Source organism: Embiotoca jacksoni, unplaced genomic scaffold (assembly GCF_022577435.1).
Source record: "Embiotoca jacksoni isolate LCO1_2020_lvr unplaced genomic scaffold, fEmbJac1.0.p SCAF_41, whole genome shotgun sequence".
Lineage (NCBI taxonomy): Eukaryota > Metazoa > Chordata > Actinopteri > Embiotocidae > Embiotoca > Embiotoca jacksoni.
In genome coordinates this window covers 1,760,461-1,903,409 of record NW_027185394.1, presented here as the reverse complement: position 1 = coordinate 1,903,409, position 142,949 = coordinate 1,760,461, and the positions used below count along the sequence as shown (strand labels likewise).

At 41.0% G+C, this 142,949-nt stretch overlaps 5 protein-coding genes, 1 pseudogene and 3 gene segments (V, D, J or C); 4 read left to right on the top strand and 5 right to left on the bottom strand.

Moving 5' to 3' along the window:
- Positions 1-10,062: 10,062 nt before the first annotated feature.
- LOC138209898 (cell division control protein 42 homolog) lies at positions 10,063-20,631 on the bottom strand. Its single transcript, XM_069168703.1, has 7 exons — positions 20,470-20,631; positions 18,070-18,174; positions 14,662-14,734; positions 13,578-13,687; positions 13,257-13,454; positions 12,246-12,366; positions 10,063-10,708 (listed from the first exon to the last, which is right to left on the bottom strand). The coding sequence occupies exons 2-6, from the start codon at positions 18,172-18,174 to the stop codon at positions 12,277-12,279; spliced, it is 576 nt and encodes a 191-aa protein (XP_069024804.1). The 5' UTR covers positions 20,470-20,631; the 3' UTR covers positions 10,063-10,708; positions 12,246-12,276.
- A 10,858-nt stretch (positions 20,632-31,489) lies between these two features.
- Positions 31,490-49,707, top strand: LOC138209966 (gamma-enolase). 2 transcript variants are annotated; one of them, XM_069168810.1, is made up of 13 exons: positions 31,490-31,718; positions 39,065-39,150; positions 39,482-39,577; positions 40,045-40,103; positions 40,940-41,009; positions 42,015-42,148; positions 42,437-42,528; positions 42,675-42,805; positions 43,204-43,401; positions 44,479-44,680; positions 46,353-46,461; positions 47,328-47,386; positions 48,570-49,707. In XM_069168810.1, the coding sequence occupies exons 2-13, from the start codon at positions 39,066-39,068 to the stop codon at positions 48,637-48,639; spliced, it is 1,305 nt and encodes a 434-aa protein (XP_069024911.1). In that variant the 5' UTR covers positions 31,490-31,718; position 39,065; the 3' UTR covers positions 48,640-49,707. The 2 variants fall into 2 exon arrangements, with proteins under 2 accessions (XP_069024911.1, XP_069024912.1); XM_069168811.1 differs by lacking the exon at positions 31,490-31,718 and adding an exon at positions 36,816-36,909.
- Positions 49,708-51,344: 1,637 nt separating this feature from the next.
- Positions 51,345-56,397, bottom strand: LOC138209967 (triosephosphate isomerase-like). Its single transcript, XM_069168812.1, is given in 9 exon segments — positions 51,345-51,555; positions 51,822-51,909; positions 52,619-52,704; positions 53,641-53,758; positions 53,872-53,971; positions 55,046-55,169; positions 56,112-56,136; positions 56,138-56,190; positions 56,193-56,397. Coding segments are annotated over 9 exon segments (744 nt in total). The 5' UTR covers positions 56,224-56,397; the 3' UTR covers positions 51,345-51,436.
- A 2,571-nt stretch (positions 56,398-58,968) lies between these two features.
- Positions 58,969-63,788, bottom strand: LOC138209895 (guanine nucleotide-binding protein G(I)/G(S)/G(T) subunit beta-3-like; annotated as a pseudogene).
- A 7,577-nt stretch (positions 63,789-71,365) lies between these two features.
- On the bottom strand, positions 71,366-78,284 carry LOC138209968 (CD209 antigen-like protein C). The gene is made up of 6 exons (XM_069168813.1): positions 78,064-78,284; positions 76,978-77,121; positions 75,820-75,996; positions 75,014-75,174; positions 74,765-74,880; positions 71,366-72,744 (listed from the first exon to the last, which is right to left on the bottom strand). Exons 1-6 carry the CDS (start codon positions 78,170-78,172, stop codon positions 72,564-72,566), a joined length of 888 nt encoding a protein of 295 aa, XP_069024914.1. The 5' UTR covers positions 78,173-78,284; the 3' UTR covers positions 71,366-72,563.
- Positions 78,285-82,716: 4,432 nt separating this feature from the next.
- On the top strand, positions 82,717-88,630 carry LOC138209964 (immunoglobulin lambda-1 light chain-like). Its single transcript, XM_069168807.1, has 4 exons — positions 82,717-82,810; positions 82,918-83,241; positions 86,970-86,995; positions 88,166-88,630. Exons 1-4 carry the CDS (start codon positions 82,720-82,722, stop codon positions 88,520-88,522), a joined length of 798 nt encoding a protein of 265 aa, XP_069024908.1. The 5' UTR covers positions 82,717-82,719; the 3' UTR covers positions 88,523-88,630.
- Positions 88,631-113,278: 24,648 nt separating this feature from the next.
- On the bottom strand, positions 113,279-113,831 carry LOC138209842 (immunoglobulin kappa variable 3-11-like). The segment is given in 2 exon segments: positions 113,279-113,586; positions 113,783-113,831. Coding segments are annotated over 2 exon segments (357 nt in total).
- A 9,910-nt stretch (positions 113,832-123,741) lies between these two features.
- Positions 123,742-125,844, top strand: LOC138209840 (immunoglobulin kappa constant-like). The segment is given in 2 exon segments: positions 123,742-123,826; positions 125,425-125,844. Coding segments are annotated over 2 exon segments (429 nt in total).
- An 11,637-nt stretch (positions 125,845-137,481) lies between these two features.
- On the top strand, positions 137,482-137,953 carry LOC138209839 (immunoglobulin kappa constant-like; the record flags this gene model as incomplete). The annotated part of the segment is given in 1 exon segment: positions 137,482-137,953. A coding segment is annotated over 1 exon segment (363 nt), but the record flags the coding sequence as incomplete, so codon positions are not given.
- Positions 137,954-142,949: the final 4,996 nt, after the last annotated feature.

The window sequence follows — 142,949 nt, the reverse complement described above, 5'->3', positions numbered from 1 at the left end:
GTGTTTTAAAATATGTTTTCTTTTATTTTAACACCAAGTTATTTAACTGAAATGTGACATTCGCACTTTAATTTTCTTTTTTATTCAGTTGGTTTTATTGTCGTAACAAGTCATAAAAATATACGTTTTAAAGTTGGTCACAGAATTAAGAATTTTGCTTATTAAACCAAACTTTTTGCTGTAAATTGAAAACCTTTAGTCTCAAGTCAAAAACCTTTGACCACAAGTCAAAAACCTTTGAACACAAGTCAAAAACATTTAGTCTCAAGTCAAAAACCTTTGAACACAAGTCAAAAACTTTTGAACACAAGTCAAAAACCTTTAGTCTCAAGTCAAAAACCTTTGAACACAAGTCAAAAACCTTTGAACACAAGTCAAAAACCTTTGAACACAAGTCAAAAACCTTTAGTCTCAAGTCAAAAACCTTTGAACACAAGTCAAAAACCTTTAGTCTTAAGTCAAAAACCTTTGAACACAAGTCAAAAACCTTTGAACACAAGTCAAAAACCTTTGAACACAAGTCAAAAACCTTTAGTCTCAAGTCAAAAACCTTTGACCACAAGTCAAAAACCTTTGAACACAAGTCAAAAACATTTAGTCTCAAGTCAAAAACCTTTGAACACAAGTCAAAAAACCTTTAGTCTTAAGTCAAAAACCTTTGAACACAAGTCAAAAACCTTTGAACACAAGTCAAAAACCTTTAGTCTCAAGTCACTTTGACCACAAGTCAAAAACCTTTGAACACAAGTCAAAAACATTTAGTCTCAAGTCAAAAACCTTTGAACACAAGTCAAAAACCTTTGAACACAAGTCAAAAACCTTTAGTCTTAAGTCAAAAACCTTTGAACACAAGTCAAAAACCTTTGAACACAAGTCAAAAACCTTTGAACACAAGTCAAAAACATTTAGTCTCAAGTCAAAAACCTTTGAACACAAGTCAAAAACCTTTGAACACAAGTCAAAAACCTTTAGTCTTAAGTCAAAAACCTTTGAACACAAGTCAAAAACCTTTGAACACAAGTCAAAAACCTTTGAACACAAGTCAAAAACATTTAGTCTCAAGTCAAAAACCTTTGAACACAAGTCAAAAACCTTTAGTCTCAAGTCAAAAACCTTTGAACACAAGTCAAAAACCTTTAGTCTCAAGTCAAAAACCTTTGAACACAAGTCAAAAACCTTTGAACACAAGTCAAAAACCTTTAGTCTCAAGTCAAAAACCTTTGAACACAAGTCAAAAACATTTAGTCTCAAGTCAAAAACCTTGAGTCTCAAGTCAAAAACCTTTGAACACAAGTCAAAAACATTTAGTCTCAAGTCAAAAACCTTTGAACACAAGTCAAAAACATTTAGTCTCAAGTCAAAAACCTTTGAACACAAGCCAAAAACCTTTAGTCTCAAGTCAAAAACCTTTGAACACAAGTCAAAAACCTTTGAACACAAGTCAAAAACATTTAGTCTCAAGTCAAAAACCTTTAGTCTCAAGTCAAAAACCTTTGAACACAAGTCAAAAACCTTTAGTCTCAAGTCAAAAACCTTTGAACACAAGTCAAAAACCTTTAGTCTCAAGTCAAAAACCTTTGAACACAAGTCAAAAACCTTTGAACACAAGTCAAAAACCTTTAGTCCTCAAGTCAAAAACCTTTGACCACAAGTCAAAAACCTTTGAACACAAGTCAAAAACATTTAGTCTCAAGTCAAAAACCTTTGAACACAAGTCAAAAACCTTTGAACACAAGTCAAAAACCTTTAGTCTTAAGTCAAAAACCTTTGAACACAAGTCAAAAACCTTTGAACACAAGTCAAAAACCTTTGAACACAAGTCAAAAACATTTAGTCTCAAGTCAAAAACCTTTGAACACAAGTCAAAAACCTTTGAACACAAGTCAAAAACCTTTAGTCTTAAGTCAAAAACCTTTGAACACAAGTCAAAAACCTTTGAACACAAGTCAAAAACCTTTGAACACAAGTCAAAAACATTTAGTCTCAAGTCAAAAACCTTTGAACACAAGTCAAAAACCTTTAGTCTCAAGTCAAAAACCTTTGAACACAAGTCAAAAACCTTTAGTCTCAAGTCAAAAAACCTTTGAACACAAGTCAAAAAACCTTTGAACACAAGTCAAAAACCTTTAGTCTCAAGTCAAAAACCTTTGAACACAAGTCAAAAACATTTAGTCTCAAGTCAAAAACCTTGAGTCTCAAGTCAAAAACCTTTGAACACAAGTCAAAAACATTTAGTCTCAAGTCAAAAACCTTTGAACACAAGTCAAAAACATTTAGTCTCAAGTCAAAAACCTTTGAACACAAGCCAAAAACCTTTAGTCTCAAGTCAAAAAACCTTTGAACACAAGTCAAAAACCTTTGAACACAAGTCAAAAACATTTAGTCTCAAGTCAAAAACCTTTAGTCTCAAGTCAAAAAACCTTTGAACACAAGTCAAAAACCTTTAGTCTCAAGTCAAAAACCTTTGAACACAAGTCAAAAACCTTTAGTCTCAAGTCAAAAACCTTTGAACACAAGTCAAAAAACCTTTGAACACAAGTCAAAAAACCTTTAGTCTCAAGTCAAAAAACCTTTGAACACAAGTCAAAAACCTTTAGTCTTCAGTCAAAAACCTTTGAACACAAGTCAAAAACCTTTGAACACAAGTCAAAAACCTTTAGTCTCAAGTCAAAAACCTTTGAACACGAGTCAAAAACCTTGAGTCTCAAGTCAAAAACCTTTGAACACAAGTCAAAAACCTTGAGTCTCAAGTCAAAAACCTTTGAACACAAGTCAAAAACCTTTAGTCTCAAGTCAAAAACCTTTGAAAACAAGTCAAAAACCTTGAGTCTCAAGTCAAAAACATTTAGTCTCAAGTCAAAAACCTTTGAAAACAAGTCAAAAACCTTGAGTCTCAAGTCAAAAAACCTTTGAACACAAGTCAAAAACATTTAGTCTCAAGTCAAAAACCTTGAGTCTCAAGTCAAAAACCTTTGAACACAAGTCAAAAACATTTAGTCTCAAGTCAAAAACCTTGAGTCTCAAGTCAAAAACCTTTGAACACAAGTCAAAAACATTTAGTCTCAAGTCAAAAACCTTTAATCTTCAGTCAAAAACCTTTGAACACAAGTCAAAAAACATTTAGTCTCAAGTCAAAAACCTTTAGTCTTCAGTCAAAAACCTTTGAACACAAGTCAAAAACCTTTGAACACAAGTCAAAAACCTTTGAACACAAGTCAAAAACATTTAGTCTCAAGTCAAAAACCTTAGTCTCACTTTGAACACAAGTCAAAAACCTTTAGTCTCACTTTGAACACAAGTCAAAAACCCTTAGTCTTCAGTCAAAAACCTTTGAACACAAGTCAAAAACCTTTGAACACAAGCCAAAAACCTTTAGTCTTAAGTCAAAAACCTTTGAACACAAGTCAAAAACCTTTAGTCTCAAGTCAAAAACCTTTGAACACAAGTCAAAAACCTTTAGTCTCAAGTCAAAAACCTTTGAACACAAGTCAAAAACCTTTAGTCTCAAGTCAAAAACCTTTGACCACAAGTCAAAAACATTTAGCCTCAAGTCAAAAACCTTTGAACACAAGTCAAAAACCTTTAGTCTTCAGTCAAAAACCTTTGAACACAAGTCAAAAACCTTTAGTCTCAAGTCAAAAACCTTTGAACACAAGTCAAAAACATTTAGCCTCAAGTCAAAAACCTTTGAACACAAGTCAAAAACCTTTAGTCTCAAGTCAAAAACCTTTAGTCTCAAGTCAAAAACCTTTGAACACAAGTCAAAAACATTTAGCCTCAAGTCAAAAACCTTGAGTCTCAAGTCAAAAAACCTTTGAACACAAGTCAAAAACCTTTAGTCTCAAGTCAAAAACCTTTGAACACAAGTCAAAAACCTTTAGTCTCAATTCAAAAACCTTTGAACACAAGTCAAAAACCTCTAGTCTCAAGTCAAAAACCTTTGAACACAAGTCAAAAACCTTTAGTCTCAAGTCAAAAACCTTTGAACACAAGTCAAAAACCTCTAGTCTCAAGTCAAAAACCTTTGAACACAAGCCAAAAACCTTTAGTCTCAAGTCAAAAACCTTTGAACACAAGTCAAAAACCTTTAGTCTCAAGTCAAAAACCTTTGAACACAAGTCAAAAACATTTAGCCTCAAGTCAAAAACCTTGAGTCTCAAGTGAAAAACCTTTGAACACAAGTCAAAAACATTTAGTCTTAAGTCAAAAACCTTTGAACACAAGTCAAAAACATTTAGTCTCAAGTCAAAAACCTTTGAACACAAGTCAAAAACATTTAGTCTCAAGTGAAAAAACCTTTGAACACAAGTCAAAAACATTTAGTCTTAAGTCAAAAACCTTTGAACACAAGTCAAAAACATTTAGTCTCAAGTCAAAAACCTTTGAACACAAGTCAAAAACCTTTAGTCTCAAGTCAAAAACCTTTGAACACAAGTCAAAAACCTCTAGTCTCAAGTCAAAAACCTTTGAACACAAGTCAAAAACCTTTAGTCTCAAGTCAAAAACCTTTGAACACAAGTCAAAAACCTCTAGTCTCAAGTCAAAAACCTTTGAACACAAGTCAAAAACCTTTGAACACAAGTCAAAAACATTTAGTCTCAAGTCAAAAACCTTTGAACACAAGTCAAAAACCTTTAGTCTCAAGTCAAAAACCTTTGAACACAAGTCAAAAACCTTTAGTCTCAAGTCAAAAACCTTTGAACACAAGTCAAAAACCTTTGAACACAAGTCAAAAACCTTTAGTCTCAAGTCAAAAACCTTTGAACACAAGTCAAAAACATTTAGTCTCAAGTCAAAAACCTTGAGTCTCAAGTCAAAAACCTTTGAACACAAGTCAAAAACATTTAGTCTCAAGTCAAAAACCTTTGAACACAAGTCAAAAACATTTAGTCTCAAGTCAAAAACCTTTGAACACAAGCCAAAAACCTTTAGTCTCAAGTCAAAAACCTTTGAACACAAGTCAAAAACCTTTGAACACAAGTCAAAAACATTTAGTCTCAAGTCAAAAACCTTTAGTCTCAAGTCAAAAACCTTTGAACACAAGTCAAAAACCTTTAGTCTCAAGTCAAAAACCTTTGAACACAAGTCAAAAACCTTTAGTCTCAAGTCAAAAACCTTTGAACACAAGTCAAAAACCTTTGAACACAAGTCAAAAACCTTTAGTCTCAAGTCAAAAACCTTTGACCACAAGTCAAAAACCTTTGAACACAAGTCAAAAACATTTAGTCTCAAGTCAAAAACCTTTGAACACAAGTCAAAAACCTTTGAACACAAGTCAAAAACCTTTAGTCTTAAGTCAAAAACCTTTGAACACAAGTCAAAAACCTTTGAACACAAGTCAAAAACCTTTGAACACAAGTCAAAAACATTTAGTCTCAAGTCAAAAACCTTTGAACACAAGTCAAAAACCTTTGAACACAAGTCAAAAACCTTTAGTCTTAAGTCAAAAACCTTTGAACACAAGTCAAAAACCTTTGAACACAAGTCAAAAACCTTTGAACACAAGTCAAAAACATTTAGTCTCAAGTCAAAAACCTTTGAACACAAGTCAAAAACCTTTAGTCTCAAGTCAAAAACCTTTGAACACAAGTCAAAAACCTTTAGTCTCAAGTCAAAAACCTTTGAACACAAGTCAAAAACCTTTGAACACAAGTCAAAAACCTTTAGTCTCAAGTCAAAAACCTTTGAACACAAGTCAAAAACATTTAGTCTCAAGTCAAAAACCTTGAGTCTCAAGTCAAAAACCTTTGAACACAAGTCAAAAACATTTAGTCTCAAGTCAAAAACCTTTGAACACAAGTCAAAAACATTTAGTCTCAAGTCAAAAACCTTTGAACACAAGCCAAAAACCTTTAGTCTCAAGTCAAAAACCTTTGAACACAAGTCAAAAACCTTTGAACACAAGTCAAAAACATTTAGTCTCAAGTCAAAAACCTTTAGTCTCAAGTCAAAAACCTTTGAACACAAGTCAAAAACCTTTAGTCTCAAGTCAAAAACCTTTGAACACAAGTCAAAAACCTTTAGTCTCAAGTCAAAAACCTTTGAACACAAGTCAAAAACCTTTGAACACAAGTCAAAAACCTTTAGTCTCAAGTCAAAAACCTTTGAACACAAGTCAAAAACCTTTAGTCTTCAGTCAAAAACCTTTGAACACAAGTCAAAAACCTTTGAACACAAGTCAAAAACCTTTAGTCTCAAGTCAAAAACCTTTGAACACGAGTCAAAAACCTTGAGTCTCAAGTCAAAAACCTTTGAACACAAGTCAAAAACCTTGAGTCTCAAGTCAAAAACCTTTGAACACAAGTCAAAAACCTTTAGTCTCAAGTCAAAAACCTTTGAAAACAAGTCAAAAACCTTGAGTCTCAAGTCAAAAACATTTAGTCTCAAGTCAAAAACCTTTGAAAACAAGTCAAAAACCTTGAGTCTCAAGTCAAAAACCTTTGAACACAAGTCAAAAACATTTAGTCTCAAGTCAAAAACCTTGAGTCTCAAGTCAAAAACCTTTGAACACAAGTCAAAAACATTTAGTCTCAAGTCAAAAACCTTGAGTCTCAAGTCAAAAACCTTTGAACACAAGTCAAAAACATTTAGTCTCAAGTCAAAAACCTTTAATCTTCAGTCAAAAACCTTTGAACACAAGTCAAAAACATTTAGTCTCAAGTCAAAAACCTTTAGTCTTCAGTCAAAAACCTTTGAACACAAGTCAAAAACCTTTGAACACAAGTCAAAAACCTTTGAACACAAGTCAAAAACATTTAGTCTCAAGTCAAAAACCTTTAGTCTCACTTTGAACACAAGTCAAAAACCTTTAGTCTCACTTTGAACACAAGTCAAAAACCCTTAGTCTTCAGTCAAAAACCTTTGAACACAAGTCAAAAACCTTTGAACACAAGCCAAAAACCTTTAGTCTTAAGTCAAAAACCTTTGAACACAAGTCAAAAACCTTTAGTCTCAAGTCAAAAACCTTTGAACACAAGTCAAAAACCTTTAGTCTCAAGTCAAAAACCTTTGAACACAAGTCAAAAACCTTTAGTCTCAAGTCAAAAACCTTTGACCACAAGTCAAAAACATTTAGCCTCAAGTCAAAAACCTTTGAACACAAGTCAAAAACCTTTAGTCTTCAGTCAAAAACCTTTGAACACAAGTCAAAAACCTTTAGTCTCAAGTCAAAAACCTTTGAACACAAGTCAAAAACATTTAGCCTCAAGTCAAAAACCTTTGAACACAAGTCAAAAACCTTTAGTCTCAAGTCAAAAACCTTTAGTCTCAAGTCAAAAACCTTTGAACACAAGTCAAAAACATTTAGCCTCAAGTCAAAAACCTTGAGTCTCAAGTCAAAAACCTTTGAACACAAGTCAAAAACCTTTAGTCTCAAGTCAAAAACCTTTGAACACAAGTCAAAAACCTTTAGTCTCAATTCAAAAACCTTTGAACACAAGTCAAAAACCTCTAGTCTCAAGTCAAAAACCTTTGAACACAAGTCAAAAACCTTTAGTCTCAAGTCAAAAACCTTTGAACACAAGTCAAAAACCTCTAGTCTCAAGTCAAAAACCTTTGAACACAAGCCAAAAACCTTTAGTCTCAAGTCAAAAACCTTTGAACACAAGTCAAAAACCTTTAGTCTCAAGTCAAAAACCTTTGAACACAAGTCAAAAACATTTAGCCTCAAGTCAAAAACCTTGAGTCTCAAGTGAAAAACCTTTGAACACAAGTCAAAAACATTTAGTCTTAAGTCAAAAACCTTTGAACACAAGTCAAAAACATTTAGTCTCAAGTCAAAAACCTTTGAACACAAGTCAAAAACATTTAGTCTCAAGTGAAAAACCTTTGAACACAAGTCAAAAACATTTAGTCTTAAGTCAAAAACCTTTGAACACAAGTCAAAAACATTTAGTCTCAAGTCAAAAACCTTTGAACACAAGTCAAAAACCTTTAGTCTCAAGTCAAAAACCTTTGAACACAAGTCAAAAACCTCTAGTCTCAAGTCAAAAACCTTTGAACACAAGCCAAAAACCTTTAGTCTCAAGTCAAAAACCTTTGAACACAAGTCAAAAACCTTTAGTCTCAAGTCAAAAACCTTTGAACACAAGTCAAAAACATTTAGCCTCAAGTCAAAAACCTTGAGTCTCAAGTGAAAAACCTTTGAACACAAGTCAAAAACATTTAGTCTTAAGTCAAAAACCTTTGAACACAAGTCAAAAACATTTAGTCTTAAGTCAAAAACCTTTGAACACAAGTCAAAAACATTTAGTCTCAAGTCAAAAACCTTTGAACACAAGTCAAAAACATTTAGTCTCAAGTGAAAAACCTTTGAACACAAGTCAAAAACCTTTAGTCTTAAGTCAAAAACCTTTGAACACAAGTCAAAAACATTTAGTCTCAAGTCAAAAACCTTTGAACACAAGTCAAAAACCTTGAGTCTCAAGTGAAAAACCTTTGAACACAAGTCAAAAACATTTAGTCTTAAGTCAAAAACCTTTGAACACAAGTCAAAAACATTTAGTCTCACTTTGAACACAAGTCAAAAACCTTTAGTCTCAAGTCAAAAACCTTTGAACACAAGTCAAAAACCTTTGGTCTCAAGTCAAAAACCTTTGAACACAAGTCAAAAACCTTTGGTCTCAAGTCAAAAACCTTTGAACACAAGTCAAAAACCTTTGGTCTCAAGTCAAAAACCTTTGAACACAAGTCAAAAACCTTTGGTCTCAAGTCAAAAACCTTTGAACACAAGTCAAAAACATTTAGTCTCAAGTCAAAAACCTTTAGTCTCACTTTGAACACAAGTCAAAAACATTTAGTCTTAAGTCATAAACCTTTAGTCTCAAGTCAAAAACCTTTAGTCTCAAGTCAAAAACCTTTAATTGAACTCAGTTTATTCTGCTTTGCACCCATGAAAACCGACATAACTTAAAATTTATCAGGAAATCTCGACAAGTTTAAGATCAGGGACCAAAAACTGTTGTTGTTTTTATTCTACTGTTAAATGAACGATTAAACATAAAGTCGGGTTCAGGTTGGAGATGAATTGCACGGAAAGTGTCGTTAACACGTTAAATAAATAGATAAAGAGACTTTTTAGTGGCTTATTGTATTTTTTTTTTAAATCTTGGTTTACGTGCGATTTCCTTAAAAGAAAGTATTGATTTTAATCTGTTAAACGGCCTTAAAGCTCTTCAGTGTTTTTTGTTTTTTTTTTTATTGTTTTTTTTTCCTCGAGGATGAAGACCTGTGGACCACAAAACAAAAAGCCACGAGAGATGAGGATGTGCAGAGAAAGGCATGCTGGGGGAAAAAAAGGAGGTTGAAGAAGAGGATGGGAGTAAAGCGTGAATGAAGGGTTAATTGATTTCCTTTTTCGAGCCGTCCTTCAGACAAAGAGGCGAGCGGCTCCGAGCCTCCATGCCGCGTCGCTCCGAAGGATCCATTTTAGACTGCCAATCAAAATGAACCCAGGTCATTTACATACTGTATCCACCGGAGGGCCCCACGTTCAAAAGAGGCGCGACGTCGCCCCCTGGTGGTCACGGTGGGGACGCTCCAGCTGCCAGCTCAGCATGTGCAGTCTCAAATGTGCCAAAGTGTGTAACAAAGAGTTTCTAATTGATTAGTTCTAATCAAGAAATTAATTTGCTAATTATTAGACAGAATTTTATTTTTATTAATGATGTCTTGTGTTTTCATTTTTTTTTTCTTAAAAAATAAAGAGACAAACAAGGACGTTTTTAAATTCATTCAATAAATGAATTATGTTTTGTTGCATTTCTGTAGAAATAATTTCTTCGGACTTCCCACTTTATTTTCAACTGAAGTATAAATGGTTGTAAATTAGACGATTATTAAAAGTAAAGAAAACGTTTTCATTTACCTAATTTTTAACAACTACAAAATATTACTACACAGCAGGATTGTGTAAAAGTTCATGCAATATAATCATTAAAAGGCAGTATCATTTAAAATAAAGAATGAAAATTAAAAAAAAAAAATGTAATGATTAAAAACCAGAGAAGGAAGAAATGTGACTAAAATTCAGGTTCATAGAAATCAAGTCCAAGTGCAACAACATTCAAGTACTGTTTTTATTATTTCCAAACACCCACTTCCAACATTCATCTTTCAAAACAGAGCAGAATTTTCCACGTGTAATTATTGCTTCAGGTGTTTTTTGTTTTGTATCCTGCCATCAAGAAGCTTATCAGGATCTTTTAAAGTTTGTCAAACCAGGCTGCCGATACTTAAACCAACTGTTGGCACTCAACCGTCAAGTAATAGTAAAAACATCTAAAAAGAAAGAAATAAAAACTCAAAAAAACAAAAACAAAAACAAAAAAAATCCTGCCACAATAATGTTTCCCCGAGAAACAATAAAGAGCAAAGAAAAATATCTATATAATACTTGTAATCATCATTACGTCATCTGAATAAACCGTCATCTCCAAAACAATAGGGGAAAAAAAATAGATACGAAAAAAAGTGGAATTTTAGTTTGTTTTTAACGGGAAACATCTCAGTTTAAAGGGTTTTAAGTTGAATCCAGAGGCGAAGACGATCAATGTTGGACAATATTCAACTTTAGAGTTGAAATATTAACAATCCTGTGGATTTTTAGGCCCAAAAAAAAAAAAAAAAAAAGACTCAAAATGCCCCTTTAAGCCGAGCTGTATTCCCCTTTAAGGCCTCCAGGGGGTGCTAACACACCGGGGTTCCCGGTCTGGAGAAGAGAAGAAGCAGAGGAGCGGATGGTTAAAATAAAACGACGAGGTCGTGGGCAGAAACCGTTTTGCTCTTTGGCTACATCTACTAAAATTAAATTTGTCGGGAAAAAACAAACAAAAAAACGTGAGAATTAAAGAATTTTAAGACGTAAAAAAAATAAAAAACTTTAAGTTTTGTGCGAACTCGTTAAAGGGTTTTGATTTAAGAAAATAAGGCAGCGATCACGTCGAGTAGGAAACAGGAGATGTTGTTTCTTAAGGCGTTTTTGTTTTTGAATAAGTTTGATACTCGTGTCAAATAAATGGAACGATGAGTTTTGTATATTTAAATTTTGTTTTACGTGCTACGTTAAACACGACGAAGCCTGAAGGTGGCGCTGCGTTGTCAGGATTCATCCGAAGCCAAGCGGTGAAGGCGGTTTTATAACGATCGTACTGATTATCAAACGATTAAAAATAACTGCAACCGAAGTCAAAAGTTCTCGTCGTCTCGGTAACTTCGACGACTTTTTCTGTTGTCGCGTAAAAAACGCTTTGGCTCGATCATTCTGTTGAAATCGCCATTAATTGAAAATATTGATTTATTTCTGTCACTTTGTCAAGAAACGTTTTTATTTTTCTTCTCCCACCAGCTTCGCTCACGTTTTCGAGATTATTGCAAATATGTGTTTCAGACGGAAAAGCAGAAAGCAGAAGTCGGTAAATCTGTAATTCTGCTTGTTATGGATGAAGTCGGGTTACAGTCAGCTGATCATTCTCGTGAAAACATCATCTTCTTGAAACTACAGTTTCATTTTCTAAATTGAAACTTGTAGTTTGAGCAGAGGAAGGATGTTTTTGTGGCGTTTTAACGCTTCAAAGAATGAATTTCTGACCTTGTTGTGAGTTGAGATGAATAAACATTTTGGGAAGAACTTACTTGAATTAAATTAGCTTTCTTGCTTTCCCTCATAATTATATATAGATATAGATATCTATATATCTATATCTATAAAAATAAAATCATAATTGTGAAACTTTGGTGTCTTTCAAAAAAAAAAAAGAAAGTCCGCTCAGTAAAGTAGCAAAATGAAAAAAAAAATTGGAAATACGAGGAAAAAAAAGAAATGTTAAATTTTTTGTTTAACTGAAGAAGTTTGCGAATGTAAAAATGAAATAAAGAACGTGTCAACGCCTGATTTTGCCCCTTTTTCCTCAAATGTTTTTGTCACTTTCAAACTCGGCGATTTATTCCACCGAATGTTTCTAATTATTAAAAAAAAAGAAAAGTTTTTTTTTGCTTATTGAAAAGTTCTTGCACTTAATTTTTCTTTCTACTCTACAAGTTTTTCAGAAGGATTCAAGTTTCGGTCTGTAAACGTGATTCCATCCATTGTTTTGCATGGCGGAGGCTCCGCCCCCTCCGGTTAGCCAGGAGTGTGGTTTCCGGTCGTGTTAGTCGTGTTACACCGTCATCTGTTCCCGACACCACGTTAAGTCGCTACGGCTGAAGGCACTGTTTTAAAACGTGTGTCTACCCCCCCTCCTCTTCACCTCCTCTTCACCTCCTCTTCCTCGTGGCGTCTTATAGCAGGACGCAGCGCTTCTTGGGTTTGTTGTCGGGCGGCTCCAGCGCTGCCAGGATGGCCTCGTCGAACACGTTCTTCAGTCCTCTCTGGAGGGACACGGGACACAAAGAGACGGCGTAATATTGTACGTATATTGGTGGGAATTCATATAAATGCAACACGATGATTGGAAAGGCTTGAAACTAAACGTGTGAAGAGATGTCGTTGGTCCGGCGTTCCTGTCGGACAACTTCCACTCGATGAGAAATGAGCGATGGAATGAAAACTAGAGATATTAGGCCACGCCCACTCGCAAAACCACCATCGCCAGGACGTAGCTTTTGGAGCACGTTAAAGCCGCTGAAAATGCGATTAAGCTCTCAGCATAATAGTAAAACTTCCTTGAAAAACAATAGTCGGGCCCAACATCATCATGAGGTCTTTCATCATTTTAATCCATCATTAAATGGGTTTTATTTCTTTCTGTCATTTAGGAAGAAGAAATGAATAGAAAGTGTGAAGGATTTTTAAAATCCTTCAATAATGCACTTAAAAAAAAAAAAGAAGGAAATATTCACATTTGCGAGGATACAACAATTCAATGTGTTTTTAACCTTTCAAAAAAATACTTAAATACTTGATTATTAAAATTGTAAATTTCTTTTATCTGTTTACATTGATATCGATCTGTTTCTGTAAATTGAGAAATTGTAAACATCTGACCTAATAATTTGTTTTGTGATATGGAGATTTTAAACAATGAATTTGACTTCCTTACTTCATTTAAAATGAGAAAAAATAAAAAAATAAAAATCACTTAAAATCTGACGGTCTTGATTGTAAAATAACTTCATTACATAATTCATAATGCTGCCCGTTAAACCTCGATGATACAAGATGAGGATCGGTCGCCGCCGCCGCGTCTCACCTGGAACGGTTAATTCTAACTCGCTGTCAGACGGTCGTCACGGTAACAGGCCCCTCCCCACCTCCCTACCTGCGTCAGAGCCGAACACTCCACGTATTTGACGGCCTTCAGCTCGCGGGCCAGCTTCTCTCCGCTCTCGCAGGTCAGCGCCCGCTGCTTGTTCTTGGCCAGCTTCTCCAGAGTGTTGCTGTCGTCTCTCAGGTCCACCTGAGTGCCGACCAGCAGGAAGGGCGTCCGCGGGCAGTGGTGGGAAATCTCCGGCACCCACTGCCGAGAGGGGGAGTTACAAAAAAAACAAATAAAAAAAGAGAGAAAAAGGAAAAACGTTTGGCGCCGCATCGAGCAAAAACCTTTAAACTGAGAAACGGGGGAAAAAAAACCAGGACGAACCTTCTCTCTGACGTTCTCGAAGGAGGAGGGCGACACGACGGAGAAGCAGACGAGGAAGACGTCGGTCTGAGGGTAGCTGAGAGGTCGCAGTCTGTCGTAGTCCTCCTGACCTGCAGGGGGAGACACGCAAACAATCCCCGTCACATGGAAACCAACGAGAAGCAGCAAGAGGACCACAGACTGTTTCTAAAAGAGGTCGGAGCTTCAGGTCGGAAAAATGAGGCCTTCAGCTGCAATACCAGCGAGTGCCACTAGAGGTCGGCTCCAAAAAGCCTCCGGCTCCATAGACTCCCATTCAACTTCTCTCATCAAATCCAAAGTGAATAAAATGTGTCCATCAGTTATCTCGGTGTTGTTAGCTAAAGTCACTCCTTCTTATTAGTTTTCTGGAGGTCCATCTGAAAATAATCCCTCATTCATTAGAAAAGAAGATTCAAGAACACCTGTTTTTGGGGGCGTGTCTGTTTGATTGACAGGCCTGCGGTGCAGTCAGGTTACAGCTATCGGTGGGCGGGACGTAGTATCGTCAGGTTTCCAATCAGAGCCAGATCCACCGCTGGCTCCTCCCACAGCTCATCCAAATATGGTCACTTCCTGCTCCGAACTAGAATCTGAACTCGAGGCTTCGTAACGTTCACAAACCGTCTGGTTTAAAGATTAAACTTTCTGCTCAGTATAATACAACAAATACTGTTTCTACTAAATAAATACTAATGTTTTACTTCCTGCTGCTCTTGCTTCACCTGTTATCGAATTTTATACATATATTTGATTATTTTTCTTAACTCAACTTTAATATATATATATATATATATATACATATGTATATACATATGTATATATATATGTATATGTACTCATTATTTTGTTTGTGGGTTTTTTATTTATGATTGAAGTTCACTGTTAATATTTTGGACAATAAAAAAAGTGCATTAATGTACGTGTTATATATTTAAAGAATGTTGGCAGACATATCCGTTTTTTTTCTTGCTCCTTAAAATCAGTATTGGCCCCAAAAAAATGGTCGAGTTAATACCGATATTAATCCTTCACAGAATGAACTGTGTGCGGATGTATTTCTTACCTGCAGTGTCGAACAGTCCCAGAGTGTACGGCTCCCCGCCGATCATCACCGTCACCGCGTAGTTGTCAAACACCTGCCGGAGATTAAAAAAAAAATAAATAAATAAAAAAGGTGAGAAGTGAGAGGCTGGTCTTCATTTTGAAACTATTGGAGCAGCTTTTAACCAATCAGCATCGACCACCAAGCTGAAGACAACCACAGACTGGATATAAAAGAGTTCGTAGCTTCCAGGTGTGAAAAATGGTTCTGATCCAGAAGTGTCTTCAGCTGCAATACCAGCGAGTGCCACTAGAGGTCGTCTCCAAAAAGCCTCCGGCTCCATAGACTCCCATTCAACTTCTCTCATCAAATCCAAAGTGAATAAAATGTGTCCATCAGTTATCTCGGTGTTGTTAGCTAAAGTCACTCCTTCTTATTAGTTTTCTGGAGGTCCATCTGAAAATAATCCCTCATTCATTAGAAAAGAAGATTCAAGAAGACCTGTTTTTGGGGGCGTGTCTGTTTGATTGACAGGCCTGTGGTGCAGTCAGGTTAATAAACACCATGATGTAGGAGGACTGAAAAAAAAAAAAAAAAAAAAAAAAAAAAATCTGTCTTCGTGGCAGCGTAGGTGCGGTTGGACGACGATATATTTACAGGGGTGTCTCCATGGCAACACAACACAACAACCAAACCAAACAGCTGCCAAGCTCAAATTTTATGTGTGTGTGTGTGTGTGTGTTAATAGAAAAGTGGAAATAAGTGAGATAATCTTCCTCCCATTAGGCCTCCGACCTTCATCCAGCACTTAATCAAAACTTTTATAATAAATGATGGTTTTGTTATGTAATTGACTGCTGCTTAAAGAAAGAAATTAAAATCATTTAAATGATAAATCCGGTGCCTGCAATGAGGTTAAAACAATCTGTTTTGTTTTCTCACTTTTCTTCGAATTAATATTAATAATAATATTGTAATCTTTATATGTATATATATATATTTTTTTTATTTATTTTTTTATTTATTGAATTCCTTCCGGCTTTATTTCCCCACTACAGAAAACCAAAGTCTGAATAGACAAACCAATATTCATCTTTCTTTGTCTTTTTTATTTTTTTTAAAATGATACTTTGCCTTTTGCAGGACTGCAGCACCGGTTACCACGGCGACGTAAGAAGTGGAACCACCGTCTGAACCAGAGTTCAGTCCTCGAATGTACTCCAACGTCCGGAGAGAAGCTGCTGACACAGCTGTTTACATTTCAATGAAGTGTTGTCAGTTTTATTTTATCCTCTTTTATCATCTTTGTTTTGGTTTTTTTCTCCACACACACACACACACACACACACACACACACACACACACACACACACACACACACACACACACACACACACACACACACACAGAGCGGATCAGCTGCAGGTTTGTGATGATAATGTGCTCAGACTGGAGAAGCTGCTGGAAAACAGTCGGATCACAAACAGACCAGCGCTGCAGAGAAAAGTTCCCCGAACAGAACCGGCGACACAATAAGAACTTTTCATTTCCACGTTACGCCGCGTCCGTCCGGACAAAAGTGTTTACGGACGTCGACGTTCGGGCGGAGCGGCTTCGATAAGGAATTACTTCCTGGAAGGAGAATTCTTCTCTGAAATGATTTTAACAGCTGACTGACAGGAAAATACAAACAAAAACAAACAAAAACAAACCCACCGGGAAGATGAAACAGAAAGCAAAACAAAGAAAAAAGCTCTGACGTCCTTAACTGAGCCAGAAGAACAACAACGACATGAAACAAAATAAAGTCATTTTAAAATTTAAAAAGTCATAAAAAGTTCTTTTTTCTGATCGGTGTCAAAAGGTTTAAGACGAACGACATCGTTGACGAAAAGGAAAACAACGCAGGCAGGAACAGGATGTTGTGATAAAAACAATAGAACAATAAGCAATACAAAAATCAACGCTTTGCTGTCGCTGACCGACCGACGCAGAACAACACTGTTACTATGACAACTGAAGATTTGAAAATAAAGCTTTAAATATTTTTGAGAAACAAAAAATAGAAATATTATCACGAGAATAAAATTCCAGGAAAAAAAAAATAATGAAATACTTTATTCTTAAAATTACAACTTTATCTGAAACTTTTACAACTTCTAGGAAGAAGCCAAATATTTCATTAAATATTATTTATATCCTCCTCAAAAATTCGATGAGTGTATTTATGCTTTGCGTGCCTGAATAAATTCATACCAAATAGTTAAAAGTAGGGGGGGGGGGGGCAGACAGGAAGAGGAGAGAAAGCTGAGTCAGCACTCATGGCAATCATCCAATCGAACGGACGAGGCGCCGATTAGAGAATCACTCATCAGTTTTTTAAGGCGGCCCGTCGATCGGATCCGTTTCAGATACGGCGCCACCTACCTGTCAGTCAAGTCAGCTGTTTTCTGTCTGTCAATCACCAAAACAGCAAATAGGCTGGTTTTTTTTGGTATTTATTTTCCCAGCATGCAACTTCCTCGTCTGCTGCTGCAGCATGACGCGTCGCTTCTGAACGGGAAGTGTCGACACGCATTTCGAGTTGATGGCGAGAAGATGTGAAGATAGTTTTGTGTCTTTATCACTCAAGCAAAACACTAAAAAAACAAAAACCAGTTGTGAAAGCAAATTTTCTCAAAGTGAAACTAAAAAAAAAAAAAAAAAAAAAAAAAAAATCCAGTTTGTAAGTAAAAGTATAGAAACTGAGAATATAACAAACAAATCTGTTGTTGATTTTAAAGCAAAGGTTTTAATTCTGTGACCAAAACTATGATGCAAACAACTATATTCTCAGTTTATATATTTTTTACATACAAACTTGATTTTATTTGATGTCACTGCAAAAAAAAAAAAAAAAAAAACTGCTTTCAAAATTATTTTTTTTAAATTTTGCTTCCACTTTAAAGGGCACAAAAAAAATACCTGCATGAGGAAGTCGCCTGTTTTCGACGCGCAGCTTCTTGCCATGACGGAGAAGCCGGTTGCCATGGCAGAGAAGCCGGTTGCCATGGCGCCACAGTTCAGGTGGTTTTGCAGTGAATGTTGTTTTGTTTTGTTTATCTCATGGTCGCAGCAGAACTATAAACTTTATGTTTTTTTGGAAACCTTTCCTACAGAACATGATGCAAAAAAAAATAAAAAAAAAATTAAAAAAAGATTCTAATTATTAAATTCCCGGTTTATTTCTTCAGTTTGATGACGTCAGTGACAATAAACAGGAGAACAGATCCTGCCTCTGTTGCGGATCTTTGTCGAAAGTCTTCGATAGCCACATTTATTTGTTTGTATAGACAAATATGCATATGAAGAATATCAGCTGATACGTGGATACCAGGATCTGTGAAACGGTCTAATATCAGTATAAGGTGTGTTTATTGGTCCACTCACCGTGGGGACGTACTCGGAGGGGAACTTGTTGGTGGTGTAGGAGATGAGGAGGCAGGTTTTCCCCACGGCGCCGTCGCCCACCACCACACACTTTATAGTCTGCATCTGAGGAGGAGGAGGAGGAGGAGGAGGAGGAAGAGGAGGAGAAAAATCAATGGATTGTTTGAGTGATTAAAAACGTATAACAATGCTAATCGTAATAATTTGACCGCAGCTTCATAAAAACAACAAGTTTTGTAGTTTCTGATCTGGATAAATAAAGTATTCACACTCTCAGGTTTTATGGGTTTTTTAGACAGTTGTTGAGATTAAATAAGAAAGAATTCAATAAACCAACATAAAAAAATGTAGTAAAAGAAGTTTAAAACGTTTATTTATTTTTTTTAACCTTAACTGAACCACAGTTTTTTTTCTACGCCTGGACGAGGCTCGGATCATTACTGGTTAAAATACTCGGAGGGTTTAATTGAGCCGGAGAGCGTGAAGATTTAAGCGCCGGACGACGTCTGAGAAACGACTGAACGACAATGTGACGGCGTAAATAATAAAATCCTGGTATCAGGTCGCCGTCAGCCGATGAGAGCCGACGGAAACAATGCCGGCCGCTGTTAAAAGCTGTTGTTTACCGGGCGGAGAACCGGCGACGGCCCAGACGCCGAGCCGTTCACATACCCGGCGTACCGCTTCATTACGGGGAACAATGGGGATCCACTTCATCACTGGCCTCTTTGTGTGGCGGCTTTCAGCTGAGCTCTGATGAGGTAAACGCTCCTCCGTGATTTCATCCCTCTCCGATTATTAAATTCTGGAAGATAATCGCCCGTCGGGTGTTTTTCTCGCGACGCTGCGTTTTCAGCATCAAGTCAACAATCAACAGCATTCAGAGATTTTTGAAACTGCGTTCATGTGACGTGGTTTTTAAAAGTCACTCCTTTTTACAGGGAGGATTCAACATTTACCGACACAACTTCAGTTTGTATTTTACGTTCTTTAAATAACGTATAAATATGTATATTTCTATATAGATGTCCAAAAATTGACGCAGATTTCAAACTGTGCAGTCAAATTTGAGTTGGTATTTAGAGAGCGCGTTAGCTCCGTTATATCGGGAGAAAATTAAACAGTTAATAAACAAATCACTTAATAATCAATAAAAACAATTTAAGTAAAATATCAAACTTTCTCTGGTTTCAGCTTCACGAATAAGATGAATTCACTGTTTTAAAATCACTCTGAGCTTAAATGTTAATAGTTAATACCTTTATTTGATTATTACTTTTATTTTCTTGATCGATCACTTTTAGAAAAGAGGAAATAAACATCTTTTCTAATCCCACCTCTCGTCCAAAAATTAAAAAGATGTCTCATACATGAGAAACAAAATAAAAAGCATAAACTCCTCAGATTTAATATAATATATATTGATCAGATTTCTTTCCCAGAGCTGCATTTTAAATGCCTGTTTTATCTTTTATATATTTATTACTTATTTATACAGCTATCCTTCCTGCCGTGACGTCGTCTTGTTTTCTTCAGTTTTTATATCTTTTATTTCGTTCATTTGCTGCTGAACTTAATTTCGTTGTATTTTTTTTACAATGACAATAAGTTTCTTTCTGTCCTTCTCAGATTATGAAGTTTAAATTCCTGGTTTCCGGTGAAGTGTTCACGATGACAACCGGAAGTAAACATTTTTCGGCACTTTTAACAGTTTTAATAAAAACAAAACAAACGAGAGTTACAACTTCAAACTGGATTAAAGCTCCTTTCCTTCCACATTATACCGTCCGTCCACCGGAAGGACACCTCGTGGGGAGAGTTAACAGCCCCCCCGCTGTTTTTATACCTGTATGTTTACAGGTATAAAAACATATTAAATATAAACGTCACTTTTCCAGCAGGTTGTTGCTGCTTTCAGTCACTTCCGCGTCCAGAAGCAGCTGTGGCCGTAAAACACCGACAAGAACCGGACCGGGTCGGACAGCTCGGCTGTTGTCCAGCCGCGATGAAAGACTTGATCAAACGAATCAAACGAATAAAACGAATAAAACGTTTATATCCGACGAGCCGTTAAAACGTTGGAAAGTTTCACTTCTGCCGATGCTAAGCTAACGTCGGCTAAGTTAGCTCGGTTAGCTACATCCGCCCAGACGGAGTAAAAAACAAACAAACAAACAAAACAATAAAAACAAAACGAGCCGTTTAAAAGCACTTTAAAGACAATAAATATGACGACACCAACAGAACGACACGTTTCGAGGCCTGCGTGTGATCGGGCTGTTTCCCACTTTAACAGCTGTGAAGTTCGTTCAACAGAAAACGGGGTTTTGTTTTGACAAGTTAGCACAAGTTAGCTTCCGGTCGGCTAACAAGCTCCTCCGAAGACCAAACACTCCTCACCCTGTCCTGCTGGCGTCCTTCACGGGATGTTTCTCTGGTTGGTCGCCGGTGGATCCGTTGAACGCGTCCCGCCGACTCTCCTCTCTGTTCAAGCCGCTTTGGGACCGGCTGCCGAGAAGTATGTTGTGCTGCGTTCAGGTGCTTCCGGTAAAAAAACAAAACAACACCCTCTTTTTCCGCCCAGTAGCGGAAGTGAGGGAGACACGTCGTGGCCGTGTTGTGTTCAGGTTCGTCTGGAGTTTTATGGTAGGGAGGTAGGGAGGGAGGTAGGTAGAGAGGTAGGGAGGTAGGTAGGTAGGTAGGGAGGTAGGGAGGGAGGTAGAGAGGTAGGTAGGGAGGGAGGGAGGTAGAGAGGTAGGTAGGGAGGGAGGGAGGTAGGGAGGGAGGTAGGGAGGTAGGTAGGGAGGGAGGTAGGGAGGTAGGGAGGGAGGTAGGTAGGTAGGTAGGGAGGGAGGTAGGTAGGGAGGTAGGGAGGTAGGGAGGTAGAGAGGTAGGTAGGGAGGGAGGTAGGGAGGTAGGGAGGGAGGGAGGGAGGTAGGTAGGGAGGGAGGTAGGGAGGTAGGTAGGGAGGTAGGGAGGTAGGTAGGTAGGGAGGGAGGGAGGTAGGTAGGTAGGGAGGGAGGTAGGGAGGGAGGTATGTAGGTAGGGAGGTAGGTAGGGAGGTAGGTAGGTAGGTAGGTAGGAAGGTAGGGAGGTAGGTAGGGAGGTAGGTAGGGAGGTAGGGAGGTAGGTAGGGAGGTAGGTAGGCAGGGAGGTAGGGAGGTAGGGAGGTAGGGAGGTAGGTAGGGAGGGAGGGAGGTAGGGAGGTAGGCAGGTAGGTAGGGAGGTAGGGAGGTAGGGAGGGAGGTAGGGAGGGAGGGAGGTAGGTAGGGAGGTAGAGAGGTAGGGAGGGAGGTAGGTAGGGAGGTAGGTAGGGAGGTAGGGAGGTAGGTAGGTAGGGAGGTAGGGAGGGAGGTAGGTAGGTAGGGAGGTAGAGAGGTAGGGAGGTAGGTAGGGAGGTAGGGAGGGAGGTAGAGAGGTAGGTAGGGAGGTAGGTAGGGAGGTAGGGAGGTAGGTAGAGAGGTAGGGAGGTAGGTAGGGAGGTAGGGAGGTAGGTAGGTAGGTAGGGAGGTAGGTAGAGAGGTAGGGAGGGAGGTAGAGAGGTAGGTAGGGAGGTAGGGAGGTAGGTAGGGAGGTAGAGAGGTAGGTAGAGAGGTAGGGAGGTAGGTAGGTAGGGAGGTAGGTAGAGAGGTAGGTAGGGAGGTAGGTAGGTAGGGAGGTAGGGAGGGAGGTAGGGAGGGAGGTAGAGAGGTAGGTAGGGAGGTAGAGAGGTAGGTAGGGAGGTAGGGAGGTAGAGAGGTAGGGAGGTAGGTAGGGAGGTAGGGAGGGAGGTAAAGAGGTAGGTAGGGAGGTAGAGAGGTAGGTAGGGAGGTAGGGAGGTAGAGAGGTAGGGAGGTAGGTAGGGAGGTAGGGAGGGAGGTAGAGAGGTAGGGAGGGAGGTAGGGAGGTAGGTAGAGAGGTAGGGAGGTAGGGAGGTAGGGAGGTAGGTAGAGAGGTAGGTAGGTAGGGAGGTAGGGAGGGAGGTAGGGAGGGAGGTAGAGAGGTAGGTAGGGAGGTAGGGAGGTAGGTAGGGAGGTAGGGAGGGAGGTAGAGAGGTAGGTAGGGAGGTAGGGAGGTAGGTAGAGAGGTAGGGAGGTAGGGAGGGAGGTAGAGAGGTAGGGAGGGAGGTAGAGAGGTAGGGAGGTAGGTAGGGAAGTAGGTAGGGAGGTAGGTAGGGAGGTAGGGAGGTAGGGAGGGAGGTAGAGAGGTAGGGAGGTAAGTAGGGAAGTAGGTAGGGAGGTAGGTAGGGAGGTAGGGAGGGAGGTAGAGAGGTAGGGAGGGAGGTAGGGAGGTAGGTAGAGAGGTAGGGAGGTAGGGAGGTAGGGAGGTAGGTAGAGAGGTAGGTAGGTAGGGAGGTAGGGAGGGAGGTAGGGAGGGAGGTAGAGAGGTAGGTAGGGAGGTAGGGAGGTAGGTAGGGAGGTAGGGAGGGAGGTAGAGAGGTAGGTAGGGAGGTAGGGAGGTAGGTAGAGAGGTAGGGAGGTAGGGAGGGAGGTAGAGAGGTAGGGAGGGAGGTAGAGAGGTAGGGAGGTAGGTAGGGAAGTAGGTAGGGAGGTAGGTAGGGAGGTAGGGAGGTAGGGAGGGAGGTAGAGAGGTAGGGAGGTAAGTAGGGAAGTAGGTAGGGAGGTAGGTAGGGAGGTAGGGAGGTAGGTAGGTAGGGAGGTAGGTAGGTAGGTAGGTAGGGAGGGAGGGAGGTAGGTAGGTAGGGAGGGAGGTAGAGAGGTAGGGAGGTAGGTAGGGAGGTAGGGAGGGAGGTAGAGAGGTAGGTAGGGAGGTAGGTAGGGAGGTAGGGAGGGAGGTAGAGAGGTAGGTAGGGAGGTAGGGAGGTACGTAGGGAGGTAGGGAGGTAGGTAGAGAGGTAGGGAGGTAGGTAGGGAGGTAGGGAGGGAGGTAGAGAGGTAGGGAGGGAGGTAGAGAGGTAGGGAGGTAGGTAGGGAAGTAGGTAGGGAGGTAGGTAGGGAGGTAGGGAGGTAGGTAGGTAGGGAGGTAGGGAGGGAGGTAGGTAGGTAGGGAGGTAGAGAGGTAGGGAGGTAGGTAGGGAGGTAGGGAGGGAGGTAGAGAGGTAGGTAGGGAGGTAGGTAGGGAGGTAGGGAGGTAGGTAGAGAGGTAGGGAGGTAGGTAGGGAGGTAGGGAGGTAGGTAGGGAGGTAGGGAGGTAGGTAGGTAGGTAGGGAGGTAGGTAGAGAGGTAGGGAGGGAGGTAGAGAGGTAGGTAGGGAGGTAGGGAGGTAGGTAGGGAGGTAGAGAGGTAGGTAGAGAGGTAGGGAGGTAGGTAGGTAGGGAGGTAGGTAGGGAGGTAGGGAGGTAGGTAGAGAGGTAGGTAGGGAGGTAGGTAGGTAGGGAGGTAGGGAGGGAGGTAGGGAGGGAGGTAGAGAGGTAGGTAGGGAGGTAGAGAGGTAGGTAGGGAGGTAGGGAGGTAGAGAGGTAGGGAGGTAGGTAGGGAGGTAGGGAGGGAGGTAGAGAGGTAGGGAGGGAGGTAGGGAGGTAGGTAGAGAGGTAGGGAGGTAGGGAGGTAGGGAGGTAGGTAGAGAGGTAGGTAGGTAGGGAGGTAGGGAGGGAGGTAGAGAGGTAGGTAGGGAGGTAGAGAGGTAGGTAGGGAGGTAGGGAGGGAGGTAGAGAGGTAGGGAGGGAGGGAGGTAGGGAGGGAGGGAGGTAGGTAGGGAGGTAGGGAGGTAGGTAGGTAGGGAGGGAGGGAGGTAGATAGGTAGGTAGGGAGGGAGGTAGGGAGGGAGGGAGGTAGATAGGTAGGTAGGTAGGTATGGAGGTAGGTAGGGAAGTAGGTAGGTAGGGAGGTAGGTAGGGAAGTAGGTAGGTAGGGAGGTAGGGAGGGAGGTAGGGAAGTAGGTAGGTAGGTAGGGAGGTAGGTAGGTAGGTAGGTAGGTAGGTAGGTAGGTAGGGAGGTAGGTAGGGAGGTAGGTAGGTAGGTAGGTAGGGAGGGAGGTAGGGAGGGAGGTAGGTAGGGAGATAGGTAGGGAAGTAGGTAGGTAGGGAGGTAGGGAGGTAGGTAGGTAGGGAGGTAGATAGGGAGGGAGGGAGGTAGATAGGGAGGGAGGGAGGTAGGTAGGTAGGGAGGTAGGTAGGGAAGTAGGTAGGTAGGTAGGGAGGTAGGGAGGTAGGTAGGTAGGGAGGTAGGTAGGGAAGTAGGTAGGTAGGGAGGTAGGGAGGGAGGTAGGGAAGTAGGGAGGTAGGGAGGTAGGGAGGTAGGGAGGTAGGTAGGTAGGGAAGTAGGTAGGTAGGGAGGGAGGTAGGGAAGTAGGTAGGTAGGGAGGTAGGGAGGTAGGTAGGGAGGTAGGGAGGGAGGTAGAGAGGTAGGTAGGGAGGTAGGTAGGGAAGTAGGTAGGTAGGGAGGTAGGGAGGGAGGTAGGGAAGTAGGTAGGTAGGGAGGTAGGGAGGGAGGTAGGGAAGTAGGTAGGTAGGGAGGTAGGGAGGTAGGTAGGGAGGCAGGTAGGGAAGTAGGTAGGTAGGGAGGTAGGGAGGGAGGTAGGGAAGTAGGTAGGTAGGGAGGTAGGGAGGTAGGTAGGGAGGCAGGTAGGGAAGTAGGTAGGTAGGGAGGTAGGGAGGGAGGGAGGTAGATAGGGAGGTAGGTTTTTACTTTATTAATCCTCAAGGGGAAATGTTTTCGCTACAGCAGCATACAGAAGCAATAAGATAATAATAGAATAAAATAATATAATATAATATAATAATAGAAAAGCAATAAAATCGCAGTAAAAAAATATAAAATGCACAGTATATACAGTACATTATATATATATCTATATATTATATACAAACAAACCAAGAAACACAGTCAACAGTGTTATTGTTCTGTGATGGATTTTGCCAGAGGTGAGTTATTGTACAGTCTTATTGCAGTGGGCAGGAATGATCTCCTGTATCTGGAACGATCTCCTGTATCTGGAACGATCTCCTGTATCAGGAATGATCTCCTGTATCAGGAATGATCTCCTGTATCTGGAATGATCTCCTGTATCTGGAACGATCTCCTGTATCTGGAATGATCTCCTGTATCAGGAATGATCTCCTGTATCAGGAATGATCTCCTGTATCTGGAATGATCTCCTGTAACAGGAACGATCTCCTGTATCAGGAATGATCTCCTGTATCAGGAATGATCTCCTGTATCTGGAACGATCTCCTGTATCTGGAACGATCTCCTGTATCAGGAATGATCTCCTGTATCTGGAATGATCTCCTGTATCAGGAACGATCTCCTGTATCTGGAATGATCTCCTGTATCAGGAATGATCTCCTGTATCTGGAATGATCTCCTGTATCTGGAATGATCTCCTGTATCAGGAATGATCTCCTGTATCTGGAATGATCTCCTGTATCAGGAATGATCTCCTGTATCAGGAATGATCTCCTGTATCTGGAATGATCTCCTGTATCTGTCCTTGTGACAGCAGCTGGAGGAATCTTTTGGAGAACGTCCTCCTCTGTCCCTGCAGCAGGTGGAGAGGGTGGACAGGATTATCCAATATGGACAATAGTTTGTTCATATATATATATATATATTATATAAATAAAATAAAATAAATTAAAAAATATATATATTAAATTTAAAAAAAAATAATTAAAAAAAATAAATATATATGTATGTACATATTTGTAAATATCTGTCGTAGCAAAATAAAAAGAAGGTAGTTTTATATCTAGAATGTTTAGAAAAATAAAAACGAACAATTTTAATGTCTGAATTTAAACATTAATTTGATGTTTTTTAATCAGAAGTTTAAGCTTTATATTTTAAATGATTTGGCTTTAAAACGTTGTCTGTCTGTAACACTTACACGTGTTGCTTTAATTTGTTTAAATTAACACTTTTAATTTTTGCCGGGTGCTTTTCATTTCTGTGTTTTTTTTTTTTATATTGATTGAGCATTAATTATTAGTTCCATTTTAATGTTAGACAGTTAGATAGAGACACTAGTATGGACTCATAATGTAGACATGATGGTTTAATTGTATTTAGTGTCTTTCTTTTTTTTTTTTTTTTTACTTATATAACGACACCTCAACACGTTTATCACAGGTGAATGAACACCCCCAACACAACATGATATTTTAGATTTCTTCCTTTTTTTTCTCCTCTTTAACATGACAAATAAATACCCCGAGGCGCATAAAGAAGTAGGTTTGCACAAAATAATGTGATATTTCAAACGGAGCCTGAAGGCAGCATCCAGTGAAGGTCAGGTCAGCAGCATGCGATGGTGCCTATTACAATGATGTCAGCATAACCCAACAGCAAAACACGAACCAAAAAGACCATCAAAACAAATCAACACCCTTCTTTTTTGGTGTCACATCAATTATAAAATAATAAGAACAAACAATCAGTGGGAGTATTTAACAAATTAAAGATGTAATCTAGCCAAAGAGTTTTCTGGAACGACCACCAGAGGGAGCTGAAGTTCAGACTCTTGGTATTTACATTGCTTATACAGTACACAGTGACATTTTATCAGTGTCATGGTATTCAGCTGCATCTCCGTACATTTTATACACGATTCATCACTTCTAATTATCACAAAATAAGGGACTGTAATTCTGAAAATACACTTTAAATATTTGCAATACTAATTCTTTTGAGGATAAATTATGTACGTTTCATTTAATGAAAGCTGGGTTGTTGTTTTTTTAAGCTAAACTGGTGCATAATTTCAGGTAAAAATGGTTTCACGTCATGAATGTCTGATATTTATCATGATACTCGATATACGAGGCTATAATTTTTTTAATTTCCACCTAAAAAAAAATCTCCTTTCATTTGGTCAGTGGCAAAAACTGTGAGGTTAAAAATATATCTCATTATCCTTTCCTCCATTAGGGAAGAGTGAGAAAAACTCCCAATCAAAGCTATAACTTAGAAAAGGAAAACAGCAGCCTTACAACGATGAGTCAGCAACTCTGATGTTATTGGATTTCTCATCTGCAATCGCTGCCAAATTTGACGCAATCCAGTTTAGTCATCGTTCTGCGAGGAGGCCTCTTCACTGAAGGTGTCACGCTCAACAACCGCTCACGAATTTGTACTGCTGTGAACCCAGGACCTCCAGCGTGGAGAGTTCTTCCTGTTAAAAGAGAGTTTTTCCTTCTGTTGGAGGTTTCTTCTTGTTAAAAGAGAGTTTTTCCTTCTGTTGGAGGTTTCTTCATGTTAAAAAAGAGTTTTTCCTTCTGTTGGAGGTTTCTTCATGTTAAAAGAGAGTTTTTCCTTCTGTTGGAGGTGTCTTCATGTTAAAAGAGAGTTTTTCCTTCTGTTGGAGGTTTCTTCATGTTAAAAGAGTTTTTCATTCTGGTGGAGGTTTCTTCTGTTAAAAGAGAGTTTTTCCTTCTGTTGGAGGTGTCTTCATGTTAAAAGAGAGTTTTTCCTTCTGTTGGAGGTTTCTTCCTGTTAAAATAGAGTTTTTCCTTCTGTTGGAGATTTCTTCTGTTAAAAAAGAGTTTTTCCTTCTGTTGGAGGTTTCTTCATGTTAAAAGAGAGTTTTTCCTTCTGTTGGAGGTTTCTTCATGTTAAAAGAGAGTTTTTCCTTCTGTTTGAGGTGTCTTCATGTTAAAAGAGAGTTTTTCCTTCTGTTGGAGGTTTCTTCCTGTTAAAATAGAGTTTTTCCTTCTGTTGGAGGTTTCTTCATGTTAATAGAGAGTTTTTCCTTCTGTTGGAGGTTTCTTCATGTTAAAAGAGAGTTTTTCCTTCTGTTGGAGCTGTCTTCATGTTAAAAGAGAGTTTTTCCTTCTGTTGGAGGTTTCTTCATGTTAAAAGAGAGTTTTTCATTCTGGTGGAGGTTTCTTCTGTTAAAAGAGAGTTTTTCCTTCTGTTGGAGGTGTCTTCATGTTAAAAGAGAGTTTTTCCTTCTGTTGGAGGTTTCTTCATGTTAAAAGAGTTTTTCATTCTGGTGGAGGTTTCTTCTGTTAAAAGAGAGTTTTTCCTTCTGTTGGAGGTGTCTTCATGTTAAAAGAGAGTTTTTCCTTCTGTTGGAGGTTTCTTCCTGTTAAAATAGAGTTTTTCCTTCTGTTGGAGATTTCTTCTGTTAAAAAAGAGTTTTTCCTTCTGTTGGAGGTTTCTTCATGTTAAAAGAGAGTTTTTCCTTCTGTTTGAGGTGTCTTCATGTTAAAAGAGAGTTTTTCCTTCTGTTGGAGGTTTCTTCCTGTTAAAATAGAGTTTTTCCTTCTGTTGGAGGTTTCTTCATGTTAATAGAGAGTTTTTCCTTCTGTTGGAGGTTTCTTCATGTTAAAAGAGAGTTTTTCCTTCTGTTGGAGCTGTCTTCATGTTAAAAGAGAGTTTTTCCTTCTGTTGGAGGTGTCTTCATGTTAAAAGAGAGTTTTTCCTTCTGTTGGAGGTTTCTTCCTGTTAAAATAGAGTTTTTCCTTCTGTTGGAGGTTTCTTCATGTTAATAGAGAGTTTTTCCTTCTGTTGGAGGTTTCTTCATGTTAAAAGAGAGTTTTTCCTTCTGTTGGAGGTGTCTTCATGTTAAAAGAGAGTTTTTCCTTCTGTTGGAGGTTTCTTCATGTTAAAAGAGTTTTTCATTCTGGTGGAGGTTTCTTCTGTTAAAAGAGAGTTTTTCCTTCTGTTGGAGGTGTCTTCATGTTAAAAGAGAGTTTTTCCTTCTGTTGGAGGTTTCTTCCTGTTAAAATAGAGTTTTTCCTTCTGTTGGAGATTTCTTCTGTTAAAAAAGAGTTTTTCCTTCTGTTGGAGGTTTCTTCATGTTAAAAGAGAGTTTTTCCTTCTGTTGGAGGTTTCTTCATGTTAAAAGAGAGTTTTTCCTTCTGTTTGAGGTGTCTTCATGTTAAAAGAGAGTTTTTCCTTCTGTTGGAGGTTTCTTCCTGTTAAAATAGAGTTTTTCCTTCTGTTGGAGGTTTCTTCATGTTAATAGAGAGTTTTTCCTTCTGTTGGAGGTTTCTTCATGTTAAAAGAGAGTTTTTCCTTCTGTTGGAGCTGTCTTCATGTTAAAAGAGAGTTTTTCCTTCTGTTGGAGGTGTCTTCATGTTAAAAGAGAGTTTTTCCTTCTGTTGGAGGTTTCTTCCTGTTAAAATAGAGTTTTTCCTTCTGTTGGAGGTTTCTTCATGTTAATAGAGAGTTTTTCCTTCTGTTGTAGGTTTCTTCATGTTAAAAGAGAGTTTTTCCTTCTGTTGGAGGTGTCTTCATGTTAAAAGAGAGTTTTTCCTTCTGTTGGAGGTGTCTTCATGTTAAAAGAGAGTTTTTCCTTCTGCTGGAGGTTTCTTCATGTTAAAAGAGAGTTTTTCCTCCTACCTGTAGGTCATGTTGGCACTATATGAACACGTTTCAATTAAATTAAAGACTGATGTAAATTTGTCTTTTTAAATCATAAAAAAACTTGAGATTCGGCTTACATGACTAAAGACTTTCAAAATAAAAGGTTTTGGCCACTGTGACAAACTGACAGTTAGAGGGTTGGTTCCCGACGACAATATGATGCCTGGATGGCATCTAATCATCTTTCCGACGCTGTGTATTAACAAATAAAAGCCCATTAAAAGATCTGATTGTACATTTCTCATGTGTTATGTCTTTAATGGTGGTGAATGTGTTTGGTTGTTGAGTGTTGTAAGTGGGGGAGGGTGTGTGTGTGTGTGTGTGTATGTGTGTGTGTGTGTGTGTATGTGTGTGTGTGTGTGTGTGTGTATGTGTGTGTGTGTGTGTGTGTGTGTGGGGGGGGGGGGGGGGGGGGGTTGCTGAGGGGAAAGGCCGGTCGACCTTCAGCAGTAACACAGCAGAAAAAACAAGATAATTACAATGCGGGCGCTCCTTCATTAGCCTTCCCCTTTCTCGCACTTTGATCTCCTCACTGGTCTTTTTATTTTTTTTGTTCTTCCTCTTCCTCTTCCTCTCTCTCTCTCTCTGTATGTGTCTCTACCAGCCGCTCACTAACCAGGCGGATGGATGTCAAGGACGCTGTGCCGCTTGTCTCCCAAAGATAATCCCATTAAACTCGGGGAATTTAATTATAGATTATCTCACACACACACACACACACACACACACACACACACACACACACACACACACACACACACACACGTGCACACAGGTGGATGTTTGCACCCCGGCAGCACACACAAAAACACACACATACATGCACAAAAAAAAAATCCACACATGAACACACTCTCGCTTCACCCTTTCGCCCCGTCGATGTGTATCAGTGTCAGCCTCCAGTCGGCACTAACAGCTCCACCGGTCTGTTTTTAGAGCACGCGAGGTCGCAGTTCGACTCGTAGAAAGGCCGGAACCAATCGCGAGCTCCGTCGGCGGTTTACCGCGTCTGTCCCGCCCCCTCCTTCGCTGGGATTGGACGGCTGGTGACAGCGACGAGCGCAGTGCTCATATTTTCCCAACTGTCATCGACCGGAAAACTAATAATAATAACTAGGTAGGTAAATGTAGCTGCCGGGTGGCTGCAGTTTAGGAGGCGTTATTTGGCCACGCCCATCTGCAAAACCACTTAAATACGTAATTTTTCTCCAGGACTGACGCGTGCTCAGACTTTCATGAGTTTTGGAGTATGTTAAAGCCGCCAAAAATAACAAGATTAAACACTCAGCGATTCGTCAAGCTGCTGGTGTTCATTAAAACAATTCGTTAGCTGCAGCGGTGGCAGAGTGGCGGCCGGTCTTGGCGCATGCTGATTGGTTAAAATCAACCGGAGGTCGACGCCCAGTAGGAAAGAAATGTCTGCAAAATGATTCTGTATGTAGGAGTGCCCAGACCTGTAGATTCAGAGCTTCAATGGAATTCACTGGCCTGCAGGTCAACCAACCAATCAACCAACCAACCAACCAACCAACCAACGAATCATAAACCAATCAACCAATCAACCAACTAACCAATCAACTAATCAACCAACCAATCAACTAATCAACCAACTAATCAACAAACCAATCAACCAAACAACCAACTAATCAACCAACCAATCAACCAAACAACCAACCAACCAATCAACAAACCAACCAATCAGCTAACCAATCAACCAACCAATCAATCAACAAACTAACCAATCAAACAACCAATCAACCAACTAACCAATCAACTAATCAACCAGCCAACCAACCAATCAATTAATCAACCAACTAATCAACCAACCAATTACTAATCAACTGAACAACCAACCAATCAACCAACTAACCAATCAATCAAATGGCGTTATTAGACCAAGCGTTCACACTGAAAGGGAATAATTTTTTTGTCTACCACACACACACACACACACACACACACACACACACACACACACACACACACACACACACACACACACACACACACACACACACACACACACACAGCATCATCATGTCTGTGTTGGAGAAGGATGGATTATGTAACCACATACATGGACTGAACCCCACTGCAGCACCGGAGAGACAACCGGTCCTCCCTCCATCTATTTTTACCCCCCCCCCCTCTTCGCCCGCCCCCTCCCTCTCGGTCCATCATCTCCTCCTTTTTAATTAACCCTCCTCTTCCTCCTCTCTCCATCTACCCCCTCTGAGTCACCCCCCTCCCCTTCCTCTCTGTTCCTCCCCCTCCTGTTTTCCTCTCTCTCCCATCGCTCTGCCTCTCCAGTATTTTTCTCGGTCGCGGACGGCAGCAGAGCAGAGACACACACACACACACACACACACACACACACACACACGCGCGGGCGGCAGGCAGGTAACGGCAGGAAATCCTCTCTTCCTCTTGTGTTTCTACATCTTTGTTGTGTGTGTGTGTGTGTGTGTGTGTGTGTGTGTGTGTGTGTGTGAGAGGCTTCAGTTTAAATTGTGTGTGTGTGATCTTGCTTCATGCATTTTGGGGGAAAATGGTTGCGTTTGTGTGTGTGTGCGTGTGTGTGTGTGTGTGTGTGCGTGTGTGGCTTCATGGCTGTCAAAATGTGTGTGTGTAGGTGTGTGTGTGTGTGTTTTGGCAGCAGGAACATCATATGTGTGTATGATTGGATCTCGCAGAGTGTGTGTTTTGCGGTTGATGTATTTTACTATAGCGTGTGTGTGTGTGTGTGTGTGTGTGTGTGTGTGTGTGTGTGTGATACAGATTTAGGTGTTAATGTGTGTGTGTGTGTGCGCTTGTGGTTGGAGAAGAATGGTTTGTTTATGTGTTTCGTTGGCTGCAGAAATATTCTGTATGTGTGTGTGTGAGAGGAGTCATGCATTCAATTGGTATATCGAGTGTGTGTGTGTGTGTGTTTGTGTGTGTGTGTGTGTGTGTGTGTGTGTGTGTGTGTGTTTGTGTGTGTGTTTGTGTGTGTGTGTGTGTGTGATTTTGCTTCACGCATTTCCTCTGATTTCTTTGTAAAATGGCTGTCAAGTGTGTGTTCGTTCATGTGAGTCTTGGCTGCAGGAATATTCTGTGTGTGTGTGTGTGTGTGTGTGTGTGTGTGTGTGTGTGTGTGTGTGTCTGCGCGCGCGCGTGCGTGTGTGTGTGTGTGCGATGAGATCCTGCAGTCAATTTTGGTCGAGTCCTTGATATATGGAGTGGGTGTGTGTTTGATGTTCGGGCAGGGCTTCAATTTGAAGGTGGTGTGTGTGTGTGTGTGTGTGTGTGTGTGTGTGTGTGTGTGTGTGCTTGTAAGGTGTGTATTTTGACCCTACAGTGAAAATTTGTCATGAATATATCAAATATCTTGCAAAGAAGTAGTTTCACTTGGCCGAAGTTGAAGATTTAAAAGCATTGAAAGAAGCCAAAATGTGTTTTGGAAACTGAGTGAAGAAATTATAACGTACGTGAAGCTTCTGTTTCAAAGGAAAAGTAAAACGCGAACACGTATTTCCATCACGAGCTCTTTCAAAGACACATTTATCTTTTGCTGATTTTCTTCAAATTGGGATAAAATAAGTGGAATATTTGAGCAGGAAACCTCGTTGAGGGTATAAAGTGGTTGCTGATGAATTTTAATAAGGAGAAATACGTGGAGAAGTTTTCACATCATGCACGTTTCCCATCGGTTAGGTTTAGATCGACCAGTGGTGACGTCATCGTTCGTCGGTCACCATCTTGCTAGTTCGGAGCGGTTTGGAGCAGGAAGTGACCATATTTGGACGAGCTGGGGGAGGAGCCAGCGGTGGATCTGACCGATCTGATTGGAAACCTGACGATACTACGTCCCGCCCACCGGCAGCTGTAACCTGACTGCACCACAGCCCTGTCAATCAAACAGACACGCCCCCAAAAACAGGTCTTCTTGAATCTTCTTTTCTAATGAATGAGGGATTATTTTCAGATGGACCTCCAGAAAACTAATAAGAAGGAGTGACTTTAGCTAACAACACCGAGATAACTGATGGACACATTTTATTCACTTTGGATTTGATGAGAGAAGTTGAATGGGAGTCTATGGAGCCGGAGGCTTTTTGGAGCCGACCTCTAGTGGCACTCGCTGGTATTGCAGCTGAAGGCACTTCTGGATCGGAACCTTTTTTTAGACCTGAAGCTACGAACACTTTTATATTCAGTCTGTGGTTTTTGCATGTGTGAAATAATAATAATAAACTTCATTTCTATGGCACCTTTCATACAAGAAATTGCCGCTCACAGTGCTTTTACAACGAGAAACATTACGAATATATCGGCATGTCTGTAAATTTGCATTTAGAATATGCGATCTCAACTTCCTTTCATTAAATCACTAAATGTCTTTTCTTGTTTAAATTCAGGGTAAATTTCCAGGACATGAATGTAAATCAGTGTGAAGTCCTCTGAGGTGACTGTGTGTGTGTGTGTGTGTGTGTCAGAGAGAAGTGTGTGTGTGTGTGTGTCAGAGAGAAGTGTGTGTGTGTGTGTGTGTGTGTGTGTGTGTGTTTGATTTTTTTGTGCTCTCGGTGTGAAGTGTGTGTGTGGGTGGACGTTAAGTGTGTTGTGTTGCAGCACTTGTGATAATTGCGAGCTGAGGCTACATGTGTGTAAAATGCGGACGTGTTATTACATATGTGTTAGACTGCTCCTCTTCCTCTCTCTCTCTCTCTCTCTCTCTGAGTGTGTGTGTGTGTGTGTGTGTGTGTGTGTGGGGCGCGTGCCTCGATCGGCCTTCTGTTCCCCGTCCTCCTCTTCCTCCTCTCTCTCTCTCTTCATCCCTCCATCTCTTCTCCAGCCAAACGAGGCCATTTAATTATTTATCTCTCCTCCTCCTCTTCCTCTCTTCATCCCTCTCTCTTTCTCTCTCTCGCTCTGCCTCGTGTCCACTTCGTCCTTCATCACTCCCTCCCTCTCTCCTTCCTCCTGGCCATCCTCTCTCTCTCTTTGCATATATTTAAATCCACGTTTCACCACTATTTCATCTTCTCTCTCCCTCCTTCCTCCACAGACACTCGCTGAAATCTCTCCTTCTTCTCTAACCACATGTATGGTGTAAACATCGCCGATATTAAATATGTAACGTTAAAATAACAAGTTTTCAGCTCGAGGATTCAAAACTGATCCTTGAAATCACAAGACTCATCTGTAAATGTCTTCATACCAAAGTGTCTTCAGCTGCAATACCACCGAGTACCACTGGAGGTCGGCTCCAAAAAGCCTCCGGCTCCATAGACTCCCATTCAACTTCTCTCATCAAATCCAAAGTGAATAAAATGTGTCCATCAGTTATCTCGGTGTTGTTATGACGATACTACGTCCCGCCCACCGATAGCTGTAACCTGACTGCACTACAGGCCTGTCAATCAAACAGACACGCCCCCAAAAACAGGTCTTCTTGAATCTTCTTTTCTAATGAATGAGGGATTATTTTCAGATGGACCTCCAGAAAACTAATAAGAAGGAGTGACTTTAGCTAACAACACCGAGATAACTGATGGACACATTTTATTCACTTTGGATTTGATGAGAGAAGTTGAATGGGAGTCTATGGAGCCGGAGGCTTTTTGGAGCCGACCTCTAGTGGCACTCGCTGGTATTGCAGCTGAAGACACTTCCACCTCATTTTTCAGACTCGGAAGCTACAAACACTTTTATAATACAGTCTGTGTTGCTGTATTTAATTCTCTAAAGCTACGATGAGCATTTCTTAATTGATCGTAGCTACCGCTTGCTAAAGTCCAAACTGCTGCATTTGGGGGGTTCATCGTGGGTATTAGAGTATTTCAAATATCATTCGTTATCCCGCTGTGTTTACAAATTAGCACATGTGAGTTTCTTCTGTGTGATAAAAAAAAAAAGAACAGAAAATGTAGGTTTCCTGAGATAATTTCCCAGAGGGCCAGAGTGCGGTATTGTTATTTATCTGATGCGAGGCAGGTCTTTAATATTCAGTCTCCACATCTGGCCTCAAGAAAAAAAATGTAATCCTCTTCCTCTCCTCGTATGATTTTTAACATCTACTGGATCTTCATATCTTTTGTTTCTGTTCCTGTCGGCCTTTTTATCCCATGTAGTACAGCTGATATATATTAATATGTATCGATATAGATATAGATATAGATATAGATGTATGTGTTCCTGCTCTTTCTCCTCGCGTGCTCTCCACCCTCCACCTCCCTCCACCCTCTCCTTGTTTTCCTTGCTGGTGTATTTTCTGCTGAGCACTGCAGTCTCTCCGGTAGGTGTGGCGTGGTGCGTTCATGGGTGTCCTCCCTCTCTGCTGCTCGCTGCTGCTGCTGCTGAGCTTACGTAACGCACGGCAACGTGCACAAAACAGGGCAAAGAGCCGGAGGAGGGAGAAGAGGAGGAGATGGAAGATGAGAGCGATGAGATTAATCTGGTTGAGGTGGTGACGGATCAGGATGACGGAGAACGTGTGTTTGTGGATGTGAGGCGGAGGGAGAAGCTCTGTCGTAATATTACAAAGAGATTTATTGCCTCAAGATAATTAAAAAAAAACATGAAATGAAGTTTTCTGGCCGCGTGAACACAAATCTGCTTTTCAAATCAAACTTTAAGAGGCGATAGTACAATTTCTTTTCAATTTCATATATATTGCAGTACTTTTTTTGAGATCCTCACCTGCACCTCCTGTATTTATACTCGTTTATTTCAGACATTATTTGCTGAATATATTTTTTTCGTTACGTGCAGCTGCTCCACCCCCCGCCCCCCATCCCCACCCCCCACCCTTTTTTTTTCAGGAGGAACTGTTTGGGAAAACTCTGCAGTGCTGTGATTTACTGCAGGGTGGGGTTCAAAACAGCACCACAAAAAAAAGAAAAGAAAAAGATAAAGCCATAAAACTAATATAAGCCAGTAGAGAAATAAAGAAATAACCACCCACGCATACGTCCAACCTTTTTTCTCCTGAGTGAGTGGATGCTCCTGCACGCAGCCAACCTTATGTGCTTTTTTTTTTTTCTTCTGCCGAGCAGCATTTATACACTTTGTACACATTTTGCTGACGCTTCTTTTTTAAAAAGATTTTTTTTATCCCCCGTGACTTTACAACGAGTGTAAGACCACGAATAAGCGTCGACGCCGTAATCAACCGACAGCGAGGCGAGCGATGGTTCAGAGCTGCTGTGAGCTACATGGAGAGAATATAATTATAATAGAGGGCTGATGTGACTTTGCGTCGGGTTTAAAAAGCGTCATCACACGTCGGGGGAATTTACGTCCTGGAGGAAGAAGAGGAGAAAGGTGACGCGGGGAAAACAGCTAAAGAAACAAACCAACAGAATGTGTTTTCACCACGTTGGTTTGTGAACGTTATGAATCCTCCAGTTCAGATTCTGTCCGTCACCATCTTTGCTAGTTCGGAGCGGTTTGGAGCAGGAAGTGACCATATTTGGACGAGCTGGGGGAGGAGCCAGCGGTGGATCTGACCGATCTGATCGGAAACCTGACGATACTACGTCCCGCCCACCGATAGCTGTAACCTGACTGCACCACAGGCCTGTCAATCAAACAGACACGCCCCCAAAAACAGGTCTTCTTGAATCTTCTTTTCTAATGAATGAGGGATTATTTTCAGATGGACCTCCAGAAAACTAATAAGAAGGAGTGACTTTAGCTAACAACACCGAGATAACTGATGGACACATTTTATTCACTTTGGATTTGATGAGAGAAGTTGAATGGGAGTCTATGGAGCCGGAGGCTTTTTGGAGCCGACCTCTAGTGGCACTCGCTGGTATTGCAGCTGAAGACACTTCTGGATCAGAACCATTTTACAGAGCTGAAGCTACGAACACTTTAATATCCAGTCTGTGTTAATACCTGGATACAACCGGGAGTTTTGGAGTTGTGAAAAACTGCATACGTCATTATGTTCTGCAGTTAAAAAATGCAAAACAGTAATTCTCCGTAGATTTGACCGCAGATGGCGCCACACAGGATGCATCACTTTTTACAGGCAGGATAGATAAGTGTTGCTTTGTCAAATTCACTGCTGAAAGATCAAATCAGAAAGGGAGTGGACGCCAGCCCTTCCTCTGAATCTCCATCGCTCTTATCGGTACATTTTTCGAAGGGGACCGCCTCGGTGCCAGGTTGGTAGCAGCCAGACAGATTTAGCTCGCAGATCGATAAAGTATTCAAACGGCACAGAGAGACGAGGATGGCAGAAATACTTTTTTTTTAAAAAAGGGCCCTTTTTTTTTTTTACATATCGTTGCAGTTACAACGCAGCGTGCCTGGAATATCAATGAGGAGAAAGAAAGAGGAAACTCCCACACAGGAGAACATCATTAATAATGAAGAGACGGGGCTTCTTATATTTTTTGGGATCCTCGTAGGTTATTAATGTCACGGTGATATAGAAAAATTGAAAGTGGATCATCAAAGGGAATGAACTCATTTTATTCTTCTTGTGATGTGGAGCGGTTCACAGTGAAACAGCTTCTTCTTTTTTTTTATGTTGTACATTAGAAGTGAAAACGAAATGTACAGAGATAAACAACAAAAAAAGAGTTGTTTTCAGACAAAAAGCAATGAAATACCTGATGTTGTAAAAGTCAACCGATAACGGACCCTTGGTTTCCTGAAATCTGGATTTAGTTAAGGGCTCGGTTGCACGACTTAGATTTAATCTATAAAAAAAAAAAAAAAAAAAAAAAAAAAAAAAAAAAACTAAATATATATATATATATATATATATATATTTAGTTTTTTTTAAAATTTTTTATATATATATATATATATATATATATATATATATATATATATATATATATATATATGGACTTTTAGTTATGATGTCAAAATGTATTAGTTGTATTGCGTAAATCATTTGCTTGAAAATATCGTCACCATCTTATCGTAAACCGAAAAGTTGCTTCAGCTGCAGCTGAATTTTGCTCATTAAGGTTTTAGTTGACCCTCTTTGGTTGGACGTAATCAAGCAATTAAGATCTACAGTTTTTATTGGTGGGCTTGAACTTGGATCCGTAGAGTTTCCATCCTCCCGAAGAAGCAAACACCCGACAGGAGAGGACCGCGTGTTGAGCCACGTGGACGTCATTACGTTTCTCTTTTCTACTGAAAGTGCTTTGAAATGTAGCAGCGCGACTTTCACTGTTTTTATACAACGGTGGGACAAAAATGTGATAAATCTAACTTTGATGCACACAATGCATTGTTGGGTTTTATTGAATATAAAAAAAATAATTTGAATTTCACCATAAAAAACGAGTTGAATTGTGGCAGATTCCAGTTATGAACTGATGCATAATTTACGTCTCCGGCTTCATGAAGTTTTTTTTGCTGCTTCGAGAAACAAAAGTAACTGCAGTGTGTGTGTGTGTGTGTGTGTGAGTGTGTGTGTGTGAGTGTGTGTGTGTGTGTGTGAGTGTGTGTGTGAGTGTGTGTGAGAGTGTGAGACTCCTGTGTGAGTCCTCCGTGGTGAGCTTTGATAGTGATGTTGTTTGTCGTCTCCTGTGACAGCTTGTTGCCTGTTCGGTGTGTAAAAATAGATCTTTTTTTCATCCGTGAGGTTTCGCTCCTTCTGAATTTTTTTCCAAATCCTGCTTTTTTTTTTTCTCTCCATTCAGTCTGAAGCCGCCGTATGTTTAATATAATATCACAGTAAAACACACGTTACCAAGTCAAGCTTAGCCTCCTCCTCTCCTCTCTGCGCCTCTCAGGATGTCGATCGTCAGCATCGTTGCCAGGGAGATCCTGGACTCCCGGGGAAACCCCACGGTGGAAGTGGACCTCCGCACGGAAAAAGGTGACCGCCACTGAGCCCGTCTGCAAATATCAGAGGGAGAGCGTGATGAAGATGTCTTCACTCATCATGTCAGAAATTTGCCCCCAAAAAAGAAGCCTGGCAGTGTTGCAGCATCTTTGCTGTATTTATAAAACTGTGTGACCTTCATTTGACCTCCGTCCAGGGCGACCAATTCTCATTTTTAGGAGGACCGGGACTCTTTGTGCAGAGTGAAAAACGCTTTTGTAACCCGGATGAAATAAACACGAAGAATGTCGGAAACAGGTGGAAGGAAATGGTGGCGTAAACAACGGAGGAAGACAGAGAAACAAAAGTCTTGTTGTTTTTCCAGGTGTGTTCAGGGCTGCGGTGCCCAGCGGAGCGTCCACGGGGATCTACGAGGCTCTGGAGCTCCGAGATGGAGACAAGAGCCGCTACAAGGGCAAAGGTACGAAGGCGAGATCAACAGTCAACAAAAACTTAAAGCTGCATTAAGTAACCGTGACCACTAGGTGGCAGAAAGAAGCTGAATTGACTCTCAGGAAACACGGCCCTGATTAATGTTAGTGTCGGAGTTTCTGTAATTAACAGTTTCACACTTAAAAACAGCGTTAAGGTCAACACGAAGACTTTATTAAGGATTAAAAAAAACTGTTTTCAAGCTCATTATATGTGAAAGATTTTACATTTTTCGCTGGTTCATTTCTGTAAAGAATTTGAAAAAACTTTATGAACTCGTGGGCTTCACACACTTGTTATATCAAAAATATTAAAATAAAACTTTAAGAAAACAAATACATTAAAAGCGACTGTTTTCACTGCAATTCAACAAACCTTTGATTCACTTCTTCTACTGTTGCTGGTAAGTTTGCTTCCTCTTTTTCTGTCTCTTACTTTCTTCTTTGACTTCTTTAGGTGTTCTGAAAGCAGTCGGCCACATCAACGATACTCTGGGTCCGGCCCTCATAGCCTCTGTAAGTCACCAAAAACATTTATATATTTGTTAGTAATCACCATTTTAAGATGCAATTTAAAGTATTTTCTGTAAAAATCTCAGCCGGTCTTGTTAATGGAGTTTTTTCAGGTTGTAGCTACGAGGTTTGTGAACGTTTATCAGGTTTACATCCTACTGGGCGTCGACCTCGGGTTCATTTTATCCAATCAGCGTCTCACCAAAGTGTCCCGCACTGGAATTTTTTTCCGGTTACTGAGAGTTGTCCAAATCTTCAACATTTTGGTAAAACGCTGCGCTCGTCACTTTCCCTTTATACCCAGCCGGCCAATCACAGCGAGAGGAGGGGCGGGACAAACGCACCTAACTGCAGACGCTAGTCGCTGATTGGTTCGCCGTTCAGCGTGGCAGAGCATCTCCTGTTATTTCAGCTCAGGTCGTCATAAAAACGTGTGAAATTCACACTGTCGAGACAAAATGGCCGAAAACATCAGGAGCGCCTCGCGAGGAGAATATAATTCTCAGCGGGTCGGCAGAACTCGGCACAACGCCGGTTCTGTATGAGGCACCGCTCGATTCGTTTGAGGTAAATGAACGCACTAAACATTTATACTGAAAAATGGAATTATAATTAAGACTCGTTAAGTCAATTCCAAGCGAAAAGAAATAGAAATAAAATCATGATCCTTATTTTATCCAGAATCGTTCAGCATTAATCTTAATTTAAAACCAACAAAACTGAATCAGAGTTGAACCAGGCAGGTTGAGTCCATTTTCCCCATCATAACTATAAATCTGACTGTATGCGCGTCCACCTGTGTGGTTTCTGTGTGGTTTCTGTGTCCGTGCGTGTCGCAGGGCGTCAGCGTGGTGGAGCAGGAGCAGTTGGACAACACCATGATCGCGATGGACGGCACGGAAAACAAGTGTGAGTGAAAAAAAAACAAATCGCCCCGACGACTGGCGCCACGAGCCAACTGGAAGTCTCCTTCCAGCCTCCGGCGTCCTCCGGCGTCCTCCGGCGTCCTCCGACGTCCTCCGACGAGCACGCTTTAAAAAAAGAAACGTCTTTCACTGAAGGTTCATCGCGGAGGCCCTTCGCGGTGCAACGAAGGGCGTAAATACAGACGGGGAAACAAGACGGAGGCGATGGATTGCGGGCTTTTGGCAAACGTGCCTCCTTAATAAATACGTGCACTGCTCGTTTATTTCAATCCACAATCACGTCCACTAATCATTTCAGGCAGTAATGTTGACGGGAGAAATTAACGTCGGCCAAGTACAGGAAAGCTGTCAGAATAAACTGCAGCTGAACGTGTCGGGAAAAGATTGTAATTTACTTTCTGTCGACGCGGAAAACCCTGAACGATTTTAGCTGGAGAGTAAAACCAGTTTTTTTTTTTTACTAAATACACACAATTTAATGACACCAAATAATGTCTTTTGGTCTTTAATTTAGGGGACAACAATCCACAGTAATAAATCTCGATTGGTAAAATAATTGAAATGGTCTTGAATGAGAATTAAGACATTTAAGGAGAAAAAAAAAATGTTGGTAAAAATGTACTGCCAGCTTTTAAAACTAGAATAAATAGATGAATTTTTAATTAATCAGAAAAAAAAACCCTAAAAAAACTTTTGTTTTTGGCATTTTAAAATCGCTTTAATGAGAATTAACATCGCATTTAATACGTACAAAAGTGTTGTTATAAAAAACTGAACCAGACACTAAAGAAAAGGGAAATTAAAATGTAATCTAATTTATTTCATTTTTATATATATTTTGCAACGTGCATCCCTTTAAAAATACACCAAACTACTGTTTATGTGGACCGGCTGCCACGTATCTGCATTTTGTTGTTTTTTTCAGTAAAAATTAGAGGTTTTTTTTTTGTACTCATATGAACATCCATTATTTCCTGTCTTCTAACAGCCCAGTTCGGGGCCAATGCCATCCTGGGAGTGTCTCTAGCCATCTGCAAGGCCGGCGCGGCAGAGAAAGACGTCCCCCTGTACCGCCACATAGCCGACCTGGCTGGAAACACAGAGCTGGTGCTGCCGGTTCCTGTAAGACTCAGAATCACTGCGTAACTCCTGCATTACCGCGTAAAAAGTGTTTGTTCAATATGCTACGAAATAATTGTTTGCTACAACGGGGGCTGCTATTTTCTTCAAATTTGGTTCAAACGTTCACTCGGACTCGAGGATCACCTGAGTAGATTTTGGAATTCTAGTTTACTTCTATAAAGAGTCACGTTTTTGATTATTTAGAATCTTTATTGGTTCAATCATCTAATAAAACACTGAAAACGTATTTGATGTGTTTTATAATTTTGTTTCTTCTGACCTCGTCAGGCCTTTAACGTGATAAACGGAGGATCTCACGCAGGAAACAAGCTGGCCATGCAGGAGTTCATGGTTCTGCCAGTCGGGGCCGAATCTTTCAAGTAAGAATTTATCTTCAAAAATACTTTTTACAAGCAAGTACCAATTCAAGTATTTCTTTGTTTTTCATCATTCAGCATCAATAATCCTTTTTATAACTGAATATTAATGCTTTTTTTGATCTTGTCGCCCCTCCGCCGTGTCTCAGGGAGGCGTTGAGGATAGGATCGGAGCTCTACCACACGCTGAAGGGGGTGATCCAGGAGAAATACGGCCAGGACGCCACCAACGTGGGAGACGAGGGAGGATTTGCTCCCAACATCCTGGAGAACAGTGAAGGTGAGAAAGAAAAGACAATTTCACATCCTCTGTAACTGTTAAATATCACATGCCAGATTTAGTATAGTTTGAATTGTGGTTGAATCCGTTTAGCGTCGACCACCTTGGGTTTCTTCAGCTCGCGGCTCCGGGAAAGAAGATTTCATTTTGAGCGACTGGCAATTTAATCTGACCTTTACTACTAAACTTGACATTTCAAAACTGTAAAACAAAGTGTCTGCTCTGCTTACATGTGAAGTACCTCACTTTGGTTTGCATGCCTCAGACTGGAATACGGTTTTCAGGACCAGACATTATTTCGTGAATTGGAGGGTTTTTTTTGGCTCTCGGCAGCATCTGCACATCCATCTAGTTGAACTTCATATTTCCGCCGTGTCCATCTGCCCGTCACCCCTCAGCTCTGGAGCTGCTGCAGACGGCCATAGAGAAGGCCGGCTTCACGGACAAGGTGGTGGTCGGGATGGACGTCGCAGCCTCCGAGTTTTACCGTGAAGGGAAATACGACCTGGACTTCAAATCCCCACCAGATCCAGAGCGACACATCACGGCGGAGGAGCTGGCCGACATCTACCAGGGCTTCGTCAGCAACTACCCAGGTGGAGCACTTTTTGTACTGTTTTTTGCTAATTCCTGAAATTTTACTGTAAAGTACTCACTTGTAAACTTGTAGTCCTTCCTCAAAACCTTTCAATGGTTAGAGGTCTTTCCTCAAAACCTTTCAATGGTTAAAAGTCTTTCCTTAAAACCTTTCAATGGTCAGAAGTCCTTCCTCAAAACCTTTCAATGGTTAAAAGTCTTTCCTCAAAACCTTTCAATGGTTAGAAGTCTTTCCTCAAAACCTTTCAATGGTTAAAAGTCTTTCCTTAAAACCTTTCAATGGTCAGAAGTCCTTCCTCAAAACCTTTCAATGGTTAAAAGTCTTTCCTCAAAACCTTTCAATGGTTAGAAGTCTTTCCTCAAAACCTTTCAATGGTTATAAGTCTTTCCTCAAAACCTTTCAATGGTTATAAGTCCTTCCTTAAAACCTTTCAATGGTCAGAAGTCCTTCCTTAAAACCTTTCAATGGTCAGAAGTCTTTCCTCAAAACCTTTCAATGGTCAGAAGTCCTTCCTTAAAACCTTTCAATGGTCAGAAGTCTTTCCTCAAAACCTTTCAATGGTCAGAAGTCCTTCCTCAAAACCTTTCAATGGTTAAAAGTCTTTCCTCAAAACCTTTCAATGGTTAGAAGTCTTTCCTCAAAACCTTTCAATGGTTATAAGTCTTTCCTCAAAACCTTTCAATGGTTATAAGTCCTTCCTTAAAACCTTTCAATGGTCAGAAGTCCTTCCTTAAAACCTTTCAATGGTCAGAAGTCTTTCCTCAAAACCTTTCAATGGTTATAAGTCTTTCCTCAAAACCTTTCAATGGTTAGAAGTCTTTCCTTAAAACCTTTCAATGGTTAGAAGTCTTTCCTCAAAACCTTTCAATGGTCAGAAGTCTTTCCTCAAAACCTTTCAATGGTTAAAAGTCTTTCCTCAAAACCTTTCAATGGTTAGAAGTCTTTCCTCAAAACCTTTCAATGGTTAGAAGTCTTTCCTCAAAACCTTTCAATGGTTATAAGTCCTTCCTTAAAACCTTTCAATGGTCAGAAGTCCTTCCTTAAAACCTGTCCATCTCTCCCTCCTCCTCACCAGTGGTGTCCATCGAGGACCCGTTCGACCAGGACGACTGGGAGGCCTGGTCCCGCCTCACAGCCCAGGTGGGGATCCAGGTTGTCGGGGACGACCTGACGGTGACCAACCCCAAGAGGATAGAGAAGGCGGCCGAGGAGCGAGCCTGCAACTGCCTGCTGCTCAAAGTCAACCAGATCGGCTCAGTCACCGAGGCCATACAGGGGTACGTCTGCTTTCTCTTCTTACATGTAAGTAGAAGAAGGATTAAAATGTGACGGGGAAGTGGAGGGTCTTTCAAAGGTGGAGCACTTCCTTTGGGAGTACATGTACGAGCAGCTACAGTGTTAAAGGGTGGTTTCCGCCTCGAGGGTTATCTGTACAGTTCCTGCACAGCTTTAGTTTTATTTACACCAGTTTTAACAAAAGTTTCTGAGGATGACAAAGTTACAGACATTACAGGCTGTAAACATGTATGAAGCAAATGAGCCACGTGGTGCTGCCGGACAAACCCAACCGTGACGTCACTCATTGGCATTTTGGTATTTTGGAGCCAGGTGACCATATTTGGACGATCTAGGCCGGAGCGAGGGGTGAATCTGACTCTATCTCAGAGGATACTACACCTGCCTACCTATAGCGGAAACCTGTCAATCAAACCTACCGCTATTTGAGAGCTAATATCTAATTAATGACGAGATTATTTTCCAAAGTACCGCCAGAAGATTAATCACAAGTGACTTGCAATGACACCATAATTTACCGACTTCGTATCTAATGAGGTTTCATGGAGCCGCCCCCTAGAGGTCCTCAGCGGTATTGCAGTTCCGCGTCAGCCTTGCTTGTCAGACCTGAAAGCTACGTCTATTTTTATATGCAGTCTCTGGACAGACCTGAGCCTCACAGCCTGGGGAATAGAAATAAATACACGGCCGCTGACCTGGGGACCTTCGGCCATGTCGAAGAGAGTCGTCCGTCTCGGCTGAGACGATATAGAGAGGCACAGCTGTCAGTCACGCATGTGGAAACACACACACACACACACACACACACACACACACACACACACACACACACACACACACACACACACAGAGGGGTAGTCACCATGTTGTCAGTCACATCAGTCGTTACCTGTCAGCCATGTTGACCTTGCGCCAGCGACGAGGTGCGACACCAAAGACATTTAAAGAAGATAAACGAAGGGACAGGAAGTGACGGGAGTTTTTTTTTTTGTGTGTGAAGATTAGCTGTCAGTCAAACGTACTGATGCTGCTGCCTTGTTTCTTATAGTTATTAATACCTTTGTGGAATGTGTGTGTGTGTGTCATCAATCTCAGGCCTAAACAAAATGTCCTTTGGGATTATGAAGCTATCCGTCATGACCAGGTAGCTAAAATACAGCGGGGTGGGGGAGGGGGGGCGGGGGGGGGGGGGGGGGGTCAGAGGGGTGAGAAAGATGAAATGACAGAAGCGGTGCTGATGACAGTGCAGGTGATGTATTGCGAAGCTCCCTGTGTCGTTAATCTGATGTATTATCTGCTCTTTAAATAGCTCAGCAGGCTCCGAGAGGGAATCACAAGAACCCCAGAGGCGTCGGTGGACGTCCTAATTATTCACATCTCGTTAGCAGGTTAACGTGTCAGAGGAGCCGCTGTTACAAATACATCACCATCAGATTAATGAACCTGAAATTAACATGCGCAACACATGCCGTCAGGTGTGGAGAGGACGTGCTCCCATGTAGCTGCCTCCATTAAAATAAACAAGACTATTTGTGGTTCATACGCTTTTAAAAACAAACGGGTTGTTGAGACTTTGCGATGAGACTGAATGTGACGTGTTTTTTTTTTTAGGGTTTTAATTGCTTTAAAATAAAAGTACAACTTTGGTCTCAGGTGTAAACTGGCTCAGGCGAACGGCTGGGGCGTGATGGTCAGCCATCGCTCGGGGGAGACGGAGGACACCTTCATCGCCGACCTGGTGGTGGGACTCTGCACCGGACAGGTACACACCCAAACAAAAACAAAACAACTTTTTTTGTTAGCCTATTTATTTTGTCTAAACTTAACTCAAAGTTGAGTTTTTTTGCGTGTCGCAATTTTTCTTTTTCGTAAACTGATCTTTGTTTCAATAATTAGTTTTATGTCGTAAATCCGGCAAAACAACAACGAAGAAACGACAAAGTTATCGTAATGTGCCGGAACTTGTAAGATAGCAACTCTCCACTCTTAAAACGTCACCATTTAAAACATCGGTAGTCTGGAAACCCTGTTCGCATTTACCTTAACGCTAAAGGGTGGACCAATCAGAGACCGGCGTTGGCGGTTCAGTACGAGTGTTGTTTTTCTAAATGTAGTTGCAGTGGTTGTGGAGTTTCGGTGCGTACTGATCGGTTAAAGCTGCTCCAATAGTTTTAAATTTAACGTATGTTCACGCAGGCTACTTTCAAAAACTGCAATGTTTCGCATTGTTTTCACTATTTATTTTACAAACCGAAAGTTTCCTCAAAAAAGTTTCCTCGGAGTTTTCACTTAAAATAAAAATCCAAATTTATTAAAATGAGTGAATTTTCAGCAGCTCGTTGATTTAATTCTTCATATGAAGCCAAAAGATTTCAAATTAGAAGAATTTATAAGTTTCTGAGGTGGTCTGAAAATAAAAAGCAGAATTTATAAATTGAATTGATTTAAGTTAATTGCAAAATACGAGTTGATTCCAGTACATTTCTGCACGTTAACCACCACTACTGCACGCTGTATTCAACCCAAACCTTCACCACTCTTTTTCAATCTGTGCTGTATGAACGCCCGGTTGGCGACATCTTTATTGTCTTGTCATGTTTCACGAGTCGTGCGTCTCTTGTGTTGCAGATTAAGACCGGCGCCCCCTGCAGATCTGAGCGGCTGGCCAAGTACAACCAGCTCATGAGGTCAGTGTGCTGCCGACGTAATCCCGCTCTTTCATGCGAGCTTCGTCAGCGGTGTTTATTCAGGTTCCAGTTTTTAGGATAAATGAGTCGTGTTCATTTCGGGTCGTCGCTGAAATCACCGAAGAACAGTCGGGAGCATTGCTTCAGTTTAGAGTCTAAAACTTAACGGCGGCAGAGAGGTGTGGAGGCCGTGGAGAAGAGGGAGGGTAAGATCTGGAGCAGCGGGCTTTTTATATCCGTTTCCCGTGTTTGGGCTTCAGTAGCAGCGCTGGAACGGCTTCTCAGGTGGCCGCTGGGTCTCGGTGCTTAGCGCCAGAGAGCTAATTGACGTGACAGGCGACAGCAGCGCCGGGTGTCACCCCATGTGTCCGAGCCAGTCAGCGACGGGGGGGAAGGCGGGGGAGGGGAGAGGAGGGGGGGGGGGGGGGGGGATCGGCTCAACGGCGTAATCCCATCGGACCGCAGAGGAGATGCAGGAGAGGTGGAGGGTGGAAAGACTTACAGAGGCATTAACCAGAGATAAACGCTAATCAGTGCAGTCAAGCATGCGCGCACACACACACACACACACACACACACACACACACACACACACACACACACACACACACACACACACACACGCACACACACGCATGTGCATGGACACACAGGGAGAAATGAGGTGGTGTCATAATAGTAGCAGCCACGTGAACGCATTTACATTTTTTTTAAATAAAACGATAAAACTGTGTCGCCACGGCAACTAGGGTTCTCCGACATGACAACACGCCCGCTCACAGCGGAGGGAGAGGAACCAGTGGAAATCACTGCATGGGCTCAGGAACACTCGGCTGTAAGGAGGCGTGTCGCGGAGTTTGTTCCTCCAGTTTCAGGTTTCACGGTTGAAATCCCAAACGGTCACGTGAACGTGTTGATGTCGATCAAGAGACGACACCTGGAATACTTTTGATCGAACCTTCGTACACAAATATTCCCAAGAACACAAAATATTGGTTAATCCAGCCTCCAAAAATAGTCCCTAACAAATGCAATATTTCCTCCTGTTTGTAAAAAGTAAAGCAGATTCCATCTTCTACGGTTTATGTGACGCATTTCAAAGACGTCAGTCGGCTTCGAGCTGGAAGCGACAAAACACCTCGTTAACGAAGACGTTGTGTTTGTCTCTTTGTCTCCTCTGTAGGATCGAGGAGGAGTTGGGCGACCAGGCTCGCTTCGCAGGCCACAACTTCAGGAACCCGAGCGCCCTGTGAAACGGACGGACGAATGACTCACACTCACACACACGCACACGCACACGCACACGCCAAGACACTGACCAACGAGGAACGAGCCATGTACAAAGAAAGATCACACACATTCATTAAAAACAACAACACACGAGCAAAAGAGCCAAGCAAAACAAATAATATCAAATAAATACATTACAAATAAATTATGCACTGGACTAATAGGTAGGGAGATGATACTGTACGCACACACCACACACACACACACACACACACACACACACACACACACACACACACACACAGAGTACACCGACGCAACACACGCTAATGCACATGCAGGGGAATACCTTCAAAAAATAAACTATTTATAAAGCCAGACATGCACTGTTACTGTAGTTTTAAAGTTCCTGCACAGCCAGAGGACAGACCTGCAAAAACCACGATTCATGTAAAAAAAAAAAAAAGATTTGAATACGTGGAGATTATAAGAAAAAAAAAGTCGTCCGAAGCACGCAACGGAACGAGATGTAAAAAAAAACACAACAAAAAAAACACCAAAAGAAGACGATGCAGCCGCGAGTTTTCAGGGACGGACTGAGAATAAGGAGAAAAAAAACAAAACTACACACTGCAACACACACACACACACACACACACACTCACACACAGTCACACACACACACACACCTGGACACACCTGTACCTGCACTCCTCCCACTTACGTCCTCCTTTTCCTCTCTTTCTCTTTTCGTCTTCTTTTTTCTTCTTCGTCGTCTCGTCTCAGTTTCAGTCCCTCCGTCCCTCCGTCCCCCCGTCCTCCCACACACCCCGATGTGGTTCTGATTATTTGTCCTTCATGCTTGAAGTCCCGCTTCCGTCTTAAAGAAAGTCAAAAAAATAAATACCCTCCCCTCGCCCCCCCCCCACCTCGGTTCCTCCTGAATGTCCATAGAATAGCTGTGTTGAAAAAGAAAGAATGAGAATTAAAAAAAAAATGATAATAAATAATAAAAACACTAACCAGAACGCTTGTCATTTGAAAATATTGTGAAAATATGTGAAATAAAAAGATGGTAATTTACAATTTCACTGGCAGTTGACATGAGTTGTCTTTTTGTGTGTTTGAATCTTTCCTCGCAGCTCGTCAAGAGTTATTATTTTACTTTGACATCCAGATTTGGCTGATTTTGCAGGAAAGTTTTGTTTTTTTGGCACTAACTGATAATAATAACGGTCAAAACAAAGGTCAGCTTCTCTGCAAAGATAAAACCTAAACTATAAAAAAACAAATGATTGCTTCATACTCAAAATATTGCCAATGTAACATCTGTAAAACCTCGGTGGAATAAATACGGAGATCTTGTACTTTAAATACGGATGTTGCTGCAGATTTTACGGCCTCGGACAGGTTGCCTGCTCCCCGCGTGTTTGTGTTGCTCTCCTGCAAACGCCCGGTGACACCACCAGGTGGCGCCTCCTCCCATTTTGTAGTCGCATTAAGCTGGAGTCAGGAGTTGTTTGGTCGACGTCAACAGGAATAAAATGCAGGAGTGGATGACTCTGATTCTCGTGTCTGTTGTAAACTGACTCAGTTTAAGCTCGCTACATTAGCCACATTAGCGTTTCAATAAAAAACGTATTGTAGAAAGTTGCTGGTTGCCGTAGCGCCGCAGCAGACACGCTGTACTCACCGTAGCCGTCACGCCATGCAGGCAGTTTGTCTTAAAATATAAAACATGCTTGTTTCACGCACATCATAAACCATCATTTTATCCTTTTAGAAATTTTATTTTGTCATAATTAGCGAATGAATTCTGGAGTTACTGCCACAAAGCGCGTCCTGTGAGGTCACAGTGACCTTTTGACCTACGCCCACCACATTCGTATCAGGTCATCTTCGAGTCCGAGTGAACGTTTGCACCAAATTCGAAGAAATTCCCACGAAGCGTTTCTGAAATATCGCATTTCCAAATAAGGAGACAGACTGCAAACATACTTCAACTATCGCCATCGCAGAGGCAAAAAAACCCCACAAATAAAACACTTTAATTATACTTTTCTATTATGTTTTTATTTATTTTTTATGATTACATCGTTCAGCTCCCCTGAACTCTTCACTGGTGATGAAGAGCCATCAGCCAGTGTTTAACTACAGAAATCTTTACTGCCTACTGATGAAAACTTCACAATAAAAGTCACTCAAAGTTGAGTAGCAACATAAAGATCATGTTTGTCTTTGCATTTTTATATTCAAGTACATCTTGTTTAGATTTTTAATTGTTAAAGTAACAATTAGTGCAGTTTGGTGAAACTGGCTCCAGCAGTCTGTTAGCAAACACAACAAAAATTTAAAATCTGGGCTGACTGATCCTCTACCGGAAATAACGTCGGTCATTTTGACCTCGAATTGGAGAAAACTGTGAAACTTTACCAATACGACAACAAAAAGGGGAAAAACTTCCAAATTAAAGATCATTTCATTTCCCTTCCTGAATTCCTTCGTAAAAATCGGACATAAATGAGCTGAAAATATTCACAGCTACTATAACGTCATAACGTGCTGAAAATAACGTTTGAAAAGTATTTGATAATCTGTTGCTCTTATGGGAAAAAAAGCAAAACAAAATATCGCAATGTGAGAAATAAAATAGCTTCATGAATTAAAACGAAAAGAAAGTACCGATTTCACCTGCCTCGAGGTCGTAGGAAATATATTTCACAAATTAAAAACGTTGCAGCGGATCAGTCAGCCCAGCGTGAAGATGTAAAGGGCAGAGTGGTTGTTTTGGTCCTCTTGAGTTGTGAAGTGTGGCGTGCTTTACGCGCGTGCGTTGATGATGTCGACAAACTCGGGTTTCAGCGAGGCTCCGCCCACCAGGAAGCCGTCCACGTCGCCCTGAGACGCTAGCTCTCTGCAGTTCGCTCCGGTGACGGAACCTGGAGGACAGACGGAGACGGGAAATGAAATATCAAATATATTATCAATTGCGAACATAGCTGTGTTTGACGCCTTTTTTTTTTTTGGAGCCAGCCCCCTCCTCCCCCCCTAGTGGCCCTCGGTGGTATTACGCTTTAATGCACTCAGCCTCACTTGTCAGACCCAGAAACTACGTCCACTTTTTATATGACGTCTATGGCGACGTCCTCGTCCGTTAATCACACTTAAATCCGTAATAAATATTCAATGAAAAATCCTCGCTGACCTCCGTAGATGATGCGCACGGAGTCGGCCACGTCGTCCGAGACGTTCGCTCGGAGCCACGCCCTCAGCTTCTCGTGGACCTCCTGGGCCTGGAAAAAAAAACACAACACATCTCGGAGACTCACGTTCATTCAAACAATAACCAATCTGTGAGATTTGATTTGTCGAACCGCTGTAAAGCATTTTGTTGTTTGTCATTAGAAAGTGTTTTCTTTCAGGAAATAAAAAAACACATCGTTGCATTAAAACGCCGAAAATATCATTGAACTAAAAAGGCTTTGTTTACAGTGAAAATCGAAATCTGGAGAAACGAGGTTTTGGTTTTGGTCAAAAAACGAATGTTGTCGCATTTACCAATGCGCATGAGAAGAGTCCAGATGAACGGCGCCCTCTTGTGGTATTCACCACGTCGAAATGCGTAATTTCGATATATTGTAATTTTAGTCAAGTAGAGTTTTTCTTCGTAAATTAGATAACAGCTTACGTCTGAGGAAAATGTTGATCTTCCCACTGGCCTCACCTTTTCCCTCTTGTCCGCCTTTGCATTTCCTGTTCCCGTTAGCGTGCTAAATCGTTAGCCTCTGTGGCTTCTAGACGCCGCCCTGGTGTTTTTAACCACTTGGACGCGAAGCAAACGGCGCACACGACTTCCCCACGTTGTAACCAGGAGCTCACGAGTTCCATTTGAACGCAGGAAAAAACACACGCTTCCCTCTAGTGGACGGGCGTGTGTATTACACACTTTAGATTAGTCACTGAACACGCTGCGGTCGTAAAGACAGTCGAGGCCGAGTTTACCTGCTCCGGCGTGGCCGTCTTGCCGGTGCCGATGGCCCACACGGGTTCGTAGGCCAGCACCACTTTCCCCCAGTCCTTCACGTTATCTGTAAAACACAACGCCACACTCTAATGAAAAGAATCTGTTCCTAGAAAAAACTAAAACATTAGCACTTAATCACGATTAATGAAACAAATGAACGAGGGATCTTTTACTGCTTTAACAGGAAGAACGTGTGTGTTGGAGTTTATTGAGCAGCAGAGTCCACTGACCTATTTACATTTTAAATCAGCAGGCAGCCTACATGGAATACAGACTATACATAATGGACTAGATGTAAAAAAAAAACATTTTTTTAAAATAAAATAAGACCGTCAATCAGATCTTGTTTGACTGCAGAAATAGAACCGCAGTTTTTCATATTTACGGACACAACAGAAACACGATGTAATCCGGTGGTTCGGTTTGTCTTCCAGCAGACAAACAAGAATTACTCACTATTACAGTTACGTTTCTCAACTATGAATAAAACAATTATTTCACCATTTAATTGACCAATTAAATGTCAGGAAACAAGCAAAAAAAAAACAACACAATTTCCCACAATCCTCGGTGGCGCCTTTAACGGCTTCTTTAGTTTGAAAAACAGTCATAGAAGAAAAATAAGCAAATATTCACATCAGTTTTTGTTTTTGGTTAAAAATGATGAGTTATCAAAACTATTTTTCAATCCATTAACCGACTAATTAGTTTTTTCTTGATATATTTGAGTAACCGAGCAGGAATCAAATAATAAATCATTAAAAAAAAAAAAATAAAATTCTTATGATTGGCAAACTAATGGATGGACATTTTTGGTTGTAATGCTAAAAGAAAAATCGCAAAGAAATCCAAATTCAACTAAAATATTCAGTAAAAACTTAAAAGAAAAACAAAAATAAAGAAAATGACGTGAAATACATTTTAAAAACGGGGAAAAATTGCATTCAAACGTGCAGTAATAACAGAATAATGAGATGCGTCGTTACTTCGGTGGTTTTACCTGCGATGACCTGCGTCTGAGCGTAGACGACTTCTTCGGTGGTGCCGTCCTCGCGCTCCTCCAGCTTCTCCCCGACGCAGGCGATCACGCCCAGGTCGTTTTCCAGCGCGTGAGCCACCTGAAGGTTCGACGCGAGAGTCGGAGCTCGAACGTACCGAGAAACCAAATCCGTGGCATCCACGTGAAAACGGCAAAAACAAAACAAAAGCAAAAAAACGGCGTCCGACTCACCTTCTGACCGACCAGCGCGTCGCCTTCTCCGAACACGTGGCGGCGCTCCGAGTGTCCCAGGATCACCCAGTCGGCGCCGCAGTCCTTGATCATGGCCGGGCTGCCGGGGAACACGTCCGACATCACACGTGGAGTTCACGCATTTAAAACCACCTTCTTTTCACCGACATCCAAATAATGTCTTATTATCAATTCATTTGCGTCATCGACTTTTCCAAAAAGTCTATTCATCTCTGAAACACGTCACTGGTGTTTTCGGACTATCTGAAACCCACATTTTATTTTATATATATAGTAAATAAGATGGCAGCAGCAAATTCTCATTTAGAAAACTGTAACCAGAATTTGTAATTTTTTTTTTTTTGCTGTATATCTGATTAAAAACATGGATCAGTTATGCTGATTGTACATTTCAGTTCACCAACACACTGATACTCACGTCTGTTCATTCTCATATTTTCTGACAATCCTCAACACATTTTTACGAAGCTTGAATTGGCCTCCAATTCTGGGGACTATTTTGTGTCTTTGCCTCCATGATGTCACGTTGGATATGACTGAAATTATAATAATAAAAACATAGAAAAGGCCTAAGAGCTGCTTGGCTTCATATGGTAACAATCAGCTGTGACTATTTCAAAACTATAAAAATAAGAATTGTATTTTGACATTTGGTCCCTGTTCCTCTTAATGGTTTGATTTTTCCATATTAAAAAAACCAACAACAATAACAGAACATTTTCAAAATATTTTTGTTTTTGGATTGGTTAGATTTGTTTATATAATAAATCAATGATGGAAAATAAAATACATTTTTAACAAAGCTTTTTATAAAATTTTGTATTGGCTTCATTTTTTCATATAAAAAAAAAAAATCAACAACGTAAAATTGAATTAATTTTTATACATTATTTTTATAAAATGTTATCTTTTATAAAAAAAAAGTTTTTATCTGTGCAATGTTGAAAAAATGGTGAAGGATATATGTATATATATATATATAAAAATTGAATTCCAAAATATAGTATAATAACTGTTTATAATACATTTGCAAAAATATTCAAAAATTTCAAGAAAATTTCTATCCGATTCAGCATTAGCTTACGGTTCAGTGAATAAAACCTAACTTCAGTGTAAATTCAGTATTTGAATGTTTGAAATGGTACGTTCGTACCTGATCTCGCCTGTAAACGCTCCCTTGGCCACCTTGTAACAGTTCTGGGCGGCGACACCGATCCCGGGATCCAAACTGGACCGAGCGAAGTCCAGGTAGACGGAGGGAGCGCCGCACACCACCTCTGAAAGTGAGACAGGAAGTCCGGGGGTTAACTTCAGGTCGGAGTTTTAGTGCCACAGATTACATCAAAATAATATTCCAAATACAGTCGATACGTATTTTTTCAGTGGCTGTTTTCTTGCTAATGTGGTCGTGTTAAAAACAGATATAATCAAACGTAAACTATCGTCACCCGTCGGTTCGTAAACGGCCGTTCTGCAGTTTCAAGTTCGGCATTTCGGTCGTTAACATCTTCTTTTTCGGGAACCGGAAGTGACCATATTTGGACGACCTGGGGGCGGAGCGAGGACTCTAAGCCCCCGCCACCTATAAGGGAAACTTGACTGTACCACAGGCCTGTCAGTCAATCAAACAGACACGCCCCCAAACCTACTTTTTTTTTTATTTTTTAGGCCTAATATCTAATTAATGCTGGCAAACAATTATTGACTTTGTATTTGTTGAGAAGTTGAATGGGAGTCTATGGAGGCTTTTCAGAGCCGACCTCTAGTGGCACTCGGTGGTATTGCAGCTGAAGACACTTTGGCGTTAACATCATTTTTCAGACCTTCAAGCTACTTCCACTTTTATGCCACTTTTTTTTTTTTGAACCCTTACAAACCTGAAAAAGTAATATCAAATTAAAGCATGTGATAAATTTAAAAGAAAAAAAGTCACAAACACAACAATCCTGAGATCAATCATGAAGGAGGAGTAGAAAATACTCGTTTCAAGTACTTGAGTAAAAGTACCTTTCTAGCACCAGGATGAGACGTCAGAGGCCTTTATGCAACTCATCCTTGATCACGTGACTCTCAATGCCACCGTGTCACCTGAACCAGCCCCCCCCCCCCACACCCCCCCCCCCCCCCCCCCCCCCGTGCACCTGATTCCCACCTTATCACTCTTAATCATCATAAAACCCCCACCGGGCAGCCGGCTCGCACGTGCACAGCACACTCACCGGTGTCCTCGTGCAGGCTCGCGGGTGTTCAGGGTGGTGATGAGCTCCCCCAGACTCTCCTTGGTCCCGTTCATCTTCAGTTTCCTCCCACGAAGAACCTCCGGAGCGCCATGGCCGGCTGTCGGTGGCTGTTTTACCGGTGAAAAGAAAGGAGGAAGAAGAGGAGGAGCAGGAGCAGGAGGAAGAGGAGGAGGCCCGGTGGATCAGCTGCGGGACGGGTCCGGCCGGCGCGTGTGTAGGTCAGGTGCTGTCGGAAATATGAGCTCCGAGCATCCCTCTTCTTCTGGTCTGGGTTTGCTGAGGGAGTCAAACATCGGTGTGGAGATTTGGCGCCACCTGCTGTCAATAATTAAACACAGCACCGGAAGTATTTAAATACATACTGGACCCACAAATACTAGCAGTGATGGGAGAAGTAGTCCAGGTTAAGTACCACAAGTAGAAGTAGACGGAATGTCCCATTTTAGAACTTGTAATATGATTTATTAATTATTCATATAAAATAATAATAATAAAACACTTTAGAGCAACTTTCATGTAAAAACGCATCTCAAGGAGCTTCACATGAAAACAGATATAAATGAACATAAAAAACATGTTCAAATGTCATTTAAAAGTAAAAAATAAAATGCATAAAAACAGATCAAATTAAACCCCAAAAAAACATAAACAACATTTAAAATAAAATTGAGTAAAAATATAGGTTTTTTTAAATATTTTTTTTTATAATATTTCATATTTATTAATGTGGGTGTTTAATGGTAAATCTGCCGGTGAAAGTGAAGCTAATTAAAAAATATAATATTCTGTGTTTGTGGAGTCACCCCTAGGATCAATCACACTGACATTCATTAGTTGATAATATATATATTATAATATGCATTATATAATACATATTCATTTATATATTTTTTAATTAAGTATGTGACTCTGTAAAGTAACAAACATTTAAAATAAATGTAGTGCAGCTAAAAGTACATTTTTTCAATATTTATTAGTTCAAGTACTGTAGCAGAAAATCTAAATACTCAAAACAAAAGTACTCGAGTAAATATACTTACTTTCTATGAGTGGTTTATTGTATGTAAGTACAAACTTTTTGCCAAATCTTCAGGGGAAATATAACTTTTATTTGGATTTTCTTTTGGTTTGATTTGCAGGATTTTGTTCATAAAAAGTTTCTTATATATGAAACTTTACCAACTTGGAGAAAAGCAGAGTATTTATTTATAATTCAAACTTCTATAAAAAGAAAGAAACTAAACAATATTTTAGATTTGCAGTTGTTGTTTATTTTTTTTTTTTAAGTAAACAATGTTTTCTTGTGTTTATTTTGATGATTACTCTCTTCATTTTGAATGTAAACAATCAAAAATACTGAAGCTTCATGGCAAATATTTCGAGTGAAACTGTACTACGCTGACACGTAGTCTGACATTTATTGCACAATTTGACGCCGGGAAGCAGACAGGATTGGACAAATATTAAAGTTATGAAGCGAATTCCATCCTCTCCAAAATTTGATCATAGTTTATATATAACAACCAAGTTATTTATATTTTCCAATGTAAAAGTCTAAATGCTGTTTTCAAAGGATTTCTATAAAGCAGGTGAAATTGGTCGACAAAATTAAAAAAAAAAGAAAAGAGTCAAAAAATAAAGTATTTATTAATCAGTTATATTTTTTAATGTCCACGCTTCTGTTTTCTTTTATTCCTGCAGCAGATGTGATGAAGCAAGAAGCTTAATGAGCTAAATATTCATGATATTTCACTGCAACAGCCTTTAGTTTCTGCATCGTTTGTGACTCATGCAGGGACAAATTGAAACTACTTTTTTTTTATACATGAACCCTTTTGAAATGACATTAAAGGTCAGTCGCAGGCAGAAAACGCACACACAAACTCACACCGTCGACGTGTGTTTAATGCAGAATTCTATGTTTATTAGAAAGATTTTCCACCAACGTTTCGGTCTTTTACAGAGGAACTGCACAAAGTGTAAAATTCCTACTAAATGCAGCTGAACCCAGTGGGAGGGGGGGGGGGTGTCAAGTTTACAGGTCTTTGCAGAGCGTCCGAGGTGTGTGTGTGTGTGAGTGTGGTGTGTGAGTGTGAGTGTGTAGTGGTGTGTGGTGTGTGTGTGTGTTGTGGGGGGGGGGGGGGGGTATTGAGATGGCGAAACCATCTTGGATGGAAACCAGGGAGGGGGGGGGGGGGGGATGGCGGCTCTACCATCGACATACACTCTGGAACATGTGCAGCCCGGGACAAAAAAAAAAGAAGAAATACACTGTACATGAATTCTAATGTGTTAAAACTATAAAATAGAAATAAATTTACATGCCAATCTTTTATCTAAAGAAGTGCAGGGCTCTCAAGGACAATAAAAATAGATCTGTAACTCTATACTCTCGTTTTTAATATTGTTTCTTTTATTGTCAAAAATCTCTATGTGTTTATTTGACATCTCTCGATAGGAGCTCGTTTTCTTTTCTGCTTTCTCCTTTTTTTTTTGTTGTTGAACGATGTGCTATTTTTTTTTTCGTGAGTTTTCAAGAATTTTAAAACGGTCTGGACGACATAAATCTCTCCGGGTGCGTTCGGCGGGACGCGTCATCAGTGGTTTTATTTGGTGGTTTTTTTTTGTACCTGATGCCGTTTTATACAACATGACTTCACTCGCGACCTCTTTTCCTGATTTTGCATACGTGAACGAAGGAGAGACGGAGAGAGAAGAGGAGAGGAAGAGGAAGAGGAGAGGAAGAGAGGAAGGTCTGATGTCTGCAACAACTCCTCCAGCCTCACTCGTCTCCTAGTTTGTTTTTTTTGCTCCTCCTCCTCCCTATCTTCACCCTTCCTTCCTCTTCCTTCTCTTCTCCTCCTCCTCCTCCTCTTCTTCTTCTCCTCCTCCTCTTCCTCCCGGTGTCTCCCCTCCGCCGGGACACCTCTCAGTTCCACAGTTTGAGGAAGCTGTCCCAGGATCCTGTGCAGACGCCCATTCCCGTCCGCCGGGACACCGGTGCAGCTCACCCTGTTGGTCGTGGCCGGAGAGCACACCTGGAGGAGGAGGAAGAGAGGAGAAGGAAGAGGAGGAGGAGGGAGGAGGAGGAAGAGGAAGAGGAGGAGATGGCATGGAAAAGAAAGAGGAAAAGATGGGGAAAAGGAAAGGAGATGAAAAAGAAAGGAAGTGAAATTAGAAAATTAAAGGCAAAGAAAGGAAACAAAGGAAAGGAGGCAAGGCAAGAGGAGAGGAAAGGAAACATGAGAGGTTTTGAAAAAAAAGGAAGGAAATGACAGGAGAAGAGTGCAGAAGGTTTGATACATGAAAGAAAGAAAGAAAGAAAGAAAGAAAGAAAGAAAGAAAGAAAGAAAGAAAGAAAGAAAGAAAGAAAGAAAGAAAGAAAGAAAGAAAGAAAGAAAGAAAGGAAGGTGGGAGAGCATGAAGAAGGGAGAGGAAAGAAATGAAAAGAACAAAATGAGAGAAAATCAAAGGGGAAGAAAGAAAATAAAGGAAACAAGAAAAGAGCAGAAAAGTGGAGCGGTTCGTTGCCGCGGCGACCCTGATCTTTAAAAATGAAATGTTGCTTCAATAAAAGCCAAATGCAACCAGATTATATCACAAAGCTCCACGTTGAAAGAAGGAAACATCGAGTGTTTGTGATGCTGTTTTGATGCTGCGTTCACTTTCAGTTTTATTTTGAAAAACCCAGCTCGTTTCCTGTTTTCTCTCTCTCTCTCTCGTTTATCTGCGTCAGTAAAACTTTGATTCCTTATCTTTTTTTTTAAGCGCCACTCACCGACTTTCTCTCCCTTCAGCGTGTCCCAGATGTGGCAGTTGAAGTCGTCGTAGCCGGCGAAGAGGAGGCGGCCCGAGCTGGAGATGGCCAGAGACGTGACGCCGGCGTTCAGGCTGGTGTCCTGGTAGCCGATCACCTCCTGGTCGGAGCGCAGGTCGTACATCTTGCAGGAGCAGTCGTCGGAGCCCGTGATGATGGTGTGTCCGTTGGGGAGGTACTGGAGAAAAAAAAGAAAAGAAATACATTTATTACGGCCTAAAAAAACAAAACAAAAAACCCCCAAAAAGGAACAATTTTTAGAGCCAAAAATCAAATGATGAATTGATATTCAGCGGTTTCGGGGTCCTCACGCTGATGGCGTTGATGTCGCTGGTGTGTCCGGAGAAGGTCTGCTTGCAGGTGCCTTCCCTCAGATCCCAGAGCTTGGCCAGGGAGTCGCAGGCTCCGGAGATGAAGGTGTTCATGTCGGCGGACAGGGCCAGAGACATGCAGTCTCCAATGTGGTTGGTGAAGATGATCTTCTGCTTGCCGGTCTCCAGGTCCCACAGACAGCTGAGGAGGGCGACAAAGATGAGGATGAGGAGGGGAGCTCCCAAAAAGGTTGGTTGTGTTTTTTCATTTTCCTCACATCGATTTGGAGGTGAGATCATTATTTACATGATTAAAAAAAAAGAAATCTGGTCTAACATAAAAAATAAAAAAAAAAGTTCAAACTTTAAAATGTAACAACATTTTTGTAAAAAGCTTGTGTCTCCACATTAACGTGTGCAAATGAACGTCCCTGATTTTTTTACTGCGGCGTTTTTCTTTTCTTTTGCAACATGTAGGCTAATGAAAATACAAAACTGGAAAAAAGAAGTGTGCAGTAGAGTTCGGCCTTTGGTGGAGAAGTAATGAATATTAATATGAATGTAATCTCTTGCGTTTTGTCTCTTTAAAGTAACAATGTCAAAGACTTTTTTTATTTAAATAAAATGACGTCCTTGTCTCTCCAAATAAAGGTAGACGAAGCAAACGAACGGGCCTTTGTTTTTCAAACGGTTTGGATCAGTCCAAACACACACAGCTGCAATTACCGCTTATCGCCACAGGTGTCGCCAAAGAGAACAAAAAGACGATGTCTGACATTTGTCTTATATATTGCGAGCTCTCAGATCGTGAACTCTTCTTTTAGGCAATCGAACCATGAAAACGCAGCTAAAAGAGAAGTGATCAAACCCACCAGGTGGTGTCGCCGGAGGCCGTCAGGATCTCATTGTCGCTAAGGAAACGGCTGCAGGACAGGTAGCCTGGACGGGACAGAGTTTCGTCACTTCAGTTTCCCTTTTGTCACGCTGTAACATCAACTTTACGATATTCGGGGAGGTCGAAGCTCACCTGTGTGTGCGTCCAGCTCCCTGAGGGTCTTGGGGCTGGCGGCCTTGATGTTATAAACTGTACACAGGTTGTCCAGACCGCCGCTGGCCACCAGGTTACCGGAGGGAGCGAAGGCGACGCTCATCACCCAAGCAGACTTTAGTGGGACGGCGACCAACTGGGAAGTGGAAATTGAGTTTAGTTGAACTTTACAGGTGGTAAAACGCTCGTTAATCATATTTTCTGCGCCTGTTTCGTATCTTTAGTGATCTTTTTAGGGCAAAAACTTCCTCTTGGTCGGAGTGGAACGAGTTGAAGTCAAACCATCACCAGAAACCAGAAACGGAAGTCACATTTCCTGCAGATCGTAGTTTTAAATCTACTAAAAGTTGCCTTGACAATATCAGACAGATAACCAGCCAAATATCATGTGCAACTTTTATAAAGTTAAATGAAGTTATCTGAAATTCAACTTTTGATTAACTTGTCATTTGGTGGCTTGTTATCTATAATTTCTGCAGGACAAGTACACAACTTTATTACCCGTTTTACAGCTATGATGTGCAGTAAATATGCAGTTAAAACCTGCAGTAATTGGCTGATTGTGTCTTATTTTGAATATCATACTTGGTGCAACGCTTCATATTAAACGTGTGATCCCACCTTGTTCCCTGTGAAGGCGTCCCAGACGAGCAGCTTGCCATCCTGTGATGCGCTGACCATTTGCCTGTTAGAAAAAGCAGAAATCTTAGAAAGAGCGCTTTAATCGTTGTTATCTTTACTTGAAACACATTAATTCCCACAAGATGTCATTAATAAAGTCTGGAAATCTCATATAAAGCAGAAAAATACAGTATATTTAACATTTTAGCTTCATCTTTGACTCGTATTGAATTTTAATGTCTCAGCTGGACAACTTGCCGACTATATTGTGACTTTAGTTCTTGATCTGTCCTGATCTGTCAAAGCTGAAGCAAAGACAGAAATACAAACAAACCAAAATCATTTCCAAACAGGCGAATGGCAGAACTTCTATTTCTTTAAAGGGTCTGTTCCTCTTTGGCTTCCTCCGGTGAAACTTCAGGTACTTTCTTCCTCGTATAATAAGCTATTAAAACGTGTGTTAGAATAAGAAGTAAAAAAAAAACCCTCATCCTCACCTGGAGTCAGCTGACCAGTGCATGGCATAGATTTTGGCCAGGTGACCCTTCAGTGTCTTCCTGAGCTTCAACTGGACCCGGCCCACTGAGTCCACGCCCCCTGCCGCTGCTGCCATGCTGCTGTCATTCACAGCCTTACGGGCCGCCTGGTGGTCACGCAGGGAATTACAATGTCGGAGAGCAAAAGAAGAAAGAAAGGAAAACTCCAGTTAGTTCACCGTTATGTCTTTCATACAGTCAAAGTCAACAACCACAATTTATGTCGGTATATTTTTACAACAGTGGGCATGTGATAATTGTGTTTGTGATCATTTAAACCTGATTGTTATCGTTTTAGGATGTCCTATGCTAGTTTTCCCCCTTGAACCTTTACTGCCATCTACTGGATGTTAGCATGTATGGCATTTAGTTGGTCAAACGCCCGATCACACAGTGTGAAAAATGATTCATCGTGGAGCCGCCTCGTAAAACGGAGCAGCTCCATAATTGAACCAGTTCTTCCTCGGCCCCTCCTGCACCTTTCCACCAGTTTTCATGAAAATGGGGCCGGGAGTTTTCCTGTAATCCTGCTGACAAACGAACAAACACAACCTCTGCGGCGGAGGTCGTCGTAGCTCTGATAATATCAGCGGTGAAGTTTCTATCAGCAGCAGTAGAAACCGTGATGGCACCAGTTTTAATGTGTTAGCGTGACATCTATGTGTATTTATCACCGACGCTTGGTAAACTGTGTTAAACTAACAGAAACAGTACTAATGGCAGTTTAACGGTATTAAACTATTTTGCCACCTACGTCTCCAGTTTGGGCTTTTTTTGGACACTTTTTTTGAAGCAAAAAGGAAAGATTTAACTTTTACGTCTCGCCGACTTTAAACCATTAAAAAAAGAAACCCTGCTGAGATAAATCTGACAAACTTCACGGTCACCGAGGTGAAATCGTCCGTTTCACTTCGGTCTGGACGACGTTCAACATGAAGGCGCTCACCTCGATCTGCGCACGGAGGCTGTCGCACTCCTTTTTCAGCGCATCCATTTCAGCTTTCTCAGCTGCCATGGCGACGGTTGCTAGGGGATGTTACTGACGAAAAAAAGCGAAGAACTGTCACTCTGTAGCAGGAAGGAAGAAAGAAGAGAGACGAAGAGAAGAAAACAAACAGGAAAAATCAATTCCAATTCAGACGTATTTTGCATTCAAACAGAAGATCCGCCGACGTGTGAAGGAGGAAAACAATCTGCGCCGCACCGAGTTATCGCCACGACGACGTCAGTCTGTCCTCGCGTTTTAACCCCCGAACCGCTTGATCCCGCGGTGAATTACCAGCACGGGAACACGGAGATCCAGCGAGCGGCCTGAATGTCACTCTCTGACCTTGATACCTCGCACCGACAGGTCTTGAGGGAAGATTAGACGCACAGCTGACAGGTGTAATCCCCTCCTCTTAAAGCAAAAGTTGTAATAGCTGTTTTTTTTACGCCGGTCCGGCTACGACGTGGAGACGCCGGGAAAAGAAATCACACGTAGAAAGGAGGAAGAAGAGCAGATTTTAGGAAGGAAAAAAGAGACTAAAGAGGGCAAAGAAACTACAAAAATACACATTTGAATGCGTAATGAGGCCTAAAAATCTGGAGTCGAACCAAGAACGTTTCTTTTTCAGTTTTCCCTCGTTGACCCCTTTTTGTTGATAATTTGAGGTGTTGCATCAGATGTCGGCCATTTTGACATCAGTGTGAGTTTCCTTGGTGGTTTTCTTGTTGTTTTATTTCGAGTTAAACAACAACGCTGTTTTTCGGATATGTTTCCGTATTTCTAATTAATGTCGATGTAACTCGCAGGTTCTTTTGACATCATTTTCAACCCCCCTTGCGTGCAGTAGGTTAATGTACGCTCCTTAATGCTCCGTAATAGGATGCTGACGTACGACTCCTCATTTAACACCAATTACCCGCGAGCACGGTTCGGCCCCGCCGACGACCGAAAGGCTTTCTGTCCCCGTCGGGAATATTTACTGTTGATGTTAAATGGGAAATCTGCAGGAGCCTCGTTCACTTCGTAGGCTGAATGTTTTTCATGAAAATGACCAACAAGAACGTCAGCAACAGTTCTGGTGCCGCAGAACGAACAATAAAACCTTTTCACAGAAGACGATGAAACTATGACGTTTACTGCCATTGATTTGAACTAAATCAGGTAAAAGTGTTCTGGGCTTCTCAAATGTGAGACTTTACTGGGGTTATATTTGATCTTTCAAGTTTCGGGCCTTTTAAACCAGTTTCTGAATAAAAATGGACTCAAACAACGCCTCGGTGAGCAGAAGGGAGCGGTGGTGGTGAACCTGCGTCAGGATGCAGGATGGAGGTCGAGAGGCCGCGGAGGTGACGGAGACGTTTTTCTGGGGGTGGGGGAGGACGGGGGAGGAGGGGGGGAGGACGGGGGAGGAGGGGGGTGTTGCTGCAGGGCTTTAAATCCCGGCAGGAGATCTTAAGGGAAGCTTTAGCGGTCAAATCTCTGTCATCCGATTACCGACTGCTCTTTACCTCGGGATCAGCGAGAAAGGGAGGGAGGGTCATGTGGACGGAGGAAGAAGAGGAAGAAGAAGAGGAGGAGGAGGAGGAGGAGGACAGACAGCTCCTCCTCTGCTATGCTACTATGCTTCGTGTGAAATTACTTTCCCAAAAGTTAAAACAGTCAAGAAAAAAGACCGTTTTCTTTTATCTTGAAAGGAGACAATAAAAACTGAGCAACAGCGACCCCTACTGTACCAACGCTGCAGCGCTGGATATCAGAGTGGAAGTGCTGCTGGATTTCCTGTGACACATCAACACCTGAGCACCAATCCTCTTTGGCAGCTTCCATACAATCCAAAGATCACCTTCAGAGGGGTTTAAGGAATCATTACATCGGATGCAGTCTCACACTGGACTGATACATGATTCTATTTCTTGCAATAGATTGATGCCTTTTAGGAAAAAAACAAAACAAAAAAAACAAGAAGAAAAAAAAAATCTGGATTTCATAAAAAAAGGGAATTTCAGGAGTGAATCTGAAAAAAAAAAATCTGAAATCTAAAGCTGCATCTGTGCAGCAATGTGCAGACAAATCCTCTTTAAATGTGCAGGTTTGTCCGGAGATTTGAGTTTCTGTTTCACAGCAGAGATAAAAGTCCACTTCCTGTGTTTTCAAATTTACAAAAAAAGAAGTCCTCAGCTCCAATAAAACCTTCTCCAACAAGCAGAGGGAAAAAACAAACACCTGGAGGAGATGAAACAACGAGATGAATAAAAAGAGGAGAAAACTCACCTTTTTCTTCTCTTCCTTCTCTTCAGCACAAAGTGCTTCCTCCTGTGCTCCTGCAGCCGTGCAGCTCCTGCTCCTCAGACTCCTCCTGTGCTCCTGCAGCCGTGCAGCTCCTGCTCCTCAGACTCCTCCTGCTCCCGTCTCAAAGCTCCTGTCGATCCCGCGAGTCGCTCGCGCAACCTGCTCGCAGCTCGACCGGAGTAAAAAAAACTCTCTCTTTCTCTCTCCAGTCCTCCACGGTGAAGAACAAATGAGGATTGGAGGGGGATGAAGGAGATAAGGGATGAAAGGATAAAGCTCAAAGATGGAAATAGAGAGGGGGAGAGGGAGAGAGAGAGAGGGGGGGGGAGGGGGGGAGGGAGAGAGGGGGGAGGTGGGGGGAGAGGGAGAGAGAGAGAGATGGGGGGAGAGGGGGGGGTGGGGGAGAGAGAGAGAGAGAGAGAGAAGGGGCGTAGAGGTGGGGGGGGAGAGGGGGGAGAGGGGGAGAGAGAGAGGGGGGGGAGGTGGGGGGAGAGGAGAGAGAGAGAGAGAGAGAGAGAGAAAGGGGCGTAGGTGGGGGGGGAGAGGGGGAGAGGGGGAGAGAGAGAGGGGGGGAGGTGGGGGGAGAGGGAGAGAGAGAGAGAGAGAGAGATGGGGGTAGGTGGGGGGGAGGAGAGAGGGGGGGAGAGGGGGAGAGAGAGAGAGGGGGGGAGTGGTGGGGAGGGGGGAGAGGGGGAGAGAAAGAGGGGGGGAGGGAGAGAGGGGGAGGGAGAGAGGGGGGAGGTGGGGGGAGAGGGAGAGAGAGAGAGATGGGGGTAGGTGGGGGAGGGGGAGAGAGGGGTAGGTGGGGGGGAGGGTGGAGGGAGAGGGGGGGAGGGGGAGAGAGAGAGGGGGGAGGTGGTGGGAGGGGAGGGGGGAGAGGGGGAGAGAGAGAGGGGGGGAGGGGGAGAGGGGGGAGGTGGGGGGAGAGGGAGAGAGAGAGAGAGAGATGGGGGTAGGTGGGGGAGGGGGGGAGAGGGGGAGAGAGAGAGGGGGAGGTGGTGGGGAGGGGGAGAGGGGGAGAGAGACAGAGAGGGGGGAGAGGGGGAGGGAACACAGGTAAATCAATCGGAGGAATGAAAATCAGGTTATGAGGTCAAAAGAGCCGAGAGAGGAGAGAGAGGAGGAGAGGAGGAGAGAGGAGAGGAGAGGAGAGAGGAGAGAGGAGAGACAGGTGGAAGGGAAATGTGAGAATATGAGAGGAGGTGGAAAAAAAAACCCCAAAAAGACTTGAGGGAAGTTTACAAAGAGTTTCAAGAGAAAGGAGACGGACGGGGAGCAGAGGAACAACCGTCATGTGACAGCTCATCAAAATGTGGTGCAACTTTGAACTCTGTTTTCAGATCAGCATCATTTCCACTTTAATCTGCTGTGATTTTTTATTTTTATTTTGGGGTGGCTGGAGTCTGGATCGGGGTTGGGGGGGGGGGGGGGGGGTTTGGTTTTGTCAGAGCTAATGAGCTGAGCCCTCTTAATCAGGGTCTAATGGGATATCCGGCCCCGCGCAATCTCCTTAGTGAATTAGAGCAGGTCGGGCTGAATGCGTCACATCTGACAACACAAACAGAGGCCACTGGGGGGGGGGGGGGGAGGTGGAGAGGGGGGGGGGGGATCAAGAGTCAAACGGGGGGTTTGCCTCAACAAATTTGACGCTTTTGGTTGGCTGCTCTATTGATTAATTAACGGTTTCCAAGTTTTGATTTCTCCAAACCCTCAAAACTGATTCATGTAATTGTGAAATGTAGAAAAAAAAAAGTGGGAGGTTTCCATTTCTTTTTTTGCATCCTGGAAATGACCTTTGACCTCAGGTGATATCGGTCAGATCAGAGTTTATTTTTATTTCCTCTTCGTTCCAGAGAAAGAAGAGGGTGTGAGAGGTCAGGATCAAGAGCCGGGTCGAACTCAGTAGGACCTTAGCAGAGTAAATGAGATCATTGTCGTTGCCGTGGCAACTGATCCACTGATTTTATTAAACGCTTCACTGATAACTTCATTTCAAATCTCGTCTTCTGTTATTTCTCAGGAGGCCGGCGGGGATCGTACCCAAGTCACGTGTGATCTCGTGAGATTCTGTGAGACTTCACGCCACTCTGGAAACGTGTTCCTACCATTCAAATATTAAAACGAGTCGGTCGTTACTTTTGTTCACTCCGACGTCTTTGAAAATCGGTTTAACGTTTGTAAATCCTCCAGTTGTGTCATGTGTTGGTATATTTTTTATTAATGGTATTTAATTTAATCATTTTAAAAATCCTCAGTTAGTTTAGATTTTCCTCAAGTTGTGTTGAATCAAATTCAATCAGTGTTCAGTGTTTTGTTCAAGCGATGCTGTAGAAATGTTACGAGGTCAGTTTACCTCAAACTAACGAGTAATACACAAAAAATGTGAGTTCATTTCTGATTGGTCAAACTCTCACTTAGTTTCAACCGTCCTTTTAATAATCCGCAAATCGCGATTTTTGTTTTGTGATCAAAGACATGGAAACGGAGCTATTATATCGCAGATTGACCAGATTGATGTCCAAGTCGTATTTTCTGTTGCTACACTTGTCCAGTAGGTGGCGGTAATGCACCTATAAGCAGGTTCAACGACTGCCATTAAAACCCAGAAGAACACTTCGTTGACTGTCTATAAAAGTGGACGTCGCTTCAACGCGGAAGTTCCACTAAAGTGCGATACCGCCGCTGGCCACTAGGGGTCGGCGCCAAACAGCCCGCGGAAAACCGTTATGACGTCGTTCGCTAAAGTCGCTCCTTGTTGTCAGTTTTCTGGCGTTCGATCTAAAAATAATCACATCATTAATTTTGATATTGGACCTCAAAGAGCTTTAAATCAAAAATGTTTATCGGAAAATTCATTCGATCTCATTTTTTGGCGGATTTCATTTTTTTTTACAGTTCGAGGCCTCGGAGGTCACGATTCGTTTGACGAATAACCGGCCGCAGTCGGGACGCCCGAAAGACATCTTCCGACGAGCTGAATCGTCTCCTTCCGGTCAGCTGTTTAAAAAAGAGGCGTGGCCTCACGTGGTCTCGTGACGACGCCGTGACGCTAAGCCACAAATCTCGTCCCCCGCCGGTTCGGCATCCAGCTAATCCGCCGTTTGCTCCGATGCGTCACGGCGGCACAATGAGATCATTTGGCAGGCCGCCTCCTCCGTTCAGCAAATGACGCAACAGGTTTAGACTCGTGTCTTTCAGGCTCTGCGTTATCCAGTAAAATACATTGAATATTTTACAGTGTACTCAGGTATTAAGTCAACTTTTTTCCAAATCTCTTCAGTTGGTTTAAAGTAATAAGATGTAGTTGTTCAGGAATTTTTTTGCTGCTTTTGGCCACCTCAGAAAAAAAAGCACCCGTTTTCCACATTTATAGAATAAAGAGATAATAACACGGGAATCTACATGTAGCTTCACACATTACACCAGGAACATGTTCAAAACCACGTTTCTGCTGGAAAGAGAATTATTTCCGGGCGTCAGATTTGTGCTTTAAAGTCTTCCTCTCCCATGAAATGTGATTACTTTTGTATTTAAAGGTGATTTAAGTATGATTATAACACGAGGAGGATTTATTTAGATATTTGCGGGAGCATTTCGGATCTTTTATTTCTTTTTTTTTTTGGTCACCAAACCATGAAAACAAACATTTGTCGGTGTGTGAAGTGTTGTTTTTATGTCCCCTGTTAACATAAATGAAACCTGACAAAATCCTCCTCATTTTGTGCAAAACATATTTTAATCTCTGAACATGTATTATAGATTACTGACTTCCCCGATGGGACAGTCAGAGCGTCTGAAGTTTATTTTAACATTATGTAGAAAAGTCTCGGCCGTTTTTCCGTCCTTTCAGACTTCTCATTGGTGGATTCGCCGGTGGGACATGATCACGCGGTGCCGGTGAGGACTTGGTGCGTCCCCCCGTCCCCCCGTCCCTCTCTCGGTAAATCTCGGCCTGTAATCCAGGCTAACGAGCTGTGACAGAAGAGGGCTAGCCGGCTTCCTGATAACTCCCCGTTGGTAACGAGCTCAGGAGGGAGAAGAAAAACCCGCCGCTCGGCGAACTTTGGCTGCTTCGCTCGGCGACGCTCTTAGCCCACTTTGGGCGAGACAGGAAGTGGACAAGACGAAATGGGGGACTGAATGTAGGTCTTTCAGGGAGATTCGAGACGTATGATAGAAAAAAAGCAAACTTGCTCAAAACTTTCAAAATTGAAGTACTGTTGATAAAGACAGTGCAGGATAGCATCTGCACATTTATATTTTTCTTTTTTGTAGAAAAACTGAAAAAGAATTCATCACAGAACTATGGAGGTATTTTTGTGTCTTTATTATGCAAGCAAAAAAAAAATAATAGTTTTAAAAGCAAATTTCTTGCACTGAGATAAAAAAAAAAAAAAAAAAAAAAAAAAAAAATCAAGTTTGTAAGTAAAAATATATAAACTGAGAATAAAATTATTGCATTGCAAACACATCTGCTCCGACAGTTTTGGTAACAGAATTAAGACTTTTGCTTCTGAAACTTGACTTTTTGGCTGCAAATGGAAAAACTTTGGTCACAAGTCAAAAACCTTTGAGAGTAAAGGTTTCATAAGCAAAATTCTTAATTCTGTGTTCTTGTTTGCAATGCAATAATTTTATTCTCAGTTTATATATTTTTACTTACAAACTTGATATTTTATTGCAGTGCCAGAAATTTGCTCTTAAAACATTTTTTTTTGCTTTCATAATAAAGACACAAAAATACCTTTGCACAGAAGACACATTTAAATATTTTTGTTATAAAATTCTCAAAGATTGAATCCCAAAAGTATTTTTTTTTTTACATTTTATGGACGTTCTCATGTAAAAATGCAGCTGAAGGAAAATATCTGGCATAAAGTCACCGTGAACATTTTGAAAATCGAGTTTTAGTTGCTCTCTTTTTAAATGCGGCCTGCCGACTCCATGTTGCCTATGTTGCTTGTGTTAGCAGTGACACCTGCTGGGCAACAACAGCAGTGCAGCGAGGAGACGTTACAGACAACAAACCATCATATTTAGAAAAGGGGGTTGTTTTATTTATTTACTAAATTATGTCACATGTTACGGGTTGATTCTTTATTTCCAAATACGTCAATTGTTCTCTATAATATCATATTTGTTTATGATATGAGGTGCAGCAACTGAGAACTGCAACTTACAAAAACATGCAAATGTGACATTTGACAAAACAAACTTTATATTAATTTCTTCACTAATTACCAACATTTTGTTAGTTTCTCCTGGAAACTCGGTGTAAAATTATTTTCATGCAACTCATTAAACTGGGAAATATATACATCATTTTTAAGAAGACTAGAAAAAAATAGAACGTAAGCATATTTTTAACTGTTTTAAAAAATTTTTTTTAGCCCAATTCGACTTCAAGTGTAAATTAAGACAAACGTATATTTTGTTTGTTTGTTTGGTATCACCAAACTGATTATTTGGTGTAATATGTTGTAAAACATCACATATTACATATATTTTTTAGGGTGAACTTATTGGTAAATAGTTGCTTACTTACACATCCACCTGCTGTGGAGCAACAGATTTAAGTGTAAATATTTCACGAACCGTAAAGAAACACGGGTCAAGTAAGGCGTTAAAATACAAAACAATTACCTTTAATATGTATTTACAAGATCCACAGGTTACATGTTTGTATAATTTCACATATTTGATTTAAAAAATATTGTTATTTGAAAGTGCACCATTCTTAATGAAGTGGTTTAATTACATATATCATATATTTTTATGTACAGCTAATATACATCTAACCGTATTTATTATTGCTGCAAAGCCCACTCCAAATGTAAAAAGAAAAAATCTAAGAAAACATTAAAAGTTTTCTTAAAATCCCTGACTTATAGTCTAAAACAGAATCGTATAAAAACATAAAATTCATTTTTATGTGTTTTAAGGCACTAAAACGCCGTTAAAAAAACAACACATTAAGTTGTAAAAAAACATTTCTGAAGCTTCAGAAAGAGACGCAACTGAGGTTTTCTTGGAATTTAAAGCATCTCGTATGCTAAAAAAAAAAAAAAAAAAAAAAAAAAAATATATATATATATATATATATATATATATATAAAAATGGAAACTTAACTTACCTGCCGAACCAACAGCAGCCACCGCAAATTAATGTTGACAATACAAGCTGACGCTATTTCATTTACTGATTTACTAGCAGGTCAGTGAAGGCGACCCGATGAAGTCAGAGCTTCTTAAAATACAAAGAGAATAATAAAAAGGTCAATGCTGTATTTTTTGCATTAATGTGTTTATATACGAATGTATTTGCTCAAATTAGTTAATGGCACTTTAAATTGATTGCTTTTCATAATACTACGTACGTGATGCAATATTGAAGCACCAACTGTACAAAATGCATTCATTAAGTTCAATTTCGTACAAAGTAAAACAATAAAATCAATCAAATTAATGAATTTTTGTTTACAATTCCTGCTGATTTCTTTGCGCTACATGTCGGCGTACCTTAATTGCTGCAGACTACAGCTACATTTACTTTTCTTTGTACAAACGTAAACCCGTTTTTAACGCGTTGCCTTGCTTGTGTCCGATATTCCTGGACGATCCCACGTTTATGTCTCAAAAGAGTAAATACACAATCGATTTAAGAAAAAAATGTAGAGAAGGAACTTCGATTTCTGATTCGATCGAACAGAACAACAGGATATTTTCAATTTAAGGTGAAATTATTCTTGTGAAATATAGGATTTCTCAACCGAACTACGCAGGTTAACCGTCTCCTTTTCGCTCGGTCGAATGCCGACGCCTCAGTGCGGCATGGCGGTGCTGGCGCCGGCGCCCATCTCTTTCTCGCAGATGAAGGGCCAGTACATCGTGCAGGGGGCGTCGTACCAGCTCCGAATCGCCACTCGTTCCAGCATGCGTGTTTTCACGATGTAGCCGCAGTCCTCGTTGATGTGGTTGTTGGGCTCGCCGACCTCCCAGAAACTGAGACAGAAAACGTCTTGATCATCAATTTAAATTTTAAATTTTTTTTTTTTTTTTTTTTTAAGTAATCCAGAGATAAGAATGCGTATTTCATACTAAATTTGGTTTGCGTTTGGTCGGACTATTTTATTTCTGCTTTTAAGTAAAAAAAAAAAAATCGCACATTTTGCGTCGAGGCCCCGCCCACACGAGCTTTGAGTGCCACCCAATCGTCAACCAATCGTGACATCACGCGTTGGTTTGTTAACTGCAGATCTGAAGCCTCAGAGTTTGGAATTTTTGTCGTCGCCATGGAGACAGAAGTGACCATATTTGGATGGGCTGGGGAGGAGCAAGCTCGATCTGATTGGTAACCCAGGGACACTTGGCCCCGCCCACCGATAACCTAACCTGACTGCACTGCATTCGGATGCATTGATTAACTGCGACATCAACCAGTTAGTATGTTCATCATTAATTAATCGTTTGACTAATCAACACAAAAAGAGTTGTTGTCCTTCACATAGAAGAATTGCCATGAAAAATATCGGGATAAAATGTGAAAGAAAAAACTAATTTGATGAAGGAAACTGTGATTTTCATGAAATCAGTACTTGGTTGATTAATAAAACAAACCAAATGAACGAAATACACAGATTTCACTAATTTTAACCGTTCTGTAAATTTGTTTCAAAAAAGCGGTCCGGAGAGAAGAAGTTGTTGACGGCATAAAAAGTGGTAAAATAACCCCCCCTCTAAAAAAAGTCCAATTAGAGCCGACTCAGCCACGTGGACAAAACCACAAAAAAAAAACAACCCACATCTCAGCAGGGAAAGAGGAAGAGGAGGAATGTGGGGGACAAAAGAGGAATGACAGAAGGTGAGTCAACGACCAAATGTTTTCAAAAACGAGGAAGAGAAATCAGGTTGCTGTTAAAAAAAACTGCTGAGTTGGCACAAACAAAATATGAATACGATTCGAAGAAAACATCTTTTCACAGTTCCCTGTTTTGACTGCTGGCACATTGTGTATTTCATCAGAGGTCAGAGGTCAAAGTCTCCCACCTCCATGCTGTTATCTGGAACTGGAACTTTTTAACTCTTTGGAGACTCGTGTCGTGTTTCTCGTCCGGATTACTTCTTCATTTATATATTAAATTTGAATAAAATTACTTCGAATGAACTACAAAAAATAAGCTGAGGGTTGTTTATTGAAGCTGAACGGAACAAACACTTCTTTTGGAGTAATATTGGCTCTTCAGCGTCGCTGCTTCTGTGTCCCACAGAAGAAAAAAAAAGTTCCACGTCTGCAGTTTGAAAAAAGTAAAACTATTCCGGGAACCGTAGTTGGACACCAGGAAATTTCCAGCAACAAACGGGAAGTCTGGAGTTAAAGTTTGCGTTTTAAAAGGATTCCTTCGCCCCACGTTTACTTCCCTTCACCCCCCCCCCCCCTCAACCACCAGGCCGACGACCGGCACCAGAACCCAGACGGTGGGCAGCAGGTCAGGAGGCAAAAGTCCAATCTGTGTGTTGCAGACAGACTGGAGCCAGAGGAGTGTGTGTGTGTGTGTGTGTGTGTGTGTGTGTGTGTGTGTGTGTGTGTGTGTGTGTGTGTGTGTGGAGAAAAAAACCAAAACAAAGATGATAAAAGTGTTTACTGCATCAAAACGAAATTCATCGTCCGTTCTATCTTTTAATTTGAACCGTACCTTTTGACCTTTTGTCTGCCGTCCACGTTTGTATTGGCTGCGTATTTTAGCGTGTCGCTCTAGACCTGAACTGTGTCACCGTGGCAACAGCCATCTCCAACAGGGTAAACACGCCCGCCCGCCCGCAGCGGGTCGAAAATGTGAAGTTTCTCGCCCCGCTACAACACAATCAGCACTTTTTCACCGCCGCTATTTTGCAGTTTTAAATCCGATACGACTTTTTTGGTCGTCATGGTCTCGACACTTTTGGATCGCTGGTTTGACTTTTTTCTATTTCCAAACCCGTTTCTTCTCCGAGCGGGCGAGTCGAGACGGAGAGCCAAACCTACCCTCCGACCAGCGGAGTGCCGTCGACCCACTTCCACTGATCCTCCGTGTGTCCGTCGGTGATGCCGAACCAGAAGGCGTTCCAGTGTCCTCTGGGAAGAAGGTCCCACAAAAATTGCTGAGGAAAAAAAAAAGCCCCACACACACAGAGGAAACACTTGAGATTTGGAAAAGAAAACATCCACCACCGATCGTCTCGGTACGAATGCGTTTTTCTGAAGTCGGTTGGAGGAGGACTCGTCGTGGTCTACCTGCTCGGCGGCCGTGTGGATGATGGCCAGGTACGCTCCTTGGCTCTCGCAGTACAACTTGCTGCCCGGCCAATTCTGGGTGTTCCTGGAGATGAAGTAGCAGCTGTCGTTGAAGAGGTGCCAGTCCGCCGGGCAGACGATCGGTTGGACCGCGTTGGGAGCTGATGACAGAAAAACAGAAAGAGAAGTTGATGCAAAAAATACACTTCACCCGAGGACACTAAGCCCCGCCCACCTAGAAGTTGTCAATCAATCAGACAACGCCTACAATACATACCGTCTTTTGAGGCCTAATATCTAATTAACAACGGGATTATTTTCAGATGGACTGCCAGAAAATAAAGAAGAAGGAGTGACTTTAGCTAATGAAACCACAATAACTTAAAATAACAAATGATTTTCTTTGTATTTGATGAGAGAAGTTGAATAAGTTGAGTCTATGGAGCCCGGAGGTTTTTTGGGAGACAGCCCCTAGTGGCACTCGGTGTTATTGCAGTTTAAGGCACTTCCGCATCGTCTTTACTCGTCAGACCTGGAAGCTACGACAACTTCTATAAACAGTTTCTGATTAAAACCCAAGCTGGGAAATAACTCAATATGTTTAAAAAAAAATTATAAAACAAGTGTGCTAAAATTGAAATTTATGACAAAAGTGCAAGAACGTAGCAGGATGCCACTAAATACTCGTTCAAGACTTTCGTTGTCTGTATTTTACCGCTCGAAAAAAAAGAAACGACTCGCTTTCGTACGGTGAATATCTACGTGAGGATGATGGTGGACTCCTGCGCGGGTGTTTTTTCCAGTACCTTCAGTGGTCCTCTCGGCGGCCATTTTGGCCAGCAGCTCCTCCTTCTCTTTCTGCAGCTGCTCTTTCTCCAGCTGCAGTTTGTGGACGGACGCCGTCAGCGCCGACACGTCTTCGTCCTGCGTCTGTTTCTGCGTCTCCGAGGTCGCCTCCCCGCCGGCCGGAGGTTCGCTCTTATCTGTAGAAAACGCAAATTTGACCGGTTTGGACGAACCAAAAGATCCAGAACTGTTTCTTGTTCGTGTAAATATGAGCAAATACAACGTACACCCGAGAAAGGGCCGGGGTATCGGTCAGAGGTTTTCAATATCGGTAGCGATACCTCGACTTCCTTAGCGGTCCTTTTTATCAACACCAAATTTTATATAATCCAATTTTAGAGAAAAGGAAAATTACCCATTAAGGTACTTCATCTTTAGATTTCATCCATTTTAAAGGAGGAGAGTGTCATTTTTTAAATTATTTTCTGACGCTGCAATTTACCGATGTCCCGCAAACTCTTCACATTTTCAGTAGACGCTAGTTTTCCAGCTGCGCACAGAAAAAAAAGCAGCTGGTGGCTGAAAAATAATAATACAAATAAAAAAAGACATTTTTCGATAATAGATATTCGGTCGGTCCCCAGCCCGAATGAGGATAATCGTCACACGAAGTCATCGTATTTCTAGAATGGCCTATGTTTTGTCACTACTGAACTCTACTGCCACCTACTGGATTTTTAGATGTATTGCAATGCAGTAGGCCAAAAAAATGCTATAAATCCTACGATGTCAACGAAAGCGAAAAATAATTAGCGGATCTGCCACCGTGATTCGGATCTGCTCAAGGCTTCTTTCTCGACCAACGCTGCACCCTTCCACCAAGTTTCATGAAAATCAGGCCGATGGTTTTTCTGTAATTCTACCGACAAACAAAACCCCCAAAAAACATAACCTCCCTTAAAAAAAAAGAAAATTCAACAAAAGAATGAAACTTAATGTTAACTTTCTTAAAAAAAATATAGTGGTATTAAATTGAACTTAAAAAGGCTCTTTTTCAACCACATAAGAGTTTTCAATCTTGAAACTTTAATTTAGTTTTCGAGGTCTGCAGAAGATGGTGCGCGTGTCCTTAAAACAGGAATGAGGGAAGTTTTAATATCTGACGGTTTCGTACTCACAGTGCACCGAGACGGCGATGATGGAGATGAGCAGGACGGCGCACAGCGTCGCCAGGCAGATGGTGGCGAGGCGGTAGGGCCAGGGGCCACTCAGCCCGGGGCCACTCAGCCTGGAGGCCACTCGGACCGGCGACACCGGATGAACTGAGGGGGGAAGAAAATTTGTCATCAAAAATTTGAACTAGAATTTCCAGAAAGACCAAAACACCGATCAGAAGCAGGGAATTGATCTAATGACTCTATAACGATGCTTTTTGAGTCTAGTGGAGGTTTTTTTGGTTTTGTTTTTTGGAGCGAGCCCCCTAGTGGCACCTGAAAGCAACTTCACTTTTAAAACCAGGAGAATATACGTCCATTTTTTTTTTACTCCCATTCCAGTTGTAGCAGACACGGTTATAAATATTTGTGATTTGAATCTCTGACGTCGGACTGCTGTTAGATTTAAATCTGACATTCAAACGTTAAGAAAAGTCTCTGATTCTATTCATTATTTGCTTTTTATCTCTTTCTATCATCGTTAGTTATAAAAAAAGAAAAACATTAAAAAATTGTCTTAAATTCCTTGAAGTTTTTGGGACAACGTTGAACTGTGTTGCTGTAGTTGTGAAATAATAATCAGTGGCACTTTTTATTTTTATTTTATTAATCTATTTATTCAGTGGGGCGTTGATTTTATTCACCCTTCTGTTCTCAGGCTGGTTTTTAAACCACTATTAACTGTAAATTTGACTTTTATTTGTTTTTGTTTTTTTATTGTGCGGTGTTTTATAGCTATATTTATACGTCTATTTATCTATCTATCTACAAAGTAATCTAGTAACATATCTGATTATTTTGTTTTTGGTCTATAAAATGTAAGAAAATAAAAGACTTATCATCAAAAGATAAAAAGAAAAGAAAAGAAAAGAAAAGCAGATTAATGCAAATTAAACTAGTTTGCATGCAGCTAAAAACAATTGTTATCATATTAAAGAATGCATGAATAACTTCAAAAATAATGCCTGTAAGCAGCAGGACGATAATCAATAAAAGTAAAAACAGTAAAAACAGCAGATCGTTGTTGTCGGTGATTTTTGAAGTGCTCACCGGAGTGTCCAACATCTGGCCTGCGGTTGAGCTCCTCATAATTGGCCTCGTCGTCTATAAGCTTGGAGTACATCCCGTCACCGGACGGGGAGCAGCCGGTGGTCGACATCGAGGAAGAGGAGGAGGAGGAGGAGGAAGAAGAGGAGGAAGAAACAACAGACGAAGAGTTTAAACCAAAAGTTCAGAAAGTTTGAGTGACGAGGAAGAAGCTCCGAGTCGGTGCTCCCTCCTCACTCTCCTGTCTCACATTATAAACGCCCCCCTCCTCCCCCCTCCCCCCCGCTCGAGTCAAACACCGCAGTGAGCAAAGGTGTATTCCGGTCACGGGTTTTCAAAATAAAAGCCCAGCTACAACGCTTCATCTGTTCAATTTTGTTGCGTAAATAACACCACAGAAACGACCAACGACGAGATTCAAAATGGCGTCAAAACATGCAAAACTACCACAAAACACGAGACAGTTAAACGACACTTAAAATGACTTAAACAACAACAACAACAACAACAACAACAACAAAAAACTGCAAAGAGGTAGAAAATACCATCAAAGACACTCAAAATGACCAAAAACTGATTTTAATCAACAACCATGACATAAAAATGACCGCATAGAAACTCAAAAATCACAACAAAAATGACAGAAGACACTTAAATTGTTATTGTTAAGAATTGCAGAGGCTCAAAATTGTCCAGAAAAATTTAAGAAAAATCTACAGCAACCACAACAAGCATGCAAAACAAATCACTGAGAGACTTGAAACGGGCACTAAGTGATGTGAAACAAGTAAAAGAGACACAACATGACCCCAACATAGATTAAATCAATCATAAAAAAAAAAAAATCACAAAAAGACCACAAAAACTTAGAGGGGCCAATTTATAAATGAAAATAACCACAACAACAGAAAGAAATGATGACAAAGAGACTCAAAATGCCCCAAAATAGATTAAAATCACCCTCACAAACCATGACTGTTGTTGTATTTTACAGATTTCCATAAGAAATCATAGCCTACCTCTTTTCAAATGAAACTACATGTTTTCTCCATCTAATCTCAAAAAAGAAAGAAACCTGTTCTCAACCCTGTCACATTGTAGTGCTTTTATTTTTGAAGGTGCACTCACACGGCTTCCGGTCAGGTCGTTGTCCCTTCACTGTGCCTCTATATTTACGGGGACAGCCCTCCGGACTCTCACTGTTTTGAATGACATTTACGGGAACGTCACGTGCAACAGTTTCCGGTGTTTGTTTTTGTCAGAAACATGTTGTTGTGTTTCGGTCAGAGTTTTGTTCCGGACACGTGCCGGCTGAATCCTGGATCGATCCGTTTGTGATCAGCTGATCGGTCTGTCGGCTCCATCTGTGGAGGCATTTAAAGGGTAAATCTGTACTTTCATTGAGTTTTAGTGTCTTTCAGTTTATTGTTTTTTTTTTCCCACCTTAATGGTTTACTCCCATGTGCCTCAATTCAGCTGTTTTTTGAAAAATAAAAAGCTGTAAAGTATCATCTATACCAGCCTAACACTGGGAAATGTCCTCTCTTTCACGTTATTCTATATTTTAACTCTATTTTATTCATGTTTTGTCTTGTATTTTATTTTCTAATCTGTTCTTATGCATTTTATGTATTTTATGAAATGTTCCTATATGTCTGTTTTCATGTGAAACACTGAATGTAATTTTCTTGCTGTAAAGAACTGGACGGTGCAATGCAAATAAAGTTTATTATTATTATTATTATCATTATAATCTGCCTGCCCACTGCCAAACTGCTTTAGTAACAAGCTGGTGAACATGACGGAGGATTTGGCAGCTAAAGTTCTGATTCATTTGTTTTTTTTTACTGGAGTTGGAAATCAGAGCTAAAATTAAACTACGAAGTTTATCAACAGAAACGACCACTAAATTCGATTAATCCCCCTTTTCCAGTGTCGATAAAAAAAACACTCAACATATTTCTCTTGATTGAAGCCTAAAACATTTTGCAGCGACGCAGAAGAAGAAGAGTTTCTACAAATTTCCTGTATTTCTGCATTTCATTACTGTATTTTATTTCTTAAACTGCTCTGCAACTTTTATTCTATTTTTTTTTTTTAGCTTGTTTAATGTTTAATGACTGTTTTTAATGTTTCAATCAATGCTCTTAATTGTTTTTAAATTTGCTTTTCTTTTGCCTGATGTTTTGATGCTTTTAATGGTTTTATGTGAAGCACTTTGAATTACCTTGTTGAAATGTGCTCTACAAATAAACTTGCCTGGCCTACAAATATATCGTCTAACCAAAATGTTTGTGCTGAATTTAGGTCAGTGTTGGCGCCATCAGGGACATGAACAGGTGTCCATGATGAAGAAAGACATCGGTAACGAGACAACCTCTTAAAAATGTCCCTTATTCAGCGTATTAAGGAAGTATTTTCTAAGTTTCTGATGTTCCTCCTCACAGACTTTATTTACGGCCCGGTTGAACTCGACTTGTCTTGCCGTTAAACACAAAACATCTGCTGGTTCTCTCAAGGGTGTGTTCATGATCTTCATTTTGCACCGACAGCAGCGGTTATTAGTCGTGTGGAGCAACAAGGCCCGGCAGCACTTTTTTAACCCGAGTATGTACGTGGGAGTCGAGGAAAAGTCTTTGTTTGATCAGCAAAATAAACAGATACGAATAAAAAAAGAAAAGACATTGCTATAAGACAAAAAAGAGGTCCACAGTTGAGGAGAATAAGTTCAGACTGAAAACGGGCAAAGAAGAAGAGTCATGAAGTCGGTCTGATTAAATTATAAGTTCCTTCATCTGGTCTCCCTTAAACATGCGCAATGACACTTTTAGACCAGAAGAGGTCGCAATTAGTCAGTTAATTCAACTGTGGAAACTCGAAACGTGATAATAAAATGAGGATGACAGTTTAAAAGACTTTAAAATAATAATTAAAAAAAACACCTCTTGTCCCCTTTTTCAATTACTTCACCTCCATCTGTACTGACAACAGCCTTCAAATGACTCCTGCTCAATAGAAACCTTAATTTATCATTATAAATAAAATGAAAAATAGAATAAAAAAATTACTTAAACTTTAATCCTGTTGCATTTGAAGCAGGATGAAATACAAAACGAATCAAATGTGCTTCACCAAAAAGTCAAGAGGACCCAACCTGGGAAAGTACTTGAGAAAAAAAGTTGGTCATGACCTTTGACCTTCAGCTTCTTTCCGGATCACAGCTGCCATCAACCATCACAATATAATCTAAAGACACAGATTGGCGTCCAAAAACCTTCACCACATCCCTCAAACCTAAAAAAACATGACTTTTAAATATTCACCTTTATGAAAAATACAAACTCTGTCAACTGGATTCATAAAAAGTTAAAAGACACAAGTTACGTCCAATACAAAAATTTATATTGTTGATAAAGACATATACCCCATGAAAACTTTTTTTTTTTTTTTAATTTGAAGGGTTAATCGATCTTTATGATCTGAAAAATTAACATCTGAACGAAGAAAATATGACTCAGTATTAAGTCTGGTAAGAAAGAGAAAGACAGAGTTACACGTTGAGACGGAGAAACTGGGAGTTTGGACGAAAACTGCTCCTCAGTGTTTCACTTCCATCTTTCAACTCAGTAACCTTGGCAACAGTAAGGCATCACTGCTGAACCACGGCAACAGACAGGTTTCAGTACTAAAGATAAAAATTTACACTTGATATTTTTTTCCTTTGCTCCTTTTATTTAGAATCTACAAACTACACTTTCTGAGATTAACAATTAAAAACACATTACATTACTTATATTGCATTGAATTGCCTATTCAATTCAAAGTAAAAACTCAAAACATTATTAAATCAACTCAATAAGACAATCTTTTTTTTTTTACAAAACAAAACTCTGATGTTTAAATATATTTATTTGTGATGTTCAAAATGTGCCAAAATAAAACTTTTGAGAAAGATCAAGTAAACTGGATGAAAATTTTGCAGCGGTTTGGATTGAAGACACAGACAGCTGTGCAACCAAGCAACCAACCAAGCAACCAACCAAGCACAGAACCAGCCAACCAAGCAACTATGCAACCAACCAAACAAGCAATCAAGCAACAAACCAAGCAACCAGCCAACCAAGAAACAAACCAAGCAAACAACCAAGCAACCAACCAAGCAACCAACCAAGCAACCAAGCAACCAACCAAGAAACCAAGCAACCAACAAAACAACCAACCAAGCAAACAGCCAACGAAGCAACAAACCAAGCAACCAACCAATCAACAAGGCAACCATCCAAACAACCAAGCAACCAGCCAACCAAAGCAACAAACCAAGCAACAAACCAAGCAACCTAACGAGTAATTCAGTTTTTAATTTATTGGGAAAAAATTCCACAAAAATGAGCAGGAGAATGAATCACGTTCTTCAGTTGTAAAATTTAGTCCATCAAACTGAATTCATAGAAGAACAAAAATAAACACATTCCTGATCAATACTCTGATTAACTGATTGATAAATTTATAAACATCACAAGACTGATAAAAGTCCTTGTTGGAGTCGGTCAGATCATTTCCATAGAGAGCCACTTTGCATCAGCAGCACCATGCTCCAGTGCTCTGGGACACTTTATAGTCCTGAGAGTTTGAACACTGGATGACTGACAGCTGTCCTTCATGACAACAGAAGCCACAGAAATCCTCCTCATCAGAAACATGACTTTGACCTGCGTCCTCATCTGGACTCTCCTCTGCTGCTGCTTCACAGGTAAAGTCCAGAGAATCCAACTCCTCTCCTCTATGAACATCCGTCCCTCTGAAATGAAGCCCACAAAACCGTGACGCTGCTTTATGTTGTTGTCTCTGTATCCTCAGAGTCCAGAGGCCAGGTCACAGTGACTCAGTCTGGAGCAGTGAGCTCTGCTCTGGGAGGCTCCGCCACCATCACATGTACAACCAGTCAGGACGTTTATGTTTACAGCAACAACCATCTTTTAGCCTGGTACCAACAGAAAGATGGAGGAGTTCCTAAACTTCTCATTTATTATACTAGCACCAGACAATCAGGGATTTCAGATCGTTTTACAGGCAGTGGATCAAACTCTGACTTCACTCTGACCATCAGAGGAGTCCAGGCTGAAGATGCAGCAGTTTACTACTGTCAGAGTTTTCATTACATCAACAGTCAGAATGTGTTCACACAGTGAAAAAGCGTCGTACAAAAACCTCCCTCAGTCAGACTGAACAGAAACTGAACTGATACAGTTCACTGAGTACACACACACACACACACACACACACACACACACACACACACACACACACACACACACACACACACACACACACACACACACACACACACACACACACACACGCATGCATGCTGTCACTGCTGCTTTGACTCAATGAAACAATGACACTTATTTCTATCAGGAACGAAAAACATATTTAGATTGTCCCATAAACATGGTTCAAATGTTGCTCTCGACAATCATCTCCACACAACTATGAAAATAAATCTCTCCTGCCTGCACTCTATGGTGAGTTACATGTGAAAACATAATCTCATGGTGCCAAATGTTGTTTTTTCCTGGATATAAAGACTAATATACAAAGTCTGTTAGGATAATGCAATCAAATGAGAAAACATTTGGATCACTTCGACTGTCGTGAAAAAAACAAAACATAGCATGAATGATTAGCTCCTAAAATTAAAAAGGTGAGTTTCAAAATGAAGGCTGTAAAATTACTCTAAAAATAATTTAAAATAAAAACTAAAATGAAAAGAAAAAAAAATAAGAATGATAAAAATCTAAATTCTAAATAGAAAAAAAATGTTATGGACAACAAACTAAAAGAAAACAAGGTTAATATGTGTAATATAGTTTTTTAAATGTAAAATTGTGTTTCAGGCTGAAGGTGGGCTGTGTAATGTTTTGAGAATAAAAATATGTCAAATATAAATATGTCACACCAATACTTAAATATTAAATTTTGTAAGTTGGTTCAAAGGATTAATAACCATGGATCCAATTAATAAATTACATTTCCACATCAAATTTATTGGTTATTTTGCTTCAATGAATCTGACTCTTCTATTGTCATTAAATGGTAAAAACATGGTGTGATTTTTTTTCATTGGTTCCATCTTTCACGCAAGTAAGCAATGCATGCAACTTCCCAGATGAGGAAACTGACGTTAACGCTGTCAGATGGAAACTTCATGTGTAAACCATGTGAAATATATGTACACACACAATGGTGCTAGAAAGTTTGAAGGAATTTTCTATAATTCTGCATGAACATGAAATCCTCAGATTTGAACACAAGTCCTATAAAAGAGAACCTACTGGGTCCAATTCTGTTTTGTATGTTTATAAATGCAACCTCTTGGATCTCTGTTTAAAACAACCAAGATTGCGTCACACTTCTATGCTGACGATACTCAGGTATACCTGCCTCTGAAACCTGACACCGCCTCTATGAATTCTTAAACAACCTGATTGGCTGTGTGAAAGTGTGAAAGAAGGACAGAGTGGGACTCTAAGATGTGAAACTTCCTGTAAACTGCCGGGAATGTTTGGTTTAGAAATGCAAAAAGAAGACTGGCCACAACACCGAGCCAGCGCAGAGGATGCTGGGAATTATGTGTGTGCTTTTGAAGGCCCGGGGTCGGTGCAGAGTGATCCTCTGTTTGTGGATGTTCAGTGTGAGCAGAACAATCTTTACTGTAACGAGGACCAGCGCTCTGTTAAAGGAGGTTTTCATTTCCTGGTTGAGTTTGGATCTGGATTAATCAGAGTGGAGGAAAAAGAAAGGAAACGTGCTGATTGGTTGATAGTAGAATATCATCAGCATACAGTGATTTTACAGAACCATGTCAGTGTGTGTGTGTGTGTGTGTGTGTGTGTGTGCTCAGTGAACTGTATCAGTTCAGTTTCTGTTCAGTCTGACTGAGGGAGGTTTTTGTACGACGCTTTTTCACTGTGTGAACACATACTGACTGTTGATGTAATGTTCACTCTGACAGTAGTAAACTGCTGCATCTTCAGCCTGGACTCCTCTGATGGTCAGAGTGAAGTCAGAGTTTGATCCACTGCCTGTAAAACGATCTGAAATCCCTGAATATCTGGTGCTAGCATAATGAACGAGAAGTTTAGGAACTCCTCCATCTTTCTGTTGGTACCAGGCTAAAAGATTAGAACTATATACGTTCTGACTGGTTGTACAAGTGATGGTGCCGGAGCCTCCCAGAGCAGAGCTCACTGCTCCAGACTGAGTCACTGTGACCTGGCCTCTGGACTCTGAGGATACAGAGACAACAACATTAAGCAGCGTCACGTTTTTGTGGGCTTCATTTCAGAGGGACGGATGTTCATAGAGGAGAGGAGTTGGATTCTCTGGACTTTACCTGTGAAGCAGCAGCAGAGGAGAGTCCAGATGAGGACGCAGGTCAAAGTCATGTTTCTGATGAGGAGGATTTCTGTGGCTTCTGTTGTCATGAAGGACAGCTGTCAGTCATCCAGTGTTCAAACTCTCAGGACTATAAAGTGTCCCAGAGCACTGGAGCATGGTGCTGCTGATGCAAAGTGGCTCTCTATGGAAATGATCCGACCGACTCCAACAGGGACTTTTATCAGTCTTGTGATGTTTATAAATTTATCAATCAGCTGTTCCTCGATGGAAAATTACCAAGAATTTATGATCTCATCATCTACGGTTCATAATATTATTAAAAGATTCAATGAATCCAGACAAATATCTAAACACAAGGGACAATGCTGAAAACTAATATTGGTTGGTGGTGATCTTCGGGCACTCAGGCAGCACTGCATTTAAACCAGACACAATTCTGCAGTGGAAATCATTGCATGGGCTCAGGAACACTTCTGAAAACTATTGTTTCTGAACACAGTGCATCGCTGCATCCACAAATTCAGGTTAAAACTCTCCAAAGAAGAAACAAGATAAAAACATGATCCAGACTCGCTGCTGCCTTCTCTGAGGTAAAGTGGAAAACTGTCCTGTGGTCAGACAAATCAAAATTAGTAATTCTTTTTGGAAATCATGGGCACTGTGTCCTCCAGGCTGGAAAGGAGAGGGACCACCCAACTGGTTAACAGGACACAATTCAAAAGCCACAACTGTGATGGTGCAGGGATGCATTAGTCTGGGAAGGCACCATGAATGCTGAAGGATAAATACTAGATTTGGAGCAACATATGCTGACATCCAAACAACGTCATGTTTTCAGGAGAATTCTTGCTTATTTCAACAAGACAATGGTAAACCAAATTCTGCACATATTACAACTACATGGCTCTCTAGTAGAAGACTCCGGGTGATAAACCGGCCTTCCTGCAGCCGAGACCTGTAACCCACTGAAAAACAATTGGTGCATAGTGAAAGAAAAATATGACAAAGGAGATCCCAAAGTGTTGATCAGCTCAAATTCGATATCAGATCAAAGTGGATAACATTTCACTTTCAAAACTCCAGCAACTTATCTCCTCAGTTCCCAAATGTTCACATTGTTATTAAAAGAAGAGGTGATGCAACACAGTCGACAATATGACCCTGTCAAATTAAAAATGAGAACATATTTCTCACTTTGAATGTTGATATGTTGTATTTGGTCCATTTTCAATTAAAAGTGTGTTTATGGAATTTGCAAATCATCCTGTTCTTTATTTATTTACATTTCCCAAAGCGTCCCAACGTTTTTTGAATTGGGGTTAAAAACAAAATGATAAATTCTCATATTTTGTTACACTGTTATTTTCGTTTTTCCTATCAGCTGACAAATTTATAAAAGTAGTAAGTTGTTTTGGTGAGTTTGTTTGTTTCAGAGTCAGAGAGCCGTGTCTCTCTGCAGTCAGAGGTTTTTGTACGGCGGTTCAATGAGTTTGTATCACTGTGGTTGCCTTTTGGTGGAGGAACCAGACTGGATGTTGGAAGTAAGTACAACTTAAAGCTGTTTTATTTTGGGAACGAATGTGTCACTGAATTAATTTTTTTGTTTAATTGCTCAGAACGTCAGATGACAAATCTTTACATTTAATTAATTTTTTTACATGTATGATTTTCTGACGTCTGATTTTGAAATGGAAGTTTAAAAATTAATTTGAAAGAATATAAAAAATTAGAATATTTCAGATGATGAATATTTATTTCTGGTTTTCATGTTAAAGCTGCATGTGGAGGCTTGTAGGTTTAGTTCAGTGTTTCAGAGTCAGAGAGCCGTGTCTCTCTACAGTCAGAGGTTTTTGTACGGCGGTTCAATGAGTTTGTATCACTGTGGTGGACTTTTGGTGGAGGAACCAGACTGGATTTTGGAAGTAAGTTTATTCTCTTTTCAACACTAAAAAGGAAATAGTAAACTAATTTTAGTATTGTTTGTTTAGTGTTAGATAGAAAATGAAACTTTTTTGTTGCAGCAATGTTTGAATTTATATTTGTATTTGTCTTCTTATATCATGGAGCCGATAACTCAGTTCAACTTTTGACATTTTCACTGTCAGACTGAAGTTTAAAGAACTTGATGTGTAGAAAAGATCAAACTTTATTCCTCCTCTGATTAGTTTGTGATTTTCAAGCACAATAATTGTTGTTAGGTTGAATACAAGTTCTATCAGTAAAACTGGACAGATTGAAGATAAAGATGCGTATTTGTAAATGAGCAAAATCATCTATATTATTATCGTGTCAAATATGGTTTCAAATTTAGTTTGAACTAATTTAAACAGTTAAATAACGATCAAAATCCACATATAGAACATTTTATGTTGGTGAGTTTCTTTCCTGTTGTTGTTTCCTCTAAATCCTTTAAACTAATGTGTCGTTCAGACTTTTAATGATTATGGTCAGAAAAACTTTGATTGTAAATTGTTCCACATCTTCTTCTTTTATTTTCAGAGTAGTTTGACATATTTCAGTGTAAACTGTACGATGATTCTCTCTGTGCTGATTTGCATGAGATGCTTCTTAAAGGGAAGTGAAACAATGTGTGAGTGAGTGACTGGTGGAGCAGAAAAAATATCTGACTGAAACTCCTTAAAGGACAAAATGAACTGTCTCCCAGTGAAGGTGTCCAAGTGTGTTTCCTGTCCTCTAACCTGAGTGGTGTCTCCTAGGTGATACTCGTCCCACCCTGACGGTGCTGCCCCCCTCCGTGGAGGAGCTGCAGAAGAATGAGAAGGCCACCCTCATGTGCCTGGCCAACAAGGGCTTCCCCTCAGACTGGAGTCTGGCCTGGAAGGTGGACGGCAGCAGCAGCAGCAGCAGCAGCAGCATCAGCTGGGAGGAGAGCAGGAGCCTCGCTGTGCTGGAGAAGGACGGCCGCTACAGCTGGAGCAGCACCCTGAGGCTCCCTGCAGACCAGTGGGGGAAGGTGGGCTCTGTGACCTGTGAGGCCACCCGGGGCTCCCAGACTCCCATCTCAGAGACACTGAGGAGAGACCAGTGCTCCCAGTCCTGACCTGCCTCACTGAGACTCTCATACTGGTTTCACTCTGATACTGCTCTCAATCTGGAACTCTGTCTTTCCTTCTTTGATGTGACTAAATAAAGATTCAAATAGTTTCGTTTTCCTCTTCATCATGATAGTTGTTCATGTTTTCAGTGAAATAAAGATATTTGTCTTCAAATCAAAAATGTTTCCAAGTAAAGATTTCTTTCATCAGATATTTTATTCCACTTAAACTCTTCAAATATTAAAGTAATGGTCGAGCGTATTTTTTATTGATTATATTAAAAATCTAAGAGCTCATTTAACTCTGTAATAACACCAAGAATTATGTGGGCAGAATTGAAAAGTTCACAATGATTATTAAATGAATCTAAAATCTCACAAAAGATGTAAAACATGAGAAAAGTAAAATAGCCTCTCATCACAGCACATACAGTGGTGCTAGAACGTTTGAAGGAATTTTCTATATTTCTGCATGAACATGAAATCCTCAGATTTGAACACAAGTCCTATAAAAGAGAACCTACTGGGTGCAATTCTGTTTTATATGTTTATAAATGCAACCTCTTGGATCTCTGTTTAAAACAACCAAGATTGCGTCACACTTCTATGCTGACGATACTCAGGTATACCTGCCTCTGAAACCTGACACCGCCTCTATGAATTCTTAAACAACCTGATTGGCTGTGTGAAAGTGTGAAAGAAGGACAGAGTGGGACTCTAAGATGTGAAACTTCCTGTAAACTGCCGGGAATGTTTGTTTTAGAAATGCAAAAAGAAGACTGGCCACAACACCGAGCCAGCGCAGAGGATGCTGGGAATTATGTGTGTGCTTTTGAAGGCCCGGGGTCGGTGCAGAGTGATCCTCTGTTTGTGGATGTTCAGTGTGAGCAGAACAATCTTTACTGTAACGAGGACCAGCGCTCTGTTAAAGTAGGTTTTCATTTCCTGGTTGAGTTTGGATCTGGATTAATCAGAGTGGAGGAAAAAGAAAGGAAACGTGCTGATTGGTTGATAGAAGAATATCATCAGCATACAGTGATTTTACAGAACCATGTCAGTGTGTGTGTGTGTGTGTGTGTGTGTGTGTGTACTCAGTGAACTGTATCAGTTCAGTTTCTGTTCAGTCTGACTGAGGGAGGTTTTTGTACGACGCTTTTTCACTGTGTGAACACATACTGACTATTGATGTAATGAAAACTCTGACAGTAGTAAACTGCTGCATCTTCAGCCTGGACTCCTCTGATGGTCAGAGTGAAGTCAGAGTTTGATCCACTGCCTGTAAAACGATCTGAAATCCCTGATTGTCTGCTGCTTGCAGAGTAAATGAGAAGTTTAGGAACTCCTCCATCTTTCTGTTGGTACCAGGATAAATAATCCCCATTATAAACGTTCTGACTGGTTGTACATGTGATGGTGGCGGAGCCTCCCAGAGCAGAGCTCACTGCTCCAGACTGAGTCACTGTGACCTGGCCTCTGGACTCTGAGGATACAGAGACAACAACATAAAGCAGCGTCACGGTTTTGTGGGCTTCATTTCAGAGGGACGGATGTTCATAGAGGAGAGGAGTTGGATTCTCTGGACTTTACCTGTGAAGCAGCAGCAGAGGAGAGTCCAGATGAGGACGCAGGTCAAAGTCATGTTTCTGATGAGGAGGATTTCTGTGGCTTCTGTTGTCATGAAAGACAGCTGTCAGTCATCCAGTGTTCAAACTCTCAGGACTATAAAGTGTCCCAGAGCACTGGAGCATGGTGCTGCTGATGCAAAGTGGCTCTCTATGGAAATGATCCGACCGACTCCAACAGGGACTTTTATCAGTCTTGTGATGTTTATAAATTTATCAATCAGTTAATCAGAGGATTGATTGGCAAAAAATGTCAACACATTTTGTCAGATTTTATATTCAGTTTTCCTCTTCAGGGTAAATCTTATTTCAGAAAGCTTCCTGTTTCATTTAAATAGTTTCAGTGAGTTGATCAATGAATCAGTCAGTTTAAAGGAAGGTAGATTGTTAATGTATTTACTCATTTTAATGTTGTTAAAACTTGTTGTATGTTGTTCTTACAGTTTCTCGCATCTTAATAATGAATCTGTTTTGAGGGAAATTAACAAGACAATAATTAAAAATGTATATTTTCTAAATTCCCTCGTCGAACATAGATAAAACAAGGTTTTAGTTTTTGTCACATTTTTCATTGGTTCAAGTAAAAAATCTCAGATTTCTTTAATACACACAAAAGTTTATTTCTATTAAATTTTGATCACAAGTTTGTTAAATTCCTGTCAGTGATCGATTCACCTTTTCTGAGATCATCCGTCCACCTGACAGGTGTAGAACATCAAGGTGCTGATTAAACAGCAGGATTGTTGGACAGGTGTGACTCATAGAGGACACAGTAACAGGCCTCTGTTAATGTGACCTGTTGTTGTGGGTTGTGTTTGTGTGATATTTGAAATATTAAATACTTTCAACATCCGTGAAGGCTTCACGTCAAACAGACTGACATCATGTTAAAATCAATCAATAATCTGGTTGCACTGAAATTTATTCTGAATATTTTCTCCATTTTTCTCGTGTCTTTTTGTTCTTGTAAAAATATTTGACATACAGATGCTGCAATTTAAATAAATTCTCCAGATTTACATAATCCATCTTTTTCTGTTTAATTAAAATCTGTTTCAACCCTTTTGAGAACATTCAACACATTTATTTTGAAGGTTTTATGATTTAAAAAGGAAGTTGAGTGTTGAATAAAAGTCCTTCCTGTTCTATCAATAATGACGCCTGAGTTTGAAGTCATTCCTGCCTACATGAAGACAACAAACATAAATCCTCACTTTGACTTTAAATAAGAAATATTTCTGTTCAAGCAACTTCAGTTTTCCTCGTGTGGAATTTTTTATTCTATGAATTGGAAATTTGAATTTCTTCATTTAAAGTTGATCTCTGAAATAAATGTGTTGAAGGTTCAACTTCTTATCTATAGTTCTGAAACAAAATATGTTTGAGGTGATTATATTTATCAAGTTATATGTAGTGTGTGTGTGTGTGTGTGTGTGTGTGTGTGTGTGTGTGTGTGTGTGTGTACTCAGTGAACTGTATCAGTTCAGTTTCTGTTCAGTCTGACTGAGGGAGGTTTTTGTACGACGCTTTTTCACTGTGTGAACACATACTGACTGTTGATGTAATGAGCACTCTGACAGTAGTAAACTGCTGCATCTTCAGCCTGGACTCCTCTGATGGTCAGAGTGAAGTCAGAGTTTGATCCACTGCCTGTAAAACGATCTGAAATCCCTGAATATCTGGTGCTAGTATAATAAATGAGAAGTTTAGGAACTCCTCCATCTTTCTGTTGGTACCAGGCTAAACGATGTTTGTTGCTGTAAACATAAACGTTCTGACTGGTTGTACATGTGATGGTGGCGGAGCCTCCCAGAGCAGAGCTCACTGCTCCAGACTGAGTCACTGTGACCTGGCCTCTGGACTCTGAGGATACAGAGACAACAACATAAAGCAGCGTCACGGTTTTGTGGGCTTCATTTCAGAGGGACGGATGTTCATAGAGGAGAGGAGTTGGATTCTCTGGACTTTACCTGTGAAGCAGCAGCAGAGGAGAGTCCAGATGAGGACGCAGGTCAAAGTCATGTTTCTGATGAGGAGGATTTCTGTGGCTTCTGTTGTCATGAAGGACAGCTGTCAGTCATCCAGTGTTCAAACTCTCAGGACTATAAAGTGTCCCAGAGCACTGGAGCATGGTGCTGCTGATGCAAAGTGGCTCTCTATGGAAATGATCTGACCGACTCCAACAGGGACTTTTATCAGTCTTGTGATGTTTATAAATGGATCAATCAGTTAATCAGAGGATTAATTTGACCTTGACATTTGACCTTGATAGAATTTCTATAATCTAAGTTGTTAATTTGGGTTCTTACTGTTTACTTTAAAGACTTGTGAAAACCTGATGATGTTTTTGGTCGTATTTATGCAGCAAATTAGAAAAGTGAATGGGTTATAAAAATTTCAGCCACCACTTTAAACTTATTTGGGGAATATCTTCAATATTTATATATTTAAAACATTAGTTCACATTTAGATGCCTTAAAAAAAGCCACATGAATTTGAATGAAGTTTATTATTTAGAAACTGGAGTAAATTATTTATTTGTTCATAAAAAAACAACTTCAGATTCTGATTTCTCAAAGCTGTGAATTAAATGTACATCATCAGGTAATTAGATTCAATTCAACACATTTAATGTGAACTACATATTTCAGAAAATAAATCTAATGAAACAGAAAATAATTCTATTTCAAAATTACTGATGTGTCCTTCTGCCTGTTTCTCTGCTTTCAGCTGTGATTTCTGGATTTTTTTGGATCTTTCCGGTCCCTGCTGTTCACCCTCTGACCACCGGATGGCCTCAGTCCTTCCCTCCAGTCTCCAACACATGAAGACCTTACAAAGAATAAAGGAACTGCATTCGACTGGTTCAAATCCTACTTATCAGATAGATTCCATTTTGTCCATGTCAACAGTGAGTCTTCCAGACAAACAGTAGTTAGTTATGGAGTTCTACAAGGCTCAGTGTTAGGCCCAATACTTTTTACTTTGTACATGCTTCCATTCGGAGATGTCATCAGGAAGCATTGCATCAACTTCCATTGTTATGCAGATGACACTCAGCTATATCTTTCTATAAAACCAGATGAAATTAAAACTGCAAGCAGTGATGTACGGGCCCTCGCACTCCGGCACACCGCGTTTTATTTTTTTCAATTTAGAATACATGTATAAAGTCCTATCTAAACTATTTTTTGTCTTAACTTGAAGAAAAACATCATAATCAAGAATTAAAACTGCAACCTATAACTCCACCGTCCACAAATATTCATTCAAATGGGACCAAAATTGCCATAGACATTCTTTGGATAGTAGATATACGTGTTTTTAAGGAGGTCTGCAATGATATTAAATATCTTCCTCTCATGTGTAGTATTATGTATATGCAAAACTCTTTCAATTTCTCCAAACGTTTCAACTTCTTTAAAAGTTGGTGTCGATGGAGGAAGAGCCCTTTGAGATTGAGGGCTCTATGCAGCTCACCGGGGGGGGGGGGGGGGGGGCAGAGGGGGGGGGCAGCAGAGGTGTTTGGGAGGTGTGAGGTGTGGAGGAGACAGATGAGGGTGGTGAACTAAACCTGTTGAAGAAACAGTTTAGCTCATTGGTCCTCTCCAGGTTCCCCCTGGTTGTTCCTCTCCAGGTTCCCCCCGGTTGTCTCTCTCTCCCCTTGAACCCAGTTATCTCCTTCATACCGGTCCACACCACCTTCACGTTGTTCTGCTGGAGTTTTGCCTCCATCTTCCTCCTGTCGGAGTCCTTGCACTCTCTCATCTTCTCCTTCAGGTGGCGCTGCACTCTCCTGAGCTCCTCCCTGTCCCCAGACCTGAAGGCTGATTTCTTCTGATTAAGAAGCACCTTCAGGTCACTGGTGATCCACAGCTTGTTGTTGGGGAAGCATTTTACAGTCCGAGATGGTACGGTGGTGTGTTCACAGAATTTGATGTATTCTGTGGTACAGTCCGTCATGCTGTTGATGTCCTCCCCATGTGGTCCACACAGCACATCCCAGTCCGTGGACCCAAAGCAGTCCTGCAGGGCATCTTTAGCCTCCTGTGTCCACCTCCTCACAGTCCTGGTGGTCACAGGCTGCCTCTGCACCAGGGGGACATATTTGGGTGTCAGCAGGACCAGATTGTGATCTGACCTACCAAGGGGGGGAAGGGCAGTAGTACTGTATGCATCCATGGCATTAGCATACAGTAGGTCCAGGGTTTTATTGTTCCGGGTGGGACAGTTTACATACTGGTGCAAAGTTGGCAGTACTTTATCCAGACTGGTTAAAGTCTCCAGTAACTGCCAATTGGAAATTGGATTTCAACATTGGATTTTAATAGTAGACAAAGAATATTCATTAATTGAAGGTAAAGACAGCAGTGCTGTGTGTGTGTGTGTGTGTGTGTGTGTGTGTGTGTGTGTGTGTGTGTGTGTGTGTATGTGTGTGTGTGTGTACTCAGTGAACTGTATCAGTTCAGTTTCTGTTCAGTCTGACTGAGGGAGGTTTTTGTACGACGCTTTTTCACTGTGTAAACAACCACTGACTGTTGATGTAATGAAAACTCTGACAGTAGTAAACTGCTGCATCTTCAGCCTGGACTCCTCTGATGGTCAGAGTGAAGTCAGAGTTTGATCCACTGCCTGTAAAATGATCTGAAATCCCTGATTGTCTGGTGCTAGCATAATAAATGAGAAGTTTGGGAACTCCTCCATCTTTCTGTTGGTACCAGGCTAAATAGTGGTTGTTGCTGGAAACATGAACGTCCTGACTGGTTGTACATGTGATGGTGGCGGAGCCTCCCAGAGCAGAGCTCACTGCTCCAGACTGAGTCACTGTGACCTGGCCTCTGGACTCTGAGGATACAGAGACAACAACATAAAGCAGCGTCACGGTTTTGTGGGCTTCATTTCAGAGGGACGGATGTTCATAGAGGAGAGGAGTTGGATTCTCTGGACTTTACCTGTGAAGCAGCAGCAGAGGAGAGTCCAGATGAGGACGCAGGTCAAAGTCATGTTTCTGATGAGGAGGATTTCTGTGGCTTCTGTTGTCATGAAGGACAGCTGTCAATCATCCAGTGTTCAAACTCTCAGGACTATAAAGTGTCCCAGAGCACTGGAGCATGGTGCTGCTGATGCAAAGTGGCTCTCTATGGAAATGATCCGACCGACTCCAACAAGGACTTTTATCAGTCTTGTGATGTTTATAAATTTGTCAATCAGTTAATCAGAGGATTGATTGGAAAAAACTTTCAACACATTTTTTCAGATTTTATATTCAGTTTTCCTCTTCAGGGTAAATCTTATTTCAGAATGCTTCCTGTTTCATTTAAATAGTTTCAGTGAGTTGATCAATGAATCAGTCAGTTTAAAGGAAGGTAGATTGTTCATGTATTTACTCATTTTAATGTTGGTAAAACTTGTTGTATTTTGTTCTTACAGTTTCTCGCGACTTAATAATGAATCTGTTTTGAGGGAAATTAACAAGACAATAATTAAAAATGTATATTTTCTAAATTCCCTCTGCAAACATAGATAAAACAAGGTGTTAGTTTTTGTCACATTTTTCATTAGTTCAAGTAAAAAAATCTCAGATTTCTTTAATGCACACAAAAGTTTATTTCTATTAAATTTTGATCACAAGTTTGTTAAATTCCTGTCAGTGATCGATTCACCTTTTCTGAGATCATCCGTCCACCTGACAGGTGTAGAACATCAAGGTGCTGATTAAACAGCAGGATTGTTGGACAGGTGTGACTCATAGAGGTCACAGTAACAGGCCTCTGTTAATGTGACCTGTTGTTGTGGGTTGTGTTTCTGTGATATTTGAAATATTAAATACTTTAAACATCCGTGAAGGCTTCACGTCAAACAGACTGACATCATGTTAAAATCAATCAATAATCTGGTTGCACTGAAATTTATTCTGAATATTTTCTCCATTTTTCTCGTATCTTTTTGTTCATGTAAAAATATTTGACATACAGATGCTGCAATTTAAATTTATTCTCTAGATTTAAATAATCCATCTTTTTCTGTCTATTTCAAATCTGTTTCAACCCTTTTGAGAACATTCAACACGTTTATTTTGAAGGTTTTATGATTTAAAAAGGAAGTTGAGTGTTGAATAAAAGTCCTTCCTGTTCTATCAATAATGACGCCTGAGTTTGAAGTCATTCCTGCCGACATGAAGACAACAAACACAAATCCTCACTTTGACTTTAAATAAGAAATATTTCTGTTCAAACAACTTCAGTTTTCCTCTTGTGTGGAATTTTTTATTCTATGAATTGGAAATTTGAATTTCTTCATTTAAAGTTGATCTCTGAAATAAATGTGTTAAAGGTTCAACTTCTAATCTATAGTTCTGAAACAATATATGTTTGAAGTGATTATATTTATCAAGTTACATGTAGTGTGTGTGTGCGTGTGTGTGTGTGTGTGTGTGTGTGTGTGTGTGTGTGTACTCAGTGAACTGTATCAGTTCAGTTTCTGTTCAGTCTGACTGAGGGAGGTTTTTGTACGACGCTTTTTCACTGTGTGAACAACCACTGACTGTTGATGTAATGAAGACTCTGACAGTAGTAAACTGCTGCATCTTCAGCCTGGACTCCTCTGATGGTCAGAGTGAAGTCAGAGTTTGATCCACTGCCTGTAAAACGATCTGAAATCCCTGATTGTCTGGTGCTAGTATAATAAATGAGAAGTTTAGGAACTCCTCCATCTTTCTGTTGGTACCAGGCTAAAGAGTTAGAATTATAAATGTTCTGACTGGTTGTACATGTGATGGTGGCGGAGCCTCCCAGAGCAGAGCTCACTGCTCCAGACTGAGTCACTGTGACCTGGCCTCTGGACTCTGAGGATACAGAGACAACAACATAAAGCAGCGTCACGGTTTTGTGGGCTTCATTTCAGAGGGACGGATGTTCATAGAGGAGAGGAGTTGGATTCTCTGGACTTTACCTGTGAAGCAGCAGCAGAGGAGAGTCCAGATGAGGACGCAGGTCAAAGTCATGTTTCTGATGAGGAGGATTTCTGTGGCTTCTGTTGTCATGAAGGACAGCTGTCAGTCATCCAGTGTTCAAACTCTCAGGACTATAAAGTGTCCCAGAGCACTGGAGCATGGTGCTGCTGATGCAAAGTGGCTCTCTATGGAAATGATCCGACCGACTCCAACAGGGACTTTTATCAGTCTTGTGATGTTTATAAATGGATCAATCAGTTGTTCCTCGATGGAAAATTGCCAAGAATTTATGATCTCATCATCTACAGTTCATAATATTAATAAAAGATTCAATGAATCCAGACAAATATCTGGATTGAATGGACAATGCTGAAAACTAATATTGGATGGTGGTGATCTACGGGGGCTCAGGCAGCACTGCATTTAAACCAGACACAATTCTGCAGTGGAAATCACTGCATGGGCTCAGGAACACTTCTGAAAACTGTTGTTTCTGAACACAGTTCATCGCTGCATCATCAAATTCAGGTTAAAAACTCACCAAAGTGGGAAAAGATAAAAACATGATCCAGACTCGCAGCTGCCTTCTCTGAGGTGAAGTTGAAAACTGTCTTGTGGTCAGACAAATCAAAATCATTGATTCTTTTTGGAAATAATTGGCACTGTGTCCTCCAGGCTCGAAAGGAGAGGGACCACCCAACTGGTTAACAGGACAGAATTCATAAGCCACAACTGTGATGATGCAGGGACGCACTAGTCTGGGAAGGCACCATGAATGCTGAAGGATAAATACTAGATTTGATGCAACATATGCTGACATCCAAACAACGTCATGTTTTCAGGAGAATTCTTGCTTATTTCAACAAGACAATGGTAAACCAAATTCTGCACATATTACAACTACATGGCTCTCTAGTAGAAGACTCCGGGTGATAAACCGGCCTTCCTGCAGCCCAGACCTGTAACCCACTGAAAAACAATTGGTGCATAGGGGAAAAAAAAAATGACAAAGGAGATCCCAAAGTGTTGATCAGCTCAAATTCTATATCAGATCAAAATGGATAACATTTCACTTTCAAAACTCCAGCAACTGATCTCCTCAGTTCCCAAATGTTCACAGTGTTGTTAAAAGAAGAGCTGATGCAACACAGTCGACAATATGACCCTGTCAAATTCAAAATGAGAACATATTTCTCACTTTGAATGTTGATATGTTACCTTTGGTCCATTTTCAATTGAAAGTGTGTTTATGGAATTTGCAAATCATCGTGTTCTTTATTTATTTACATTTCCCAAAGCGTCCCAACGTTTTTTGAAATGGGGTTAAAAACAAAATGATAAATTCTATTATTTTGTTACACTGCTATTTTCATTTTTCATATCAGCTGACAAATTTACAAAAGTAGTAAGTTGTTTTGGTGAGTTTGTTTGTTTCAGAGTCAGAGAGCCGTGTCTCTCTACAGTCAGAGGTTTTTGTACGGCGGTTCAATGAGTTTGTATCACTGTGGTGGACTTTTGGTGGAGGAACCAGACTGGATTCTGGAAGTAAGTTTATTCTCTTTTCAACACTAAAAAGGAAATAGTAAACTAATTTTAGTATTGTTTGTTTAGTGTTAGATAGAAAATGAAACTTTTTGGTTGCAGCAATGTTTGAATTTATATTTGTATTTGTCTTCTTATATAATGGAGCCGATAACTCAGTTAAACTTTTGACATTTTCACTGTCAGACTGAAGATTAAAGAACTTGATGTGTAGAAAAGATAAAACTTTATTCCTCTTCTGATTAGTTTGTGATTTTCCAGCACAACAACTGTTGTTAGGTTGAATACAAATTCTATCAGTAAAACTGAACAGAGTGAAGATAAAGATGCGTATTTGTAAGTTAGCAAAATCATCTATTTTATTATCGTGTCAAATATGGTTTCAAATTTAGTTAGAAATTACTTAAACAGATAAATAACGATCAAAATCCACATATAGACCATTTTATGTTGGTGAGTTTCTTTCCTGTTCTTGTTTCCTCTAAATCCTTTAAACTAACGTGTCTTTCAGACTTTTAATGATGATGGTCAGAAAAACTTTGATTGTAAATTGTTCCACATCTTCTTCTTTTATTTTCAGAGTAGTTTGACATATTTCAGTGTAAACTGTACGATGATTCTCTCTGTGCTGATTTGCATGAGATGCTTCTTAAAGGGAAGTGAAACAATGTGTGAGTGAGTGACTGGTGGAGCAGAAAAAACATCTGACTGAAACTCCTTAAAGGACAAAATGAACTGTCTCACACTGAAGGTGTCCAATTGCGTTTCCTGTCCTCTAATCTGAGTGGTGTCTCCTAGGTGATGCCAGTCCCACCCTGACGGTGCTGCCCCCCTCCGTGGAGGAGCTGCAGAAGAATGAGAAGGCCACCCTCATGTGCCTGGCCAACAAGGGCTTCCCCTCAGACTGGAGTCTGGCCTGGAAGGTGGACGGCAGCAGCAGCAGCAGCAGCAGCAGCATCAGCTGGGAGGAGAGCAGGAGCCTCGCTGTGCTGGAGAAGGACGGCCGCTACAGCTGGAGCAGCACCCTGAGGCTCCCTGCAGACCAGTGGGGGAAGGTGGGCTCTGTGACCTGTGAGGCCACCCGGGGCTCCCAGACTCCCATCTCAGAGACACTGAGGAGAGACCAGTGCTCCCAGTCCTGACCTGCCTCACTGAGACTCTCATACTGGTTTCACTCTGATACTGCTCTCAATCTGGAACTCTGTCTTTCCTTCTTTGATGTGACTAAATAAAGATTCAAATAGTTTCATTTTCCTCTTCATCATGACAGTTGTTCATGTTTTCAGTGAAATAAAGATATTTGTCTTCAAATCAAAAATGTTTCCAAGTAAAGATTTCTTTCATCAGATGTTTTATTCCACTTAAACTCTCCAAATATTTAAATAATGGTCGAGCATATTTTTTATTGATCATATTAAAAATCTAAGAGCTCATTTAACTCTGTAATAACACCAAGAATTATGTGGGCAGAATTGAAAAGTTCACAATGATTGTTAAATGAATCTGAAATCTCACAAAAGATGTAAAACATGAGAAAAGTAAAATAGCCTCTCATCACAGCACATACAGTGGTGCTAGAAAGTTTGAAGGAATGTTCTATATTTCTTCATGAACATGAAATCCTCAGATTTGAACACAAGTCCTATAAAAGAGAACCTACTGGGTCCAATTCTGTTTTATATGTTTATAAATGCAACCTCTTGGATCTCTGTTTAAAACAACCAAGATTGCGTCACACTTCTATGCTGACGATACTCAGGTATACCTGCCTCTGAAACCTGACACCGCCTCTATGAATTCTTAAACAACCTGATTGGCTGTGTGAAAGTGTGAAAGAAGGACAGAGTGGGACTCTAAGATGTGAAACTTCCTGTAAACTGCCGGGAATGTTTGGTTTAGAAATGCAAAAAGAAGACTGGCCACAACACCGAGCCAGCGCAGAGGATGCTGGGAATTATGTGTGTGCTTTTGAAGGCCCGGGGTCGGTGCAGAGTGATCCTCTGTTTGTGGATGTTCAGTGTGAGCAGAACAATCTTTACTGTAACGAGGACCAGCGCTCTGTTAAAGTAGGTTTTCATTTCCAGGTTGAGTTTGGATCTGGATGAATCAGAGAGGAGGAAAAAGAAAGGAAACGTGCTGATTGGTTGATAGTAAAATATCATCAGCATACAGTGATTTTACAGAACCATGTCAGTGTGTGTGTGTGTGTGTGTGTGTGTGTGTGTGTGTACTCAGTGAACTGTATCAGTTCAGTTTCTGTTCAGTCTGACTGAGGGAGGTTTTTGTACGACGCTTTTTCACTGTGTGAACAACCACTGACTGTTGATGTAATGAGCACTCTGACAGTAGTAAACTGCTGCATCTTCAGCCTGGACTCCTCTGATGGTCAGAGTGAAGTCAGAGTTTGATCCACTGCCTGTAAAACGATCTGAAATCCCTGATTGTCTGGTGCTAGTATAATAAATGAGAAGTTTAGGAACTCCTCCATCTTTCTGTTGGTACCAGGCTAAAAAATGGTAGTTGCTCCAAACATGAACGTCCTGACTGGTTGTACATGTGATGGTGGCGGAGCCTCCCAGAGCAGAGCTCACTGCTCCAGACTGAGTCACTGTGACCTGGCCTCTGGACTCTGAGGATACAGAGACAACAACATAAAGCAGCGTCACGGTTTTGTGGGCTTCATTTCAGAGGGACGGATGTTCATAGAGGAGAGGAGTTGGATTCTCTGGACTTTACCTGTGAAGCAGCAGCAGAGGAGAGTCCAGATGAGGACGCAGGTCAAAGTCATGTTTCTGATGAGGAGGATTTCTGTGGCTTCTGTTGTCATGAAGGACAGCTGTCAGTCATCCAGTGTTCAAACTCTCAGGACTATAAAGTGTCCCAGAGCACTGGAGCATGGTGCTGCTGATGCAAAGTGGCTCTCTATGGAAATTATCTGACCGACTCCAACACGGACTTTTATCAGTCTTGTGATGTTTATAAATGGATCAATCAGTTTATCAGAGTATTAATTTGACCTTGACATTTGAGCGTGGTTGAATTTCTTCAATCTAATTTGTTTATTTGGGTTCTCACTGTTTACTTTAAGGACTTGTGAAAACCTGATGATGTTTTTGGTCGTATTTATGCAGCAAATTAGAAATTGTAAAGGGTTAAAAAAAAATTCAGCCACCACTTTAAACTTATTTGGGGAATATTTTCAATATTTATATATTTCAAACATTAGTTCACATTTAGAAATCTTAAAAAAAGCAACATGAACGTGAATGAAGTTGATTATTTAGAAACTGGAGTCAATTATTTAATTGTGCATAAAAAACAACTTCAGATTCTGATTTCTCAAAGCTGTGAATTAAATGCACATCATTTGGTAATTATATTAAATTCAACACAATTAACTGCATGTTTCAGAAAATAAATCTAATGAAGCAGAAAAAAATTCTCGTTAAAAATTTCTGATGTGTCCTTCTGCCTGTTTCTCTGCTTTCAGCCGTTATTTCTGTTTTTTTGTGGATCTTTCCGGTCCCTGCTGTTCACCCTCTGACCACCAGATGGCCTCAGTCCTTCCCTCCAGTCTCCAACACCAGAAGACCTAACCAGGAATAAAGGAACTGCATTAGACTGATTCAAATCCTACTTATCAGATAGATTCCAGTTTGTCCATGTCAACAATGAGTCTTCCAGACAAACAGTAGTTAGTTATGGAGTTCCACAAGGCTCAGTGTTAGGCCCAATACTTTTTACTTTGTACATGCTTCCATTAGGAGATGTCATCTGGAAGCATTGCATCAACTTCCATTGTTATGCAGATGACACTCAGCTATATCTTTCTATAAAACCAGATTAAACTAATCAGTTAGTAAAACTTGAAGTCTGTCTAAAAGACATAAAGTCCAGGCTGACCAAAAACTTCCTGCTTCTAAATTCAGACAAAATAGAAGTTCTTGTACTTGGTCCTAAACACCTCAGAAACTCTTTCTGTAATCACTTAGTTACTCTAGATGACGTTGTCTTGGCCTCCAGCAAAACTGTGAGGAACCTGGGAGTCATATTTGATGAGGATTTGTCCTTTAGACACCATATAAAGCAAATCTCCAGAACTGCCTTCTTTCATCTACGTAATGTTCATAAAATCAGGAAAATCCTTCCTCAGCGTGAAGCAGAAAAACTCATTCATGGGTTTGTTACTTCTAGACTAGATTATTGTAATTCCTTGTTGTTAGGATGTCCAAATTATTCATTACAAACCTGCAGCTGATCCAAAATGCTGCAGCAAGAGTACTGACGGGATTTAGTAAGAGATCATATTTCTACAGTTTTAGTTTCTCTTCACTGGCTTCCTGTGAAATCAAGAATATAATTTAAAATTCTCTTGATGACTTACAAAGCTCTACATGACCAGGCTCCTTCAAATCTTAGAGATTTTATAGAACCATATAATCCTAGCAGAGCACTCCTCTCTCAGTACGCTGGTCTACTTGTGGTTCCTTGAGTTTCCAGAAGTAGAATGGGAGGCGGAGCTTCAGTTTTCAGTTTTCAGGCTCCTCCCCTGTGGAACCAGCTCCCAGTTTGTGTTGGAGGGGCAGAAACCCTCTCTAGCTTTAAGATTAGACTCAAAACGTTCCTTTTTTATAAAGGCTATAGTTAGGGCTGGCTCAGGTAGACCTGAACCAACCCTTAGTTATGCTGTTATAGGCCGAGGCTGCTGGAGGACCTCGTTACATGCTGAGCTTCTTTTCTTTCCTCCTACTCTTTAACTGACTCATACCTCACCATCTTCTTCTCTTTCTCAAATTTGACCAACGTCCAAGCTTTTTTGGAAATGAGGTTTTTATTTGGAATATTTTACATGTTTTGCTTGTTTTAATGTGGAGATTTCAGAAAGTAAATCAGTGATGAGTCATAAGGGGATGCTGAAGGCCGAGCAGCTCTGATAACTAAAAGTTTTGGACACGTGAGCAGAGCCAGAAAACACGGAAGTCATCATCAGTTAGAGTTCATACAGTTCATGTTGGAAAATACAAAATCATTTCATGAATTATGGTGTTTTGAACTGAACTATTTGTTTTAGTTAAAGTAATTTGATTTCTTTCAAGATACATTTTTTTAGCACTGAACTTCTTTGATACCTCTTCATTCATGGTTAAAGAACATGGACATATTAAATAAATTATATGAAGTGTTTGTGTGTGTGTGTGTGTGTGTGTGTGTGTGTGTGTGTGTGTGTGTGTGTACTCAGTGAACTGTATCAGTTCAGTTTCTGTTCAGTCTGACTGAGGGAGGTTTTTGTACGACGCTTTTTCACTGTGTGAACAACCACTGACTGTTGATGTAATGATAACTCTGACAGTAGTAAACTGCTGCATCTTCAGCCTGGACTCCTCTGATGGTCAGAGTGAAGTCAGAGTTTGATCCACTGCCTGTAAAACGATCTGAAATCCCTTATTGTCTGGTGCTAGCATAATAAATGAGAAGTTTAGGAACTCCTCCATCTTTCTGTTGGTACCAGGCTAAATAGTGGTTGCCATCATAATAAACGTTCTGACTGGTTGTACATGTGATGGTGGCGGAGCCTCCCAGAGCAGAGCTCACTGCTCCAGACTGAGTCACTGTGACCTGGCCTCTGGACTCTGAGGATACAGAGACAACAACATAAAGCAGCGTCACGGTTTTGTGGGCTTCATTTCAGAGGGACGGATGTTCATAGAGGAGAGGAGTTGGATTCTCTGGACTTTACCTGTGAAGCAGCAGCAGAGGAGAGTCCAGATGAGGACGCAGGTCAAAGTCATGTTTCTGATGAGGAGGATTTCTGTGGCTTCTGTTGTCATGAAGGACAGCTGTCAGTCATCCAGTGTTCAAACTCTCAGGACTATAAAGTGTCCCAGAGCACTGGAGCATGGTGCTGCTGATGCAAAGTGGCTCTCTATGGAAATGATCCGACCGACTCCAACAGGGACTTTTATCAGTCTCGTGATGTTTATAAATTTATCAATCAGTTGTTCCTCGATGGAAAATTGCCAAGAACTTATGATCTCATCATCTACAGTTCATAATATTTTTAAAAGATTCAATGAATCCAGACAAATATCTGGACACAAGGAACAACGCTGAAAACTAATATTGGATGGTGGTGATCTTTGGGCGCTCAGGCAGCACTGCATTTAAACCAGACACAATTCTGTAGTGGAAATCACTGCATGGGCTCAGGAACACTTCTGAAAACTGTTGTTTCTGAACACAGTTCATCGCTGCATCATCAAATTCAGGTTAAAACTCTCCAAAGAGGAAACAAGATAAAAACATGATCCAGACTCGCCGCCGCCTTCTCTGAGGTGAAGAGGAAAACTGTCCTGTGGTCAGACAAATCAAAATTAGTAATTCTTTTTGGATATCATGGGCACTGTGTCCTCCAGTCTGGAAAGGAGAGGGACCACCCAGCTGGTTATCAGGACAAAATTCAAAAGTTACAATTGTGATGGTACAGGGACGCACTAGTCTGGGAAGGCACCATGAATGCTGAAGGATAAATACTAGATTTGGAGCAACATATGCTGACATCCAAACAACGTCATGTTTTCAGGAGAATTCTTGCTTATTTCAACAAGACAATGGTAAACCAAATTCTGCACATATTACAACTACATGGCTCTCTAGTAGAAGACTCCGGGTGATAAACCGGCCTTCCTGCAGCCCAGACCTGTAACCCACTGAAAAACAATTGGTGCATAGTGAAAGAAAAATATGACAAAGGAGATCCCAAAGTGTTGATCAGCTCAAATTCGATATCAGATCAAAGTGGATAACATTTCACTTTCAAAACTCCAGCAACTGATCTCCTCAGTTCCCAAATGTTCACATTGTTGTTAAAAGAAGAGCTGATGCAACACAGTCGACAATATGACCCTGTCAAATTCAAAATGAGAACATATTTCTCACTTTGAATGTTGATATGTTGTATTTGGTCCATTTTCAATTAAAAGTGTGTTTATGGAATTTGCAAATCATCCTGTTCTTTATTTATTTACATTTCCCAAAGCGTCCCAACGTTTTTTGAATTGGGGTTAAAAACAAAATGATAAATTCTCATATTTTGTTACACTGTTATTTTCGTTTTTCCTATCAGCTGACAAATTTATAAAAGTAGGAAGTTGTTTTGGTGAGTTTGTTTGTTTCAGAGTCAGAGAGCCGTGTCTCTCTACAGACAGAGGTTTTTGTACGGCGGTTCAATGAGTTTGTATCACTGTGGTTGCCTTTTGGTGGAGGAACCAGACTGGATGTTGGAAGTAAGTACAACTTAACGCTGTTTTGTTTTAGGAACGAGTGTGTAACTGAATTAATTTTTCTTGTTTAATTGCTCCGAACGTCAGATGAAAAATCTTTCAATTTAATTCATTTTTTTGCATGTATGGTTTTCTGACAACGTCTGATTTTGAAATGGAAGTTTAAAAACTAATTTGAAAGAATATAGAAAACATGAATTGTTCAGATGATGAATATTTATTTCTGGTTTTCATGTTAAAGCTGCATGTGGAGGCTTGTAGGTTTAGTTCAGTGTTTCAGAGTCAGAGAGCCGTGTCTCTCTACAGTCAGAGGTTTTTGTACGGCGGTTCAATGAGTTTGTATCACTGTGGTGGACTTTTGGTGGAGGAACCAGACTGGATGTTGGAAGTAAGTTTATTCTCTTTTCAACACTAAAAAGGAAATAGTAAACTAATTTTAGTATTGTTTGTTTAGTGTTAGATAGAAAATGAAACTTTTTTGTTGCAGCAATGTTTGAATTTATATTTGTATTTGTCTTCTTATATCATGGAGCCGATAACTCAGTTCAACTTTTGACATTTTCACTGTCAGACTGAAGTTTAAAGAACTTGATGTGTAGAAAAGATCAAACTTTATTCCTCCTCTGATTAGTTTGTGATTTTCAAGCACAGTAACTGTTGTTAGGTTGAATACAAGTTCTATCAGTAAAACTGGACAGATTGAAGATAAAGATGCGTATTTGTAAGTTAGCAAAATCATCTATATTATTATCGTGTCAAATATGGTTTCAAATTTAGTTTGAACTAATTTAAACAGTTAAATAACGATCAAAATCCACATATAGAACATTTTATGTTGGTGAGTTTCTTTCCTGTTCTTGTTTCCTCTAAATCCTTTAAACTAACGTGTCTTTCAGACTTTTAATGATGATGTTCAGAAAAACTTTGATTGTAAATTTTTCCACATCTGCTTCTTTTATTTTCAGAGTAGTTTGACATATTTCAGTGTAAACTGTACGATGATTCTCTCTGTGCTGATTTGCATGAGATGCTTCTTAAAGGGAAGTGAAACAATGTGTGAGTGAGTGACTGGTGGAGCAGAAAAAACATCTGACTGAAACTCCTTAAAGGACAAAATGAACTGTCTCACACTGAAGGTGTCCAATTGCGTTTCCTGTCCTCTAATCTGAGTGGTGTCTCCTAGGTGATGCCAGTCCCACCCTGACGGTGCTGCCCCCCTCCGTGGAGGAGCTGCAGAAGAATGAGAAGGCCACCCTCATGTGCCTGGCCAACAAGGGCTTCCCCTCAGACTGGAGTCTGGCCTGGAAGGTGGACGGCAGCAGCAGCAGCAGCAGCATCAGCATCAGCTGGGAGGAGAGCAGGAGCCTCGCTGTGCTGGAGAAGGACGGCCGCTACAGCTGGAGCAGCACCCTGAGGCTCCCTGCAGACCAGTGGGGGAAGGTGGGCTCTGTGACCTGTGAGGCCACCCGGGGCTCCCAGACTCCCATCTCAGAGACACTGAGGAGAGACCAGTGCTCCCAGTCCTGACCTGCCTCACTGAGACTCTCATACTGGTTTCACTCTGATACTGCTCTCAATCTGGAACTCTGTCTTTCCTTCTTTGATGTGACTAAATAAAGATTCAAATAGTTTCATTTTCCTCTTCATCATGACAGTTGTTCATGTTTTCAGTGAAATAAAGATATTTGTCTTCAAATCAAAAATGTTTCCAAGTAAAGATTTCTTTCATCAGATGTTTTATTCCACTTAAACTCTCCAAATATTAAAGTAATGGTCGAGCGTTTTTTTTATCGATTATCTTAAAAATCTAACAGCTCATTTAACTCTGCAATAACACCGAGAATTATGTGGGCAGAATTGAAAAGTTCACAATGATTGTTAAATGAATCTAAAATCTCACAAAAGATGTAAAACGTGAGAAAAGTAAAATAGCCTCTCATCACAGCACATACAGTGGTGCTAGAAAGTTTGAAGGAATTTTCTATATTTCTGCATGAACATGAAATCCTCAGATTTGAACACAAGTCCTATAAAAAAAACCTACTGGGTCCAATTCTGTTTTATATGTTTATAAATGCAACCTCTTGGATCTCTGTTTAAAACAACCAAGATTGCGTCACACTTCTATGCTGACGATACTCAGGTATACCTGCCTCTGAAACCTGACACCGCCTCTATGAATTCTTAAACAACCTGATTGGCTGTGTGAAAGTGTGAAAGAAGGACAGAGTGGGACTCTAAGATGTGAAACTTCCTGTAAACTGCCGGGAATGTTTGGTTTAGAAATGCAAAAAGAAGACTGGCCACAACACCGAGCCAGCGCAGAGGATGCTGGGAATTATGTGTGTGCTTTTGAAGGCCCGGGGTCGGTGCAGAGTGATCCTCTGTTTGTGGATGTTCAGTGTGAGCAGAACAATTTTTACTGTAACGAGGACCAGCGCTCTGTTAAAGGAGGTTTTCATTTCCTGGTTGAGTTTGGATCTGGATTAATCAGAGAGGAGGAAAAAGAAAGTAAACGTGCTGATTGGTTGATAGTAGAATATCATCAGCATACAGTGATTTTACAGAACCATGTCAGTGTGTGTGTGTGTGTGTGTGTGTGTGTGTGTGTACTCAGGTTGAATTAATTAGAAAATGTGTTTGGATGGGTTTAATAAGGAGATTTCAGATCCTATATCAAGCAAGAATGGGTCAACATTTCACTTTCAAAACTCCGGCATGGGTCTCATCAGTTCCCAAATGTTTAAAGAGTGTTGTAAGAAAGAAGAAAAGGTGATGCAACACGGTGGTGAACATGACGCTGCCCCAAATAGTGTGAGACGTGTTGCTGCCATCAAATTCAAAATGAACGCCTATTTTTTCATAAAACAATCAAATATTTCTGAGTTTAAACATTTGATGTGTTTTCTTGAAATTTGGCCAACGTCTAAGCTTTTTTGGAAATGAGGTTTTTATTGGGAATAGTTTGCATGTTTTGATTGTCTAAATGTGGAGATTTCAGAAAGTAAATCAGTGATGAGTCATGAGGGGATGCTGAAGGCCGAGCAGCTCCGATAACTAAAAGGTTTGGACACGTGAGCAGAGAAAGAAAACACGGAAGTCATCATCAGTTAGAGTTCATACAGTTCATGTTGGAAAATACAAAATCATTTCATGAATTATGGAGTTTTGAACTGAACTATTTGTTTTAGTTGAAGCAATTTGATTTCTTTCAATGTACATGTTTTGGCACTGAACTTCTTTGATACCTTTTCATTCATGGTTAAAGAACATGGACATATTAAATAAATGTTATGAAGTGTGTGTGTGTGTGTGTGTGTGTGTGTGTGTGTGTGTGTGTGTGTGTGTGTGTACTCAGTGAACTGTATCAGTTCAGTTTCTGTTCAGTCTGACTGAGGGAGGTTTTTGTACGACGCTTTTTCACTGTGTGAACACATACTGACTGTTGATGTAATGTTGACTCTGACAGTAGTAAACTGCTGCATCTTCAGCCTGGACTCCTCTGATGGTCAGAGTGAAGTCAGAGTTTGATCCACTGCCTGTAAAACGATCTGAAATCCCTGATTGTCTGGTGCTAGTATAATAAATGAGAAGTTTAGGAACTCCTCCATCTTTCTGTTGGTACCAGCTAAAATAATTTACATGTTCTACCCTCTGACTGGTTGTACATGTGATGGTGGCGGAGCCTCCCAGAGCAGAGCTCACTGCTCCAGACTGAGTCACTGTGACCTGGCCTCTGGACTCTGAGGATACAGAGACAACAACATAAAGCAGCGTCACGGTTTTGTGGGCTTCATTTCAGAGGGACGGATGTTCATAGAGGAGAGGAGTTGGATTCTCTGGACTTTACCTGTGAAGCAGCAGCAGAGGAGAGTCCAGATGAGGACGCAGGTCAAAGTCATGTTTCTGATGAGGAGGATTTCTGTGGCTTCTGTTGTCATGAAGGACAGCTGTCAGTCATCCAGTGTTCAAACTCTCAGGACTATAAAGTGTCCCAGAGCACTGGAGCATGGTGCTGCTGATGCAAAGTGGCTCTCTATGGAAATGATCCGACCAACTCTAATATGGACTTGTTGTTAGTTTTCTTTTTACGTGAAGAAAAACCTTTCGGCTTCAAGGTCACCATAAAATCATTTTGATCATCTGTTAAAGTTGACCACATTGAACACATGAATTTGTGGACAGCCACTGCTGATGTGTTTTACTATCTCAGCAAACAATCCTCATGACTGTGTTGAAAGCAGAAAAACACCTGAAGCTTCAGACGCAGATTCACATGAGAGAAAACAGACTTCTTCTTGTCTTCATGTTCCTTTCAGACTGTTAGCAGCTTATATTTACAGAGCAGAGTGCAGTGAGCTGGTTTGAGGTCGGTACATCAGAGACCTTCTCTGCATTTCTAAGCATCTTTCCGGTCCCTGCTGTTCACCACCTGACCACCAGATGTCGTCAGACTTTCCCTCCAGTCTCCAACACCTCCAATCACCTGTTCCTCTTTCTCCAATGAACAATCACTGCTCCAACCGATCACTTCCTCCTGTTCCCTTCCAGCTTATCAAGCCGTCCAGACTTTTGTCATTCAGCTCTGTAACTTTAGTAAGTTACAGTCCATAAAGTTTATCTTGGAAAATATATATTTATTTAAATGTATTATGTAGCTTTGAACTGGGTCATCTGTATTAATCACAGTAATTTGATTTTCATCAAAGACCATTCTTTAACAATAAACTAGTTCATTCATGGTTTCAGCAGATTTTGTCGACAGCATCATTTAAATAATTATCAGACATAACTATTAACATTCAAAAAACTGTTGAAACACATTTTTTTTAAAAAATCACAGGGCACCACCAGGGTAACAGGGAACAAAAAGAAGCTAACATAAGCCTCCTATTCAGAAGTATCTAGGTTGAAGCCTCACTCGAGGCACCATTAAATATGATGTAAAAGCTGAGGTAGATTCTGTTTTTAGCATAATATCAATAATTACAAGGGACAATTGTTCATCATCAAAGTTTAATATTAACTGATCTCCCTGAGAACAGTCACGTCCTCAACATTTCTACAGATCTTTCCGGTCCCTGCTGTTCACCCTCTGACCACCAGATGGCCTCAGTCCTTCCCTCCAATCTCCAACACCCTCCTGCTCACCTGCTCCTCATCCTCCAATCAACCCCCTCAGTTCCTTAAACCGATCACTTCCACCTGCTCCCTCCAGCTCGTCAAGCTGTGCTGACTTTAAAGTTCTTCATCCAGCCTGCTGCTTCACCTCCATCTGAACCTTTTCCTTGTAAACCTCCTTCACTGCACCGTCCTCCCTGACTGTTATCATTTGTGTCCTGCATCCTGAGCTGCAGACCAGAATCATGAATTTAATTAATTTTCATCAGTTTTGATGAGTTCAACATTTTTAATTGTGTAGTATCTATGTAACACACTAGATTTCCTGTATTAAGTTTAGGACTGTCTTTAGGTCGCTCTGGGAGTGAATGAAACACGGCAAATGTTTGCAGTTTAAAACAAGGAACTGAACTGCAATTTATTAGAGTTATTAACACACAGAAAATCAAGGGAACAACATAAAAGAAAAATAACTAATTCAAATAATAACCTCAATACTGGTATTTCTCTCACAGTCAATCAGTTTCAGTCTCTTGTCTTCCAGTCTACTACCCGGTAGTTTATGTCTGGAGGCTCTCAGACTAACTCTGATCTCAATCTTTTGCTCCTCGGTGCTCCTGCAGGAGAATCCAAGAAGACCAAAGATGATCAGGGGTCACAGGGTCACTCAGCTCCAGCGCTCTGTGGAGGTTTCTGGGGATCGCTGTCTCCATCACAGATCCAAACAAGCAAAAACAATCTGCATACAGCAGAATTTAATATGATGTCAGTACTATAATTTATAAACTCTATTGTTGGTGTAACAGTAAATGACCAGTAAAATAGTATTACACACACACACATATATATATATATATATATATATATATATATATATATATATATATATATATATATATATATATATAATATTCACTATGGTCAATATTAACATACCAACATATTTCACACACACATGTACTCATGTCTCAGTGACATCTATCACTTATACCTAACAGACATTATTTCAACGTCCACCGTTACTAAGCAACACACTCAACAGCTGTTCTCAATCTGACCGTTTACTTCTGGCGCTAAAACAAGAACATGACGTCATCGTTCCCGCTCGGTTCAACAGGTCCCGACGCATTAACCCTCAGCGCTTAACTAGCGCAGATATCAACCACGTAAAATCATATTCATCAACAAATGAATATTTCTCTCCGACTGGTTGTTTTGTTCTCTTCTCTCCTGATAGATATCTTTAGCCCAACTAAACAACTGTCCTCCTTTGTAGCTCTGCACCAACGGATAACTGTTAGCAACGCATCCGTCACTCACCGGAGATTCTTCTCAGACTTTAAATCAACTTCTTCCTTCGGAGTCGGTCTGGTTAACGATCAAATAAATAAAGATCCTCAACAGCAGAGAGCAGAAATCAACCCAGTGAGATCTTCATGTAGATCATGATGCTGTTTCCTTGTAGACATGAAGGGTCTCTACCGAAGGCTTTGATCTCCCGACGTGCACCACAGCGCCCCTCTGGTGAACGTCGGTACTGCATGTTTGAGTTACCCCTTTATTTGCTGGTAAAACTAACGTGAGATACATCTGAACTGAAAAAATGGATTTAAAATGATTGAAATAGCAAAATCAGCTTTAAACGTGATGTTTGTACGTACTTTTGAAGAACATTTCAGACATATGTTGGTCCTCTGATGTGAATGGGCGGCTGTTCATCCGCTTACTGTACAGAAGTACGGAAGTCTGGACTTGTGGACAGTTTTGTTCAGTCTTTCAATTTTGGTACTATGATATTTTAATAGTTGAATTTATTAGAATATCTTTACATGTCTGGATCATTGTAATGTGCAGATTTCAGAAAGTCAGTCAGTGACGGGTCATGAGGGGATGCTGAAGGCCGAGGAGTTCAGATAATTGAAAGTTTTGGACATGTGAGCAGATACAGAAAACATGGAAGTCATCATCAGTTAGAGTTCAAAAAGTTAATGTTGGAAAATTAAAAATGAAGTTTTGAACTGAACTATTTGTTTTAGTTAAAGCAATTTGATTTATTTCAAGATCATTCTTTGGCACTGAACTTTTTTGATGCTTTTCAGTCATGGAAAAAGGACATGGACATGTTAAATACATGTTATGAAGTGTGTGTGTGTGTGTGTGTGTGTGTGTGTGTGTGTACTCAGTGAACTGTATCAGTTCAGTTTCTGTTCAGTCTGACTGAGGGAGGTTTTTGTACGATGTTTTTTCACTGTGTGAACGGGAAGCTGCTACATTGCTGACAGTAATAAACTCCTGAATCTTCAGTCTCAACTCCTCTGATGGTCAGAGTGAAACTGGTTCCAGATCCACTTCCACTAAAACGATCTGAAACTCCAGTCTGACGGTTTGTAGCATAATAAATCAGGAGTTTGGGAGATTCTCCGTCCTTTTGAAGGTACCAGTTGAGGCATGTGTTAACGTTTGAACTGGTTGTACAGGAGATGGAACCAGTCTGTCCTGGAGCAACAGACTGAGATCCAGCAGACTGAGTCAGGACGATTTCCCCCGATGAACCTGAAATCATGAAAACAGAGAAGAAGAGTTACGGAGACAAATCCAGCTCCAAGAAAGACGACCGGCGTCCAAAACTGAAGAGGATGGTTTCTTTGAACATGGAGAACGGATGGAAGAAGGTTTCACTGGTTCTCCATCCCAGCGGAGCGTCGCTGTGGTGAACCCGGCTGCATCCTGAAGCAGAAGAGAGACTCACCCTGAACGAGGAGCCCCAGGGCGGCCAGCAGGAGAGGCAGTGACGTCATCGCGGTGCTGCCGGCGGTGTCGGTGGCTCTGAAAGACCTGGACAGACGCCGATGGACGCCGAGCTCTTAACGTCCCGCAGCAGAGAGGCAGGACACGTATGCAAACACACAGTCAGTCAGCCGGAGCTGTCCTCAACACATCCAGCTGTTTCCCCCTCACTGCTCAGAGCAGCACACCACATATTCACACCTTCACATGGAGAGGACACTGAACCATCTTCTGAGTAGTTCACTTTGGCTGCTGGACAGTTTGGTTCTGTTGTTCCAGGTGGGAAATGTGACAATCATCAGTTCTAGAAACGCAGCCTGGACGTGTTCAGGTGTGTAATGTTGACATTTCACCCAATTCACCAGTGATGTGAGGAGATGCTGCCGCAGAGGAGCTCACATCACCGGCTCTACAAGAGTCCAACCACAAGTTCTGAACATGACTCCAGTTAACAGGGTTTTTATTTATTTTTCATGAATGGGAATATTTAAAGTCATATTTTCTGAGCTTTCAGGGGTGTGTTGGTTTTCTTTGGCTCATCTTTAATGATGGTTTCTGATGTGGATCTGTGGCTAAAGATTTTATTTCATGTGGAGGTGGTTGAACCAGCTGTGATCTAGTGTGAAGCTGAGGTCAAAGGTCATGACAAACCTTCTTTTTCTTTAACTGTCAAAGGTTGAGTCTTCCTGACTGAAAAACAACTTGGATATAAACATTGGATTTTAATAGTAGACAAAGAATATTCATTAATTGAAGGTAAAAACAGTGATGCTGTGTGTGTGTGTGTGTGTGTGTGTGTGTGTGTGTGTGTGTGTGTGTGTGTGTGTGTGTGTGTGTGTGTACTCAGTGAACTGTATCAGTTCAGTTTCTGTTCAGTCTGACTGAGGGAGGTTTTTGTACGACGCTTTTTCACTGTGTGAACACATACTGGCTGTTGATGTAATGTTCACTCTGACAGTAGTAAACTGCTGCATCTTCAGCCTGGACTCCTCTGATGGTCAGAGTGAAGTCAGAGTTTGATCCACTGCCTGTAAAACGATCTGAAATCCCTGATTGTCTGCTGCTAGCATAATAAATGAGAAGTTTAGGAACTCCTCCATCTTTCTGTTGGTACCAGGCTAAAAGATGGTAGTTGCTCCAAACACGAACGTTCTGACTGGTTGTACATGTGATGGTGGCGGAGCCTCCCAGAGCAGAGCTCACTGCTCCAGACTGAGTCACTGTGACCTGGCCTCTGGACTCTGAGGATACAGAGACAACAACATAAAGCAGCGTCACGGTTTTGTGGGCTTCATTTCAGAGGGACGGATGTTCATAGAGGAGAGGAGTTGGATTCTCTGGACTTTACCTGTGAAGCAGCAGCAGAGGAGAGTCCAGATGAGGACGCAGGTCAAAGTCATGTTTCTGATGAGGAGGATTTCTGTGGCTTCTGTTGTCATGAAGGACAGCTGTCAGTCATCCAGTGTTCAAACTCTCAGGACTATAAAGTGTCCCAGAGCACTGGAGCATGGTGCTGCTGATGCAAAGTGGCTCTCTATGGAAATGATCCGACTGACTCCAACAGGGACTTTTATCAGTCTTGTGATGTTTATAAATGGATCAATCAGTTAATCAGAGGATTGATTGGAAAATATGTCAACACATTTTGTCAGATTTTATATTCAGTTTTCCTCTTCAGGGTAAATCTTATTTCAGGAAGCTTCCTCTATCATTAAAATAGTTTCAGTGAGTTGATCAATGAATCAGTCAGTTTAAAGCAGTGATGTTACGAGATGTGCCGACGCTTCGAAGCGTGTGTTGAGTAATGGAGGGGGCGTTTCCTCGACGCGCGTGTCGAGGCTTGCTTCATTTAGGGGAGGAGCCAAAATGATGACGTCCGAAGCCTCGCTGCCCGGCTGTACCACGTGACTGCTTCGGGAAGTGGTTCAGATTTTGCCGGGAGGTTTGACAGCAATATAAACTCTTCAGGCTCCATTCAAAATGTGGGTTGTTGGTGGAGAGTTGAGGTCAGTTGAGAGTTTGGATAGTTTGGAGAAGTTAGAGAGAGAGAGAGAGGAGAGAAGGAGGTGATAAGATGGAGCCAGCTAGGAAGAGGAGGATTTCCCCTGTGGGAACACTTTGATTTGATAACTCCTAATAAGCTAAATCTAACTCTATTTCAGACACATTAGGTTTGCTTATCAAGAACTGTATTTTTCACAGTTTCTTATTTTATTCAAAGGTGAGGTGTTTATTGTGCTCCAAGGAGTTGGGGTACAATAACAACACCTCATCCATGCTGAGGCGTTACCGTGCCTTGCATGAGAATAAGGAGGAAACTGGAGCTTCACCCAGCCAAGGTAAGTCATTACAATATTACAAATGCACCATCACAATTTTTCCCTGTTCACTTTTGTTTATTGTGCAAATAAAGACAGGTAACAGACACTGAATTTATTCTCTTTTAACCAGCCACCAGAAAACCAGAACTGGATGAAGCCCTCGTCTCCATGATAGTGAAGGACACAGCCCTTCAGTATTGTGGATGATGTTGGATTCAGGGCATTTGTGTCCAAACTGGATCCTAATTATGTTCTCCCTACAAGGCAGGTATGTATGGGTGCATGCATGAAACAAATGAGTACTTTATTGTGTCTCACAGTTCAGCACTATGTATTTTTTCCTTTAGGCTCTGAAGGCCATGGTGGAGGCCAAGTATGAGTCAGCTAAGGAGAAGGAGAAGGCTAAAGTGGAAAAGGTGGCTGCTGTTAGCCTTACTTCTGACATGTGGACATCCACAAAACCAAAAACTGTTGAGAAACTGTTATTTCTGAATAAAAATGAATAAAATGTCCCCTGTCCTGTACATCATTGTCCAAGTTACACAAGCATATTCAGTCCCCTCTTCCTAGTTCCACAAGCACTTCCACTGTCCTCTGCCTGCTTAAGCCCATGACATTTTCCTAAAGTGATAGAAAAACATGATTACACAACCTGCCATATCATATGATACGACCATTTTGGGAAAATTTACACACACAGAATACATTCAAAAAATATGTTATTATGCACATATGTGATAATTTATGTGCAGAAATTATTTGGTCATACATTTTTGTAATTCATAGTCATTCCCAACAGCCATAACAGACACAAAAATTCAATGCATCACATGTGGTTCAGATACAGCTGCCTGTGGTTATACACTTGGCCAGTAGGTGGTTTCGTGTTCACATGAAGCTTCGAGTAATGAACCCTTTCTCTGAACCAATTGGCTGAAGTGGTTCGATGCCTCATGAGGCTTCATCTCACCATCGCTAGTTTAAAGGAAGGTAGATTGTTAATGTATTTACTCATTTTAATGTTGGTAAAACTTGTTGTATGTTGTTCTTACAGTTTCTCGCGTCTTAATAATGAATCTGTTTTGAGGGAAATTAACAAGACAATAATTAAAAATGTATATTTTCTAAATTCCCTCTTCAAACATAGATAAAACAAGGTGTTAGTTTTTGTCACATTTTTCATTGGTTCAAGTAAAAAATCTCAGATTTCTTTAATACACACAAAAGTTTATTTCTATTAAATTTTGATCACAAGTTTGTTAAATTCCTGTCAGTGATCGATTCACCTTTTCTGAGATCATCCGTCCACCTGACAGGTGTAGAACATCAAGGTGCTGATTAAACAGCAGGATTGTTGGACAGGTGTGACTCATAGAGGACACAGTAACAGGCCTCTGTTAATGTGACCTGTTGTTGTGGGTTGTGTTTGTGTGATATTTGAAATATTAAATACTTTCAACATCCATGAAGGCTTCACGTCAAACAGACTGACATCATGTTAAAATCAATCAATTATCTGGTTGCACTGAAATTTATTCTGAATATTTTCTCCATTTTTCTCGTGTCTTTTTGTTCTTGTAAAAATATTTGACATACAGATGCTGCAATTTAAATAAATTCTCCAGATTTACATAATCCATCTTTTTCTGTTTAATTAAAATCTGTTTCAACCCTTTTGAGAACATTCAAAACATTTATTTTGAAGGTTTTATGATTTAAAAAGGAAGTTGAGTGTTGAATAAAAGTCCTTCCTGTTCTATCAATAATGACGCCTGAGTTTGAAGTCATTCCTGCCTACATGAAGACAACAAACACAAATCCTCACTTTGACTTTAAATAAGAAATATTTCTGTTCAAACAACTTCAGTTTTCCTCTTTTGTGGAATTTTTTATTCTATGAATTGGAAATTTAAATTTCTTCATTTAAAGTTGATCTCTGAAATAAATGTGTTGAAGGTTCAACTTCTAATCTATAGTTCTGAAACAAAATATGTTTGAAGTGATTATATTTATCAAGTTATATGTAGTGTGTGTGTGTGTGTGTGTGTGTGTGCGTGCGTGTGTGTGTGTGTGTGTGTGTGTACTCAGTGAACTGTATCAGTTCAGTTTCTGTTCAGTCTGACTGAGGGAGGTTTTTGTACGACGCTTTTTCACTGTGTGAACAACCACTGACTGTTGATCTGATGACGACTCTGACAGTAGTAAACTGCTGCATCTTCAGCCTGGACTCCTCTGATGGTCAGAGTGAAGTCAGAGTTTGATCCACTGCCTGTAAAACGATCTGAAATCCCTGATTGTCTGGTGCTAGCATAATAAATGAGAAGTTTAGGAACTCCTCCATCTTTCTGTTGGTACCAGGATAAAAAATCCCCATTATAAACCTTCTGACTGGTTGTACATGTGATGGTGCCGGAGCCTCCCAGAGCAGAGCTCACTGCTCCAGACTGAGTCACTGTGACCTGGCCTCTGGACTCTGAGGATACAGAGACAACAACATAAAGCAGCGTCACGGTTTTGTGGGCTTCATTTCAGAGGGACGGATGTTCATAGAGGAGAGGAGTTGGATTCTCTGGACTTTACCTGTGAAGCAGCAGCAGAGGAGAGTCCAGATGAGGACGCAGGTCAAAGTCATGTTTCTGATGAGGAGGATTTCTGTGGCTTCTGTTGTCATGAAGGACAGCTGTCAGTCATCCAGTGTTCAAACTCTCAGGACTATAAAGTGTCCCAGAGCACTGGAGCATGTTGCTGCTGATGCAAAGTGGCTCTCTATGGAAATGATCCGACCGACTCCAACAGGGACTTTTATCAGTCTTGTGATGTTTATACAGTGGGAACGGAAAGTATTCAGACCCCTTTAAATTTTTCGCTCTTTGTTTCATTGCAGCCATTTGCTAAAATCAAAAAAGTTCATTTTATTTCTCATTAATGTACACTCAGCACCCCATGTTGACAGAAAAAAACAGAAATGTAGAAATTTGTGCAAATTTATTAAAAAAGAAAAACTGAAATATCACATGGTCATAAGTATTCAGACCCTTTGCTGTGACACTCATATTTAACTCACATGCTGTCCATTTCTTCTGATCCTCCTTGAGATGGTTCTACTCCTTCATTGGAGTCCAGCTGTGTTTAATTAAACTGATTGGACTTGATTAGGAAAGGCACACACCTGTCTATATAGGACCTTACAGCTCACAGTGCATGTCAGAGCAAATGAGAATCATGAGGTTGAAGGAACTGTCCAAGGAGCTCAGAGACAGAATTGTGGCAAGGCACAGATCTGGCCAAGGTTACAAAATAATTTCTGCAGCACTCAAGGTTCCTAAGAGCACAGTGGCCTCCATAATCCTTAAATGGAAGAAGTTTGGGACGACCAGAACTCTTCCTAGACCTGGCCGTCCAGCCAAACTGAGCAATCGTGGGAGAAGAGCCTTGGTGAGAGAGGTAAAGAAGAACCCAAAGATCACTGTGGCTGAGCTCCAGAGATGCAGTAGGGAGATGGGAGAAAGTTCCACAAAGTCAACTATCACTGCAGCCCTCCACCAGTCGGGGCTTTATGGCAGAGTGGCCCGACGGAAGCCTCTCCTCAGTGCAAGACATATGAAAGCCCGCATAGAGTTTGCCAAAATACACATGAAGGACTCCCAGATTATGAGAAATAAGATTCTCTGGTCTGATGAGACCAAGATTGAACTTTTTGGCGTTAATTCTAAGCGGTATGTGTGGAGAAAACCAGGCACTGCTCATCACCTGCCCAATACAATCCCAACAGTGAAACATGGTGGTGGCAGCATCATGCTATGGGGGTGTTTTTCAGCTGCAGGGACAGGACGACTGGTTGCAATTGAAGGAAAGATGAATGCGGCCAAGTACAGAGATATCCTGGAAGAAAACCTCTTCCAGAGTGCTCTGGACCTCAGACTGGGCCGAAGGTTCACCTTCCAACAAGACAATGACCCTAAGCACACAGCTAAAATAACAAAGGAGTGGCTTCGGAACAACTCTGTGACCATTCTTGACTGGCCCAGCCAGAGCCCTGACCTAAACCCAATTGAGCATCTCTGGAGAGACCTGGAAATGGCTGTCCACCAACGTTCACCATCCAACCTGACGGAACTGGAGAGGATCTGCAAGGAAGAATGGCAGAGGATCCCCAAATCCAGGTGTGAAAAGCTTGTTGCATCATTCCCAAGAAGACTCATGGCTGTACTAGCTCAAAAGGGTGCTTCTACTCAATACTGAGCAAAGGGTCTGAATACTTATGACCACGTGATATTTCAGTTTTTCTTTTTTAATAAATGTGCACAAATTTCTACATTTCTGTTCTTTTCTGTCAAGATGGGGTGCTGAGTGTACATTAATGAGAAATAAAATGAACTTTTTTGATTTTAGCAAATGGCTGCAATGAAACAAAGAGTGAAAAATTTAACTTTTTCTTGACTTTTTATTTAATGAGAGAATTTCAGTCGGAGTCTTTGGAACTAGAGCTGTTTGGAGGCCAGCCTCTAGTGGCTTTTGGTAGAACTGCAGCTAGGAACACAGAGGCACTTACGCACTGACTTAATTTTCAGACTTGGAAGGTAAGTCCACTTTCACATACGGTCTATGCTTTTAACATTACAGACTGAGGATAAGTGGTGACCTTTCATCATTCTTCTTTTTCTCCAAAACAATTACTTCTGTTTTATCTATTTGAAGAAACTTCTGACACATCCAACCATTTATTTTTTCAAAGCAGCTACTCAGAGCTTTTATGGGATTATACTCCCCTGGTGATATTTTTACGTAAATTGGTGTATCATCTACATAATTATGGGAATATAATGTTCTTTTTTCTGCAATATAAGTTAGTGAGAGCAAGTCAATGCTGAACAGCAGAAGCCCCAGAAAGGAGCCTTGGGGAACTCCTCATCTCACTTTTCTCTGCTCGAATTATAATTAAAAATAGACACAATGACGTCCCTGTTCTCTCAGTGAGATTCAAATCAGTTTAATACTGTGCCAGGAGGTCACATCCAGTTTACTAATCAGTCCAGTTAAATATGAGGTCAACTGTGTCCAATGCAGCGCTGATATTCCAGTAATACTCAGACTGAAACTCTGGCACTGTCTGTGTCCAACTGGATGTCATGAAAGGCCTAAACAAGAGAAGTCTCAGTGCTGTGATGTGGATGGAAAAAAAGTAAAATAAAAACACAACAATATGCCGGTATGGTCAGTTTTATCACTCTTTAATTTCTTCCTTTGGTCACTCACTACTCTGGTCAAGTTTTGCAGTTGATACGTTGGACTCTAAGTCAGATACTTATTTTGAAAAATGCTTTTAATTCTACGTAAAAACTGTTTCGCAAAATCAGGTACAGTTTGAAACTACTTTACAAACCTCTGATGGTGTGACTGACTTAAAATTCTGATGCATCAACACATCAAAGCCGCGAATGGGTTCTTGAAAAATGTAGGAACAAACCGTTCATGTCCTCCAGATAGATCAAAAGAAGTGTATTCATGTAAAGGGATTATCATAGGGTGCTTGAGATGAATGTTATAATACATTCTGATGTGTGTGTGTGTGTGTGTGTGTGTGTGTGTGTGTGTGTGTGTGTGTGTGTGTGTGAACCAGCTGTGATCGAGTGTGAAGCTGAGGTCAAAGGTCATGACAAACCTTCTTTTTCTTTAACTGTCAAAGTTAAAGACAATGTTTTCCTGACTTAAAAAGAAATTGGATTTCAACATTGGATTTTAATTGTAGACAAAGAATATTCATTAATTGTAGGTAAAAACAGCAGTGCTGTGTGTGTGTGTGTGTGTGTGTGTGTGTGTGTGTGTGTGTGTGTGTGTGTGTGTGTGTGGTTAGGGTTGATGCAACAGGTGATGCAACACGGTGGTGAACATGGCGCTCCCCCAAATAGTTTGAGACATGTTGATGACGTCAAATTCAAAATGAACGCCTATTTTTTCATAAACCAATCAAATATTTCTGAGTTTAAACATTTGATGTGTTTACTTGAAATTTGACCAACGTCCAAGCTTTTTTGGAAATGAGGTTTTTATTTGTAATAGTTTGCATGTTTTGATTGTTTTAATGTGGAGATTTCAGAAAGTAAATCAGTGATGAGTCATGAGGGGATGCTGAAGGCCGAGCAGCTCTGATAACTAAAAGTTTTGGACACGTGAGCAGAGCCAGAAAACACGGAAGTCATCATCAGTTAGAGTTCATACAGTTCATGTTGGAAAATACAAAATCATTTCATGAATTATGGAGTTTTGAACTGAACTATTTGTTTTAGTTGAAGTAATTTGATTTCTCTCAAGAACAATTTTTTGGCACTGAACTTCTTTGATACTTTTTTATTCATGGTTAAAGAACGTGGATATATTAAATAAATGTTATGAAGTGTGTGTGTGTGTGTGTGTGTGTGTGTGTGTGTGTGTGTGTGTGTGTGGTGTACTCAGTGAACTGTATCAGTTCAGTTTCTGTTCAGTCTGACTGAGGGAGGTTTTTGTACGACGCTTTTTCACTGTGTGAACACATACTGACTGTTGATGACATGAAAACTCTGACAGTAGTAAACTGCTGCATCTTCAGCCTGGACTCCTCTGATGGTCAGAGTGAAGTCAGAGTTTGATCCACTGCCTGTAAAACGATCTGAAATCCCTGATTGCCTGGTGCTAGTATAATAAATGAGAAGTTTAGGAACTCCTCCATCTTTCTGTTGGTACCAGGCTAAATTGTGGTTGCCATCATAATAAACGTCCTGACTGGTTGTACATGTGATGGTGGCGGAGCCTCCCAGAGCAGAGCTCACTGCTCCAGACTGAGTCACTGTGACCTGGCCTCTGGACTCTGAGGATACAGAGACAACAACATAAAGCAGCGTCACGGTTTTGTGGGCTTCATTTCAGAGGGACGGATGTTCATAGAGGAGAGGAGTTGGATTCTCTGGACTTTACCTGTGAAGCAGCAGCAGAGGAGAGTCCAGATGAGGACGCAGGTCAAAGTCATGTTTCTGATGAGGAGGATTTCTGTGGCTTCTGTTGTCATGAAGGACAGCTGTCAGTCATCCAGTGTTCAAACTCTCAGGACTATAAAGTGTCCCAGACCACTGGAGCATGGTGCTGCTGATGCAAAGTGGCTCTCTATGGAAATGATCCGACCGACTCCAACAGGGACTTTTATCAGTCTCGTGATGTTTATAAATTTATCAATCAGTTGTTCCTCGATGGAAAATTGCCAAGAATTTATGATCTCATCATCTACAGTTCATAATATTATTAAAAGATTCAATGAATTCGGAAAAATATCTGAACACAAGGGACAATGCTGATATTGGATGGTGGTGATCTTCAGGGGCTCAGACAGCACTGCATTTAAACCAGACACAATTCTGTAGTGGAAATCACTGCATGGGCTCAGGAACACTTCTGAAAACTGTTGTTTCTGAACACAGTTCATCGCTGCATCCACAAATTCAGGTTAAAACTCTCCAAAGAAGAAACAAGATAAAAACATGATCCAGACTCGCCGCCACATTCTTTGAGGTGAAGTGGAAAACTGTCCTGTGGTCAGACAAATCAAAATCAGTGATTATTTTTGGAAATCATGGGCATTGTGTCCTCCAGGCTAGAAAGGAGAGGGACCACACAACTGGTTAACCGGACACAATTCAAAAGCCACAACTGTGATGGTACAGGGACGCACTAGTCTGGGAAGGCACCACGAATGCTGAAGGATAAATACTAGATTTGGAGCAACATATGCTGACATCCAAACAACGTCATGTTTTCAGGAGAATTCTTGCTTATTTCAACAAGATAATGGTAAACCAAATTCTGCACATATTACAACTACATGGCTCTCTAGTAGAAGACTCCGTTGATAAACCGGCCTTCCTGCAGCCCAGACCTGTAACCCACTGAAAAACAATTGGTGCATAGTGAAAGAAAAATATGACAAAGGAGATCCCAAAGTGTTGATCAGCTCAAATTCTATATCAGATCAAAGTGGATAACATTTCACTTTCAAAACTCCAGCAACTGATCTCCTCCGTTCCCAAATGTTCACAGTGTTGTTAAAGGAATAGGTGATGCGACACAGTCGACAATATGACCCTGTCAAATTCAAAATGAGAACATATTTCTCATTTTGAATGTTGATATGTTACCTTTGGTCCATTTTCAATTAAAAGTGTGTTTATGGAATTTGCAAATCACCTTGTTCTTTATTTATTTACATTTCCCAAAGCGTCCCAACGTTATTTAAATGGGATTAAAAACAAAATGATAAATTCTCATATTTTGTTGCACTGTTATTTTCGTTTTTCCTATCAGCTGACAAATTTATAAAAGTAGTAAGTTGTTTTGGTGAGTTTGTTTGTTTCAGAGTCAGAGAGCCGTGTCTCTCTACAGTCAGAGGTTTTTGTACGGCGGTTCAATGAGTTTGTATCACTGTGGTGGACTTTTGGTGGAGGAACCAGACTGGATATTGGAAGTAAGTTTATTCTCTTTTCAACACTAAAAAGTAAATAGTAAACTAAGTTTAGTATTGTTTGTTTAGTGTTAGATGGAAAATGAAACTTTTTGGTTGCAGCAATGTTTGAATTTATATTTGTATTTGTCTTCTTATATCATGGAGCCGATTACTCAGTTAAACTTTTGACATTTTCACTGTCAGACTGAAGATTAAAGAACTTGATGTGTTGAAAAGATAAAACTTTATTCCTCCTCTGATTAGTTTGTGATTTTCCAGCACAATAACAGTTGTTAGGTTGAATACAAATTCTATCAGGAAAACTGGACAGATTGAAGATAAAAATGCGTATTCGTAAATGAGCAAAATCATCTATGTTATTATCGTGTCAAATATATTTTCAAATTTAGTTTGAAATTACGTAAACAGTTAAATAATAATTAAAATCAACGTGTAGAACATTTTATGTTGGTGAGTTTCTTTCCTGTTGTTGTTTCCTCTAAATCCTTTAAACTAACGTGTTGTTCAGACTTTTAATGATGATGTTCAGAAAAACTTTGATTGTAAATTTTTCCACATCTGCTTCTTTTATTTTCAGAGTAGTTTGACATATTTCAGTGTAAACTGTACGATGATTCTCTCTGTGCTGATTTGCATGAGATGCTTCTTAAAGGGAAGTGAAACAATGTGTGAGTGAGTGACTGGTGGAGCAGAAAAAACATCTGACTGAAACTCCTTAAAGGACAAAATGAACTGTCTCCCAGTGAAGGTGTCCAAGTGTGTTTCCTGTCCACTAACCTGATTGCTGTCTCCTAGTTGATGCCCGTCCCACCCTGATGGTGCTGCCCCCCTCCGTGGAGGAGCTGCAGAAGAATGAGAAGGCCACCCTCATGTGCCTGGCCAACAAGGGCTTCCCCTCAGACTGGAGTCTGGCCTGGAAGGTGGACGGCAGCAGCAGCAGCAGCAGCAGCAGCATCAGCTGGGAGGAGAGCAGGAGCCTCGCTGTGCTGGAGAAGGACGGCCGCTACAGCTGGAGCAGCACCCTGAGGCTCCCTGCAGACCAGTGGGGGAAGGTGGGCTCTGTGACCTGTGAGGCCACCCGGGGCTCCCAGACTCCCATCTCAGAGACACTGAGGAGAGACCAGTGCTCCCAGTCCTGACCTGCCTCACTGAGACTCTCATACTGGTTTCACTCTGATACTGCTCTCAATCTGGAACTCTGTCTTTCCTTCTTTGATGTGAATAAATAAAGATTCAAATAGTTTCATTTTCCTCTTCATCATGACAGTTGTTCATGTTTTCAGTGAAATAAAGATATTTGTCTTCAAATCAAAAATGTTTCCAAGTAAAGATTTCTTTCATCAGATGTTTTATTCCACTTAAACTCTCCAAATATTAAATTAATGGTCGAGCATATTTTTTATTGATCATATTAAAAATCTAAGAGCTCATTTAACTCTGTAATAACACCAAGAATTATGTGGGCAGAATTGAAAAGTTCACAATGATTGTTAAATGAATCTAAAATCTTACAAAAGATGTAAAACATGAGAAAAGTAAAATAGCCTCTCATCACAGCACATACAGTGGTGCTAGAAAGTTTGAAGGAATTTTCTATATTTCTTCATGAACATGAAATCCTCAGATTTGAACACAAGTCCTATAAAAGAGAACCTACTGGGTCCAATTCTGTTTTATATGTTTATAAATGCAACCTCTTGGATCTCTGTTTAAAACAACCAAGATTGCGTCACAATTCTATGCTGACGATACTCAGGTATACCTGCCTCTGAAACCTGACACCGCCTCTATGAATTCTTAAACAACCTGATTGGCTGTGTGAAAGTGTGAAAGAAGGACAGAGTGGGACTCTAAGATGTGAAACTTCCTGTAAACTGCCGGGAATGTTTGTTTTAGAAATGCAAAAAGAAGACTGGCCACAACACCGAGCCAGCGCAGAGGATGCTGGGAATTATGTGTGTGCTTTTGAAGGCCCGGGGTCGGTGCAGAGTGATCCTCTGTTTGTGGATGTTCAGTGTGAGCAGAACAATCTTTACTGTAACGAGGACCAGCGCTCTGTTAAAGGAGGTTTTCATTTCCTGGTTGAGTTTGGATCTGGATTAATCAGAGTGGAGGAAAAAGAAAGGAAACGTGCTGATTGGTTGATAGTAGAATATCATCAGCATACAGTGATTTTACAGAACCATGTCAGTGTGTGTGTGTGTGTGTGTGTGTGCTCAGTGAACTGTATCAGTTCAGTTTCTGTTCAGTCTGACTGAGGGAGGTTTTTGTACGACGCTTTTTCACTGTGTGAACACATACTGACTGTTGATGTAATGAAAACTCTGACAGTAGTAAACTGCTGCATCTTCAGCCTGGACTCCTCTGATGGTCAGAGTGAAGTCAGAGTTTGATCCACTGCCTGTAAAACGATCTGAAATCCCTGATTGTCTGGTGCTAGTATAATAAATGAGAAGTTTAGGAACTCCTCCATCTTTCTGTTGGTACCAGGCTAAATTGTTCCCATTTATGTCCTGACTGGTTGTACATGTGATGGTGGCGGAGCCTCCCAGAGCAGAGCTCACTGCTCCAGACTGAGTCACTGTGACCTGGCCTCTGGACTCTGAGGATACAGAGACAACAACATAAAGCAGCGTCACGGTTTTGTGGGCTTCATTTCAGAGGGACGGATGTTCAAAGAGGAGCGGAGTTGGATTCTCTGGACTTTACCTGTGAAGCAGCAGCAGAGGAGAGTCCAGATGAGGACGCAGGTCAAAGTCATGTTTCTGATGAGGAGGATTTCGGTGGCTTCTGTTGGCATGAAGGACAGCTGTCAGTCATCCAGTGTTCAAACTCTCAGGACTATAAAGTGTCCCAGAGCACTGGAGCATGGTGCTGCTGATGCAAAGTGGCTCTCTATGGAAATGATCCGACCGACTCCAATATGGACTTGTTGTTAGTTTTCTTTTTACGTAAAGAAAAACCTTTCGGCTTCAAGGTCACCATAAAATCATTTTGATCATCTGTTAAAGTTGACCACATTGAACACATGAATTTGTGGACAGCCACTGCTGATGTGTTTTACTATCTCAGCAAACAATCCTCATGACTGTGTTGAAAGCAGAAAAACACCTGAAGCTTCAGACGCAGATTCACATGAGAGAAAACAGACTTCTTCTTGTCTTCATGTTCCTTTCAGACTGTTAGCAGCTCATATTTACAGAGCAGAGTGCAGTGAGCTGGTTTGAGGTCGGTACATCAGAGACCTTCTCTGCATTTCTAAGCATCTTTCCGGTTCCTGCTGTTCACCACCTGACCACCAGATGTCGTCAGACTTTCCCTCCAGTCTCCAACACCTCCAATCACCTGTTCCTCTTTCTCCAATGAACAATCACTGCTCCAACCGATCACTTCCTCCTGTTCCCTTCCAGCTTATCAAGCCGTCCAGACTTTTGTCATTCAGCTTTGTAACTTTAGTAAGTTACAGTCCATAAAGTTTATATTGGAAAATATATATTTATTTAAATGTATTATGTAGCTTTGAACTGGGTCATCTGTATTAATCACAGTAATTTGATTTTCATCAAAGACCATTCTTTAACAATAAACTAGTTCATTCATGGTTTCAGCAGATTTTGTCGACAGCATCATTTAAATAATTATCAGACATAACTATTAACATTCAAAAAACTGTTGAAACACATTTTTTTTTTAAAAATCACAGGGCACCACCAGGGTAACAGGGAACAAAAAGAAGCTAACATAAGCCTCCTATTCAGAAGTATCTAGGTTGAAGCCTCACTCGAGGCACCATTAAATATGATGTAAAAGCTGAGGTAGATTCTGTTTTTAGCATAATATCAATAATTACAAGGGACAATTGTTCATCATCAAAGTTTAATATTAACTGATCTCCCTGAGAACAGTCACGTCCTCAACATTTCTACAGATCTTTCCGGTCCCTGCTGTTCACCCTCTGACCACCAGATGGCCTCAGTCCTTCCCTCCAGTCTCCAACACCCTCCTGCTCACCTGCTCCTCATCCTCCAATCAACCCCCTCAGTTCCTTAAACCGATCACTTCCACCTGCTCCCTCCAGCTCGTCAAGCTGTGCTGACTTTAAAGTTCTTCATCCAGCCTGCTGCTTCACCTCCATCTGAACCTTTTCCTTGTAAACCTCCTTCACTGCACCGTCCTCCCTGACTGTTATCATTTGTGTCCTGCATCCTGAGCTGCAGACCAGAATCATGAATTTAATTAATTTTCATCAGTTTTGATGAGTTCAACATTTTTAATTGTGTAGTATCTATGTAACACACTAGATTTCCTGTATTAAGTTTAGGACTGTCTTTAGGTCGCTCTGGGAGTGAATGAAACACGGCAAATGTTTGCAGTTTAAAACAAGGAACTGAACTGCAATTTATTAGAGTTATTAACACACAGAAAATCAAGGGAACAACATAAAAGAAAAATAACTAATTCAAATAATAACCTCAATACTGGTATTTCTCTCACAGTCAATCAGTTTCAGTCTCTTGTCTTCCAGTCTACTACCCGGTAGTTTATGTCTGGAGGCTCTCAGACTAACTCTGATCTCAATCTTTTGCTCCTCGGTGCTCCTGCAGGAGAATCCAAGAAGACCAAAGATGATCAGGGGTCACAGGGTCACTCAGCTCCAGCGCTCTGTGGAGGTTTCTGGGGATCGCTGTCTCCATCACAGATCCAAACAAGCAAAAACAATCTGCATACAGCAGAATTTAATATGATGTCAGTACTATAATTTATAAACTCTATTGTTGGTGTAACAGTAAATGACCAGTAAAATAGTATTACACACACACACATATATATATATATATATATATATATATATATATATATATATATATATATATAATATTCACTATGGTCAATATTAACATACCAACATATTTCACACACACATGTACTCATGTCTCAGTGACATCTATCACTTATACCTAACAGACATTATTTCAACGTCCACCGTTACTAAGCAACACACTCAACAGCTGTTCTCAATCTGACCGTTTACTTCTGGCGCTAAAACAAGAACATGACGTCATCGTTCCCGCTAGGTTCAACAGGTCCCGACGCATTAACCCTCAGCGCTTAACTAGCGCAGATATCAACCACGTAAAATCATATTCATCAACAAATGAATATTTCTCTCCGACTGGTTGTTTTGTTCTCTTCTCTCCTGATAGATATCTTTAGCCCAACTAAACAACTGTCCTCCTTTGTAGCTCTGCACCAACGGATAACTGTTAGCAACGCATCCGTCACTCACCGGAGATTCTTCTCAGACTTTAAATCAACTTCTTCCTTCGGAGTCGGTCTGGTTAACGATCAAATAAATAAAGATCCTCAACAGCAGAGAGCAGAAATCAACCCAGTGAGATCTTCATGTAGATCATGATGCTGTTTCCTTGTAGACATGAAGGGTCTCTACCGAAGGCTTTGATCTCCCGACGTGCACCACAGCGCCCCTCTGGTGAACGTCGGTACTGCATGTTTGAGTTACCCCTTTATTTGCTGGTAAAACTAACGTGAGATACATCTGAACTGAAAAAATGGATTTAAAATGATTGAAATAGCAAAATCAGCTTTAAACGTGATGTTTGTACGTACTTTTGAAGAACATTTCAGACATATGTTGGTCCTCTGATGTGAATGGGCGGCTGTTCATCCGCTTACTGTACAGAAGTACGGAAGTCTGGACTTGTGGACAGTTTTGTTCAGTCTTTCAATTTTGGTACTATGATATTTTAATAGTTGAATTTATTAGAATATCTTTACATGTCTGGATCATTGTAATGTGCAGATTTCAGAAAGTCAGTCAGTGACGGGTCATGAGGGGATGCTGAAGGCCGAGGAGTTCAGATAATTGAAAGTTTTGGACATGTGAGCAGATACAGAAAACATGGAAGTCATCATCAGTTAGAGTTCAAAAAGTTCATGTTGGAAAATTAAAAATGAAGTTTTGAACTGAACTATTTGTTTTAGTTAAAGCAATTTGATTTATTTCAAGATCATTCTTTGGCACTGAACTTTTTTGATGCTTTTCAGTCATGGAAAAAGGACATGAACATGTTAGATACATGTTATGAAGTGTGTGTGTGTGTGTGTGTGTGTGTACTCAGTGAACTGTATCAGTTCAGTTTCTGTTCAGTCTGACTGAGGGAGGTTTTTGTACGATGTTTTTTCACTGTGTGAACGGGAAGCTGCTACATTGCTGACAGTAATAAACTCCTGAATCTTCAGTCTGAACTCCTCTGATGGTCAGAGTGAAACTGGTTCCAGATCCACTTCCACTAAAACGATCTGAAACTCCAGTCTGACGGTTTGTAGCAGAATAAATCAGGAGTTTGGGAGATTCTCCGTCCTTTTGAAGGTACCAGTTGAGGCATGTGTTAACGTTTGAACTGGTTGTACAGGAGATGGAGCCAGTCTGTCCTGGAGCAACAGACTGAGATCCAGCAGACTGAGTCAGGACGATTTCCCCCGATGAACCTGAAATCATGAAAACAGAGGAGAAGAGTTACGGAGACAAATCCAGCTCCAAGAAAGACGACCGGCGTCCAAAACTGAAGAGGATGGTTTCTTTGAACATGGAGAACGGATGGAAGAAGGTTTCACTGGTTCTCCATCCCAGCGGAGCATCGCTGTGGTGAACCCGGCTGCATCCTGAAGCAGAAGAGAGACTCACCCTGAACGAGGAGCCCCAGGGCGGCCAGCAGGAGAGGCAGTGACGTCATCGCGGTGCTGCCGGCGGTGTCGGTGGCTCTGAAAGACCTGGACAGACGCCGATGGACGCCGAGCTCTTAACGTCCCGCAGCAGAGAGGCAGGACACGTATGCAAACACACAGTCAGTCAGCCGGAGCTGTCCTCAACACATCCAGCTGTTTCCCCCTCACTGCTCAGAGCAGCACACCACATATTCACACCTTCACATGGAGAGGACACTGAACCATCTTCTGAGTAGTTCACTTTGGCTGCTGGACAGTTTGGTTCTGTTGTTCCAGGTGGGAAATGTGACAAAAATCAGTTCTAGAAACGCAGCCTGGACGTGTTCAGGTGTGTAATGTTGACATTTCACCCAATTCACCAGTGATGTGAGGAGATGCTGCCGCAGAGGAGCTCACATCACCGGCTCTACAAAAGTCCAACCACAAGTTCTGAACATGACTCCAGTTAACAGGGTTTTTATTTATTTTTCATGAATGGGAATATTTAAAGTCATATTTTCTGAGCTTTCAGGAGTGTGTTGGTTTTCTTTGGCTCATCTTTAATGATGGTTTCTGATGTGGATCTGCGGCTTCAGATTTTATTTCATGTGGAGGTGGTTGAACCAGCTGTGATTTAGTGTGAAGCAGAGGTCAAAGGTCATGACAAACCTTCTTTTTCTTTAACTGTCAAAGGTTGAGTCTTCCTGACTGAAAAACAACTTGGATATAAACATTGGATTTTAATAGTAGACAAACAATATTCATTAATTGAAGGTAAAAACAGTGATGCTGTGTGTGTGTGTGTGTGTGTGTGTGTGTGTGTGTGTGTGTGTGTGTGTGTGTGTGTGCGTGTGTGTGTGTGTGTGTGTGTGTGTGTGTGTGTGTGTGTACTCAGTGAACTGTATCAGTTCAGTTTCTGTTCAGTCTGACTGAGGGAGGTTTTTGTACGACGCTTTTTCACTGTGTGAACACATACTGACTGTTGATGTAATGATCACTCTGACAGTAGTAAACTGCTGCATCTTCAGCCTGGACTCCTCTGATGGTCAGAGTGAAGTCAGAGTTTGATCCACTGCCTGTAAACCGATCTGAAATCCCTGATTGTCTGCTGCTAGCATAATAAATGAGAAGTTTAGGAACTTCTCCATCTTTCTGTTGGTACCAGGATAAAAGATGGTAGTTGCTCCAAACACGAACGTTCTGACTGGTTGTACATGTGATGGTGGCGGAGCCTCCCAGAGCAGAGCTCACTGCTCCAGACTGAGTCACTGTGACCTGGCCTCTGGACTCTGAGGATACAGAGACAACAACATAAAGCAGCGTCACGGTTTTGTGGGCTTCATTTCAGAGGGACGGATGTTCATAGAGGAGAGGAGTTGGATTCTCTGGACTTTACCTGTGAAGCAGCAGCAGAGGAGAGTCCAGATGAGGACGCAGGTCAAAGTCATATTTCTGATGAGGAGGATTTCTGTGGCTTCTGTTGTCATGAAGGACAGCTGTCAGTCATCCAGTGTTCAAACTCTCACGACTATAAAGTGTCCCAGAGCACTGGAGCATGGTGCTGCTGATGCAAAGTGGCTCTCTATGGAAATGATCCGACCGACTCCAACAGGGACTTTTATCAGTCTTGTGATTTTTATAAATGGCTCAATCAGTTTATCAGAGTATTAATATGACCTTGACATCTGACCTTGATAGAATTTCTTTAATCTAATTTGTTTATTTGAGTTCTCACTGTTTACTTTGAGGACTAGTGAAAACTTGACGATGTTTTTGTTTGTATTTATGCAGCAAATTAGAAATTTTAAAGGGTTCAAAAAAATTCCTGCCACCACTTTAAACTTATTTGGGGAATACCTTCAATATTTATATATTTCAAACATTAGGTAAGGTTAGGATAGGTAGTTACTTTATTAATCCCCGAGGGGAATTTTTTTTTCGCTACAGCAGCATGCAGGAAGTAATAAGATAATAAGATAATAATAGAAAAGCAATGAAATAGCAGTAAAAAATATAAAATATAAAATATAAAATGCACAGTATATACAGTATATACAGTACAGTATATATCTATATATATTATATACAAATAACCAAGAACACAGACAACAGTGTTATTGTTGTGTGATGGATTTTGCCAGAGGTGAGTTATTGTACAGTCTAATTGTGGTCGGCAGGAATGATCTCCTGTATCAGGAATGATCTCCTGTATCAGGAATGATCTCCTGTATCTGGAATGATCTCCTGTATCAGGAATGATCTCCTGTATCTGTCCTTGTGACAGCGGAGCTGGAGTAATCTTTTAGAGAAAGTGCTCCGATGTCCTTGCAGCAGGTGATGGAGAGGGTAGTCAGGATTATCCAATATGGACAATAGTTTGTTCAGCGTCCTCCTCTCCACCACCTTTTCCAGGCTGTCCAGATTGTAGCCGAAAATGGAGCCGGCCTTCTTTACCAGTTTGTTAAGTCTGTTGGTGTCTCCGGCTCCAATGCTGCTCCCCCAGCAGACCACAGCGAAGTACAATGCACTGGCCACAACAGATGGTAGAACATCTCCAACATCTTCGTTCACATTTAGACATCTTAAAAAAAGCAACATGAATTTGAATGAAGTTGATTATTTAGAAACTGGAGTCAATTATTTAATTGTGCTTAAAAAACAACTTCAGATTCTGATTTCTCAAAGCTGTGAATTAAATGCACATCATTCGGTAATTATATTAAATTCAACACAATTAACTGCATGTTTCAGAACATAAATCTAATGAAACAGAAAATAATTCTAAATCAAAATGTCTGATGTGTCCTTCTGCCTGTTTCTCTGCTTTCAGCCGTGATTTCTGTATTTTTGTGGACCTTTCCGGTCTCTGCTGTTCACCGTCTTACCACCAGATGGCCTCAGTCCTTCCCTCCAGTCTCCAACACTAGAAGACGTTAGGAGGATTAAAGGAACTGCATTAGACTGGTTCAAATCCTACTTATCAGATAGACTCCAGTTTGTCCATGTCAACAATGAATCTTCCAGACAAACAATAGTTTGTTATGGAGTTCCACAAGGCTCAGTGTTAGGCCCAATACTTTTTACATGCTTCCAGTAGGAGATGTCATCAGGAAGCACTGCATCCACTTCCATTGTTATGCAGATGACACTCAGCTATATCTTTCTATAAAACCAGATTAAACTAATCAGTGAGTAATACTTGAAGCCTGTCTAAAAGACATAAAGTCCTGGATGACCAAAAACTTCCTGCTTCTAAATTCAGACAATACAGAAGTTATTGTACTTGGTCCTTAACACCTCAGAAACTCTTTCTGTAATCACTTAGTTACTCTAGATGATGTTGTCTTGGCCTCCAGCAAAACTGTGAGGAACCTTGGATTCATCTTTGATGAGGATTTGTCCTTTAGACACCATATAAAGCAAATCTCCTGAACTGCCTTCTTTCATCTACAGTGGTGTGAAAAAGTGTTTGCCTCCTTCCTGATTTCTTATTTTTTTGCATGTTTGTCACACTTAAATGTTTCAGATCATCAAACAAATTTAAATATTAGTCAAAGATAACACAAGTAAAGACAAAATGCAGTTTTTAAATGAAGGTTTTTATTATTAAAGGAGAAAAAAAAAATCCAAACCCACATGGCCCTGTGTGAAAAAGTGTTTTCCCCCTAAACCTAATAACTGGTTGGGCCACCCTTAGCAGCAACAACTGCAATCAAGTGTTTGCGATAACTTCCAATGAGTCTTTTCCAGCTGTGGAGGAATATTTTACTGTTGGTATGATGTTCTTCTTCTGAAATGCGGTGTTACTTTTACGCCAGATGTAACGGGACACACACCTTCCAAAAAGTTCAACTTTGGTCTCGTCAGTCCACAGAGTATTTTCCCAAAAGTCTTGGGGATCATCAAGATGTTTTCTGGTAAAAATGAGACGAGCCTTAATGTTCTTTTTGCTCAGCGGTGGTTTTGGTCTTGGAACTCTGCCATGCAGCCATTTCTGCCGAGTCTCTTTCTTATGGTGGAGTCATGAACACTGACCTTAACTGAGGCAAGTGAGGCCTGCAGTTCTTTGGATGTTGTTGTGGGGTCTTTTGTGACCTCTCGGATGAGTCGTCGCTGCTCTCTTGGGGTAATTTTGGTCGGCCGGCCGCTCCTGGGAAGGTTCACCGCTGTTCCATGTTTTCTCCATTTGTGGATAATGGCTCTCACTGTAGTTCTCTGGAGTCCCAAAGCTTTAGAAATGGCTTTAGAACCTTTGGGTCGACGTGTGAGTGCCTGGAGCAGGAAACAGGAATAGGGGTTAGACTGGCGGCCAGGCGGGGCGGTCCGGCGGGTCCTCTCGCGCATCCGGTTATCCAGCCGAATGGAGAGAGAGATGAGTTCAACTGAGGAGTCAGCCTCCTCCCGAACGGCAAGCTCATCTTTAAGTACCTCTGATAAACTGTTCTGGTACACACCCCGCAGGGCCCTGTCGTCCCAGCCGGACTCGGCGGCTAGGATCCGGAACTCCACTGAAAACTCAGCCGCGCTCGTAGAGCCCTGGCGTAGGTGAAGCAGCTGCTGTACCGCATCACTGGAGTACTCCGGGTGATCAAACACCTTCTTAAACTCGTCCCTCAGCCATGCGAACGAGGTAGAGTCTATTGGGTTCCGAGTCTGCCATGCCTCAGCCCAGATCAAGGCCCGTCCTCGCAGCAACCCTATCATATAAGAGATCTTCGAACTGTCCGAGGCATAGGTGATAGGCTGCTGCCTAAATGGTGTTTTTTGCAAACATCATTTGCAATAAAAATCCACTGCAACCCCTTGTAGCCCCGTGAAAAGGCTCCGGGGGCGGAACAAATGACTCACGGGGAGGCCACCTGGGAGCCGAGAACCTGTTGAGCGTTAGTCAGTCCCTGGAGCAGCTGATGGTGCTGTCCGACGAGAATCCCCTGGTTCATAAGGGCCCACTGCAGCTGGTCCGCAGAGGTGGATTCTGCTGCGGTTGCTGGGTCCATGTTGGTCAGTTCGTTCTGTTATGTGGTGAGGGGATAAACGAACCCAAATGCAGACACACGGCAAAATCTCTTAGGAATCAGGCTTTTATTTCCCGGGCAGGGAGTGCAAACAGGAAATGCACACCAAGAGTCTGTGTCTCAATCTGAGCCTCGCCACTCGACTTGACTGACTCGAGGGAATCCCGGGGTTCTCCTTGGCACGTGGCCGGGTGATGTAGCCGAACGGCGATGCTCCGCTGGGGGAATCCCCAGATCTCTCCTCAGCGAGCAGATTGGCTGGATCGACTGTGTGACGTCCGTGACTCGACACAGGATAGCCCAAACCCTCGACAGCGGATCTCCGAGGAACACACTGGAGGGTCTCCTCGTGCAGGTTATGCCCGTGGCTCGACACTGGACGGAACCGGTAGGGTCGACTGTGTGACACTCGTTGCTCGACACAGGATTGCCAAGATACAGCAGATGATCTCCGAGGAACGATCTGGAATCTTCTTCGTTCAGGTGGATGCCCGTGGCCCGACACTGAACGGCAGGAAACAGGAAACAGGTTGGAGTCAGAATCGGAATCTCAACACCGGGAGACGGACGGACTTACTGGACGGGTTGACGGGAAGGCAACGGATGAACTGACAGCGGGTGGACCGGAGACCAGCGTATAAGTAGCGGCCGGCGTAATCACTCGGAATGCCGCTCAGCTGTGCTGCCGGAGAGGTGCGGTAGTGGGCGGTGCTTGGAGGAGGGTACTGCTGAGGAGAAAACAGACAGGGGACTGACAGGACACAGGAAGAAGGTGATCGGGGGTTAAACAGGGGGAAACACACTGGAAACAGACAGGAATCTTAACACTAAAGTGTCATTCAGACTTTTAATGATAATGTTCAGAAAAACTTTGATTGTACATTTTTCCACATCTGCTTCTTTTATTTTCAGAGTAGTTTGACATATTTCAGTGTAAACTGTACGATGATTCTCTCTGTGCTGATTTGCATGAGATGCTTCTTAAAGGGAAGTGAAACAATGTGTGAGTGAGTGACTGGTGGAGCAGAAAAAACATCTGACTGAAACTCCTTAAAGGACAAAATGAACTGTCTCCCAGTGAAGGTGTCCAAGTGCGTTTCCTGTCCTCTAACCTGAGTTGTGTCTCCTAGGTGATGCCCGTCCCACCCTGACGGTGCTGCCCCCCTCCGTGGAGGAGCTGCAGAAGAATGAGAAGGCCACCCTCATGTGCCTTGCCAACAAGGGCTTCCCCTCAGACTGGAGTCTGGCCTGGAAGGTGGACGGCAGCAGCAGCAGCAGCAGCAGCAGCATCAGCTGGGAGGAGAGCAGGAGCCTCGCTGTGCTGGAGAAGGACGGCCGCTACAGCTGGAGCAGCACCCTGAGGCTCCCTGCAGACCAGTGGGGGAAGGTGGGCTCTGTGACCTGTGAGGCCACCCGGGGCTCCCAGACTCCCATCTCAGAGACACTGAGGAGAGACCAGTGCTCCCAGTCCTGACCTGCCTCACTGAGACTCTCATACTGGTTTCACTCTGATACTGCTCTCAATCTGGAACTCTGTCTTTCCTTCTTTGATGTGACTAAATAAAGATTCAAATAGTTTCATTTTCCTCTTCTTCATGACAGTTGTTCATGTTTTCAGTGAAATAAAGATATTTGACTTCAAATCAAAAATGTTTCCAAGTAAAGATTTCTTTCATCAGATGTTTTATTCCACTTAAACTCTCCTAATATTAAAGTAATGGTCGAGCGTATTTTTTTATCGATTATCTTAAAAATCTAAGAGCTCATTTAACTCTGTAATAACACCAAGAATTATGTGGGCAGAATTGAAAAGTTCACAATGATTGTTAAATGAATCTAAAATCTTACAAAAGATGTAAAACATGAGAAAAGTAAAATAGCCTCTCATCACAGCACATACAGTGGTGCTAGAAAGTTTGAAGGAATTTCCTATATTTCTGCATGAACATGAAATCCTCAGATTTGAACACAAGTCCTATAAAAGAGAACCTACTGGGTCCAATTCTGTTTTATATGTTTATAAATGCAACCTCTTGGATCTCTGTTTAAAACAACCAAGATTGCGTCACACTTCTATGCTGACGATACTCAGGTATACCTGCCTCTGAAACCTGACACCGCCTCTATGAATTCTTAAACAACCTGATTGGCTGTGTGAAAGTGTGAAAGAAGGACAGAGTGGGACTCTAAAATGTTAAACTTCCTGTAAACTGTCGGGAATGTTTGGTTTAGAAATGCAAAAAGAAGACTGGCCACAACACCGAGCCAGCGCAGAGGATGCTGGGAATTATGTGTGTGCTTTTGAAGGCCCGGGGTCGGTGCAGAGTGATCCTCTGTTTGTGGATGTTCAGTGTGAGCAGAACAATCTTTACTGTAACGAGGACCAGCGCTCTGTTAAAGGAGGTTTTCATTTCCTGGTTGAGTTTGGATCTGGATTAATCAGAGAGGAGGAAAAAGAAAGGAAACGTGCTGATTGGTTGATAGTAGAATATCATCAGCATACAGTGATTTTACAGAACCATGTCAGTGTGTGTGTGTGTGTGTGTGTGTGTGTGTGTGTGTGTGTGTGTACTCAGGTTGAATTAATTAGAAAATGTGTTTGGATGGGTTTAATAAGGAGATTTCAGATCCTATATCAAGCAAGAATGGGTCAACATTTCACTTTCAAAACTCCAGCATGGGTCTCATCAGTTCCCAAATGTTTAAAGAGTGTTGTAAGAAAGAAGAAGAGGTGATGCAACACGGTGGTGAACATGACGCTGCCCCAAATACTTTGAGACGTGTTGCTGCCATCAAATTCAAAATGAACGCCTATTTTTTCATAAAACAATCAAATATTTCTGAGTTTAAACATTTGATGTGTTTTCTTGAAATTTGACCAACGTCTAAGCTTTTTTGGAAATGAGGTTTTTATTAGGAATAGTTTGCATGTTTTGATTGTTTTAATGTGGAGATTTCAGAAAGTAAATCAGTGATGAGTCATGAGGGGATGCTGAAGGCCTAGCAGCTCTGATAACGAAAAGGTTTGGACACGTGAGCAGAGACAGAAAACACGGAAGTCATCATCAGTTAGAGTTCATACAGTTCATGTTGGAAAATACAAAATCATTTCATGAATTATGGAGTTTTGAACTGAACTATTTGTTTTAGTTGAAGTAATTTGATTTCTTTCAAGATCAATATTTTGGCACTGAACTTCTTTGATACATTTTCATTCATGGTTAAAGAACATGGACATATTAATTAAATGTTATGAAGTGTGTGTGTGTGTGTGTGTGTGTGTGTGTGTGTGTGTGTGTGTGTGTGTGTGTGTGTGTACTCAGTGAACTGTATCAGTTCAGTTTCTGTTCAGTCTGACTGAGGGAGGTTTTTGTACGACGCTTTTTCACTGTGTGAACAACCACTGACTGTTGATGTAATGTTGACTCTGACAGTAGTAAACTGCTGCATCTTCAGCCTGGACTCCTCTGATGGTCAGAGTGAAGTCAGAGTTTGATCCACTGCCTGTAAAACGATCTGAAATCCCTGATTGTCTGCTGCTAGCAGAGTAAATGAGAAGTTTAGGAACTCCTCCATCTTTCTGTTGGTACCAGGCTAAATAATTCCCATTATAAACGTTCTGACTGGTTGTACATGTGATGGTGGCGGAGCCTCCCAGAGCAGAGCTCACTGCTCCAGACTGAGTCACTGTGACCTGGCCTCTGGACTCTGAGGATACAGAGACAACAACATAAAGCAGCGTCACGGTTTTGTGGGCTTCATTTCAGAGGGACGGATGTTCATAGAGGAGAGGAGTTGGATTCTCTGGACTTTACCTGTGAAGCAGCAGCAGAGGAGAGTCCAGATGAGGACGCAGGTCAAAGTCATGTTTCTGATGAGGAGGATTTCTGTGGCTTCTGTTGTCATGAAGGACAGCTGTCAGTCATCCAGTGTTCAAACTCTCAGGACTATAAAGTGTCCCAGAGCACTGGAGCATGGTGCTGCTGATGCAAAGTGGCTCTCTATGGAAATGATCCGACCGACTCCAACAGGGACTTTTATCAGTCTTGTGATGTTTATAAATGGATCAATCAGTTTATCAGAGTATTCATTTGACCTTGACATTTGAGCGTGGTTGAATTTCTTCAATCTAATTTGTTTATTTGGGTTCTCACTATTTACTTTAAGGACTTGTGAAAACCTGATGATGTTTTTGGTCGAATTTATGCAGCAAATTAGAAATTGTAAAGGGTTAAAGAAAAATTCAGCCACCACTTTAAACTTATTTGGGGAATATATTCAATATTTATATATTTCAAACATTAGTTCACATTTAGACATCTTAAAAAAAGCAACATGAACGTGAATGAAGTTGATTATTTAGAAACTGGAGTCAACTATTTAATTGTGCATAAAAAACAACTTCAGATTCTGATTTCTCAAAGCTGTGAATTAAATGTACATCATTTGTTAATTAGATTAAATTCAACACAATTAACTGCATGTTTCAGAAAATAAATCTAATGAAACAGAAAATTATTCTCGTTAAAAATTTCTGATGTGTCCTTCTGCCTGTTTCTCTGCTTTCAGCCGTTATTTCTGTTTTTTTGTGGATCTTTCCGGTCCCTGCTGTTCAACCTCTGACCACCGGATGGCCTCAGTCATTCCCTCCAGTCTCCAACACCAGAAGACCTTACCAGGAATAAAGGAACTGCATTAGACTGGTTCAAATCCTACTTATCAGATAGATTCCAGTTTGTCCATGTCAACAATGAGTCTTCCAGACAAAGTTAGTTATGGAGTTCCACAAGGCTCAGTGTTAGGCCCAATACTTTTTACTTTGTACATGCTTCCATTACGAGATGTCATCAGGGAGCACTGTCTCAACTTCCATTGTTATGCAGATGACACTCAGCTATATTTTTCTATAAAACCAGATGAAACTAATCAGTTAGTAAAACTTGAAACCTGTCTAAAAGACATAAAGTCCTGAATGACCAAAAACTTCCTGATTCTATATTCAGACAAAACAGAAGTTATTGTACTTGGTCCTAAACACCTCAGAAACTATTTCTGTAATCACTTAGTTACTCTAGATGACGTTGTCTTGGCCTCCAGCAAAACTGTGAGGAACCTTGGAGTCATATTTGATGAGGATTTGTCCTTTAGACACCATATAAAGCAAATCTCCAGAACTGCCTTCTTTCATCTACGTAATATTCATAAAATCCAGAAAATCCTTCCTCAGCGTGACGCAGAAAAACTCATTCATATGTTTGTTACTTCTGGACTAGATTATTGTAATTCCTTGTTGTTAGGATGTCCGAATTATTCATTACAAACCTGCAGCTGATCCAAAATGCTGCAGCAAGAGTACTGACAGGATTTAGTAAGAGATCATATTTCTACAGTTTTAGTTTCTCTTCACTGCTTCCTGTGAAATCAAGAAGAGAATTTAAAGTTCTCTTGATGACTTACAAAGCTCTACATGACCAGGCTCTATCAAATCTTGGAGATCTTATAGAACCATATAATCCTAGCAGAGCACTTCTCTCTCAGTAGGCTGGTCTACTTGTGGTTCCTAGAGTTTCCAGAAGTAGAATGGGAGGCGGAGCTTCAGTTTTCAGGCTCCTCCCCTGTGGAACCAGCTCCCAGTTTGTGTTGGAGGGGCTGAAACCCTCTCTAGCTTTAAGATTAGATTCAAAACGTTCCTTCTTGACTAAGCCTATAGTTAGGGCTGGCTCAGGTAGACCTGAACCAACCCTTAGTTATGCTGTTATAGGCCGAGGCTGCTGGAGGACCTCGTTACAAGCTGAGCTTCTTTTCTTTCATCCTACTCTTTAACTGACTCATACCTCACCATCTTTTTCTCTTTCTCAAATTTTATCAACGTCCAAGCTTTTTTGGAAATGAGGTTTTTATTTGGAATATTTGACATGTTTTGATTGTTTTAATGTGGAGATTTCAGAAAGTAAATCAGTGATGAGTCATGAGGGGATGCTGAAGGCAGAGCAGCTCTGATAACTGAAAGTTTTGGACACGTGAGCAGAGCCAGAAAACACGGAAGTCATCATCAGTTAGAGTTCATACAGTTCATGTTGGAAAATACAAAATCATTTCATGAATTATGGAGTTTTGAACTGAACTATTTGTTTTAGTTAAAGCAATTTGATTTCTTTCAAGATACATTTTTTGGCACTGAACTTCTTTGATACTTTTTTATTCATGGTTAAATAATATGGACATTTTAAATACATGTTATGAAGTGTGGGTGTGTGTGTGTGTGTGTGTGTGTGTGTGTGTGTGTGTGTGTGTTTGTGTGTGTGTGTGTGTGTGTGTGTGTGTGTGTACTCAGTGAACTGTATCAGTTCAGTTTCTGTTCAGTCTGACTGAGGGAGGTTTTTGTACGACGCTTTTTCACTGTGTGAACACATACTGACTGTTGATGACATGAAAACTCTGACAGTAGTAAACTGCTGCATCTTCAGTCTGGACTCCTCTGATGGTCAGAGTGAAGTCAGAGTTTGATCCACTGCCTGTAAAACGATCTGAAATCCCTGATTGTCTGGTGCTAGTATAATAAATGAGAAGTTTAGGAAC

Bases quoted from the DNA above. Each gene is read 5' to 3' on its own strand.
- LOC138209898 (XM_069168703.1), bottom strand. From the start codon at position 18,174: ATGCAGACTATAAAGTGTGTGGTGGTGGGCGACGGCGCCGTGGGGAAA. The intron at 14,735-18,069 runs GTGAGTGGACCA...AATCTCCGGCAG, and splicing joins CCTCCGAGTACGTCCCCACG to GTGTTTGACAACTACGCGGT. The intron at 13,455-13,577 runs GTTCGTCCTGGT...CCCTCTCGGCAG, and splicing joins TCGAGAACGTCAGAGAGAAG to TGGGTGCCGGAGATTTCCCA.
- LOC138209966 (XM_069168810.1), top strand. From the start codon at position 39,066: ATGTCGATCGTCAGCATCGTTGCCAGGGAGATCCTGGACTCCCGGGGA. The intron at 39,578-40,044 runs GTACGAAGGCGA...TGACTTCTTTAG, and splicing joins GAGCCGCTACAAGGGCAAAG to GTGTTCTGAAAGCAGTCGGC. The intron at 41,010-42,014 runs GTGAGTGAAAAA...GTCTTCTAACAG, and splicing joins GGACGGCACGGAAAACAAGT to CCCAGTTCGGGGCCAATGCC.
- LOC138209968 (XM_069168813.1), bottom strand. From the start codon at position 78,172: ATGTCGACCACCGGCTGCTCCCCGTCCGGTGACGGGATGTACTCCAAG. The intron at 75,997-76,977 runs GTGAGTACGAAA...CGTTTTCTACAG, and splicing joins CATCGCCGTCTCGGTGCACT to ATAAGAGCGAACCTCCGGCC. The intron at 74,881-75,013 runs GTAGACCACGAC...TTTTTTCCTCAG, and splicing joins TCCACACGGCCGCCGAGCAG to CAATTTTTGTGGGACCTTCT.
- LOC138209964 (XM_069168807.1), top strand. From the start codon at position 82,720: ATGACAACAGAAGCCACAGAAATCCTCCTCATCAGAAACATGACTTTG. The intron at 83,242-86,969 runs CACAGTGAAAAA...CACTGTGGTTGC, and splicing joins CAACAGTCAGAATGTGTTCA to CTTTTGGTGGAGGAACCAGA. The intron at 86,996-88,165 runs GTTGGAAGTAAG...CTCTAACCTGAG, and splicing joins GTGGAGGAACCAGACTGGAT to TGGTGTCTCCTAGGTGATAC.